The sequence below is a fragment of the Ruditapes philippinarum genome, unplaced genomic scaffold, assembly GCF_026571515.1.
Source record: "Ruditapes philippinarum isolate M1 unplaced genomic scaffold, ASM2657151v2 ctg3843_1_1_1_1, whole genome shotgun sequence".
Lineage (NCBI taxonomy): Eukaryota > Metazoa > Mollusca > Bivalvia > Venerida > Veneridae > Ruditapes > Ruditapes philippinarum.
The window spans coordinates 17,638-130,092 of NW_026866699.1; the positions used below are offsets into that span (position 1 = coordinate 17,638).

Below are 112,455 nucleotides of genomic sequence, written 5' to 3' on the forward strand. Positions count from 1 at the left end.
TCCCAAAACATGGGCAGGAGAAGGTAATTCTGTTAAGGATTTTATTTGAATTATGGCCCTTTTTGACTTAGAAACTCAGTTAAGATTTTCATTCTTGTCCACTTGTTGACTTAACCATTTGAGATATTACTTTGGAAGTTGGAGTTCTTATGTGCCATCATGAGACCTATCTGTAAGCAAGAGAAGATAACTCTGTGAAAATGTTTCTTGATTTGTACTTAGAAATTCCTAGTTAAAGTCTTGTGTGCCCTTAACTGTCAAAGTTTTGTTTTATAGGCAAGCACTAAAAAAGTCGAGCGCGCTGTCCTTCTGACAGCTCTTGTTCTGTTCCTTATGACACAAATGAGAAGTATTTTCACAAGACGGAGAGAAAAAATTTAAAATTAATTAATGTTCTAAAATGTAATGTAATGGTGAATTGATGTAAAATTAAATATTGAATATTGTTGATATCGTGATATTCATGGCATGATATTTAATGACTGTCATACTTTAAGTTCTAGCAGCACAGATTACAATATATATGAGTAAATGTATGACTTAAAAAAGTTGAAAGCCAAAAATTATGAATAGCAGCAACTGTAAGTATTTGAGTTGTTTAATCAGTTCCTTGTTTCAATATTCAGGATTATGGACAACAGTGTAAAATGTAAAGGTGATGGTACAACTTCTTTATGGAGACGATATAGTGAATTTGAAATACTCAGAAATTACCTTGATATAATGCACCCAGCATTAGTTATTCCACCCTTACCAGAGAAAAAAGTAAGTGCCATTTAAGTTTTATCCTTTTTCTGGTTTTCATAGAGATTACAAGATCTAAATGGTAATGCAAAGTTTTAAGCCATTTGAAATTCTGTAGAAGATGGAAATTCATGACGTTCACAGTTATGTGTTTGATCTTAATCCTCATTATGCTAAATTTGTATAAGGATCTTGTGCTACTTTGAAAATAGATAAGGCTATTGTTAATGTGAAATATTTAAGCAACAATATAGAAATGCTGGGAAAGGGGAACGAAAACAAGAAATAAAATAGTTTCTTATAATGCTTAGGTTAAAAGTGGTGGCATAAGCAAGTCTTTATAGCTGCTGGCATTCGAAGGGTGGATTGGAAATTTAACATAGATCTGTACCATAAGTTGGTTGCCTTAAGCTTAAACTTGCAGAATATTTGTAATGGATTTTTCTTGCTTTAAAGTTGGAACAGTCCATTCAAAGTTGAAGGGATATCAATATCAAAATACAAGAAATTAACCAAGCAAAAGTATCGAGGAAGGTAAGACTTCACAGAAGCACAGACTGGCCTTGCTATATACTAGTGACAAAGGCTGATAACTTTCGGTTCCTGCAGCCTGCATCAGTCAGAATGCCAAGTACAGTTTACTTTATTCTATAACTGTTGACAATATTGATAGAGTTGCAGTTACTGTAGACAGGAAAACATTTTGAATTTACTTTGACGGAAATGCTATTTGTTTGTAGGCTACATACACATGGCAGAATATGGCTACAGACAAATTTGAACCAGAATTTATTGAGCGTAGAAGAGCAGCACTTGAAGTAAGCATGTTATATATTTCTTAAAAACAAATTTGCATGCTGTTTGTAAGAGAATATTTCTATTTTGAGACAGTATCACACCAGTGGTTGCCAAGTGTTGCAGTGTCTGCTTTGTATGCAAGAGAGGTTGTTGGTTTGATCCTCTGAAGTGCCATATTTACAATTATATTGATGTTATATATGATAAGTAAGGTCATAAAGGTTATTTCAAGTGAGTGTTATTTAAGAAATAACATCGGCCTGAGAGGTGTGTATTGGCTATTTAACACCGGTTTGGAGTTTTGATGCACAGGAATTGACCACAAAGGCCGTAGGCCTGAGTGGTTAAATTTGTCGCATCAAAACAACAAAACCGGTGTTAAATAGCCAATATACACCTCTCAGGCCGATGTTATTTCGATTCTAACACGATAAAATAAGGAAAATCACTTATGTTATTTTTCAAGCGGAAATAACTTCCGGTGCCGATTTTCGTATAATGCTGTTCGATTTTCGCACCCTACTATTGCGAAGATATAGAAATTATTCAACAAAAGAAATAATAAGAAAAAAACGTTATTTTATCAAGTTTTCAAAAATAAAAACATATGTGGTATTGTGTTTACATCAGTGCCCCATTTATCATTCTTGTATGTATGAAATAACGTCAGCTTGTTTATTAATGAGTTGTTTACTTAGGATGATGTCATTACGCTGCTTACGGATTGGCGCCGTTTTATCAAAATATTTATTAACTGATATGGATCTAATATGTGGCGTTAGTGTATGTGAGATATTATTTCGGTATTGTACGAAAAGAAAACATAATACGAACTGAAAATATAAATAAAAATGTTTTTTATTGTTGCTTTAAAATGCTTTGTAAACTATACAATTGAGGGTGAAAACATAACAGCGCATAAACAAGTAGTCCCTAACCGGTGTTTATTGGCAGTTTAACACCCGTTTTTTTTTTTATCTTCTTTGTCTATAGTGGCAAAATCACGTGAGTGTTAGAATTGTTAGTGTTGTGCCAATAATAGTAAATAACCAAAAAAGGCATGAAAGGAACCCTACAACATTCACCTCTAATGATAGATTTTTAGCTCGACTTTTCTATGAAAAGGGGAGCTATCCTACTCGCCCCGGCGTCGGCGTCGGCGTTGGCGTCACACCTTGGTTAAGTTTTTCGTACCACCCCACTTTATTTCAGAAGTATTACAAGTATGGCTTTGAAACTTACCATACTTGTTCACCATCATAACCTCCATCTACAGACAAGAGTACATAACTCTGTCAAGGTTTTTGACAGAATTATGGCCCTTTTTTAGCTCGACTTTTCTATGAAAAGGGGAGCTATCCTACTCGCCCCGGCGTCGGCGTCGGCGTTAGCGTCGGCGTCGGCGTTGGCGTCACACCTTGGTTAAGTTTTTCGTACCACCCCACTTTATTTCAGAAGTATTACAAGTATGGCTTTGAAACTTACCATACTTGTTCACCATCATAACCTCCATCTACAGACAAGAGTACATAACTCTGTCAAGGTTTTTGACAGAATTATGGCCCTTTTTTGACTTAGAAAGTGTATTGAGCTTGGTTAAGTTTTTTGTACCACCTCACTTTTATTTCAAAACCATTGGAGGTATTGCTTTGAAACTGACCATACTTGTTTACCATCACGACCTTCATCAACAGACAAGAGGACATAACTCTGTCAAGGTTTTTGACAGAATTATGCCCTTTTTGACTTAGAAAATACATTGAATATGGGTAAAATCCACTTATTGCCTTAACCCTTTGAGATATTGCTTTGAAACTTTTAATGCTATTTCACATCATTACCCCCATCTGTACGCAAGAGAAGGTAACTCTGTCAAGGATTTGTTTTAAAAATTAAGGCCTTTTATCGACTTAGAATCTTGGTTAAGTTTTTAGTACCAGTCCACTTTTTGACTGAACTGTTTGAGATATTAATTTGAAAGTTGGAATACTTGTTTACCATCATGGTCCCAAAAACATGGGCAGGAGAAGGTAATTCTGTTAAGGATTTTTATTTGAATTATGGCCCTTTTTGACTTAGAAACTCAGTTAAGATTTTCATTCTTGTCCACTTGTTGACTTAACCATTTGAGATATTACTTTGGAAGTTGGAGTTCTTATGTGCCATCATGAGACCTATCTGTAAGCAAGAGAAGATAACTCTGTGAAAAATGTTTCTTGATTTGTACTTAGAAATTCCTAGTTAAAGTCTTGTGTGCCCTTAACTGTCAAAGTTTTGTTTTATAGGCAAGCACTAAAAAAGTCGAGCGCGCTGTCCTTCTGACAGCTCTTGTTGACTTAGAAAGTGTATTGAGCTTGGTTAAGTTTTTTTGTACCACCTCACTTTATTTCAAAACCATTGGAGGTATTGCTTTGAAACTGACCATACTTGTTTACCATCACGACCTTCATCAACAGACAAGAGGACATAACTCTGTCAAGGTTTTTGACAGAATTATGCCCCTTTTTGACTTAGAAAATACATTGAATATGGGTAAAATCCACTTATTGCCTTAACCCTTTGAGATATTGCTTTGAAACTTTTAATGCTATTTCACATCATTACCCCCATCTGTACGCAAGAGAAGGTAACTCTGTCAAGGATTTGTTTTAAAAATTAAGGCCTTTTATCGACTTAGAATCTTGGTTAAGTTTTTAGTACCAGTCCACTTTTTGACTGAACTGTTTGAGATATTAATTTGAAAGTTGGAATACTTGTTTACAATCATGATTCCCAAACATGTCCAGGAGAAGGTAATTCTGTCAAAGATTTTATTTGAATTATGGCCCTTAACTGTCAATGTTTTGTATTATAGGCAAGCACTAAAAAACTTAAAAAATCTAAAAAAATTCATTCCTATCCACTTGTTCACTTTACCATAAATTATGTCATATAAACATTGCTGTAATATTCAAGGGTATCAAACAACTAGTTTTTTTTTCTTTCTTACCAGCCCTCTTTTGACTTAAACATTTCAAACTTTGCTGCAGTGTTCAAGGGTATCACACAATTCAGTAAAATAATTCTTCACTAAATATCTTAATGCTCATGGCCATTGTTCACTTTAAAAATACAGAGATTCTTGTATTGCCTTTTACTGAAAAAACTTTTTTTATTGGCAAGCAATAAAAAAGTCGAGCGCGCTGTCTTACGGACAGCTCTTGTTCTGTATCTTGTTATATTTGGGAATTTAAATGGCAATATTCTGTATATAATGCTGTCTAGATAAATTTGTTTAAATAAATTTTATAATCAATACTCATTCAATAGTATTTTTAGCTCGACTTTTCTATGAAAAGGGGAGCTATCCTACTCGCCCCGGCGTCGGCGTTGGCGTCACACCTTGGTTAAGTTTTTCGTACCACCCCACTTTATTTCAGAAGTATTACAAGTATGGCTTTGAAACTTACCATACTTGTTCACCATCATAACCTCCATCTACAGACAAGAGTACATAACTCTGTCAAGGTTTTTTGACAGAATTATGGCCCTTTTTTGACTTAGAAAGTGTATTAAGCTTGGTTAAGTTTTTTGTACCACCTCACTTTATTTCAAAACCATTGGAGGTATTGCTTTGAAACTGACCATACTTGTTTACCATCACGACCTTCATCAACAGACAAGAGGACATAACTCTGTCAAGGTTTTTAACAGAATTATGCCCCTTTTTGACTTAGAAAATACATTGAATATGGGTAAAAATCCACTTATTGCCTTAACCCTTTGAGATATTGCTTTGAAACTTTTAATGCTATTTCACATCATTACCCCATCTGTACGCAAGAGAAGGTAACTCTGTCAAGGATTTGTTTTAAAAATTAAGGCCTTTTATCGACTTAGAATCTTGGTTAAGTTTTTTAGTACCAGTCCACTTTTTGACTGAACTGTTTTGAGATATTAATTTGAAAGTTGGAATACTTGTTTACAATCATGATTCCAAACATGTCCAGGAGAAGGTAATTCTGTCAAAGATTTTATTTGAATTATGGCCCTTAACTGTCAATGTTTTGTATTATAGGCAAGCACTAAAAAACTTAAAAAATCTAAAAAAATTCATTCCTATCCACTTGTTCACTTTACCATAAATTATGTCATATAAACATTGCTGTAATATTCAAGGGTATCAAACAACTAGTTCACTTTAAAAATACAGAGATTCTTGTATTGCCTTTTACTGCAAAAACTTTTTTTATTGGCAAGCAATAAAAAAGTCGAGCAGGATCGTCCGCTGTACTTTACGGACAGCTACTTGTTTTTGATTCTAGGGACCGATGTATACTCTCTCACTTAGTCTTACTCCGTTTTAAGGCACACTAAATATTCACCACTATGATAGATTTTCTTCCAGACTATTTTTGTTGATGAATGTTGCAGGCCCCACCCTATTCTGTGTTTGGATAAAATCTTTATTGGTTTTCTTCAAAAGGTATGAAATATTATAATATGTCATTCAGTAGATTCTCATATAACCTCAAAATATTTAATATAACCTCAGAGAATTTAATATAACCTAAGAAAATTTGTTACTACTTTCTTATCTTTTACTTTAATGTAAGCTTGCACTCATATCTTAATATGAGCTTTTTAAGGAATGACTGCATATTAGACTATTTGTTATCGAATTTTCGCTCCAATGATATTTCGCTGATTTGACTTCGATGTTGTTAGGTAATGAGACATCTTCAAGAGCGAAACATTTGGTATATGCACTTGATTAAAATTAATTATACAGTAGGACAACACTATTAATTTGTTTAATGGCTACAGGCTTATTGATCTCCATAGTTAACATTTAAGACGAGGCAATTGGAACCATGAGAACTTCGTTTCAGCCATGGAATGGAATGAGTACAGGCAGTTCAATGTCTGTCAACTCGCTTAATGTAGATTGTATTGTTCACGAGGAAATGCGAAGGCGGATGGAAAGATTTCCTTGTATAGGCAACAGATGTTTTCAGAGTAAGGTCAGAGTTTTGGTGGTACCCAATATCTGGTGACAATATATGCATAACTCATTTGTTTCAACATCTAGCACCTATTTTAGTAATATTGTAACTCGCTGACATGTGTAGTAAAGGCTATATATTCTGCATTGTCTGTGAATTTGGTAAATTTAAGTTGTGTTTAAACTCTGTCGATTTAAATGAATAATTTTTATGAGGAAAAGCAAAGTTGTGATAGCATGAAGCTAGCAGAATTTAACTCATCTGCAGCAACGCTTATCAAAAAAATAGCTACAGGCAGGAATATTTGTGTACCGCGACTTTTAATTTCTGTTTGTGTTACGGCAATGACGATTGTAATAGAATTGGCACTAGACCATTTTTTGTTACAAATATTCTCAAGGAATTTGACCATGATGAGGAATTTGAAAAACAACATAAGTTTATTTGTTGTTTAAATATTCATAGAAAGTAATGTCCGCTGAGATTTAGCTCTTGTATACACTGTTTTAACTACTGTTTGTGAAAGATAAAAGGTTTTTGGTTAAGGAATACCATTGTATTCTATAAGTGGTGCTTTGATGATTTTAATGTTTTGACTATTATTGTGAAACAATCGGGCTTAACAAGTGTTTAAGCCATTGTGGGAAAGTCAACTATTCAGGCAAGACGACTAATAATTTATATGCATTGATAAATGATGCTGTTAGAGCTGTTCTAACAGAGTAGATCTGCTTTTTCTTTTTGTTTTCGTTAATTAAACGGCAACAGATGGAAAGCCTGCTCGAAATGGAAATGAATTTTTTCTGCGCTTTCCCTAAAAAGGGGAGAAGCATATGTTTTTAAAGATGAAGTGTTTGTAATAATTTGAGGTTTCATAGAACATCGCATAAATGTGCTTATCACTAGAAGTGCAAAAAGCGCTGAATGTGAAAATAATTTGTAATCAAAAAGGAGCAAAATTTATGACTGCCATACAAAAATATGCACTTAATTATTATACTAATTGCCAAAAAAGCAAGAGAAGCAAAAGGTGGCTCAACTAAATAGCAAATGAGTAAGGTTTGGGCATCAAAAATAAAAACCTTTTGAAAAAAAAAAACAACATTATTTAGGCTTACCCTGTGATGGGTGTATTATGAATTGAGTCAATAATAGTAATTGATACATTCTATATTTAAACAAAAGAATAAGGGGTAAATTCTGTTACAACATGTTAGATGGTACTAGGCTTATTTGCTTATTCTACTGTTTCTTCCTTATTTTCATTCTCCATTCTTAGGCTGTGTATGTAAGCATATTTTTATTGATCACTCTGTTTTTGTTTTCCAGGCAGAATCTAGATTGAAAGCTATCAGCGCATCATTTCGTCTCAAGAAACCAGATAAGTATGTGTTTACATGTTTAAAAAAGTTCCTTGTCTCATGCTTATTAACTGCAAAAGAGTTTTGTTAGCTGATATTCTGAAACGATTTTTTCAGCTTCAACCTGCTGAAATAAGTGATGAGGCTTTGCCATCAGCATAAGGCCAGGCCAGCCTGCCACAATTGTGCAATCTGACTACAGTCTATACTTGTTGGGCATTTCTTTTTTTTAGCTCACACCTGAGCTAGCTCAGGGTGAGCTTTTTAGGATCGTTGAATGTCCGTTCGTCTGTCGTCCGTCCCACACTTTGTTCGTGAACACTCTAGCGGTCACCTTTTTGCCTCAATCATCATCAAACTTTGTCAGGATGCTTATCTAGTTGATAGCTCGGATGAGTCTGAACATGGGTCATCATTTCGGATTATAAAAACTTAGGTCACAGGAGCTAAAAATAGAAACCTTGTTAACACTCTAGCGGTCACATTTTTGCCTCAATCATCATTAATCTTGGTCAGGATACTTGTCTAAGTGATACCTCGGATGAGTTTCGAACATTGGTCATCTCCAATGAAAAACTAGGTCACCAGAGCTAAAAATAAAAAACCTTGTTAACACTCTTGTGGACACATTTTTGCCTCAATCATCATCAAACTTGGTCAGGATGCTTATCTAGTTGATAGCTCATATGAGTTTGAACATGGGGTCATCTTGGATGAAAAACTAGGTCACCAGAGCTAAAAAATAGAAAAACCTTGTTAACACTCTAGTGGTTCACATTTTTTACCTCAATCATTATCAAACTAGGTCAGGATGCTTTTCTAGGTGATAGCTTGGATGAGTTTGAACATGGGTCGTCTCGGATTAAAAACTAGGTCACAGGACCTTTAAATAGAAAAACCTTGTTAACACTTTAGCGGTCACATTTTTGCCTCAATCATCATAAAACTTTGTCAGGATGCTTGTCTAGGTGATAGCTCGGATGAGTTCGAACATGGGTCATCTCGGATTAAAAACTAGGTCACCAGAGCTAAAAATAGAAAAACCTTGTTTGCACTCTAGCGGTCACATTTTTGCCTCAATCATCATAAAACTTTGTCAGGATGCTTGTCTAGGTGATAGCTCAGATGAGTTCGAACATGGGTCATCTCGGATGAAAAGCTAGGTCACAGGAGCTAAAAGTAGAAAAATCTTGTTAACACTCTAGTGGCTACTGTTTTGATCCAAATATCCTGTAAATTGGTCTGAAAGTTTGTTTTGATGATTTCTAGGTCAAGTTCGAATATGGGTCACCTGGGTAAAAACTAGGTCACACTGCTCAAATATGGATAATTCTTGTTAACACTCTAGTGTTCACATATTTGACTCATCTGTCATGAAAACTTGGTCAGAATGCTTGTTCGGATGAGTTTGATGGGTCAGGTGAGTGATCTAGGACCATCATGGCATTCTGTTTCATTTTGATATCAAAATCTCATAAAGTTTGAATGGACTGGTCCAAATTTTACTTGTTTACAGGAAATTACATAAATTACAGGTATTTCAATATCAAAATGTTATGATAATTACGTTGATTTTCTTTTACTGAAAAGCAGGATGGCATGGCTGTATTATCAGGGGGACAGAGTTAATAATCTCAACTCAAGATTTGTTTTAGGTAAACTTGTGCAGGCCTCCATAGTTTTTGATAACCATGGCATTTATATTTTTACTTTTAAAACTGTGTAACCTTAACTGGCTAGAGTGTTAAATTGATACATTGACTTTGTTGTTGGTGCATATTTCACTCATTCATTATTAATAATGTCACTAATTTCAGACGATTTGAAGAAGTAAAGAATTACAGTGGAGAACTACAGAGTAACATAGCCAATCTTCTTAAAGTTCGAGCTGTAAGTCTATTTTTTCTCAGTACTTTTTTAAGTGTCAAGTCGTAGTGGTCCTGCACTGTTTTTTTCCCTAGCATTAAACCAAAGCTACATAGTTGTATTTAAGAAATAATATATCCCAAACTGTGATTTTATCGCTCAATAACATCACTGTTTGGAGTTCGGATGTGAGGAATTATATCACGAGGGCCTAGCCCGAGTGATATAATGATGCGCATCCGATCAACAAACAGTGCTGTTATCTTGTGATAAAATCACCGACTTGGATATATTATTTTGATTCTAACACGACATCAACACATAAATGCTGCCGTATCTGATATTAACCTAAATTGCGCCTGATTTGTTTACATACTTATTTTCAGCGTGTCACATTTTAGTGGTTACGTCATGTGTATAATGATTACGTCACATGTCTAAATATAGAACGTCAAACTGTGATATTATTGCATAATAACACACACTTTCGGTTCTTCTATGTTCAATGGGGAAAAATGCGGGTCGTGTTAGAATAAACTATATTGTATACTAACATTCATGACATGAAACATGTAGACTTATTGTGGTCTCTGAAAAAGGGTCTGTTTAAGATTTTCTAAATTTGAAACATGTCTTTGATTTTCCCCAAGTGTCTTGAGATGTCTTGTATGCAATATTAAAATTGGATTTTTTTTCCACCTCATAATAAAATGCTTATATCAACAAATTTCTAATCATGGTTAGTCAAGAGTATATCAAGAATAGATTTAAAAAAATGTGTGTATTATAGAGGATGGCTGATCATCAGTATGGTATACATAAACTACATGCAAACTATCATCGAGTATTCAATGAATGGAGCGGAATAGAGAAAGATATGTCAGAACCTCTACAGAGTGCTGGGCATTATATGAATGTGTAAGTATTGCAGGGCAGTATATAAATGTACAAGTATTTCAGGGGATTGTATAAATATATAAGTATTGCCAGGCATTGTATTATTTTGTAAGCATTGCAGGACATTATACGAATCTATAGCTGCAATGTACTATAAAAATAAGAATTGCATGGCATTTTATAAATATGTATTGCAGGGCATTATATGAATGTGCCTTTTTTGCATGGAATTATATAAATATGAAGTATTTCGTGTTATTAAATACATGTGCAAGTATTGCAGGGCATTATATAAATGTGCAAGTATTGCATGGCATCATATGAATAAACAAGTATTGCAAGGAATGATATGAATGTGAAAGTATTGCAGGGTATTATAGGAATGTGTAAATATTGCAGGGAATGATAAGAATGTGCAAGTATTTCAAGACATTATAGGATTAAGAGGTTAATACACGGCAGGAGAGGGCCGGAAGGTGATAATCGGCCCGCAAAATGAATAATGGACCCGAGGGCTTTAGCCCGAGGGCCATTATTCATTCAGGGCCGATTATCACCTTCCGGCCCTACTCTGACGTGTATTAATGTCTTTAATACACTTGGTAGATCTAATAGTAGCATTTTTTTTAAAAAAAAAAAAAAAACAACAAAATACTGTGAAGTTCTTTCGTTGAAAATCTTGTCTACAGTACTCTTCTACTGTTCTGTACAGAGATGTTTAGAGTCTACTGTTTGTGTGTTCAAAGCAGTAGAATCTAGAAGCAAGTTTTATTTTCATTTTTTTTTTTCGTAATGAATTTGTCGTATTATTTCTTCAAATTTCAATAGTAACAAAAATGTGTTTGTACTAAATACGCTTAAGCTCTCATAATTAAAATAAAGCGATTCGTGCTGACAACCTACTTTCACTTTTACAGTTAACTGTTTGATGACGTAAAATATGACGTCATTGTTTCAGTTTATGAACGTGCACATGTTCTGCGGGCTGATAACTAGTTCTCGGCCCCGGGCCGCAAACTCATAATAGGTCACGTGACACTCATAATCAGTTGAAATCATAGGCAATTTTGTTACTATATATAGTAACAAGTGTATTAATGTGTAAGTATTGCAGGGCTTTATATGAATTTGCAAGTATTCATGGGCATTATATGACTGTGTAAGTGCATGTATGCTATAATTGTATTATTTTATTTCCTCATACCAAGGCCATAGTACTTGTTTCCTCAAAGCAGTCTAAAGTTAGATATGAGCTAATAATGAGGGTTTTAATTTTTTTTCACAGTGATTCACAGTCTATTGATGCTATATTAGAGGAGGAAGAACAATATGCAGATCAGTTGAAGGAGTATATGGCATTTGGTGAATCTCTCAGGTTAGTTTACTTTATTCTTTGATCATCTCCTTTGGTAGCATTATTTGTTTGTTATGCTTATGTTATAATTGGTTGATACACTTGTTACTATATACAGTAACATAATTCCCCTGATTTCAATTGTTTGTGAATGTCACATGACTGATTACGAGTTTGCCGCCTGGGGTATACTGCAGATTGAATTGATATTATCAGGCTTAGTATTATAGCCTTACCATGCTAAATTTCTTAATTGGACTTGTCCATCTTTCAGTCTTCAGTTCTTCACTCTAACAAAAACATGTATTCTTCCCATGAAAGGAAGAAACTACAAATTAGAGGTACACATCTATGCATGTTGAAATGTTAAAAGACCTTTCATTATGTTCTGAACTGGGAATATACTCTGCTTTACAACAGTCCATACCCTTTGTATTGGAGAATTTTAGCATGGTGACCCTTTGGAAAGTAAAAGAAATAATCAGAACCTATTTAAACACGTGAATGGTTCTGTTAATAAAAAAAAAAGCCATGCAATTTAAGCCTAAAAGTTGAGTTTTGAGAATTTTCACAGTTTGGGGAATTGTCTTTAAATTGGGGATTTTATGCGAAATTTATTATTGAGATCCATAATAAAGCTGTTTATTTCTATTAATGAACAGGTCAGTATGTAGGAAGTATGAATGTATGCAGTATGACCATGAAAGAGCCGAGGATAGTCTTGCTAGTAAATCCAGTCAAAAAGAAATGCTGGTATGTCAAGTGTTCATATTTGAGCCGTGTCACGACAAAACCAACATAATGGGTTTGCGACCAGCATGGATCCAGACCAGCCTGCGCATCCGCGCAGTCTGATCAGGATCCATGCTGTTCGCTATCAGTTTCTCTATTTGTAATTGTGTTTGTCAGCGAACATAATGGATCCTGATCAGACTGCGCAGATGCGCAGGCTGGTCTGGATTCATGCTGGGGGCAAACCCATTATGTTGGTTTTGTCATGACACGGCTCATTTGTTTTCTAGAGATTGTGCATGCCAGTATATGCATTATTTCTGTGACAAGCATGCATTAAACAAAAAAAGTAGAACCAAAGACATTTTGTATGAATCCCACTCGTGACAGAATTAAATGTCAAGGCACCAACTCTTTCTTAACCACCAAGCACAACCCCCTGCTTAAGGTTATGTTTAATAATCAAGAAGGGATAAAATTATGGTTAATGTTCTGAACAAATTCTATATAAGTAAGCGCCATATTTGTTTTTCAAAGAATTCTGCTTTTAGTTATTTACAATTCCTAAACAACAAAAATTCATCTTTCGAAACAATCTGTGCCAAGTTAATTTCCTTATAATTTCCTTTGATATGCATTACATATATGTTAACTTGTTTTAGAACAATAACTTTTTTTTTGTATTTCACATACTGATTATTGACATCAGGTTACATTTTAAGTTTTAAGAAAAAAGCGTCAAGAGGAGACATAAATGAGCCGTGTCATGACAAAACCAACATAATGGGTTTGCGACCAGCATGGATCCAGACCAGCCTGCGCATCCGCGCAGTCTGATCAGGATCCATGCTGTTCGCTTACAACTCTATAACAATTAGAGAAACTGATAGCGAACAGCATGGATCCTGATCAGACTGCGTGGATGCGCAGGCTGGTCTGGTTCCATGTTGGTCGCAAACCCATTATGTTGGTTTTGTCATGACACGGCTCAAATAATGTTAAAATTTGTTTTGATAATTTGATTATTGTTGTATGTAAGGCTCAGGGGAAGACTGCAGGAGGATTTAGCCTAAGTGGAATGAAGAAAGCTCTGTTTGGTAACGACACACAGGAGCAACGGGAACTAAAGTTGAAACATTTAGATGAACAAATCAAACTTACAGAACAAGAACTGGCGCAAATTAATGAAGAAACACAGTAAGTTGTTCATCTTGTCATGAAAGAATTTTCTATTTTATCTATTCTACTGTCAGTGTTTTTTATCACTTTTGGGGGAAGAGGGTCGGTGCCCTTTGGAAGAGGGGGGGGGGGGATGCAAGAGGAGGGGGGATTTTATTTGTTTATTTATTTCGTTTATATTGTTTTCTTTCCGGTGGAAAAAGGGAGCAGCTGTTGCAACACAAAGTTTAAAATATGTTGCTTTCTCTTAATATAATGGAGCTAAAATATCAACGTGTCGCATGTTAAACTTGTTGGGATGCCAGGAGTAGCTCCCCTTACCTACCCGTGAACGATTTGTAAACAACCTTGCTTAACAGTAAGTCTTACAGGCATAAAATAAAACAAATTTCGGCAGTTAGTTGCAAAAAAAAAAATATGAATATTCATTGCATGCAGATTCGGGCTTCTGTATAGGGGGAAATTTCAGCTTTGAGGGGGAAAAAACATACTATTTTGAGGAGGGAATGGGGCCAAATTTCGCCAAATATTGTGGTGAAAAAAACACTGACTTTATATGAATTGTTTGTGGTACAATCAGTCAGAGTTGTCTATCAAACTCCAAGATTAGTAGGTCATTTTGTAAAGGTGGCTCTATAGTTTTCTTGCATAAAAGAATAATTCCTTGGGTAATTCGAAACTACAGTAGTGAGAGGCTAGTGCTTTGAAGTTATTGAACTTAACTACTCAATCACAGATGCCCCTGAAACTACTAGTTTTAATACTTTTATTATATATATTACTTATTTATATAACACTTGACATATTTTAAAAAATGCTTAAGAATGTAAATATACCACTGGTACAGCAAATGATGCGGGGTATAGTTGTCATGTGGACACATTTCTAGTTACATACATCCTTTATATATTGACTGATATGCATTACAATATATTGACAAATGTTCAGGATTTGGAAGTATCCTCAGCCTTTAGCAATATGCAGGTTTTCCTCTGAACTTAATAGTATGATGTAATCAACTTTCAGAAAATTTGTAGAAGCTGCCTTGCGAGATATTGACAGATTTAAAAGACAGAAAACAAAAGACCTGAAGGAGATTTTTACAAATTACGCCATCATGCAGATCAAACAGTGTAAAAAGGTAAGAAAGATTTATCACATACCTGTGCCGCTTTTGTGATTCTGTAAAAATGGTATGGCACGGATGTGCTGATATTTTGATGTGACGTCACTTGCATTATACATACATGTAGTGTAAAGACAATTACAGTTTAAGCAGGCCAATAGAAGAATGATTGTTTAACAGCAAAAATGGTTTTTCCTTGGGTATGCGATAAATAGAATATTGCATTTGAATAGGTTCAATACTTAATTTATTGAAATCGTTGAATGATATATTATTATGCTAGCCAGAGGCTTGCACAATATAATTTTTATTCAACTCCTTCTATAAATTCAGTATTGAAACAACACTCATTCATTTATTACATGACATGAATAAAGACTGAAGATTACTCTTAAATAATGTTATTACCATAGATTTAATGAATACGATACGGCAGCAATGCAATCCTGGTTACTTACAAGATCTTGAGGCATTTATAAAATGTTATGACAAACATTTGTTTTGCACAATGGTAGAGGATTGGAAGGTCCATGTCAAAGATAGCGCTGATTACTTATGCATGTCAAAAGCTATATAGAGCTTATGTTATACTGTTATATATTTTTTGAGTCTAAATAAATATTGGCTTTACTTGATTTGACTTTGGGGATTCTCTTAAGCTGGTTATATTGACTTACCCTTTGACTTTGGGGATTCTCTTAAGCTGGTTATATTGACTTACCCAAGTGCATACTTTGAAACTTTTTTCTTTTTAAGGTGCAAACACTCACATGTTATTTGTTGTATAGAATTGTATTTCATATATAAACTTTATGTTTTTTTCAGGGCATTGCAATCTGGACAAGTGCTAAAGATTGTTTTACTAAAATGTAAGAAATAATTAATATGAGTGAGAAATTACAGCAGACTTAAGGGATGTTATGGATGGTAACAGTTTAAAGGCAGTTTTGTTTTGTACACCATGTGTATACATAATTACGTGTTGTGTGCATACACAACTCAGTTACATAGAATTTGATTTGCAGTGTTTACAGAAGTGTACACGTGACATGTATGCATATATACGTGTTGTGTGCATACACAACTCAGTTACATAGAATTTGATTTGCAGTGTTTACAGAAGTGTACACGTGACATGTATGCATATATATGTAGTTGTATTGTTCGACATTCATGATATATCAACATTCATGACATTGACATTCATGATATTGACATTCATGATATTGACATAGACAGTCGGGACGGATTTAGCTGTGTAGCACAGTGTGTTCATTATGTGTAAACAGTTATCTCAGGGCTGCCGATTTTCCGCGGATCCACGGAAATCCGCGGATTTCGTGAGCTCCTGGGTCATTTTTGAGATCGATGTAAATTCGACAAAGACAATAAATTCATTCGTCATATTTAATACAGTACCCAAAAACCGGCACGCTTCGGCTTTTATCGTTACACTAGCCGCCTATGGTACGTCTGTAAGCGCTTTTCTCATTGGTCTTATTGAGTCTTTTCCGGCATTCTATTTTAGAATAACCAATCAAATTACAGTTTACATTGTCGCTCTTGTCTGTTGTCAAAATGCGTCAAAATGTCGGATATTTGTCAAATTTAGAGTCCAGGAAATTGATTTTAGGGCATACCAAATCATCAGAATCCAGGAGCTTTCGGGGGCTTTGCCCCCTGAACCCCCACCAGGGCTCTGCCCTGGACCTGCAAAGGGGGCTTGCGCAGCCCCCTTGACCCCCCGCGTATTTTCCGCTGATTTTGAAATTTGCTGTTGGCAGCCCTGTTATCTTGTATGGCATATACAATTATGTTGCCTTCAGCCGTGTTGTTCTCTGTGTACAGTATTATTGTATGCAGTTTTTGTCTTAAGTTAGTACACCAAATCATAAAATATATTGTAAAATTTGTGATAGCATAGTGCAATTAGAACCTACTCATTTAGAAGCTAGTCAAAACCACCATGTTGGATAAAAGTTCGGAATAACTATTTTTTATGTTTTTAATGTGTAATAGGTTAAGGGGAAATGTACAGCAAAAATTTAAAGGGGCTCAACTGAGGTTTTTTGACATAACAAGACAGGATTTTTTTTTTTTTTTGATACAGAAACTATTTTTTCATTGTTCAAAATGTCCTTAATTCTTTAAAAAGAGTTAAACACTAAATAAAATAATGGCACTATATATTGTTTTTTTTTAGTTTATATTTATTTATTATCATCTGTTTTATTTGCCATGTTGATGTAAGATTTTCTAATTAACATTTTTAGGCTTTGGATGCCCTCAAACTAGTTCCTTTAATATGCATTGTTTGGCGGATGAATCTAGGAATGTTTAATACACTTGTAGTTGTGTGTTTTATTGTAATCTGGATAAACTGTAGCCATTTTTGTCAATTACACAGATCAAGTAGCTCTCTTCTGAATCTAATAACATGTAATTAAATGTGATTAACTGTGTGAAATATTTTACATGCCTTGAATGAAATTTATGTAAGGAAACATAATGTATATGATCAAATTATTAATAGGATAATTTTGCTACCCTGGCGTCTAAAGAATTTAAGGATCATGATAGGATGTCACTACACAAAGCCCCATAACAAGTATTGATTTTGACTAAATTTTAGCCCTTTTTGAACTCAGAAAAAATCTTGGTTAAAGTTTTGCATACAACATCAATCTTTATAACTACTGAAATTTTCACTTTTTATGCCCCCGCCATGTAATGGCCGGGGCATATAGTGTTACCCTGTTCCGTCATTCCGTCATTCTGTCATTCCGTCATCATCAGTTTCCGTTCATTATCTTAAGAACGGTTGCACACATTCAACTCAAATTTGACATATGGATATGTCATGAGAAAATACAGGTCAAGTTCGAATTTGGTCATGGTTCGATGATTTTTGGCAGAGTTATGCCCCTTTTACTTTGAAAATAATATGAAATTTCAGTTTCCGTTCATTATCTCCCCAACGGTACAAAACATTCAACTCAAACTTTACATATGGATATGTCATGAGAAAATACAGGTCAAGTTCGAATTTGGTCATGGTTCGATGATTTTTGGCAGAGTTATGCCCCTTTACTTTGAAAATAATATGAAATTTTCAGTTTCCGTTCATTATCTCCCCAAACGTACAACACATTCCACTCAAACTTGACATATGAATGCGTCAAAGGAATGCGCAGGTCAAGTTCAAATTTGGTCATGGTTCAATGATTTTTGGCAGAGTTATGCCCCTTTCACTTTGAAAGTAATATGAAATTTTCAGTTTCCGTTTATTATCTCCCCAATGGTACAACACATTCAACTCAAATTTGACATATGGATATGTTTTTGGAATGCCCAGGCCAAGTTCGAATTTGGTCATGGTTCAATGATTTTTGGCAGAGTAATGCCCCTTTCACTTTGAAAATAATATGAAATTTACAGTTTCTGTTCATTATCTACCCAACAGTGTTACATATTCAACTTAAATTTGACATATTGATATGTCAAAGGAATGGGCAGGTCAAGTTGGAATTTGGTCATGGTTTGATGATTTTTTGGCAGAGTTATGTCCCTTTCACTTTGAAAATAACATAGATACATCTTAGGAATAAGCAGTTTAAGTTTGAATTTGGTCGTGGTTCAATGATTTTAGACAAACTTATCTTTCCTGAATGTTGGAAAAATTTTGAACTTTCAGTTTCAGCACTCATACTTTTAGCCATTATTTTGGCTACAAATATGCAATATGCTATTTTTAAAAGGTTAAGACTGAATAATTTCAGTGCCTTGAACATTGTATGAAAATGGTTTGTGTTAACATTGAAAAGTTTTAAGGGCTTTGAACTTAAAATGAAAAAAATAATTAATGCACCATCTGAAATTTTGGCTGCATGCGGGGGCATCCGTGGCATGATGACACATTTCTAGTATGTTAATGAAATCTTCCTCTAATTAATTCTTACATTATCAAGGCTGTTATTTTACTTTCAAGCACAGAGAATATTGTAGCACGCTCCCATTTTCATTTCTTGTTTTTCTCATTCTTTTAAAGTGATTTAATTTTCTTTTGCAGTTTAGATGTTTATTTTGTATATTTTGAAAATATCCATTTCAAATTGTGTCACAGTTTTTCATTGCTTTTTTGCTTTAAACACATTTCACCCCGTGTTCAAAATGGACCATTGTATATTAACATTCCAGAGTTGTTTAGTTAACTGCATTTGTTTATTGCAGAGGTTGTTTCAGCTCCATAGTCCTGTAACTTTTTTACATTTTCCCCCTGTATAGATTGAATTTGATAATTTGCAGTGAAACAAAGGACCCCCCTCTTATACAAGTAGTTTATTTATTTCACTTTTGAAATCAATTGATAAATTTATTGTCATGCATACAAGTAATTGGACTTACTATAATATATACAGATTTACTATAATTAATCATTTTGAAACTTCTAATTTTGAAAAAAAGTTTGTTAATCCATTAGACTATGAAGATATAATAATACAATATATTAATACTTACCAGACATATGTTCTTTGATAAAAGGAATAGGCCAAGTACAAGTTCTATTTGGCTCCTGTTGCTCGTTAAGTTTAATCCTTCATTAAAATGTACTGATGTAATGTATAAATACATCATTGAATGTGTTTTTACTTCTTAAATATTCAGTTGCTTTAAGATTATCTCCCTTTAATTTACTTACGGATGAAAAAATTGTTGTACATATATTTATTTGTGATTTATTTTTAAATGTTGCTGCATTTTGTACATATAGTATTGTATTTATAAATATGATTCACAGTTTTATATGTAAAGTTGTAAAAAAAACATGAGAAATTAAAAGGGAAATGTGCAATACATACAAGCTGGTTTGTTGTTATTATGTGTAGCTCATCAGAGTACAAAAAGTGCTCAGAAGTTAGCTTTTCATGATGGCGTGATATATGTTGTGTACTGCTCTGTGTGTGATTATCTGAAATTTCTTTTAATGCTCTTAAACCACATGGTACATAATGACCACACTATCTTCTCTTTAACCACATTGTACATTTTGACCACACTATCTGCTCTTTAACCACATGATAGATTTTGACCACATTAACTTCTCTTTAAAGCTGTAAAGTCACCATATGACCTATATTATGTTTGTGTGACATAAATTCCAACCCCCACAAAAAAGTTAAAATCCAGTGCCAGAGGTCAAATTAGCCTACCCTTTGGGTCATTTAGTTTACATATATTTATATCAGAAAACACGATACATTTAAATTTTCTTGTGCAAAATCACATTGACTAATGTAGCTTTACTAAGTTGATCACCACAAAAGTTATTTGAATCAGGTCCCAAACTCCAGTGTAACATATGTTACATCGACTTTATTTGGAAACTAGACATGAAGTTATTTGGGATGCACATATACCGGGTACCCTCCTATATAAATCACTGATCTATGGGTCAAAATTGGACCAACTCTAGGGTCAGGTAATTCACATAGACATAATATAGGTACCACAATTAAATCTGCTTGCATGAAACTATATGATTAAGAGCTTAGATATTTGGCATAGCATTGCCTAGTTAACCACTTAAGTAATCCCGACCCTGGGGGTCACATGACCCTGCCTTAACAGTAGACGTCAATTAAGTCAGATATTGGTAAAGAAAATAAAGTTTCTATCAGAAAATGTAGCAAAATGTATTTTTAACTTGGACCTAGATACCACATTAAAGGACATAGGTTACCTACATGTTACATATCTACAGAAATCTGGCAAAAATAAAGGGTTTACGAGGACTTTGGAGAGTGATGGAAGGATGGAGATACAAGCCAGTAAGTACCAGAATAATACATATAATAATGAACCCTCGACAATTTTTTTTCATGGAATATAGAAATTTATAAACTTTTAAAGTGCCAATGTCTTCCTGTCTCAATAACTTCATATGCATGTGTTTATGATTTGACCTTTGTTGACCCTTTATTATTTATACACATATAAAGTTTGAACACTTAAATTTTGCTCACTTGATAGGGAGAGCATTAAATTTGGAGTCGCAGATTCTATCGTTGCCCCAAATCAAATTTCAAGATTAACCCGGACATTACCTTTTAGGGCTTTATGATCATTTGTCTCTCACTGCTGATTCAGATATAATGTGGGATAAGTAGTCAGTAACTTGAAAAGAATTTGTATACAGCTAAGTTATCCAGAAATGTTGGTTTGGTAGAATGACCCCTCCAGATATGTTAAAATCAAACAGAAAATTCAGTCAGCATTGTCTAGTAACTAAATACAACAATATCACTTGTATTAAAACTAGAGCTTTTTATATACTGCAGATATGAAATTAAGAAAAATATTTCTAATCAAACAACAGATTTTCTGATGTTATCAAAGTGTGTAAGGCTATATATCTGGAACCTGTAGGTCCAAAGTTACAGTTTAACTTTTGGGGGAAAAAGAATCGTTTCAAAATTACCATTTGAAACAAAATATGTTTGTATTATTTTGTATATATACTCTTAAGGGAGAAATTAATGGTCCATACAAAAATCATTATTAAATGGTTAATGACTGCTTGAAATAGAGGTGTAATATTTTGTTATGCGACAAATTTTATGTCACAACTCGGTTTCATCAATCCGACCATAAAATTATCGAGACAACATAATTTTACTGTTTATTATTTCATGAGATAATTGCTTTATACCATTTAAATGAACACATTCAAATGAAAACAAACTTCAAGTACAGAGCCATTTTTCATATCTGAGCATTTCTATTGTATGTCATTGCTTATATAATTCATTCACAACAGTAAAAATATACCTAACAAGACATACTGTTGTTTTTTTTTGCAAATGAATCTTAGTTCTTCTAAATTTAGTTTCGCTTAACAAAATTTATTTGTACCGCAATTCACTGGTTATTTTCAATATTTTATCTAACATTGTCCAGCACTTTACAAACATTCTACACATTAACAGTTTGAGATGACTATATAACAGAAATTGTAATGAATTAGTTTCAGGGCTCATCCGGAAGGGCGATTCAGGCGAAAACTTCGCCGTGTATATTTCAATTTCGCTCTTCCGATTGATCAAAGAGAAGTCAACATCGCCGATAAAATCTTAATTCCCAAATAGTAATTACTTAGCGATGTAAAGAGCAGAGATTATATCCGCCCATATGACGACCGCTAATTATCATTATCCAATCAGAGCGTCGCTTTATACTACCCTTCTACCTGTAAGCGAAGCGATAGACCGCCTACTCTAAACAGTAAATAATGAGAGCATCGGCCCGAAACGGTATAATTGTGTGATAGTTTTGCGAGTTTAAAACGGGATTTGGCGATAATTATAAATTGTTTTTTCCCCGATTATCTTACCACGTGCAATCTTCCCTAATTGATATACACGATGCACTTCGATGGTGGGTTTTTAACCCGAGTAAAGGCGATGTGCAATGGATTTTTCACGGCTATCACAAAACTGTTAGTCAATTAAAAATAATCAATTTCATTAATGATCAGCGACCAGATTAAAACCTTAATCATAGTTTTGAATGATTTCAGTATGTTAACATCAATTTTTACTGTAAAATTGTTATGTCGCTCACGTCATGGCTACAAGGCGAAATGCCGAAACCGAGCAGTAAGAAAGTAACTGATTCTGATAGTTACACCTACGCGAAAATTTAAGAGAAGCCAATTCGCAAAAATCTAAGATTATCTTGCGATTGAGTAGGGGTGTTTGGCATTGTTCTCTTTGTAGAAACGCCAAATTTGACACAGTTTACGCACGTGGCAAGACATCCCGGCTTAACTACATATCGGTCGTATATCATGTAACGTGTATATAACAACAACATTTGTCTGGAAAGAAGTGTTCTTATTGTTTCAAAATAAATTCGTAAATATGACGCTCAGATTAAGATTTATCAATATTGTAAATTTTAAAAAGCATTATTTATAAAGATATTACCGAATTTAACATTTCATGAAAATAAAGGGAGGTAATTAGAAATTAATTTTCTACAATTTCTCAGTCAAATTTTTCAATAAGAAATGAATGTATGTAATTTTAGTGATCAAATATAATGTGCACAAATGTGTGCAGTACATATTTTACATATTCTTTGATGTTTGAAAATTGTTTTATAAGAATAATTATATGCATATAAATCTGACATTACAACATGCAGGAATTTGAGAGAAATTTCTGTTACTAGAACAGAATAGAACAGATATTATTAATCAATATCCAATGTGACTTCATCTTCTTTTAAGGTGAAGAAAGTAAAGTAAAAAATATGAAATTGATTTTATCATCATATCTTTTCTTACACATTATTATCAACAAATGTACATGAAAATATATAAACACATATTTTGAGAAAGCTTATAAATAGCTGATCAATAGATATCAAAAATAATTTTTTATATTCATATTTGCAGCTCAAAAACATTTAGATGCCATTGCCTGATCTACTACTAAATAATTAATCTACTTTTAATTAATACTACTATTAATTAATCTTATATTAATTAATAAACTGGAGAAATGTTGATGTTCATTGTGTTTATATTATAATTAAAGGATGTATAGCCATGCATGTTAATGCATACACATTGGGTTGTTTCCCTTCTCCCTAATTTTCGCGAGGTCGTCACTTCTCCCTAAAATTTCCCCCCAGGATGAGCCCTGAGTTTGGTCCCTAATTTGATGTGCTTGTAGAGAGAGAAATGCAATCTTTTCCTCACATTCTGTAAACCAAAAATAAATTAAAATAAAATATTTCAAACTGCATTCAAAGAACATGCCCAAGTCTCACTGAGTTTTACGCGAAAGAACAACAGACTTTCAGAAATTTTCCTCATGATTTCCTAAATTCCTTGATAGGTAGTCTTGACTTCCTAAAATAAATCCTTAGTGGAAGGCAGCCCTGTAATAAATTCCAACTTTTTTTTTCTGATTTCAATTGAGTGACCAAGCCTTTTCCTTCAAGCAGAATGGTTCATTACTGAAATCAAGACTTGCTTCATGGCTTTTTTTTTAAAATGTGATGTTTTCTTTCCCAAAGGTTGGATTACTTTTTTTCATAATTAAAACCGTCCATCCGTTACCATGCAAGACCTGCAGTTTGGCCTGATACCAGTATAGAGCCAGACCGGCATGCATGTCTGTGCAATCTGAATAGGCCCTGTTGCTTGTTCAATTTTTGTATATTTATCTCCTTTACTTTTCAAATGGAAATTTTTAAAATTAAAAATCATGGCAAATGTATAACACATATTCAGTAGTTTAAGGAATAAGATAAGATCTTGTCTGGTTCCAATTATCACTTGTCAGTATCCTAATTTTGCATTTAGATGAGTTTTTCCATCACCAGATTGGTTTTCAGGAGGTAACCATACAGCATAATCTGGATCATCAGTTGTGTAACTATCGCCAGATTTCAGTTTTTTACTGCCTGTTGAAGAATGTTTTGATTTTCTCTTGTTACTATTTCTTGTCTTATTCTCACTATCGTTTTCATCATTCTCACCATCTTCCGCATTTTCCTCCTGTAATTTTTCAAGCACAGCAGCCAATGGTAGCGATGGTCCTTTGAGTCTTGATTTTGAATGAACTTCTTGTTTCACTGGGTCTAATTGTTTTGTTTTTTCCTGAGCAGGTGGCAATGCTGGCCCCTTAACTTTTGGCTGATCATCAGAATGTTTCTTTTCAACTTTAATTTCAACATCATTTTTACTGCTGATTTCACTCACTTTCTCATTTGCCTTAATGACTGCCCCACTATTACTAGCAAGGTTATCATTCTTATCATCATCATCTTCTTCTTCACTTTCATCGGATTTTTCTTCAGTTTTTTCAGGTTTAGGCCCTGGCACTATCTTTTTGTGAGTTTTTCCATGCAATGGCCCTTTCATTTTTCCAACACTTGCTATCACACTTGGTTTTTTGACATCTGTCTTCAGATTTTTATTTGAAATTTCAGGAAGTGAAGCAGGTTTAGCAATGTTAACAAGCTTTCTTACCTTTTGTTCTTCTTGTTTCAATTCAAGTAACTGTCGTTTAAACTTCATTTTTGTCTTTGTATCCATCATTCCCGACTTTATAGCACTCATGTATGCATCTAATGCATCAACATCATCACTTTCCATAGCAGCTGCCTCTGCCTTTGCTTGTTCAAGTTTTGCTTCAATCTCCTCAATTTCAGCAATAATACTCTTATGTTTTTCTACAAGAGTATCGTAAGTTTCAGTTACTTTATCAGTCTTGCCAACTTTATTTTTCCTTAGCTCTCTCTTTTTCTCAATGGCTCCAGTTCTATCTAAATACACATCTTCATCGCTGTCATAAAAGTCATCATCTTCCCAATTTCTCTGCTTTCGTTTCCGACTCTCCTGGGCTGATTTTCTTAATTCCCCATGCCTATCTAATATCCTGCATGCTTCAAGAGCGCATGCTATGACAGCCTCACGTTTCTTTCCAGACACTATAACCTCAGCCACTATTGGTTCACCAGAAGGAGCATCAATTGGAAGTTCAACCGTACATTTCCATTTACCAAACCCAGCCTCGTGAAACTCATATTCGGGTAGTTCTAAACCCTCTCTCTCGAAATAACCATTTAGTGACTTCTTTGGATCATTTATATACAAAGCCTCATTTTCAGGCTCTATGGCAGCAAATGGATTTTCAGCGTTCTCATCTTCCTCTTCTATTTCATCGTCATCGATACCCCACGAGCATCCCTGAAACAATATTAAAATAGTCAATCTTTTGAAATATACAACTAATATATCTCGGCTTGACAGTGAAAAAATGAGCATAATGTCACTTTAATACACACAACTTATATCTTCCAAACTTCATAATAAATTACAATTAATAATATAGAAATCAATGAATGCAAACGGAAGGTTTTTTTGTGCAACACTGAGTTATGACCAAGAGACCTATTTCAGACATACTGAAATTCAAGACATTCATTAAAACAAGAGGGCCATGATGGCCCAAAGTCGCTCACCTGTATATAGGCCCCTGGAGTGGGGCCAGTTTAAACCCCTGGGCTTTTATTTGAACAAACTTGGTTGTATATGTATGCATGTATATATATAGTATATATACAGTCCATGAGTTAACTTATTTAATTATTTGCCAACCGGTTTCTCTTATGATCATCAGGGCAAATGTGACGTCGTAGTAACGACGACGTTTTTGTGTACACATGTGTACGCATAATCTAAAAATAGTAACGTCATTATATAGTATTAAGTTTTGGATTAAAAACATCAATAAAATAGCGTTCTTTAGATAACCTAGCTGAAACGTTTTTACTGTGAAATTTATAAAATGGGAAAATACAAAATTTCATATATATATATATATACATATACATACATACAAATATATATATATAAATATATAAAATTATAATGTTTAAGAAATAACAAACTCTATATGTAAAATCGGTAGCGCTTTCAATGCTTTAGAACTTCGCATATCTTCAGCCGAAACTTTAATAAACATATAAACAAATGACGTAACGTCATGAAAAAAAACGGGAACGTTAAATAATAACGTATTTCCCGGCAAACACAATATGGTTATTTATACTGAAAAATAGAGAATACGGACATTGAGCATAATCCGTACAATCTGGCAGTGAATTAATGACATTTATTAAAGGGAGGTAATAAAATTCACAAGTTAATGATTTTATGGCCACAAATTGTATGGTAATTAACAATTTTTACTCAATAAATATTGGTAAATAAACGAACAATTGGACTGAATAAAATCGCAATCGTTTCTTTCATAATTAAAAATGAAGAGATTGTAATAAATATGAAGTACTTGTATATATATACCTTGTTAAATGATTATTAACAATGAGCATTTAGCTGTGGTTTTAATAACTTGATTAAAAGTTTTTCTTTTTCTTCTCTAAAATTATCACTTTCGATTAATATCTTATATAGAGGGAAAATGCTAAATTTACCTCCTGAACAATTATGTAAATGTTTATTTACTTGTAACATTCTGAGTTCTTCAGTGTTTGTTTGTTGCCTATGTAAAGTCATACGTTTACATAATTCATTTTTTGTTTGGCCAATATAAAACTGTTTACAGTTGTCACAAATTATTGAATAAATCACATTTTTTGAAACACAGTTCATACTTTGTTTTATCTTAAATGTCTTACTGTTACAAAATTGTATTTCATTTCCTTCTATTAGAGAAGGACATGTCTTACACCTACTCCTGTTGCATTTAGAAACTGTTGTTACAGTATTATTTGTCATGTCGAACTTTGAAGAGGTTAAGATGTTTTGAAGATTTTTTGCTTGTCTTTTACTGTTTATAATGCGCTTCTTTTCTAAAACACTGTTCATCTTTTTCACTTTTTCGTAACACATTCTCACAAGATCGAATTGCTTGGGAAAATATTGGTATTTTTTGGGATTAAATGTTGTTACACATGGGATAACGTTGTACTTGTTGTTAGCTGTTATGTTTTCTTCAGTTTTGATGGGACCTTTCAATTTGGCTTTAGATATTCCGTATGTAATAATTTCATCTGGGTAATTCTGATTTTTAAGTCTTGTAGTTAGTTCTGAGAGGCGCTTTTCTTGCAGTGTTTCTCCTCTTACTATAGTTATGATTCTTGACGCAAGGTTGAAAGGAATGTTTAACTTTGTATGTTTCGGATGACACGATTTAAAGTTGAGGTAGTTGTATGTGTCCGTCGGTTTACTGTAGATATCTGTTGTTATATGTGTTCCAGATTTCATAACTAATACATCTAAAAATGGCATGCTCTTTTCACTTTTTATTCATCGTAAATTGAATACAGGGGTGTAAATTGTTTATTTCTCTTAATAAATCATCTGTGTTGATATTTTTCCCGACTATTAAAAACAATCATCCAAAAATCTCTTCCAGTTCATTTTAATGTAGTTTGAAAAGTCGTTTCCATGTATTGTTGATATTCTTTCGTAGAATGTTTTCTCTAGATATCCAAGTACCAAAGTAGCATACGTTGGGGCGACTTTAGTACCCATAGCTGTTCCTTTATTCTGGATATAATATTTGCCGTCAAAATAAAATACGTTATTCTTTAGGATAAGTTGCAGTGATTTCAAAATAAATTGGTGTTGGAATCTTGTATCTATTTTATCGGGAAAATTTTCTATCCAGTGTTGAATTGCCTGTAAGCCCAGATCATGTGGAATGTTTGTATACAAATTTACGACATCAAAGGTAACTAAAATGGAATCTTCTTCTACATTTTCCGGTAAGTAATTCAGGAAATCTAAGTCATCTCTAATGAAACTTGGAACTTGTCTGCATAATGGTTTTAATATGAGGTCTAAAAAGTGGCTAAGTCTCTGTGTAACACTGTTAGGTCCCCTACAATAGGCCTAAACTTTAAATCATCTGGTGCAGAAACTTTAATGTATTCAGATTTATTATTATTAATTGCCTCTTCAATTTTCCTACTTTTGTGAATTTTAGGTAATCCATAAAAAAAGCTGGTTGAACTTTCAAAATTAGTCAAATATGTAGATTCCTCCTTTACCAATCCTTTACCGTGTTTATTTACAATATCATTTAATTCTTTCCGTGTCCTTAAATCTGCGTTTATATCTGTCTCTGAATAGTAACTTTCATCACTCAACATTTTTCAAAATGTGATCTCTATAGTAGTTATTGTCCATACAAACTACAGCATCGCCTTTATCTGCTTCTTTTATGATTAATGATTTTTTTGATAATATACTTTTCAATGCTGATCTATCTTTCTTCATTAAATTAGAATGAACATCAGATTTATTTTCAAGTGGGATTTCCTTTAATGATTCAATAGCCTCTTCTAAAAAGATATCTTTACTTTTAGGAGGTTTCCATCCAGTTTTATTTCGTACTAAGGGTATATCGTTTCTATCATTATCCTTATCATCTTCATGGAAAAACTCACTCAGCCTTAATCTTCGACAAAATTCTTTTATATCAGTTTGTAATTCTGTTTTATTTTCCATTGGAGTAGGAGTAAACTTAAGCCCCTTGCTAAGTAATTTTACTTCACTTTCTGATAATTCTATAGTGGAAGAAAGATTTATTACCTTTGGGTGTATTTCTGAGCTTTTAGCAGTATCTTTGTTATTTAAAATAGATCCATGGTTTACATCACTTCCTTCCGAATCGTTTCTTCGCTGTTCACGAGTTTGTTTACATTTGCATTCCCTCCTCCATCTTTGACGAATGGAGTTAGTCCTAAAAAAGACTTTCTTGCATTTTTTCCAATATACGTTGTTCCATTTTCTGTATAAGGTCTTGATGGTAGATTTTGACGGTTATTGTATCGATATTGATATCCATTTGTTTCATTTCCTCTGTTATAATGACTATATCCCCTCTGAGTGTTGTTTCTTCTTTCATCATTGTAGCTATTAAATTGTTTATATCTTCTTTCGTGGGCCTTCACTGCTGAACTAGTATTTATTGATCTATTTGTATTTTCAGGTCGGATGATTGTTGAAAATCTAGTTTGTTGAATTCTTTCATTTCTATTATTTCTTTCTTGCTTTCTTCCTTTTTTGTTTCTTTGCCTATCTTCTGTTAGAAATATATCGTTACCATACTTGATTTCATAATCATTTAACCAACCTTTTTTCTTTTCCCAAATATTCAATGACTTTTCTTCTTCATTCCTACATTCATTGATCCACATTTGTTGAAGTTTTTCACATATTACTCCATTTGACTTCTTTTTGAAGACAACGATCATCTCCTTGTCTATTTCATCAAATGTATCTTTGTATCTTTTTGCTTTATTTTTCATTATTTTGATTTCAGATTCGAACAATCGTACAGCTGTATCTCTTCTTATTGCTTTGTCATCTGCATGTTCATTTGGGATAAGCTTTGGTCGGTATTTTCTTGGTAGAATAGGTATTGTCTTGCACTTCCAACTATCGTAGATATCTGCCGTGTTTTGAAATTTTATATTGTTCCAATATGCTTGTTTTCTTTCATTAAGTGAGGTTTTCCATAGTTTTATCATAGATTTTCTTATTTTCCAGGATTGACTACTAATACTTGTGTCAACTTTAAATCGTGTCATCCGAAACATACAAAGTTAAACATTCCTTTCAACCTTGCGTCAAGAATCATAACTATAGTAAGAGGAGAAACACTGCAAGAAAAGCGCCTCTCAGAACTAACTACAAGACTTAAAAATCAGAATTACCCAGATGAAATTATTACATACGGAATATCTAAAGCCAAATTGAAAGGTCCCATCAAAACTGAAGAAAACATAACAGCTAACAACAAGTACAACGTTATCCCATGTGTAACAACATTTAATCCCAAAAATACCAATATTTCCCAAGCAATTCGATCTTGTGTGTGAGAATGTGTTACGAAAAAGTGAAAAGATGAACAGTGTTTTAGAAAAGAAGCGCATTATAAACAGTAAAAGACAAGCAAAAAATCTTCAAAACATCTTAACCTCTTCAAGTTCGACATGACAAATAATACTGTAACAACAGTTTCTAAATGCAACAGGAGTAGGTGTAAGACATGTCCTTCTCTAATAGAAGGAAATGAAATACAATTTTGTAACAGTAAGACATTTAAGATAAAACAAAGTATGAACTGTGTTTCAAAAAATGTGATTTATTCAATAATTTGTGACAACTGTAAACAGTTTTATATTGGCCAAACAAAAATGAATTATGTAAACGTATGACTTTACATAGGCAACAAACAAACACTGAAGAACTCAGAATGTTACAAGTAAATAAACATTTACATAATTGTTCAGGAGGTAAATTTAGCATTTTCCCTCTATATAAGATATTAATCGAAAGTGATAATTTTAGAGAAGAAAAAGAAAAACTTTTAATCAAGTTATTAAAACCACAGCTAAATGCTCATTGTTAATAATCATTTAACAAGGTATATATATACAAGTACTTCATATTTATTACAATCTCTTCATTTTTAATTATGAAAGAAACGATTGCGATTTTTATTCAGTCCAATTGTTCGTTTATTTACCAATATTTATTGAGTAAAAATTGTTAATTACCATACAATTTGTGGCCATAAAATCATTAACTTGTGAATTTTATTACCTCCCTTTAATAAATGTCATTAATTCACTGCCAGATTGTACGGATTATGCTCAATGTCCGTATTCTCTATTTTTCAGTATAAATAACCATATTGTGTTTGCCGGGAAATACGTTATTATTTAACGTTCCCGTTTTTTTTCATGACGTTACGTCATTTGTTTATATGTTTATTAAAGTTTCGGCTGAAGATATGCGAAGTTCTAAAGCATTGAAAGCGCTACCGATTTTACATATAGAGTTTGTTATTTCTTAAACATTATAATTTTATATATTTCAACACTGCACAAGGAACATTCATCACGTTTTAATATATATAAATATATATATATACACATTTATATATATATATATATATATATATATATTTATATATATATATATATATAAATATTAAATATATATGTATATATATAATATGTATATATCGAAAAAAAAAAGTCAAGCTAATGAATGACCCCCGGGGCGGGGCCAATTTTGACCCCAGGGCTTTTATTTGAACAAACTTGGTAGACACCCATGAGAACATGTTTCATGCTAAATATCTTAGCTCTAGCTCTTTGAGTTCTTTAAAGAAAATTTTTTAAGTTTTAACTATATGCATATAGGGAAAATCAAAGACACCCTGGGGCGGGGCCAATTTTGACCCTAGGGCTTTTATTTGAACAAACTTGGTAGACACTCACTAGAAGATGTTTCATGCTTTATATCTAAACACTAGCTATCTGGGTTTTTTCAAAGAAGATTTTTAAGTTTTTGCTATACACAGTCATATAAGGAAAATCAATGACCCCCGGGGCGGGGCCAATTTTGACCCTAGGGCTTTGATTTGAACAAACTTTGTAGACACTCACTAGAAGATGTTTCATGCTTAATAGCTAAACTCCAGCTATTTGGGTTTTTTTAAAGAAGATTTTTTAAGTTTTTGCTATACACATATAAGGAAAATCAATGACCCCCTGGGGCGGGGCCAATTTTGACCCTAGGGCTTTGATTTGAACAAACTTGGTAGGCACTCATTAGAAGATGTTTCATGCCAAATATCTAAGCTCTAGCTCTTACGGTTTTTTAGAAGAAGATTTTTTAAGTTTTTCTTATTGGTTGCCATGGCAACCAGAGTTTTTAATGGAATTTAAATTTTTGAACAACTTTGAAAGGGGTCCACCTAAGGATCATTTCTGTAAAGTTTGGTTGCAATTGGCCATGTAGTTTAGGAGGAGATGTTGTTTGAAAAGTTTGACGCCATTTTTTGAAGGACGCACGACGCACGACGGACGCAGAGTGATGACAAAAGCTCACCTTTGAGCACTTCGTGCTCAGGTGAGCTAAAAATATCAAATCTACTCACAAATTATTAAAATTCTCATGCTTTTTATCATGCAAAACTTAACAGTAAATGATAAATTTCTCTTTAAACAACGCAAATTACCTTTGACTCCTCCCTCTTTTTCAGTAGCTCCGCCTTCCTTTCTGCTTCCTCTATCTCAGCCTGCCTTAGTAAGTCAGCCTCCTTCTTCTGCTTTTCCCGCTGTTCTTTCATTTCTGCTGGTGACATTTCAGATTCCTCTTCCCTATCAGTATCTGGGCCTTGTAAAATAAACAGCCTGCAATATACATGTACAATAATCTTATCAAAAAAATCGATATCAAATATTTACTGTTAATAAATAGACAGTATCCCTGGCATAAAGAAATTAGTGTTAATATTAGTGTTCATGAATTATAATAAAGACAATGATCTAACATACAAGCTTTGAAATTCTAATCTATGTTTACATTAAATATAACCTCTTTGACTATCAATCAACAGAAAGAGACCAGCCTCTGCCACTGCCCACCAGTATAGAACCATGCCAGCCTGTTCCTCTGTGCAATCTAACCAGGCTTTATACTGTTGGTACCTCAATTTTTGTATTTTGGTATTTTTGAAATCCCTTAAAACTTTGAATGTACTGTTCCAGATTCAAATCTGGACCAATCCATTACACAAATTAAGGAGGTTAAAGTTAATATTTAATTAAATTACAATCATAAAACTTGGATTTCAATTATCAATATGTCAAACTGGATCCTATCATTCAAGAGTAGTATCTAAAATACTCCTATAAAATGGAAGAAATAATATTGGTAAAACTTCTTTATTATTGAAATTCAAATTTTGATGTAATTTTTTTTGTATAACAAACTATCAAAGCTACTACTTTGAATATAATTTCTATGTTTAAATGTTAATTACCTTGATGATCCACCAAACTTTAGGACATAGTCCACATGAATCTGATGAAACTTCTGTGATGGCACTTTATTCTTGTTTATCCAAGTACCGTGTGTGCTGTCCAGATCATATAAGTACCATCCTGCAGGATATTGTTCGGATTTCCCGCCGGAATATTGTATCACTGCATGATGACGTGAAAGTGAAGGATGCTCCATGGGTATGTCACAGCTTGGTAACCTTCCAATAACATGAAATGTTTTACTTGTTAAGTCTATATTATCAATCACTGAACCATTTTTTATTACCTCTAAGGCAAATTTTTCCTCACATAGAGCACCCCATGCTGGTTCTTTATAAGGTATAGAAGCATTTGCTTGTTTAAACTGTTCAGCAGGTGACAAAACAACTGTTTTCTTTGATGGGAATTTCTCATGGGTGTTTTCATATTTTGTGTGTGTTGTTTTTGTAATTTCTTTGAGATCCTTTTCAGACTTCACGGGTTCAGTTTCAACTTGTTCAGTAGCTTCTGATTTCTTTACGTCATCACCTTCATTTTTCTGTGGCAACGTTCCAGGACTTTTGAAAATAACTGATGCATCTGTATTTGACTGAACTTTTTTCTTACTTGGGATAACAAAACTTGGAGTTTTAAATGTTTCAACTTTGTTACCACTTTCTTTCATCTCAGGACCTTCTGCTTTCACGTCAGGTGCAGCACCAACATTCTGGTCATTTCCTGAATCACTATTCTGGTCTGCCACTTTGTCAATATTTTGGTCCATGATCCTACTCTCTGGACTTCTTCAGCAGAACATCAAAGATTATATGGCCAGGTCTGAAGTAAATGTTTAGGATAAAAATTATTAGCTAATCTTAAGAATATGAACCTTAAAAGTTAAATAAACTTAAATAAGTTTAATATCTTTTGTTATTTACTTACTGACTAACAATGTATTTGAGACAAACACAAGATGCTCTTGTAATTGGTTATTTGACAAATAAGGTCAAAAAGAAAGTAATTAATTCATAGGAATGGTGAAAAGGTGGTTGTGAGTGAAACCTGGGCCTGGCAGTATGGGGGATTTCGAGACATTTCGGCCCCAAGACGTATCAGCCCCAAATTACCCAAGACGTTTTGGCCCCGGACGTTTCGGCCCTTAGCCAAATCGGCCCCATATTTAGTACACGAACACTGAAACAGAATTTTATCTGTTTATCATCAACCAGTATCATTTTTTTAATTTGAACGATTAAAAAGCAAGACACAGAACAATACATGAAACAAACATTTATTAAATTAATAGTAAGTGACAAGTTTCAGCAATACAACACATAACAGTAGAAAAATTATACTTGTACTATCATGAAATAAAACAAAATAAAACAGACATTTTTTTATAAATAACATTTTTATACATTTAAAGTGACAGATTTTCAATCAGAATGTTACGATAATAACTGAGAATATTTTGAAGAAATTATAATAAATCATAATTTAAAAAAAAATCTTTGATATTACTAACCGCTTATTTGCAATAAGCTATAAATGATTAATTTGTTGCACCTTGAAAAAAAAACATATATCTAAATAGTTAAATAGCTGTTAAAGGGAAAATAGAGATCAAAAGATAATGATTTTTTAGGTATAATTATAATTAACTTAGTTAATCAAAATGTTTTTGCAGTTTGTCAACTGTATTGTAAATTAAGGATTAAGTGTCTTTTATTGTTACACATTGAAAAAAATAGCATTTATCTCAATAGTTAAATTAAGAGATCGATAAATCTATAAAGGATTATTAATACACCAATAAACACTTGATTTGATTTTTTTTTTAGACCGGGCGGTCAAGGATAACCTACGAAAGTGCAAGCACTTATTTCCAGTAGGATCCTTACCTCAGCAGACACTAGAGACAGCTATGAGATACAAGGAAATCCGGGAACCAGTCCCTAGCTCTTATTGAATAGATTCCTTGGTTCTTTTACATGCCCAGTGTATAGCACTGATACATGCGAAGATTACCTGGGTTTCGTACCAGTAAACCTCTAGTAAAAATCCCAAGGGTGTTACCCAGGATCGAACCCGGAACCTCATGAGTGACAGTCAGTGGTCTAACCAACTGAGCTATCGCGCCACCTCTATTTCCCCAACTAGCAGACGACAGGCTTTTCTTATCAGTAGGTTTTCCAGTAAAGATAACTGTTTGCGTATCTCACTATATAAATCGTATGTAAAATGGGCTGACATATGGTAGGTTTAACAGTTAATTTAAATACTTGGTGTCAAAAGATATGTAAAATTATATACTGTGACAAAGCTAAGATCCTAAGCTTTCCATTGATGTAATAATTTTTAAAATCGGACATTTAAGCACAACAAACTAGCGGTTTAAAAATGGCTTAATTTGTATTGTTTTAGCGTATGAGATACCAATTTTACTCGAAGATAAGGGAATCAACTCGTATTTTTTCACTCGATATACCTTGGTTATTTACCTAGTTCATATGAAAAGTGTTTATGGGTGTATTAAGGATTTTAGTGTCTTAATTAATTATTTGTGTGCCATCAATCAATCAATATACTACAATTTTTAACAATTTTTATGTATAAAAATTGCTTTAAGACTTTAATAAAACTGTTATAAAAAAGGGCCGAAACGTCTCCTGGAAAAGGGCCGAAACTTTTAGGGGCTGATTTTTGCAAGGAAGTGGCTAGCCGTACGGGCCCGTACGGCTAGTCAAAAGTTCTAGCCGTACGTGAGTCACGTACGTCAAGCAAGGACACACTGTATTGGCTAGTCGTACGGCATTTTCAAAATTAGATGGAAGTCGAAATGCATATGTTATTTTATGACTTTAAGCGAGGATTTTAACCAAGAAACAGCAATTGTCTTCGTATTTTTACTTTTTTGAGATAAATCGCCTTGTTGGCTACAGTAAAAAAGTACGAATATCGATCTTTGTCATCTCAAGACGTTGAGAAAAAATAGCGTTTGGTCGCAGTTAAATAACATCAATTGAAATAGTTTACAAAATTTTGATGATTATCCGTTTTTGTTTAATTAAGTTTAATTTTCGACACCTTTAGTTTTAAATGAAAAATTTTTGTTGTTGGGCTCTGATAATAATATTGCGTCGATTACCGACGGTATAAGTTTGCCCATCATTAAGGAAAGTTTGCATGTACCGTGAAATGCATTTTAAAATCATATTGTCAATCCCTGGTTAGGCTTATTAATTGATTGTGCTTTTATGTTCGATATTTATCTACTGTTTTTTTTTTGAAAATTATACAATTATTTTTGCTTTTCACCATGGTTTTTTGTTTTTTCAATGTTCTTTTTATATATTCCACTCCGATTATTATTTATTCGATCCATGTGCTTAATTAACAAAAATTCACCTTTCATCAGTCTATGCGAAAGACTTCTGAGTTTTACTGGACAGTAGGTCCTGTAAACTGAAAATTTTTACTGGACCAAACATGATTTTACTGGACCGAAAAAAACCTGATTGGTATAGCATTTTGAGTCATTTGAGTGTCAGCAGTCAAAAAATTTGTGTACAAAAAGAAAATTGTATTATCAACAAAGTGAAGTTATCTTTTTTCACCACAATCAAAATGTAAACATAAATATTGTTATACATGTATTCAATGGATTTTGCGATTTAAACTTTAATTTCATCCAGCAAAATGAGAGGGTAAATTTCAGCAAAAGTCTGGCATATGTAAACAGAATTATATATATCGGTAATTTAGTGAAGTTGACAGATTAATTGTTCAATGATTTTGGTACCTTCACAGAATAGTTTAATTTTTGTCAACATCTTGGACGATCTTTCATAGCTAAACACCAGTTGAGCACACATGTAATTTAACATTTCTCTAAGTCTGTGGATTAAAGACGTAAATTGTTCCAATTAATTCACTGACGCTTTCATCTGTGTAAACAAACTAATAGCGGTTGACCTTTCACATCTGGGCCGCTTATGTAATTTACATGGCCGCTTATTGACTTTTACTTGTATTAGTTGTCGGATATTTTTATCTTACGTTGTTACATTAAAGTTTGCATTATGAGAATGCATAACAGTTGACAAGCATTGCACGAGCTTATATTGTGTAATGACAACATTTTGATTTGTTTTGAATGTAGGTAAATGATCGGCCTTTGCAAAATGTTGAATGTAAGGTTTTTATAAATCCTTAATTTTTACCGGACCGTCGGGCCGTCAAAACATATATTTTTATCGGACCTTCTGATTTTTTACAGGTCAGGGCCGACGGTCCGACGGTCTTTCAGAAAGACTGTTTCATACAAATAAAACAACAAATCATAATCATGAGGCACAAAATAACATGAATAACATAATTATGCATGTTCGACTTCCATATAATTTTGAAAAGTGCTGTGCGGCTAGACAATACAGTAAGTCCTGGCTAGTCGTACGTGACTCACGTACGGCTAGAACTTTTAGCAACTTCCTTTTTGCAAAGGGACCAATTTGGTTTGGGCCGAAACGTCCTGTTGGGATATTGAGTATCGCGAAAACTAATTACAAAATTATTTTTCTTACATTTTACAATCATACTTTGCCTTCTTTTGTTGAAAACAAGGAAAAATATCAATTTAATACTTTATGCTAAATTATAAACAAGATAATCTTAGTTTTAAGCATCTAATTTAATTATATTTAGTCTCTTACCTTTTTTGTCAGCTTCTAAGGGAGATAATCCGAGAGTGTACAGTAAGGTCAGATTGCTATATTTTAGGTCAGATTATGTCATTTAAAACAACAAGATTCAAAGGAACATCAGCTAGTTATAGAATGAAAATATTATGTTATTATTCAAGAAACTATTTAGAGGGACTCCACTGAGGTTTAAAAGCTTTAAAACATAACATTTGAATTTCTTACATAAATGAGCTGGGGCACTTTAAACCACAGGTACCCAGCACAGTGTTGGGATAGTGTAAAAAGAAAAGAAAAAAGAAATTCCAGAAAAATATAATAATATTATATATATAGTATATTTTTTACACTGTGCAGGGTCCATGTGATTTAAACATACATATATGTAAAAGATAGTTAAGAAATATACCGTGAAATAAATTGAAAATCGTATGTTTATGCTTCTCTTAGCCTGATTTGAGTGTAAACGCTTTTCATTTTGGGTCATTTTTTCACAATTTGAATAATTATTCTGAAAAAAACGAAGTGCGCGAATGATCTAAGATTTTGCACAAAGATTAGTGGTCTAAACCTACATCAAATGGTACATATATCTGAAAAAATATTTTCAGTGAGTCTCATCATGTCAACAAAACCTCAGTGGAGTCCCTTTAACACTGCATTGATTTCTCAAGAAAATGAACTGTTTCATAAGTCTATAGGATATTGTAGTGAACCTTTAGCAAGATTGTACAAATTATAGCACTGGGGCCAAAAGTTGGCCCCGCCCCGGGGGATTTTGATTTTCAATATGTACATATAGTAAAAACTCAAAAAATCTTATTGACTGAATGTACAAGGCTTAGAGCTTTAATATTTGTTATATGGTATCATCTATAGGTACTCTACCAAAGCTGTTCAAATTTTGCCTCTAGTGTCAAAACTAGCCCCGCCCCGGGGGTCATAGGTTTTCCTTACATGTATACGGTAAAAACTTTAAAAAATCATCTTCTCTAATTGACAAAGGCTAGAGGTTAGACATTTTGCATTAAACATTGTGTAGTGAACCTCTAGCAAGATTATTCAAATTAAAGCCCTTCGGTCAAAATTGGTCCCGCCCCTGGGGATCATTGATTTTCAGTCACTATGTCATAAAGTAAAAAAAATAAAAATCTTATTATCTGAAGGTACTAATCTGATAATAACAGAATAGGTAAGTGATCTATGCATTATGGCAATCTGTATAGAAGCAAAAAAAAATGTGTTCCTACATTACTATTTAGTGTTGTATTTATGCGGTGGCATGGCATTTTTTACAAATGCAATCTTGTTTCTCTATGACATTCACCAAATATCTCAATGGTTGTTTAAGAAAGACACCTGCACATGTCTTAAAATGTATGAAAACTAAAAGTAAAATGGCGAATTAATTTACTTTGCTCTTAATCTGAATAAAAAAAAAAAAAAATTCTCAGTCGTATATGTATCATTCCGATAAAAATACAATAAGAAAGTGAAAGTAAATCTCCTGGCAGATGCGTACTTGAGACTGTTTATATGTCTAATACCTTGGGATAATGAGAACCACGGAAATATGAGGCACCAGTATTCAAATGTCATTCTTGTGATCAGCAGAAAGTTTCATTCAAAATGGGAGTTATCACCTTTGGGGACATTTTTTTTTTAAAAAAAAAAAGAGGGGTTTAATGGAATAGAAAGCACGCTGGAACAGCTAGAGGATAACAGTAAAACTCACACAACCCACGGTGATAGGCCTTTCTAGTAATTCTTATCTGATATAAAACACAGTGTTGGAGTCAAGAGAACACATGTAGTAAAGCTCACACAAACCACAGTGATAGGCTTTTTAGAGGGTTTTATGGGATAGAAAGCACGCTGTTACAGCTCGAGGATAACAGTTAAACTCACACAACCCACGGTGAAAGATCTTTCTAGTACTGACTTTTATCTGATATACAACAAGGTGGTTGAGCCAAGGGAAATCACAGTAAAGCTCTCACAACCCACGTTGATAGGCCATTTAGAGGGTTTTATCGGATAGAAAGCACGCTGATACAGTCATGGGATAGCAGTAAAGCTCATACAACCTACGGTGATATGCCTTTCTAGTGGTTCTTATATATCTGATATTAAACACGGTGGTATACAGTCAAGGGGACACAGTAAAGCTCACACAACCCACGGTGATAGGCCTTTTTAGACTCTTTTTATGGAATAAAAGCACGCTTGTACAGGCTGAGGATAGCAGTAAATTAGCTCACGCAACCCACCGTGAAAGGTCTTTCTAGTGGATCTGTTTTAATACAAAAAAGGTGGTTGAGCCAAGGAAATACAGTAAAGCCCAGTAAGCTGATACAGCCAGAGCTGACACAACCCACGGTGATAGGATTTTCTTGTGGTTCTTATCATAATGAAATAAAACACGGTGGTAGAGGTAAGGGAACACACTGAAGCTCACACAACCCACGGTGATAGGCCTTTTAAAGAGTTTTATAGGATAGAAAGCACGCCGGTACAGCCAGAGGATAACAGTAAAGCTCAAACAGCCCGCGGTGATAGGCTTTTCTTGTGGTTCTTATCTGATATAAAACACGGTGGTAGAGCCAATGGAATACGTATTGACGTTCTGATAGGATAGATCAGACATGAAGACCCTTTACATTAACCGATCAGAATATGAATAATTAAACACTGCCAAACAAACGTTTTACGTATAACAATGTTGCATGATGCCGTAGTAAGATTTCATTATTCCATTCATATTATCTAAGACCAGTTTTTCTTTTTAAAAACAGTAAGAATACGATTCCCAGTCTTTCTCTTTGAAAGTCTTTCACCAAAACCCATATATTTTGTTAGCTTATCTTAAACATTGTTGTTTGATTTGATGCGGATTAGATGGGGGAGGGGAGAAAAAAAGAACAACATCAAAACTTAGGAAAAATTATTTTATTCATTGCACATTAAGATGATTGCATATGAACATTCATATTAACAAACAAATACATGTACACAACTTATTTTCGACTTTCATTCGACATTTCTCTTTTGAATATTTTCAATTTAGCATATTATAGTAAAGCTATAAGTTAAAATAGTTTTTGGTTTGTGATTTTTATTAAAGGAATTTTGTAAGTTTAAAACAGTTCTTTGTTTTTATATTTAGAAATATATGAAACTATGTTATTTGGAACATAACTCTCACATCTTTATATATAATATATTTATAATTTAATATAATCTTCACAAGATACCAATAAATATCTAAAAAATAAAATAACACAATGAAATAATAAGAATTATGCTTGTAACAGAGTAGTGATTTCCCTTCGCACCGGAGCCGTCTTTTGCTAACCACGCCTCCGCGTTACGATTATTACACATGTCTGAACGGCATTTATGCTCGCATGCAGGATAAACTCCATCCATGTTACAGCAACTTTCGCCCGAGCAAATCGCATCCGGAGTCAGGCATGATCTAGATACTGATCTTATTGTTTTCCTGTCTGAAAATAAATAAATAAGTTACTTGATTAGATTTGCACGCTACTTTAACACATTACTGGCCTGTCTTCTAATTGTATTGGTTGGACCCAGTGTATTAATTTGTGGAACTGCATGGTAGACTGCCAGTCTCATCCAAACTGTTATAAGACAAACCTATTCTAGCAGTAAACTAGCCCTATATATGATTAGGAATTTGCCCGTATTTATTATGTCATATTGCTCTCCCGTCGGTTAGTCCGTAGACCAAATGGTTTCCGATCAATAACTAAAGAATGCATAGGCACTAGGAACTTCAAACTTGGTTTGGGAATTGTTCATGACTAGAATATGACCATTATTGTTTTGGGGTCTTAAGGTCAAAGTCAAATTGACCATGCATGTCAAAATGGTTTCCAATTAATAACTCAACAACTCATGGGACTTTGACCTTCAAACTTCACAGGCGCATTGGTCTTTGCCTGTAGATGACCCCTATTTATTTTGGAATCAAGTTGTCAAAGGCCAAAGTCATATTGACCTTGTAGGTAAAAACGGTTTCCGATTAATAACTTGACAACCCATGGGTCTTTGGCACTCAAACTGCACGGGTGCATTGGTCTTGGCCAGTAAATGATCCCTATTGATTATGGGGTAAAGGGGTCAAATATCAAGTCACATGGACCTTGTAGGTAAAAAACGGTTTCCGATCACTAACTTGACAACCCATGGGTCTTTGACCCTCAATTGCATAGCTGCATTGGTCTTGGCCAGTAGTTGACCCCTATTGATTTGGGGTCATGGGGTCAAAGGTTAAGGTCACATTGATCTTGTGTATCAAAACAATTTCCTATCAATATCTCGACAACCCATGGACCCTTGACCTTCAAACTTCACAAATGCATTGCTTTTTGGTCAGAAGATGACCTCAATGGATTTTTTGGGTCAGAGGTCAAGATAACATTGACGTTATAATCAAAATTAGTTTCTGATCAATATCTTAACAACTCATTCATGTCTTTTATACCTTCAAACTTAAACAGGTGCATTGATCTTAGCGAGTAGATAACCCCTATTGATTTAAGGGCCAAAGTCACATTGACCTTGTACGTAAAAACGGTTTCCGACTAATAACTCAACCATTCAAGTTGCCTTGGCTGATATTTTCATTAAATTAAAAATGCTTATGGTATGCACTTTTCAAGATCTAATGTAATATAACAAAGGAGGCCCACACGATTAAAAAATATGCATATATTATTTGGTAAGATTTGTGATAACTTTGTCATAGAATTGCTGCACACAACCTTTACGGTCACAATGATCTATTGACTTGTCATGACCAGTAGATAACCCCATTGATATTTTGATCACTAGGTCAAAAGTCAGTCACAATTACCTGGTCACATGACTAATTGGCTGCCGATAGGGGGCATACATGTTTTACAAACATATCTTGTTGATGATTGTATTAAATAAAGGCAGACGATGTCACATTTAGAATTTTAAATTTTTTCGTTACACCTCAGCATTTCACCGGAGTATTACGGAAAGGGACGAAAAGTTGCGCATGGGTTTGATTAAAATCTTACCTGGGTTAAGAGTTGCCCTGGTGGAGCACTGGTTTGGCGTGGAACAGCTGACATGTGGGAGACCTTTAGTCACATTCCATGGCTGGTTCACACACTCATAGTCGTACGTTGGATCTCCGGAAAGTGTGTACGAGCAGACATAACAATCAAATGTTTCTGTTGGAAAAAAAGTTTTTCATATAAGATTTTACACCGCACGTAACGCAATTGTGCAATTAAGTGGCTAAAACGAACACTGTCATAAGTAAATGGACCAATATCTTTTAATTGTACACCAAATTGGAAGAAATGAATTAGCGCATACGGTTGCTGAGACATTATACTTTAAAACTCATCAAAGATACATTTTGTATTTCCATGAAAATGTTTATTTTTCAAGATCATTCATGAAAATGACGACCTGACAAGCGTATTGATGGAGATTTTTTGTTTCGTTGATATCTTTAAATACAATAACATATATATATATAACTTTATGATTTTTATTTGTTTGGTTCTTCAGACCAAACAAATAATGGTAGCGAAATTTCAGAGCCTAATGCTGTTAATTGCAAATGCCTAAAGTAGTCCACTTTTTTGAAGCGGTTACTTCCCTTTATATGTACACTAACGCCGAAAAATTCAGGGGAGATCAATGCGTAAAGATTGTCGAATGACAGGCGCATTCATTTTCAAGCAAAGTAGTTCTCGAATGGTCAAAGATTTCTAATATTGTTTCATTCTTTATAGATATACATGCTTACAGTAAGCTCCATGATTATTTACATCTGTGATTAACGTCGAAATAATAAGAGTTACAAACCCTAATTTAGAATAATATGGTTTTCTTCAGGAGTTAACTTATTGTTTCACCGTGGCCGAGGAGTTTGCACGCTCGCTTATGAATCAAGAGGACTCGAGTTCAAATCCCAGTTGAGGCAACTCATTTTTTTAAAAAAAAAATTTAAGTCAAATAAACATTGAATTGACTATCAGTGCTGCAATTAGTCTTATAGCCAATTTACTACAGCTAATAAACACTGGAAAGTATTGGTGGCACTATACAAAAACAAATTGATTTATAATCTCACAACCTTTCTAATAAATTCAGCGCCTTCTGTGCTTTGATTATATTCGGCGTACCTGAGACACTTTCCAATCTGATCGTGTGTATATTACACTTAATTTAGCAGATAAAACGTAATTGAGACCATTTTAACAAGGTAACGCCGAATTCGTGAATGAAGTTCAAAAGCGACGGCGCTTAAATTATCTCAAATCTTATTTTACCAGCTTCCTACAATTGTTATTTGACAAATGAGCCGCGCCACGACAAAACCAACATAATGCGTTTGCGACCAGCATGGATCCAGACCAGCCTGCGCATCCGCGCAGTCTGATCAGGATCCATGCTATTCGCTTTCAGTTTCACTACTGGTAAAGAACAGCATGGATCCGGATCAGACCGCGCGGATGCACAGGCTAGTCTGGATGCATGCTGGTCGCAAACCCATTATGTTGGTTTTGTCATGGCACGGCTCAAATGTCTTAGGTATACAGAATATGAAAAGATAATGTGTTAAATGTACATATCAATTTGACGAAACACAAAGGTCACCTTCAAAACGGTAATCAGGTTGTCTTTCTAACGAATGATCTTAAAAAGTAAACATATTCATGAAAAAAAAATGTAATGCTGGTTAAAGTATAATGTCGTACATCCGTATGAGCTTATTTATTTCTTTAAATTAATTTAGAATAAAATATTTGGTTCGTTTACTTACTGAGTTATTCATTTAAGCAATAGCGTGGTATTTTATGTTATTTGCACATTCCTGTGTTACTGGATATGCACGGTGTTTTAAAACATTAATTTATTTTTCAAGGTACATCGTCATTTTTCTAAATTAGTGGGTCTCAGGTTTACAATTTAAGCCCGTATTAGTCACTATGGTGAACATCTTAAATACAAGTACTAATGTAATCATTTTTTCCCTTGTTGATCAATGATATTAATAAACTTTGTAAACTGTCATTAAGAGAGGGGCTCCCCAATTTTATACATAGTACAACTATTATTATACCTCATAAAATAATCAGTTTAAATATAAATCCTTTTCTTACAATAAATATATTTGAAGTACTTTACATTCTAAACATCACTAATTTTCTATACTTTTTAATGAAGAAAAAATAGAAATAGCTTTCAAGATATTGATTTACCGTAATTTTCATTAAAATTTAAATTATTTCTTCACTGAGCCCGCTCCTTAATTCCTCTCTAATTACGAATTTTCTAAACATGATAATTTCAATTGCAAAATATTACGAAAAGTTTAATTTGAAAACGAATCTGAATAGACTGAGTTTTGATATAACAGACAGATAATGCGAATTATATAACATACAAACAGACAAACAATAAAGTCAAGTAAGTTTTAAAATGATTTTGTTACCTGCTAAGATATGGTGGCATATCCCAAACAACAGTCCCAAAATAACGTGCGTCCTCATCATGTTGCGTTTAAGCCCCTTTATAAAGATGAATCACAGATTTTATATCTATTAGATCAGTTTTATTTAATCTTCCGTACACGATTTGATAATGTTAATTGTATAGATGTAAAAATAGTAACTTATCATAAACACAATAATTCAAAAAGATAACATTTACATGTAAACATAAATTAACCTCATGTATGTGAAAATATATAAACGTAATTTATGCATGACATACATGTATTAAATATTTAAACAAATACGTACAAATAACTATGCATTATACACCATACCGACTGTCATCAGTCAAGATGTATTGCCTGGAGGCGGTGTTCTTTGTTTAAATACCACAAAACCTTATTATATTGATGACGGTGATTCTTGCTAAGATAGTTATGTTAAATACTTTAAACTCCCGTCACCCCCTCCCCCACCCCACCCCTTAAAAACACAACAAACAAATAAACAAAAACGATAGAAAGAAGGAAGGAAAAGTTAGAAGAAAGAAAGAAAGATAGAAAGAAAGAAAGAAAGAAAGAAAGATAGAAAGAAAGAAAGAAAGAAAAAAGAAAAGAAAGAAAAGATCAAGAAAGAAAGAAAGAAGGTATTTTTAAAGTTTCTAAAGAAAGTATACATGTAAGCTGAAAGAGAACCGGCGCCGACATTATACAAAGAATATGCACATGAGTTCATCATTTCTCTGAAGACTTTAAAAAAATATTTAAAGTTTTACCCCGAGTTTACAATCGCAAATTCGAGCCAATTACACACCGTATTACCGGCGGCAGTGATGGCAGATCACTGCAGTGATGGCAGATATCGGAAAATTAACCGATCGATACAGGTAGGTTAAAATTTGGTTGGTTTTAATTATATTACACAATACGCCCATTTCAATTGTCCTATAAAATTATTGTTCCATAGAATGGAGATACTGTAAGGTAATTTTGGACTCGTTTTTTCCCGTTTTAAGACTTTTTTTGAGCAGGTTAAAAGTGACAGCCTTCCCCGGAAAAAACCCGTGAAAATGTTCTGTTTTCCTGTTCAAAAGATCTCAATTTAAATAAATGGCAGGATTTCCTTTATCAGCAAAAGACCGTTCTCCATTGGGGTAACCGCAACCAAATATCTACCCCCGTGAGGTCTTTTTTTTTGAAAGTTTTTTAGGCAGACGCTTCAATCTTGTCCGGTCGTAGAAAAAAGGGCGGGCCTGCCGTTGTAGGCAAGTACATATTATAAATGCCTGCCGTCGATGGCGAATACCTGAAAGCGCTAACAGATTTTTCTGACAAGAAAATCAAGTTCAAATCTTTTTTCCACAATTTCCTCCTTTTCTTTGCTCCTTTTAATCGGAATTAGACCGCAACTTCATTTAATAATATTTTCTCAAGATAGAAAAAGTTATTTTAATAACGGATATGCATTCGGAAAAAAGCTTTTTAGCAACCCTGCAGTTTTCAATAAAGGAGGGCCAAAAAAATTGGGACCCATAAATAAAAAATAACATGAAAAACTTTTATTTTTTTGATGTTAGAACTGTTTTTTAATAGTTTAGCCCTGTAATGTAATTTAAAGGCAAAACTACAACGCTTTAAAAAAACATGGGAAAAATTTAAAAAAAAATGAATCCACCCTTTTTCCGTTTTTCAAGAACTTTAAAATATAGGAAAATATTTGAAAATGCAATAATTTTACTTTCCCCTTTTACATTAACATACATTGGGTTTTTTATACCCTTATTTCCAGTTTTGGGGGTTAATAGTCTCCCCTTTTTTAAAATTAAATTTAATAAATTTGATCTTTCGCCGATTAAAATAAATTTCAAACCTTTTTTTTGTCATAAAAACGATTAACATTATTACCTCCCCGAAAAAAATGGTTTATATTGCCAGCAATCATGAATATCCCCTTTTACAGAACTACTTTCTGTAATATGTCCAATTGGCGTTATGTCTTAAAAAAAGGGAGTGCGCTGCTAAAACTTAAAATACCATAAAGTATTGTATGCATGTAATGACAGACACAACAGATCAAGCACACGTGCAATGAATATAGAAAAATGAAGTTTTTCCATGTTCATTTCTCTTATTTATAGTGCAATTTTGTCGTACTTAATCATCACTTTTATATTGTAACTGCATGTTGCTAAAAAGCTTTTTTCGATGCACATACTGCATTAATAACTTTTCTATCTTGAGAAAATATTAGAAATGATAGTTTAAACGTCTCAATTCCGACTAAAAAGGACGCAAAGAAAAAGAGGAATTGATAACAGATTGAACTTGATTTTCTGTCAGAATGTTAGCCACTTTCATGGTATTTTTGCCATCGACGGCAGCATTTATAATATGTATCTGCCTACAACGGCAGCATTTTTTCTTCGACCGGACAAGATTGAACATCTGTAAAACTTTCAAGAAAAGACTCACGGGGTAGATATTAGGCTTGCGTGACCCCAATGGATAAACGTCTATATTGATAACAGGAAATCCTGCCGTTAACTTAAAACTTGAGATATTTTGAACAGAAAACAGACATTTTTACGGATTTTTCCGAGGCTGTCACTTTTAACCTGCTCAAAAAAGTCTTAAAACAGGAAAAAAACGAGTCCAAAATTACCTTACAGTATCTCCATTCAATGGACAATAGTTTTATAGCAATGAAATGGGCCGTATTTGTGTAATATAATTAAACCAACCAAATTTATAACCTACCTGTATCGATCGGTAATTTTCAGATACCTGCCATCACTGCAGTGATCTGCCATCACTGCCGCCGGTAATACGGTGTGAATTAGACTACATGTATAACTGGTTATCGGTGAGGTGTTAGTTTCCCGTTTCAACGTTGAAACTAGCTGGGACCACGCTCGACTTTTTTCTTATTCCTTAAGACAAACACATTTGTGGAAGAAAATTATAGTTAAGAGTACAGCTAGAAAACATTTTCATTTCTCTTGTAAGAGAAAAATTCATATTTCATATTTGACCTTAATTGATGGTCAATGCCATTAGAAGGTGAAGTTCACGTTTGAATCAATAATCATATTAGTTTAGTCATAAGAATTCTTTTGTCCAAGAATGAATTAAATCCATAAATTAATAACAAAATTTATGACAATTGAAGCAAATTGTAATAATTTGACCTTGAAGGTAAATGTCAATTAAAATTCAAGGTCATATCAGGATAATTCAACATAACAGTTGTGCTATGTATGTCAGTATGAATCAAATACGTAAGAAAAAAAACAACAACAAAGTTACGACAATATAAGCAAAATTCAATAAATTGGCCTTAATTAATGAAATCTGCTTCAATGACCTGACACCAGAATTATTGTGAACAAGTATGAAGACAATACATTTATTATTTCTAAGTTGTAACCAATGACAGCGTAAAATTGAAATTACAATAATTTGACATTCAAGGTCAATGTCATTTATAGGTCAAGGTCAAATTGAGGTTGATCTTCATTAAGACAATGTTCGTAAGGCAGTTGTGACCAATTGTGAAGATAATCCATTTATAAATAACAAAAGTTATTGCCAATTATAGCAAAAATCTAGCAAAATTCAAACATTTTATCTTTAATTAAAGTCAATGTCATTTTAGTCAAGGTCAAGTCCTGTCTTGTCTGTGTTCTGTCTAAGTTTGAAGACAATCCATCAAGAAATATAAAAGACCAATGTTAAAGTTCTTGGACGGTTACGGTAACCGAACCGTAGCAATAGATCCAAATGTTTCTGGAGGCGTTTATTGGGATGAAAATGATTCAGAACATGTTGTTAAGGTGATTATTGAGGCGAATATTTATTATATAGTTTAAATATTGATAACACAACACTTTAATTGAGCAAATTATGTTATTGAAAATGATATCAATTTTATTTCATACATATACTAAAACATACATTTTAAATACGATACGAATACGATACATACGATTAAAATAGTTTTCATATGATATTTTTTGTGACGATCCGCCTCACGTAAACAAAATATTTAACTTTGTTTGTATGATATTTGTCGCTGATTGCATATTTAACATTTTCTATTTTTCAACATTTCTATAACAAAAATATAAAGATGATCATACATGTACGTATGTATTGTAGTGTATATCGCAAATTTCCCGCCAAAACACAAATGAATTTAACTCTTGGTATACGATTACTTCACCGTGTCGATCTTGAGCGAGATGGGTTGGTCCGTAAACATTGTTTCAACATAAACTATTTGTGAACGTATAGTTATCTTGATTTTAAGTACAATTTAAAGTGTGTCATGGGGAGTCTTCAAGTACTAGTTGTGTGGTTCGAACCAACGTCGGCAACAATCGCATCTTTTCGGCCCTTTCCGTCAGTCTTCGGATAAGTTATGAGGACAGGTAAGTGATTTACAGACAGAGCAGTAGCCTGGGATTCAGACGTTCATAGTTTTTGCTTTTTTATCACATTTTTTTGCTTATTCATAGCATATATGCGCTATTCCGTATTCGTTCGTCGTTTTGATAGTATCAGTGTCGATTTGCCAAACAGAACCATAAAAAAAATCGGCAGCTAGCAAAGCATTGAGGTCTCTAGTACATTGCTGTATTGAAACCAGAATAGACCTTGCAAATATGGAGGGCGATCATTGCCAAAATTCCAGACATGTAATGTGTTCCTTTTGGAAACTACTTTTGAAAATGCGAACATGTATGTCTAGCATTTTTTATTGCATTCGTGCACAGCAAATGATATGCCTCTTAATCCAATTTTTTAATTGAAGGCACCCGCTTTTAAATAACACGTTTACATGTAAATCTTAACAACTGACCTAACATGGAGAACAACAACACATTTACAAGTTCGTATCTACCATTGCATATAATACATAAGCATGTTTACACACTTGTAGATATATATCTGTACCTGAAAAACACAAATGAAATGTAAAACTCGAATGCAGAAAATATAATTTAATAAAACGTGTTCCAGTCGTAGAACTACAACAGTACGTTTACACAGTTACATGTTTAAAATGACAAAAGTAGATTCACAAAGTTAGACGATTCTAAGTCATGCATGACGCCCCGCCTCTCTCTGAGTATTTGCGATCTTCTATCACGGAAATGTACGGACAGGTATAATACCCGTCGCCTCTCTCCTATTTCTCAGTAAAGTGAAGGAAAACACGGCGTCAATTCTAACTTTTTTATTTCTATAAAAAGTCCAATATTATTGGTATCAAATGAAAGATTACTCCGTAAGCTTTCTATGAGTGCCTCGGAAATAAAAATGAATTAAATAGATGTATGGAATTTTTAGGTATTTTTACTCTCGGATTGGTAAGAAAAACACGGCGTTCCCTCCAAACATTTTTTTAAGTTCGTAATATATTTTGATAATTTTGGATTGAAATAAAAGTGTGCTTCATACGATTTATGATATATAATTATATAATGCCTAAAAATAAAAATGAATTAAATCAAACTGAATTAACTTTCGTTAAAAAGTTTATCATGTTACTTTTTGTACAATAGAGAAAATAAGAATCCCTAAAGAACGCTCAAAACGACAAAATTGAGAATGTTGCAGGCCCGGTTTGATTGAGCCTTCTCATGGACGGTAATGGAAAGAGCAAGTTATCGTCCACGCCCCCTAGCACCGGCTTAAGCAAAATTCAACATGAACTGGTACAATTTTCAAACATCCGCAGATGTGTTAATATGGCGATTATCATGGAACCTTCAATGTGACACGTAAGTGCCCTACCATGAAAAACGGCATATGATCCCCAAGTAAAAAAAACACACTCTGAAATTCAGTAAGAAAAAAAACATGGCGCCCCCTACTTACCGTTTTTTATTTCTTGGTCAATTTTGATAATAAACAAGATCATCAAGGAAAGGCGGCGGAAAATTACATAAGAATTGCAGATTCGGTTTGATTGAGTCTGCACATGAGGGATAATGAACAAGTGCAACATCCCTCACGCCCCCTAGCACCGGCTTGAACGGTACTCAATTCTTAACACTTAATAGCGCTGGCATCAATGATCCCGAAGGACCAAAAAACACTGAAGTGAAGTACGGGGCGACTTTTTACAACTGCCACACGGCACTTGGTACCTGCTGTTGTGAAGTATTAAAATCTGGAAACAAAATGATCCCTCGGAAGCATTAATCACTACAAAATTACATAAGAATTGCAGACTCGGTTTGATTGAGTCTGTACATGAGGGATAATGAACAAGTGCAAAAAGTTTTTATTCATACTGAAAATACCGTTTTAAAGATTGTACTTATGTGCTACGGATAAGTATTTTCTTGATTTCGGAAAGGAAATCTCGGTGGCCGCTTTAAAATCCTATTTTTGCAAATACTTGCATAGTTTTTGTTGAAAGTGAAATTTGTGCCAATACATTTTTCAATGATACCAATAAGAATATTGGATGGTTTTTACATTATCAATAGAATTACTCCCTTGAAGTTGGTCATTGTTTCCCCTAAAAATTTCCAAATCGCCGATGTTTCTCAAGAATATATGATAAACAAGATCCACAAGGAAAGGCGGCGCTCAATGAACGCAACCCTACATGACCCAGCAACAAGAACAAGTGGCAAGAAGCCCAGGCGGACCCCAAACAAAACACAGGACAGGGCACTAGGCATAGCACGGACAGGCTAATCACTAAAATGATAAATAATTTGTAACTGATAAGAACACGATGTTAAAAAATAAGGTAATGCACAAGTTATCTTCATCATAAATGGTAAAATCAGCAATTTTCAAGTGATGTTGCTAGTGACAAAACTTTTGTAACAAATGCAACATATATATATTTATGTTATGAAAAATGCCGTATGTTGTCCTTCAGTTTTATTTTAAAATATGGGAGAGGCGCCGTTTTATACCAGTCCTGTCCGCAATAGAAGGTCGTAAATACTCCGAGAGGGGCGGGGCGTTATGTTTGACTTAAAATCGTTTAACTTTGTGAATCTACTTTTGTCATTTTAAACATGTTACTGTGTTAACGTACTCTTGTAGTTCTACAACTGGTAACACGTTTTCTTAAACTCTATTTTCCGTATTCGAGTTTTACATTTCATTTGTATATTACAGATCTATAAGTGTGCAAACATGCGTATGTATTGCATGCAATGGAAGATACGAACTTGTAAATTTGTTGTCGTTTTAGATGCTAGGTCAGTTGTTACGATATATATATGTAAACTTGTTATATAAAGGCGGTAACCTTCAATTAAAAGATTGAATTAAGAGGCATACAATAAAAATGGTAGGCATACAAGTTCGCATTTTCAAAAGTCATTTTAAAAAGGAACACTTTACATGTCTGGAATTTTGGCAACGAACGCCCTCCATATGCAAAAGCGGGAAAAATGGATGAATGTGCGACTGTAAGGGGCAGAACCTAGGAACCCCAAAAGATGTTAAAGATGAAACAATGTATTGTGTTAATTTGATACTACATTTTACATTTACATGTATTATCTTAATCAGGCATCTTTGCTCACATTAAAGTGCGCCAAGAGTATTGCTACAAGTCTAGTGGTCGCAAGTTCGATCAACTAAATATACAAGTCTTTCGGGCCAGAAATTAGAAACCTAGGTCCATTTTAATATCCGTTGGCTCCAAAATAAAATGAGAGTTGCTTATATTGGATACCGATGGTGACTACAAATAAGCATTTATCGCTTCCATGAGATTATTATAAAATATAGTTCATGCATCAATTAAGAATCTTTTGATTACCACAAATATAATAATCACTAAACGTATGTCTTTTTTTATGTTTGTGTATTACTTATAATAAAACAAGAGGGCCATGATGGCCCTAGATCGCTCACCTGAATTATCAAACTCATCCAAACAATTACCTAGACAAGCATTCTGACCAAGTCTCATGACAGGTGAGTCAAAAATGTGACCACTACAGTGTTAACAAGGATTATCCATATTTGAGCAGTGCGACCTAGTTTTTTACCCAGGTGACACATATTCAAACTTGACCTAGAAATCATCAAAACAAACTTTCAGACCAATTTCCAGGATACTTGGATCAAAACAGTAGCAACTAGAGTGTTAACAAGATTTTTCTATTTTTAGCTCCGGTGACCTAGTTTCACATGCGATTTCGAACTCATCCAAGCAATTACCTAGACAAGCATTCTGACCAAGTTTGATGATAATGGAGTCGAAAATGTGACCACTAGAATGTTAACAAGGTTTTTCCATATTTGGGCGGTGTGACCTAGTTTTTCATCCAAGATGACCCATGTTCGATCTTGACTTAGAAATCATCAAAACAAACTTTCAGACCAATTAATAGAATATTTGGATCACAACAGTAGCCACTAGAGTGTTAACAAGATTTTTCTATTTTTAGCTCCTGTGACCTAGTTTTTCATCCGAAATGTCCCATGTTCGATTTATTCCCAGCAATGACCTAGACAAGTTTCCTGACCAAGTTTGATGACAATTGAGTTAAAATTGTGACCACAAGAGTGTTAACAAGGTTTTTCTATTTTTAGCTCCTGTGACCTAGTTTTTCATCCAAGATGACCCATGTTCGAACTCATCCGAGTTATTACCTAGACAAGCATCTTGATCAAGTTTGATGATGATTGATGCAAAAATGTGACCGCTAAAGTGTTAACAAGGTTTTTCTATTTTTAGCTCCGGTGACCTACTTTTTCATCCGAGATGACCCATGTTCGAACTCATCCAAGCTATCAACTAGATAAGCATCCTGACCAAGTTTGATGATGATTGATGCAAAAATGTGACCACTAAAGTGTTAACAAGGTTTTTCTATTTATAGCTCCGGTGACCTAGTTTTTCATCCGAGATGACCCATATTCGAACTCATCCGAGCTATTATCTAAACAAGCATCCTGACAAAGTTTGATGATGATTGGGTCAAAAATGTGACCACTAGAGTGGTCACAACGTTTTTCTATTTTTAGCTCCTGTGACCTAGTTTTTCATCAGAGATGACCCATGTTCGAACTCATCCAAGCAATTGACTAGACAAGCATTCTGACCAAGTTTGATGATGATTGGTTCAAAAATGTGACCACTAGAGTGTTCACAAGGTTTTTCTATTTATAGCTCCTGTGACCTACTTTTTCATCCGAGATGACCCATGTTCGAACTCATCCGAGCTATCACCTAGACAAACATCCTGACCAAGTTTGATGAAGATTGGGTCAAAAATGTGACCTCTAGAGTGTTCACAAGGTTTTTCTATTTTTAGCTCTTGTGACCTAGTTTTTCATCTGAGATGACCCATGTTCGAACTCATCCGAGCTTTCAACTAGATAAGCATCCTGACCAAGTTTGATGATGATTGAGGCAAAAATGCGACCGCTAGAGTGTTCACAAACAATTGTGGACGGCCGGACGGACGACGGACGACGGACGACGGACATTCATCGATCCTAAAAGCTCACCCTGAGCAAGCTCAGGTGAGCTAAAAAGATTATCGGAATTTTACCAGGATGCCCGAACATTAGCTTTTGCTATGTAGTTTAGCAGTGCTCGAATATTTAATGTGACTGTGCGATATTTTCCCTGGCTTAAGTTATGTGAGTAGGAGTTAATTTCTTTGTGGTCCTGGTAATTTTTGCAAGGAAGGGCATACGATTTCATAGTTTGAACGTTTTGATGTTTCTTCAAAATTTATTTCTCTTTCTTTTGAAGTTCTTGCCAAATAAATCACAAATGAAATAGGCTTAATTAAGACACTAATAAAAGATGCATTGTGGGTTTAGCTGATAGGACTGAATGATGTTCGAGGTTATAAAAATAATAACTGTAAAACCCTATGTAAACCACCCATCATTTTACCATATACATCCTCGGTATACTATGGTGGCTGATTTACTCGAATTCGTGTTTCGCTTCTTTGCCACCAAATTGCAAAAACATTAATTTCGCATTGTTCTGTTTTCGCTTTTTCGCATTGCTGTATTCTGACTTTTTCGCATTGTTATGTTTTCGCTATTTCGCATTGTTCTATTTTTACATTTTCGCCTGGAGCAACGGTTCATATATGATAAACATATTATCCACAAGAACATTCTATCATATTTTATGAAATGTAACTGCGAACAAGGGTGCCATAGTCACAAAATACGCCTGTTTACGAAAGCTTTAGATGGAGATGGGGGCATTATGGATAAGTGTTATCTAGCAAGCAAGTTTTTATTCTTGGCACTGTGTTGTTAAATGAACCTTAAAACAAATCAATAGGGAAGATATGCACAGAATGTGTGACCTTGACCTTGGTCGCAGGGACCTGAATTTTATGCACGGCACTCAGCCTCACAATGATGAACATTTGTGCCAAATTATATTGAAATCCCTCTATGCATGTAGAAGTTTTGCTCCAGACAAGTGTTTTTCTATGAGCTCTAACTGTGACCTTCAAACGGGCGTATAAAAAGTACATGTAATTTAATAACTAAAAAATTCTGATTTAAGATTTTATTCTAGGGAAATACATTTCATTACAATTCTTAATCTTTGAATGAGCTGAACTGATATTTACTTGAAAATTAAAATATAATTAAATTTCTATGAGAAAGTATTTACATTTGATAAGGTAATTACTGTATGATCTTTATGAACAAATACCAAGTCTACAGAACACCATAGTTATCACAGTTAAGAATCTTGACCAATGAATGAAACATGTGTAAATAAATGTTACATTCTTTAGAACATACTCAAGTCCAAGAAAGAGGATTATTTCATGCCCTTTGATTAAATTCTATTTTTAGAATTGAAAGTGAAAATAGATCAAGGGGAGTAATTGTGTAAGTCATTTATGAACAAAGTAATAACTTTGTTGTCTCCCTTTGATTAAATTCTATTTACAAAATCTGGATATTTCATCATCTTTAGTGACCTTGACCTTGCATATATAAACTTAAATTACATATTTAACAGCAGCAGTCATGGTAATGACCAATTGTGCTCCAATCTCTAAATAAATGATGACTTAATGATCCGAATACACAGTTTTCATATTTTATCTGAACTTTGACCCTATTTGTGACCTTAACCTTGGCTTCAGAGACCAAATGTTTTACACGCGACACTCCGCCTCACAATGATAAATATTTGTGCCAGGTTACTTTGAAATACCTCTATGCATGTAGTAATTTTTCTCTGAGCAAGCGTTTTTGAATGACCTCTAAGTTGGTCTTTGACCTTTGACCCAGAGACCTGGTTCATGTGCGCGACACTGCTCCTCATAGTGGTGAACATTTCTATGAAGTTTCATTAAAATCCCTCCATACATGTAGGAGATATGCTCCGGACAAAATTTGGACGCCGCCCGCCCGCCAGGGCGTTCCCATAATACGTCCCTTTTTCAAACAGGCGTATAAAAAGCGAAAATGCAACAATGCGAAAATGAAACAATGCAATGTGGAGACGGCAAAGTTATACTTTGACGTCTCTTTTTGTATACGCATATTTGTATTTGGAATGCGAAAAAAAAACACGAAAATACGACAGATGGAATGCGAATATACGACAGATTTTATGTGTCGTATTTTTGCCCTCCTGTCGTATTGTGGTTTTTTGCCTTGAAAATCCCAAAAAGCGAAAATCGTAGAGACGACAAAGTCCAAATAACTTGAGGCGAAGAAGCGAAAATACAATATGGCGTAAATCAGCAACCATAGTTAACTCTTTACGTGTTGTTTAGCGAATCTTACGATTTATATTATTAGACGGAATATACGGGAGAGGATAGCCTGGATCAGATAAATATGTGTAGTTTATCATTTTCATCAGAATTTATTATCAGTAATATTACATATTTTATTTGTAAAAGACTAAAATTACCTGAAACTATTTTTCATTAGATAATGTCTATAACTCCGCGAGAGATTGGACATTATTGGGAGCTAAACCCAATCAATTACTCAACAAATCATATTTATGCCCCCTTATCAGTTATCTTTAAAGCAGTGACACTTAGAACTAGCTATGAAGGGAAATAAGTCTCACCCGCCTAAATCTGTCCCCAGGTGTTATTTCGATTTGAATCAACAGCTGTCAAAAGACATACTTTACAGCTTTTTGTACCACTTATGTCATATGTTTATCAGTGGTCACTCTAACCCCCCCCCCCCCTTGCCCGAGGGTTCTTCCCTTTGAATCACATCAGTATCAGGGTAGTAACTCTTGTTAACTGAATATTGTCCACCTTTGACCACTTATGCCAAATATGTATTCAGGGGAAGTCACTCTTTTATCAACTGAACATGCCAAAATTAAGTCCCTTTGACACATAACTACCCAATTTTGATTACTAGTATCAGGTGAGGTCATGCATGTTTAGTAAATATTGCCAGCCCAGGGTGATTTATAAGTTGCACAGAAATCAATTTACCATGTTGGGTAAAAACGCACTTGTTTTAACATCACTTAGTAAAGTTAGTTTAATACTGGCAGTAGAGAGCCTGATCAGACTGCAGAGATACTAAGATAGGGGTCTAATAGCTGGACCTATATATCACCAAAAGTAACAGAAAACAAAAGACTTGCTTATACATAAAACTATAATGTTTATTTTTACTTTTTCTTTAAAATGTTAATCATATCAAAGTAAAAATGTATCTAAATAAAACTTAATACAAAGCATGCCAAGGCATTTTCAGTAAATATACAAAAGAAAACTATCATACAACAGTGGAGCATGGACAGAAAGAACATCTGAAGAATAAATAGGTTCCAGTCCATGAAAGCAAGCTTGCCATTGGTTAATTTCAAATCACAATTTTGAACCAACCAATAAGGTTCTTTCATTTCAAGACTGGTTTCATTTTTTTTCATAATTATTTTAACAGAATGGTTGCAGTGAATGGCTTAGAAAGTCTGTCTTACAAATTCTAGTACTAGTTTCTTTTTTAACAAAAACATAAAACAATTGTATGGAAAAGGTCTAGATAAAATCATTAAAACCATTGTAAACGTTGATAAAATTCTTGATTATTTTCATAATATATAGTTTTGTTCTATAGCTTCAAAATAATCTGACAATAACATTTTACAAAGAAGGCAAACATTTTCAAAGACGCAATCTCTTTCAAGAGTGAGAAAAATAAATAGACATGGTGCTTTTTTAACTCAAAATTGTTTTGTTCGTGTTGCACAAAATATAATCAGAATCAATAAAATAAGCATCAAAACTAGACAGGATAGAGTCCAGCAGAAGAAAGGTAAATTTAGCTGCTTTTCATCAAATAATGTAAGAATTATTTTTTTTCTTCTAAAAATAAAATATCTCTTGCCATAATAATATGCCAGTAAAATCATGTATGGGCCATTAGATGTCGTAAAAATCAATGAAGATAGGAAAAGTATAAGAAATGTTTAAATAAAAATAAAACAAAATAAGTTAAGAATGACCTCATTAAAAATAATAGAATAAAACCTTGTCAGCATAAAAAACCATTGCCTGGCCCTAAGACAGTTGTTTTGCTTGTCTGTTTCAATTTTGTTGTTCTTGGGATTTTATAATTCCTTTATATTAAAGAAAGGGAGCTTACTTTTAACATAGGTCTGTAAACATGTATTTCTTATAGTCAACTTATAAATAATAAAACAAATAAATAAGTCATAATTTTTATATACTTTATGATTTTACAACCCAGCAAAAATAATAATCCAAGATAATAAATTCATCAGAAAAATAGTCAAGTTTAAAAATAAACAAGAAATAAACATGTTTGTTTTTTTCCATTCAAACACAAAGTCTGGGCCTTAAATAAATCAACAAAGATTGAAAACAAATACATGTTCTAAAACGAAGCATTGATTAAATATATTAAAAATGTTGTTTAAAACTTGTCTATGTACACTTGGCTTTCAGCCATTTTGTTTATGTCTAACAACGTATAGGTTAACAAATATTTACAACCAAATTTTTTTTGTCACAATCATAACTTCTTTACAACATGTACATGTATATAAGTCACTATTCCTCCTTAAACTTTTCACGAATGAAACTTAACACTATAAGACGGTGCTTGTTTCTATAGCAACAAGACAAAACAACAATATTTCATGCAAAAAAAACATCAGCAATGAGGCGCAATAAAAATATCCCTAATTCATCAACAGTTTTAAAGTAATTATTATTGCTATAAACATATATTTTTCAAATAACCATGCATAAAATTTACCAGAAAACTTCACAGTAGTTAATAATAAGAACAAAGCTATAAATGGACAACCGAGTTCCACTCCTTTCAGATGGTCACAAATTCAAGCAAGTTACAAATTTTGTCCAACAAAGGGTGATGGCACATGGTGATTTTAATTAAAGTCCGATATGTAAGTATTCGTTATTGGTATCAATGGCACAATCTAAGAGAACAACGCAAGATTTCAAGAGCACTTTTAAAGAGTTTCAAGGCAAAGGCGGCATTTGCGATATAAATAGGTCAGTTACATATGACACAATTAAGTACGACTACAGAACAAAGAACATTGCTTGATGTTTGATTTTCCGTTACGAATATAAATCTATTTAGATACATATACTTAAATTTCCATTTAAAAAACCTATCAAATTCATCAAAACAATAAAGGTTAATTTAGAAATAAGAAAGAACTTTTTGAATTTGACAATATCATTGAGATCATTAATTACTTGACTATTTCAAATATATTATTAGTAAACAAACTTTTCTTGGCTCCAATATAAAAATTTCACTCTCTTTAATTGATCTAAACACTAACCAAACTTTTTATTCACTGTAACATTATTCAAACAACCAGATTTTTACACAAGGACAAAAATAGAAAGAGAAAAGAAGGCACAGTTTATGACACAACCTTGTACAGTACAGGAAATATAGGCACACCTGTTATGTGATATATTGCATTGAGAAACATCTACATAAAAATCATGTAAAAAAGTTTTCTCGTTACTTCGTTTAAAAAGGCACTCGACCATTGCATTAAGTTATATACTTATGAAACTCATCTTATATATAAAATTTTGCTATTGTTATAAAACCATGTGGTGACTTTACGATAATTATATGCTATTCCTTTATAAACTATAATAAATTTTAAAATGATAAATGTTATGCTACAACTTGTTCTTATAGATGACGCCATGTTCTAGAATGGTTAACATTTAGTTGACCAGAATTATTGCTTCATAAAAAGTTATAACAGGATTTCTCGTCATAAGTATAGAGCACTATTATGTGAAAATAAACAAGAACAACAAGATTCCCATTCTTAAAACGTTCAATATCCTAAAATTCTATGCAATCATCTCACAAAAATTTAACACAAAATACATATTTTCTGAATGGAGTTTGATAAAATTTTTTAAGAACTATGTACTAGATAATTCAAATATTCATTTTCTTCTGAACAGTCTTAATTTTTTTTCTTCGTCAAAATAAATTTGTTTCAAACTCATTAAATAAGTCTGTTTTAAGAAATGTGAATCTGGTTGTGCATATTTGATAATCATATAAACAATAAAGAGATATGCATTTCAAATTCTTGTTTTATAACAAATATAACTTCAATTCTTCATCATTCAGTAAGAGAGAAAAAAAAATAAGCAAAGGGAAGTAATCATGTCAGTCTTAAATTTATGCTTTTACTGATCATCTCCCTTTAATCAAGCAGATTATTCACAAACCTCAGTAAATCGTTCACAAAAAACAACTTGTGCTGTCGAAAATATACCATTAGAATTTGACACAACCAGTGTTGCAATAAAATCGATCATGCTTTACAAGATCCAACTATTTAATAGTGTTACTCATGCTAAGGCCTACTTATGTTTATTCTCCTAAAATTACATGTGCATATGTTTTACTTTACTCCTTTCATATCACAGTTAAAGCTACGATGTTTTTCTCAATAATTGACATCCACACAATGTGAGCTAGCATTGTCCAGTTATAATTTCAACATCTAATTTCATCAGAAAAACAACAATTATTGACAGATTAAACAATAATAAACTTGACCAATGTTCAGTCTACATCAACATTCCCAATTGTGAAGAAAAATGACAAATATAACATTCCTTGAATGTGTAGTATAAATAATGTAAGTTGCAGGGAAAGATTTTCGACTACGACGCCAAACTGGACATATTATATTTGTGAAATGATTTTCTGTCAGCCTTGCAACACATAACCCTGACACAAGTTTTTAAACCTGTCAAAAAACTTTTGAAGGTCTTTCTTATCAATTTTTAAAACAAAGCAAAGTTTACTGACCAAATGAGCGACAGAAATAAAATATTAGAAAGTTTTTTTTGTTCCTTGAATAAGACAGAAACATGTTCATTTTCCTTCTTTTGTTTATTCTATATGCACCTCCGCAAATCCCAGGACCATTCATGTGTAAATATTTCCAGTATCTTAGATACCCTATATGTAAGAGGTGTTTAGCACCAAAAAAGCCAAAAGGAATGGCTACATTCATGGGTTGCTTTAAGCTTTAGCATTAGGACTGAATGCCAGTCAATTTAATTTTTTGACTGTGTCTCAGATTTTATCTTTACATCTTATTATTTTATTAACCAGTCTATTTTTGTAGTTAGACTGTGTCACGTTTTGCACTGCTGTGCCCATTTTGGCAGGATTCTCCTTCTTGCATTTGTAAACCAGTAATTGATCTGGTTTATAGTTAAACCAGTCTGTTTTATCAGCATGGCCTTCTCATCATCGTTGGGGTAGGGGTTGTCCTTGTGTTGTCTTAACCAGTCCAACATAATGGCAACAGCCTGAAGAGAAATACATACAACTCTATAGGATATAAATATATTAAGAATTCATAATTGTTTCTAACTATTCTTATAAATGAAGAGGACAAATCACATTCTTAAATGAAAGCTAATAAAAGTATAGAACTGAGTAACCACCTAAATAACTTATAAATAAACAATGGTCTTTGGTCTTGAAATGTTAGATTTCATTACAATTTCCTCCAATTTCATGTCTAGTTTTATTCAAACATACATGTATCTATACTTGCTAGATGATAAAAGCTGACTTGAACCACTCTAAAATTGGCTTCCTAAAACTGACCAAAACTGGTGCCATGTAAGATAACCTGGCTCTAAATGCAGCTACCCAAGTTGTGTTGAGCAGGCAGACACTTAAACCACTGAGCAACATGCTCTTGTTCCAGTCTAAACGATGGATCCATTTCAACGAAAGATACATTTTGTTGGGCAAAAAAACCCAAATTTTAACCTATTTTCAAGAACAAAATACTAACCTCTTTTGGAAGACTGGGATGTTTCTTGGACTCTGGCTTGTTTGGGTGGCTACTACTACTGACCACACTACCACACTCGCTACCTGATTCGAAATCTATCATTGACTTGAAGTTCGGAGACATCATACCGCTAAATTCAAGACCCTTCTTTGCTTGGGGTGACATGAACATGGCTCCTGGCATCTGAAAATAGATTTAATGTGATACTCATGAGTTGTATCCCTTAGAATTTATAAACATACAGTTATTTATCTTTAGGTCAAGAATCTGAGTCGCACCAATACAAGCTGTCCTTAACATGCCTTTTGTTCATTTTGGACTTCACCAGCTTTGGAATAAGAACTGTTCTTTGCCATTTTACGAGGTTCCAGCGTCAAAATGCTAATTTTAAAAATTGGAGTGAAAAAACGGGAAAGGACAATTTTAAATTTTTGAATGCAAAACCCATTGCACCCATTCCATGACCCATCTTTGCTAAAAAATATTTTGAAAAATTTTCATTTTTGTTTTTTAGATAGGAAAAATTTAAATAAATATTACTTATATTTTTGTAAATAAATTATAGCTAAGATCACAATTATAACCTATTAAGATGATGCTTTATATACTCAATGCTAATGACATAAAATAATTAATTCATTAACCAAAACTAGGCTATTACTAATATAGCACCCAATCAATTCACCTTTCATAAAACCTTAGTTTCTACACCATACATGTTTACTCAATAAAAACCCCCAACCAGAAACCCGTGGTCTTTAATTAATTGTGCCTGTTAAAAACAAACCCAAAAAAATTCTATATTTTTAATTTCAGCTTTTGGGGAAGAAAATGATTGATCTCCCCTATAAGCCCCTCAAAAATACAAAACAAAAAAAACGACAATAATTTTTTCCAAATTTTATAAATCTATTGATCAGTCGGGAAAAACCCGGGGGCTTTAAACGCCCGAACCCGTGGGCTCCTTTCTTTTTGCAAAATTTTTTCCCCTTTTTTTTTCTCCCCTTTGAGTCAATAGGGTTTAATCCAAAACCCAACTCCTTTGACAATTTACAAGATTAACTTCATAATTACGACTCTATTTGACATTTGCGATTTTTTCCGACATTATTGTTGCAACGTGCAACTTTATCCATACATCATGCTATTCTGTATTGCAAGTTTTAATACGAAACATTAACGGAATAAAATACACGATTTAATGAATCTGATGCAATTTTAGAATTAAATATCATTTTGACTTAATATGGAGATACCATGTTCACTAATTGCATGTACTAGATTAATGAAAAATTCTTGACATGATTTGATTTAATTTTTTTTTTTTTGCTTAAAAAAAAATAATAAAAAAATTATCAAAATTCTAACAAAACACCAAAAATCAAATAAAAAGTCAAAAATAGAACAAACACAAAATTAACATTTTAAGAAAGATCAACTTTCTTAATTTTACATGTAGCTGCGAGGGGTAAGAAAATATCATTTTTTGACAAATAATTTATGGTCGGACATTAATGTCTTTACTGGCCATGTTATACCAAATATTTCTACTTTTGTAATCATATAACCATTTATCATTTTTTGACTGCAGACGAAATATGATGGATAATTACAACCTATTTTAAGAGCAGTAGAGACCATGTATAACAATAACCTGAAAACCCCCATTCTTGAGCAGTAGTCTTACAATATGATGATGTATTCCCGAAAGTTCTAATTTCAAAAACCTTCAGTGTGTTTTTTCTGTTTATCTGAATCATTATGAAAGAGTTACGAGGTTACGGCATGCAAGTCTGCTTTAGAAATTTAGAAAATAAAGAAAACATTTGTATTTCTGGCTATCCTAATATATCACATAAAAACCGACCGATGCGATGTTATTCCGGTTGTTGCATGTGTATCTGCTTTGTTTGTTGCGCAAAACTTGAAACTAATTAACGGAATTGATCACATTTTGTCCTGTTCTCAATGAAAATCTATTTCACGGTCTTGCAGATAAATAGCAGTGGCGCCAGCAGATACAATATCTAACAGGGACTCTGGTATTGCCCCCAATCAAATTTAAGCATACAACGCAGGTTGGTTTTTTTTTTCGTTACGAAATCAATCAAGATAATATCTACCCGGAATGCTAAAACTGTCAATGCAGGATAAAATATATTCTAGGCAGGCTCAGATACGATTGATTTCCCATTTCGTTCGAGTGTTAAATTGATCGCTTGATTACCTTGCTTTTATTTTAAATTTAAAATTTACCCCGGAAAAAAACACTTCAAAAATATTTTTTAGCTCAAATGTTACAAATTTTTTTATTTTATTTTAAAAATCTCAACCCAAACCTTTTCAAGCAGAACCCCATTTTTATTAAAATTTAAAAAACAGATTTTTCCCCCTACATTCATTTTAAAAAATTAAGGAAAAATGGGGGTTAAATTTTATATTAAAATTTAGGGGGGGGGAAATCTTTTCGGTCAAAAAAAACCCCGTGACCGGGAAAACTTTTTGGGGTTTACTCTTGTAGAATCAAAAAATTTCCCAAAATTTCATTTTAATTCTGCCCTTTTAATTTGTTCTTAATGGGTTGGCATGTCCATTAAAATGATAAATTTTACTGATCATTTATTGCAAACATCCATTATACATAGAGTATTGCACACTACATTATGCATGAAATACACTCACAAAAAATAATGTGCTTTAAATAGTAGCAAAAAAACTCAACAAAAAAATCCAATTGAGTTATGAGCATTTCTCTTTATTTTTGTCCAATTTAACATAAGTGTTGCTGCTTCCATTCATAAAATCATTAGATCGTGAATTTTTTTTTGTCGTTGAACCACTTAAATATGTAAAATGCGCGGACAAGTGGTCTCTCTTACAACCGGATATTAGCCGACACAATTTCAATGACAATTTCTCTATTACGTCTTGACCCCAAGAGCACATTAAATAACTGCAAACTGCTGTGCAATCAATAACACTTCATCAATGTAGAGACTGAAGTATGTCCCGCCTTTTCATATACTGAGATAGGACAGTTTTCCGTATAATCTACGTAATTTACATTACAATGGGCTACCGTTCGATATGAATACAATACTTTCGTTGCTAAAAAATATTTAATTTATTCGATTTTAATTCATATTGTAATCTTAAGATCTCGGGTGTAAAATTTTCTAACAATTAATGTAAATTCTCCGGGCAACTGATTTTTAAGTATGTCATACGTACATTGTAAAGAAAATGGATTAAAACATCGATATAATGATTAATCACGGAAACAGAGTTTTACTGCACTATATGTAAAACATATATACCGTGTTGTTGTGCAAATTTTGCTGGGACATTGATTTTTTTTTTTTCATTTTGATCACATGAAGTGAAGAAAATAGTTTTGACACTATGTCCTGAACTTTGTTGTATATTAAATGGACTTGCCCAGTTTAAATTTATTTCTTACAAACTTGCATATTTTTTTTTAATTCAGGAAATTCCATTCATATTTTGAAGGCTGTTATCGAAATTTTCAAATTTCATTTAATTAATCGCAAGATATCATACAAGTTATGTAGCATACATTGTCAGCATGTTTGCTTTGTTTAGGTTATATCATGATAGGTAGAAAAGTCATAACTATTTAAGCATATTAATATATCTGAGCTTAAAAAAAATCCTATAATCTTTAGTAACGCTTTTTTTTGGACAGAATACACACAATGCATTTGTTTCTTTTTCTTGTTGTAGTCATTTTACTTTCAATGGAATTTCTTTTGTGCATCATTTTGAGTAATTCATGTATCAGTTAAAATGAATGACACAATTTACTCACTTTTTTTCTTGTATAAATATTTATGGCATTAGAACCTCCAATAGACATGGCAAAATACCCTAAATTTCCCTCCAACATTTTGAGTAATTCATGATACATCCCGGTAAAAATGAGTGACAAAGTTTTCTCCGCTCCAATTTTTTTATTTTTTTTGTGTATATATTTACAGCATTTAAAACCTCTATTAGACATGTAAAGTGCCCTTAATTTCCCTCCAACATCATTAAGTAAAAGATCATTCATGCCCCGGCCCATCCTAGCTTTTTCTATTGTATACATATGTTACACCTTTCCTTCACAACCATCACTCAATCACCTGTCAAAATTTTAACATAACAGACCCATCATCTTCTATAAAACAACTTGAAATATTTTCACCTACAGTCACAATGTATGTACCGCATTCTGCCCTATTTAATATATACATACATATTAAATCCCATTTATATTCAAACCTCAAAACCCCTGACAAGAATGAATTTCATTACCAGTATGACTGTATACCTTTTGTTAAGATCTGTGTTAATAATGTGTGTATGCAGTAAAAAACCTTCCCACCAAAAAATCGTTTTTAGATACAAAATCTTATCAGATGAACAAATTTCAACATTGCTGTTTATCTGTTGTTTAAATCTAATTTTGAAGAATTTTGTACACAAAGAAAAAGACATGCTGATTTCGCCTTAGAAAAAAATTGTCAAGGAAAAAATTTAGTTGATTAAGCCTTAGAAAAGATTTTCAGTCTGGAAGAAATCTAGTTGATTTTGCCTTAGAAAATATTAAGTCGGAAAATATTTAGCCCAAGGGTTAGGCTTTTCTTTATTTTTGTATTTTTACATACAAATAAACCTTAAGTTCTTAGAGGGTTAGGTTTTTCTATATTTTTACATACAAGGAAAACATTATGTTTTTTGTTATCTATTTTTAGAAGTGCTTTTAATTTACAATAAGAAAAAATTAAGAGTTTCGGACAAGATTTAGGACTTTATTTGAGAACTTTGTCCATAACAGAGGTTTTGATTTCAGTTGTACAAAAAACAGAATCATGAAAAGGAAGTATGTGGGACTATAAACACAAATTTCTGTTGTATATCACTCCGTAACTTGAATTTCACTGTCATGCAAAACAAAATTTATGTTACTTATCAATGTTTAATACAAGTAAACACATGTAAATTCTGAGAGGAAAAAAAAAACACATGGAAAAACAGAGAAAACAAGAGCTGTCCGTAAGACAGCGCGCTCGACTTTTTTAGTGCTTGCCTATAATACAAAACATTGACAGTTAAGGGCCATAATTCAAATAAAATCTTTGACAGAATTACCTTCTCCTGGACATGTTTGGGAATCATGATTGTAAACAAGTATTCCAACTTTCAAATTAATATCTCAAACAGTTCAGTCAAAAAGTGGACTGGTACTAAAAACTTAACCAAGATTCTAAGTCGATAAAAGGCCTTAATTTTTAAAACAAATCCTTGACAGAGTTACCTTCTCTTGCGTACAGATGGGGGTAATGATGTGAAATAGCATTAAAAGTTTCAAAGCAATATCTCAAAGGGTTAAGGCAATAAGTGGATTTTTACCCATATTCAATGTATTTTCTAAGTCAAAAAGGGGCATAATTCTGTCAAAAACCTTGACAGAGTTATGTCCTCTTGTCTGTTGATGAAGGTCGTGATGGTAAACAAGTATGGTCAGTTTCAAAGCAATACCTCCAATGGTTTTGAAATAAAGTGAGGTGGTACAAAAAACTTAACCAAGATTCTAAGTCGATAAAAAGGCCTTAATTTTTAAAAAAAAAAATCCTTGACAGAGTTACCTTCTCTTGCGTACAGATGGGGGTAATGATGTGAAATAGCATTAAAAGTTTCAAAGCAATATCTCAAAGGGTTAAGGCAATAAGTGGATTTTACCCATATTCAATGTATTTTCTAAGTCAAAAAGGGGCATAATTCTGTCAAAAACCTTGACAGAGTTATGTCCTCTTGTCTGTTGATGAAGGTCGTGATGGTAAACAAGTATGGTCAGTTTCAAAGCAATACCTCCAATGGTTTTGAAATAAAGTGAGGTGGTACAAAAAACTTAACCAAGCTCAATACACTTTCTAAGTCAAAAAAGGGCCATAATTCTGTCAAAAACCTTGACAGAGTTATGTACTCTTGTCTGTAGATGGAGGTTATGATGGTGAACAAGTATGGTAAGTTTCAAAGCCATACTTGTAATACTTCTGAAATAAAGTGGGGTGGTACGAAAAACTTAACCAAGGTGTGACGCCAACGCTAACGCCGACGCCGACGCCGGGGCGAGTAGGATAGCTCCCCTTTTCATAGAAAAGTCGAGCTAAAAACAACATTTACAGCAATATGAAAAGAAATAGTAAAATATTAACTTTTTTTAAAGTATTAGGCAAAAATGACTTACTTGCCTAAACTCGGGCTAAAATGACTTACTTGCCTAAACTCGGGCCAAAATGATTTGCCTATTTAACTATTAGTATAAAGCAAGGCCAGGATGTCTATGTCCAAGAAGACTTACAAGCCTTTCTACTGATGGTTTCTCAAATTTAACCTTTTCTGATACTAAGACCCAATAAAATAACTATAAAGACTTAAATAGTAATTTTCTAAGAGTACCAATTAAACCATTAACTGGTTGTGAACTTTGAAATTTTTGCAAATATGCGGTTTCTAATTATTTACCGATTAAACAGACATGCACTTGCATTGATTTCACAATACATACAGTAAGCCACATGGACCAGAATCAAACCTTTAACGTTTTATAGGGCTAACAATGGCGGAACAAAAACACACACAAAGAGATTCAAATCACAAGGGTGTCATTGTAATTAGGTAGAGCCACATGGCCTTCACATTCTCATGCACATGTCTGTTTTACACACCATTAATATAAAACTCCTAGTGATAAAACATATACCCTAATGTCTGACAGCCAAGCAGCAAAAACAGTCATTTCCAAGGCATCTGTTTTCGGAGTAGTTTTTCCATGGGTAGTAAAATTTCAAGATTTGATATGGTGATTTATTGTTGAACCTGTATCTTTACGGCATAGAAAGATAATCTTTGCTCTAAGATATCATTCGAAAATTTGCCCTCTTCAAAAAGTCAGGCAATTTCGGACTGTGGGAGGTCTTCACAAAATATTTGATAATCCCAATGTTTAAAAAAAAAAAAAAAAATTTTGTTCAGTTATGAATTTAAAATTCAAATAACAAACCCATTAAATTTTAAATTTTTAAAAGTGACACACTGTCATATCTTCTGTGTGTTGCATAATAACAGCATATAAACATCAATATTAAGAATTTTGTAACTAGCAACCTTAAAAAGGGAACCAACCCAACCCCGAAATAATCCATGGAATGCTTTATAGAGCTAGGCTAGTTTATATACTGCTGGAAGGGCTTTTAAGCACTGGTGGGGAAGAAGCTGCTGTTCCCTTAAATAAGGGGAAATTAAAACAGTATTTTGCAGGATAAATTCTTTTTGTATATAAATTGAATTTAAGAGGAAAACTGCATGGTTTTAAAGAATTTTCTGCAAGGAATGCCACTCTTAAAGGCTCTTGTTGTAGAAAAATACTGGTAGTTTAATATAAGCAATTTTTCATTGTTTTCACCTCAAAATAATGATGAAGATTTCAAAAAATTCAAACAAATACAAGTCCAATATATACATATAAACATGAAGAAAAATATAGTACACCTTTACCCGACATATTTTTTATTAGCTTTTAACGAGTGTGCCAAAATTAGCTTTTAAAAGATTTCGAAAATATCAATTATTCCAGACTTCTTTTATGATTTTCTACAAATATTTGGAATATCATACTAGTAAATAGATTAATAACGGAAATACATTTCACATTTCATGGATCAATTTTGACAGAATTATTATTTCGGCAACTCTACTTCCTATGGTAAATGAAGCAAATTAATATTGAATGAAAAACAAATTTTTCGTACCAGGTGTTCAAATGTTTACATTTCATTACGCTACTGAAACTGGATATAATGGCCTTATTCAAACAAATAATCATATATTACAAATCTTTTAATCAAATTTAAATTGAAAACAGTATTTCTATACATTTACATTAAAAAAAGTTCTTAAATTTGGGTAATAACCCCTCCCCTCCCAAATCTTAAAAATGTTGAACAAAATTACCTATGTAGAAGCAGATAAGAAGAAAGAAATGGTATTAAAAATATTTTTGTATCAGTTTGCACCAATCAGAAATGCACACTGACCTTGACATAGCCAAGTCACTATGGCAACAAGATTAAGGGGTTCCAATAAGACAGTATGTATGCCTAACCCTGATGAAACCAAAAGTAATTAGTCACCAATATAGAACTAGGCTTGCCTGCACATAATGGAACAGTCTGACCAGGCTCTATAAAGTTGACTAAAAACTTTATATTTTCATCTTGATATCACTAAAAACTGATAATGTAATGTTCCAAAAATATATGCTGGACTAGTCCAATTAAAAAATTCAGCAGAAATTTGGAGAGAAATAAAGAAGTCTTAAGAATTTCTTTTTTTTTCCTGTTTGAAATTAAAAATGTTCAAGTTTTTTCCTTGGTTTTAGTTATATCTAAATGTAAACAAACAAAAAAATCATCTCTATTTATCATACTAATAATATGAGTGTATCAAAACCAATAAAATATTAAGAGGAAATCATAAAAAGAAATTTTATGGACATTAAAGAGATGTCAATAGTGACTTAATGGGTATTACGAAGTGTCAATTGCCTACTGAAAATACAAATTTGAAGAAGCTTTTTACATTATTTTTACAATTTTCTACAAAAAAAAAAATAAATAATAATGATAAGAAACCATAATCTACCCCTGTTTCATTTAATTCAGTTTACAATATGACTGTTTAATAGAGAAAAGAAAATCCCTTCAAAATCATTGACAGGACATTTATATCAACTTGTAATTTTTAACCTTGTGCTGATAATTGCTTTTTTGTTGTTTTTTCTTTTTGTATGTGTAATACTGCATCAACACAAATATATAAGGCATAATGACAAATTTGAAGAAAGATCCCAGGTGTCAATCAGGTACTTTGTATCTCAAATTAAACTAAGCTACCAAGTTGACCAATGTCATTTCAACAGCTTTGGATAAGTGATATTTTCTTTTTATAAATATTTTTACAGTTATGATAACATTAAATACTGAAGATGTATTATTATCCAAATTGTAACTTCACCTTTTCCTGTCATTTAATTCTATTTCAACTTTTTGGCGGGATACGAAGAAATTCTTTCGTCCACTTTTAAGACATCAAAATAATTAACCTTGCGTAAACTCTAGCTAAGTACAATGTTTCCGTCCAAAAATGTAATTTTGTATTGCGTGCCACGGTTGCTTCGATGAATTTTGGCATGTTTAGAAAAACTTTACCATCTAAGATATCCGCGTAATCTTTCCAATAATCTAACTATGTACCTGACACCGGGGTCACAAAATTTTAATCGCAACAAAGCCTCATCGTGCAGATAAAAAAATTACGAGTTTCTAAATTTTCTGACAATTTCAAAATTTGATTTATTTAAGAATATAGGCTTGGCGTTGAATTTTTTTTGTTTTGTAACAATATTTTAACACGGATTTCTTCTTTTTTTAAGACCGTACACAATAAGTTTCTTCAAATTACGGCTTAAATACCAGAGATATATATAACAATTTTATCGGGCACATTTTAATGGTTCAGTAATCATTTAAGTTCAATGAGTACAGGCCTCATGTATGAAACAAAACAATCTTCGTTACAAATCTACGTGTATTCAATGTCACTGAACTGTCTATCTGATTTCCAACCCCCTCTGTCAACGAACATGTCGAAGTATACTTTATGGGTGCGTATTAAATTTGAGATTGTAATCTTCTATAAAAAAAACCGAACCCTAAATCCAGACTACCTAAATCTAGGGCCAAATCAATATTTTTAAAACGTTCCTCACAATAAATTAAACCGCTGTATTCTTCAAATACAAATATTGACAAAAATGTTTATTATAAATGATTCATACATTAATCTTCTTCTATGAAGCATTTTTATAATAGCTAAATCTCTTCTTTGTTTGTTTAAGATTTACCAAATGCTTGCAACATGTCTAGGAGAAAAGTTAAAATTTCTACAATTCAAATGTCTTGTATTGCTCTATTGAAAGACATTTTCATTTTTTAAAAGCTTTTTCAAATCCTGTCCCATAATAATCTCCGAAATCCTTTTTAATTGAGCCATTACAAATTTTCAAAATAAATTTTGTTAAAGTACATCATAATATAATAACCATTCTAATGTACCAAATATTACCATTGTTAAAGAACTTAATAACTTTTTTTCAGGGATTGGATTTTGAGCACCACTGACACTTTAATGTAAAAATGTCAAGCATAACTAGTAGAGGAAGACCTCGGATGACCCTCTCAGCATAATTTTAGGCATAAGCATGCACCCTTGTAGAACCACTTTCATTTTATAAATAGAATTTTTGAAAAGTACATTTTATTTTTCGTTAAAAATTCAATAAACATATCATACCATCATATTGCTCATGCCCATGGAAAACTTCATATCTTTTTGAGGAGTTCCCATATCTGGAGGGCCCATTGGGCCCATCTGAGGTCCATTCGGCATGTTGCCAGGGTTACCTGGCCCAACCCCACCTCCAACATGAAGAGTGGCTGGCTGAAAATAAAAACAGAAAATATAGAGTTATTGGGTTTGTAAATGATACCAATTTTAAGACCAAAGGCAAAATATTTGAATTTCATTAGCATTTTTATGCTGTTTACCATTATAACAAAATAAGAAAGTAAAAAGTTGCTGTTTTGTTTTTTATGTCGATTCTCATACACAAAGAACTTTAAGGACATAATAATTATGCAATATAAGAAGGTAAAACATGTAAGTTTCATTTTAAAATGCATTCACTGTGATTCATCTGATTTTGATAAAATGCGACCCATTTGAGAAAAGGATGTTAAAAATATTTAGTCCTAACTCCCAAGATCAACCAAAAAAATACAAAGTGGAATATATTGGCTCAAACTGAAACACTGGCTCAGTCCAAAATATTGGCTTGAAGTAAAATATTGGCTCTAAGTGAACTATTGGCTCGAAGTGAAATATTGACTTGATACCTATACTTATTTCTATCTAGCACATCTCCCTTCAAAATTTTTGATAGAACAAAAACAACTGCTCACAGAGGTAACACAAACAATATATCTGCAAGAAAAGCAAGTTCAACCTGCCGAACTATTTTTTTTTCTTCTTCTTCCTCTCTCTAATCTGAGGGTGATTATGAACCATTAGCTGTTCAGATAAGGCTGGAGGAGTCTGGAGAAATAATCATAGCTTGTATCGTATTCCCCATAAAAATAATCAAACTCTGGTAACATTTCTGGCATCACTGGTATATACATACACATACAAAAAAATATCCCTGACTTCTCCACTATAAACCCTCCCCTTCTCATATTATTTCTGTTTTTTTCCTCATTTTTTTTTGCATGACTAAGGGTGTTTGAATTTTTTTTTCTTCTCTTCTACCTCACTCTGAATTAATTATAATGTAGTTAGGCCAATTGTAGTAAAAACGTTGTTTCTTAGGTAAAAACTGATGGAAATATAAAATATAGCAAATTTCTTTGTCCAGGTGAAAAATTACAGTAAGTTAGTCATTTTTTTATTTCTACAAACAATTCATTGTTATCATTTTTTTGACTAGCATTTTTACAAGTATGAAATGGACATACCTTACATTAAATTAAAAACTTAAACATTCTTAAGAAATGAACATATCAAAATTGAAAAGCTACCAATATAAGAAGGTATGGTCAAGTATTCTGGGAGTTAAACCCTTGCCCTCCTTGAACCTGGTGATTAAGACAATTTGCCATGACAGGTATAAAGCCAGACCAGCCTGCACATCCATTCAGTCGGACCAAGCTCTACATAATTATACATTGTTGACCAATAAACTTCAATTTGTTATTTTGACATCCCTGAAATTAATAATGGACACTTCCAAAAATGAAAACTGGACAAGTCCATTACAGAAATTCAGGAAGTTATGGTTTTAAATCAGTATTATTCCGCCAATCAAATTGTGTAATGATTTGACAGGCCTTTATCATTCCTCCATCATTTATCCAGGGAGTTGTTTTTGTTTTTCTGATGTGGGGAAATGAAGCCAAACAGACATTAATTAGCTTGAAATTCATTCATTACTGCTGCACTGAAACAACCCCAACATGAGTAACCGGAAAACATAGATGTTTTAAGCTAGAGAGTAAAATCACTCAAAGTTAACCTATCTTTTATTGTTATTTTGAATGATAAGCCGGGAATAATATTGACTCATGGATGCCACCAGTACAAAATCAGATCAGCCTATTATGTCCAAGTAATCGAACCAGTCTATTTTACTAATGATATCTTACGTTTTAACTTTTCTATACTGAAACCCCCGTAAGTAACAATGGAAACTTCCAAATAAAAAGCTGCAGAAAAAATCCATTTTAAAAACTCAGCTACGCAAGTTATTTAAAAAAAAAAAAAATGAAATTTGTTAGGTCAAGGATTAATGTGTAAATTTAAATAATCATAATGAAATAATTGCAGATGTTTTCATTACAGCACCATTATTTAAACAGAACCTTTTAACCCTTAGGCTATCTGTTTCCTTAAAATGACCCCTACAACCAAACCCCTCTTGCAGACTGACCTCCATTACCCCACCCCTTCTCCCCATCATACCCTTGTCAGTGAAATAAATTACGATCATTAATAGTAGCGAGGACAAAAAGGTATCCAACATGTCCGAAGGTACTGATGGAAAATTAAATCTAAAACGGCTTTTAAATGAAAATAAAACACAATGGCTCCATTTCAACCTTGCCGCCCTCAGGAAAATCAAAATGTAATATTTTTTTCAAGTTTGACGAAAGCCATGAGAACTTTCCAACAGTTTTGCTATGAATTAAAACCATGGGAAAAGCTCGCTCTTAAAAATCTTATCTGTGGGATCTGTTTAAGTCATCTACCAGAAGTTACAATGAATCTTGACATGAGATGTAAGGTTTTTAGAGTTTAGATAAAAACAACATGTTATTATGTCAAAGACAGTTTGTTTTGGAATAACTTTTACAGAATTTACTTCAATGCTAAAATACTAGATCTCAAATGCATCCAAAATGCATGTTTATGTTTCAAATGTTTGAAGCTTTTCAATAAATTCACTACTATGATGCACAGTTTGTAATCAGGTATCAATTAAAGTTGAAACATATACCAATTTCATTAATTACTAAAATGTTACATTTAATTTCAAACAATCAAAGATGTACCATCTTAACATAGCCAACACTGTTTACTATTCAAGTCCGTACATATCTTAAAATCATCCCCCAAAAATGATTTATAGTTTCATCCGGACTGAAAGATGGACAAGTCCATTTAAGATATTTAGTGTGTAGTATAAGCCTTAAATTACAATACCTAGCAGCTACTTTCAAAATTGAGAAAATTCAAGACTTCACATTATGGGGTACATTTCTTAAATCTTTTGTAATGAAACAAAACAGCTAGCCTTATCTGAATATAACCTGGTCAACTAATTAAAACCAATTTTACCACAGACGCCTCTATTCAGACCTTTATTTCATAAAACGGCAATTATTTTAGACCACCTACCTCAATGAATGTCAACAATTTGAAAAATGTACTGAAAATAAACAGTGTGTGCCTGTGCATGTAAATTTCTAATTGATGAAAAAAACATCATAACATGCAATCTACCAAGCTTGTAGACATCACATTTTACAGCTTTACCATGTTGGTCTTCACCAGTTTGAATGCATCTTCCTCGCTTTGAATGCGGAAGAGTCTATTAGTTGTTTAAGAGATGAGCAGTCAACATTATAAAATTTCAAATGTATTTTTTTGTTTTTGTTGGCTTAAGTTTTAAGTCACATCAACACTGTAAATGTGATCTAGAGAGTTAATAGCTTTACTGGTAGAGGTTTTGTTTGTTTGTTTTGGGTTTTACGTCACATCCACACAGTATAGGTCATCACGACGTTCCAGCTTTACTGGTGGAGGAAGACCTCAGGTGCCCTTCCGTGCATTATTTCAGGCACGAACGGGCAGCTGAGTAGAACCACCGACTTTCCGTAAGCTAGGTGGATAGCTTCCTCACATGAAAGAATCCAAAGTCCCTGTCGGGATTCGAACCCACAGCGGTGAGGGGCACTGGTAGAGGTAAAACCTCAGGTACCCATATGTACATTATTTTTATTGTTTTAGCAAGAACCACCATCCTTTTTATAATCCCAACATGACAGAACCCTTAATTTTTGGCAGGGTTCAAAGTGTACAGTGGCAAGAGAATAGAAGTTGACCCCTGTAACCACTCTCAGTCTCTGTCATGTAGAAGAAACCAAGGGTTAAATGTTAATATAATGCTACAATCAGAGTTACGATGAATTCTCAAATATTAAAAATTGACTGGAATCAGGATCTTCATTAAATCAAGATTAACTTAATCAATATATTGTTACATTTGGGACAACTGCGACCGATATATCAATGCATTAACTTTAATTAATCTAATCCCGTCTCAAGAGAACTCCGCCACGATTATTAATTTTTATACCCATTAACGAATCAAAACATCCGAAAAAAAAAAATACATGTATAAATGTCATACCTTGATATAGCTTTTGCGCACTGATTGGTCAAATTTTTCACAGAATTCTTCAATAGCACTGAGAGATTTTGATGTAGATTTGCTGTGTTTGTCAACATCTTGGTCTTGTTTCTGGCGAATCTTTTCTGTAATTTATAGGAAAAAATATACATGCTTATTTGTTATCATACTTTCTTAATGATTAATATTAGACAGAAATGCATTCATGAGAACTCTATAATTATAGGAATCACCAAATATGGTAAATAATGGAGAAAATTAACCTTGACCATTACAAAAATACGAATAAGGCATCAGAATGTCCACTTATGTTAATATTATTTATCCAAAGAATAAAATTAAGAAATGTTTAAATTTATCATATAAAATATTTGGAGATAAATCTTATAGTTTACAGTGAACCTGTTTCGCAGGAATATGAGAAAAGAAAATCAGAAATAGACTTGAAAATGTATCAATTTGTGTAACAATAACAATTTGTTAAAATTTAAGCTTTCTTTTGATGCAAAAATGGTTAAGCAAAAGAAACAAATCTAAGCTTTTTTTTTCTCAATAAGATGACAAGATTATTAGATAAAGCTGATGCTAAAGCTGATGTTACAGTAATTTCTAAATTATTGTCAACCAAATGATTTTAAAGAATCAGACAATAAAAGTGCTACAAACCTATTAAGCAATGATGAGCATATTTTAATGCATCCATAACTACACTTTCTACAGCGAAATTTGTCTGGTAGTTTCCTGCCGGAGGGTTCCGGTGCAAGAAATTTTGTAGAAGCTTATCAAAGTCTGCTGGTAGGTTCGAAATTAATTGATAAGGGAAATTTGGCGTACTAAAGTTCATGTCCGCTATAATGAGGTCTCTGAGTAGTGGAAACAATGGGTGAGATCTAAATGCATTTGATCTGTCAGTTATTAAATGTTGAATAAATCTCTGTTGAGAAGCCATCATAGGTGGTCTATTAGGCGATGACGCGTTTTTGCAATTATTACAGTTTGGTATTGCACATGGAACACCTGATAATTGTCCACACTGACCTTGACCCATTCCCATACCCTGTCCCTGCATACCCATGGGTGCCGACTGAGGCGCAGCCCCCATCTGATGAGGTTGCTGTGGAGTCTGGGGCATGCCTCCATTCCAACCCATGCTGTCATTCATATTAGATCCCTGAGAGTGTGGAAACATTTGATTCTCCATATTGTTCATGTTCATATTTCCTGGCATTGCACGATTTTGTTCAAACTGAGGATCAAATCCCATCATTCCACTGCTTCCTGCAGCAGACGGCATATTCATGTGCATTGACCTTTGACCTTGGTAACCGTTTTGAGAATTTTGCCCCATTCCCTGAAAGTTTTGGCCATTTGCATAATTCTGATTCATATTTTGACTCACATTACCCATAACCCCTTGATTCATTCCCATCATGCCACAGTTCTCGTTCATATTACCCTGAGACGGACCAGAATATTGACAGTTTGAATTTTTCACCATTGGGTTCTGCATATTAACTGGGTCATATATACCAGACCCTTTAGAAGGGTCCTGCATTTGACAAGCACTCTGGCCCCTAAACGTATCAATCTGAGGTTGTTGCATGGGACCCATTGGGCCATTTGGCATATGACAATTCATATTTGACATGTTCGACTGGCTCGACATATTTTCACTATATGCTGGCATTACTAAGTTCTGATTATTATCCATACCAAAGTTATTGCCGGAAGATTTCTGTTGGAAGTCAAACTGTTGCATATTATTAGAACTATTTGAGTATTCAAAGGGATTCATACTAGTCTGGCCATTATTATTAGGCACTGTGTAAGGAGCAGTTTCTGGTTTGACATGGTGATTTAAACGAGGCATCATTTTAGAATGCATCTTCTGAATACTGTTTCTATACTCTTCTAATTCACAATCTGGTACATTAGTTCTATAACAAGGTTCATATGGCAAGCCTCCATTTTGTCTTGCACAATTAGCACTATTTTCAGCAAAATGAACAGATTTTTGTGGAGTTGCACCCATTGTCATTTTTTGTTGCGAGTTCACCGGGTGCATATGATTTGAAACACTAGACGGCACTGTAGAAGTAGCAGAATCCAAACTACGCGTACTCATCGTGTCTGAAGACGTGAAATATCCCTGATCTAAAGGCGAATCACTTGGACGGTTAAACTGAGAGTTCATTGTTTGACCTTGCATATTCATATTACCAAGGTTACCAGAATTGTTCATAGCACATGACTGGTTTCCCAAATTACCTTGACTGGCAGCAGGTGACATAAACTTACCCTGCTGCTGCTGTTGAAAGTTCTGTACATTTACATTAGGAGGTACTGGCCTACCAAGTCTCTGATATGGCTGAGCCATAGGTGTCTTCTGCACACTCTGACCTTGATTTTGACCTTGATATTGTCCATACTGAGGTGGCGGTTTGTACCCCGGTGCACCCGTGGTGCTGTGAGGCATCTGTGGAGAGGGCGCACCACCTACTGTCCGTGGTGAATAACACCTTTGTGGCACATTTTGATTATTATTGTTACTATGGACACTAGAATGGTTGCTATGACTACTGTGATCACTATGAGAACTTTGGTTTGAGCTAACAGACAGATTTGACCTTGGAGACATTGCACCTTGTGATGTCGGTATTGGTCTCCTTGGTGTTGGGGGAGTCTGAGGTGCTTTAAACACATGATTATTGCTCATATGAGTCAAAGGTGGTGGACTTGGTGGCCCAGAATTTGACATATGGAATCTCTTGCTCACCGGGCTACTAGATCCACTCGATGTTGCTATAGTTACATTTGTGCTAGAAGCAATTGAGTATGAAGGGGAGCCACAGTTTCTATTTCCCCAATTATTTTCACCAGAACTTTTGTTTGTTGGTGTATTAAGAGCACTATTTGCCTGTGACTGGTTGGTTGGAGTTGGAAAGCCGGACGATCGGAGAGCCTCTGGTGTCATGTATTGCTGAGGATCTCCCATATCCTGTTCCATTAAGAACTCAACGAAATCTAGCTCCATCCCCTCCTTCATCCCAATATCCTCGCACAGCTCATCGAGGAGCTCGTTCGGCAATCGTTCATCGTCCATCTCCTGTTGTTCTTGTGCAGGCGGGGAGTTTGGTGTCCCAGGTGACCCGCAGTTCTCCAGGGACAATGTTGTAGTTACAGACGATGCCGACGGGCTCGCCGGTGCCTCACGGTACTCCATCAGCTGAAATAATAAAAAAATATTTTAGGAATGTTAAAAGATTTTTATTAAAACTGAAATTAAATGAAGAGTTCATATTATCAGGAGCAAAATAAAAACAACCTAAAATTATTACTGACAAAAACTTTCTTCACAACTTAAAATGTTTCTAGGTTACATTAGTGCATACACCTTTTTAAAGTACTTGATGAAAAAAAAGTTGAAAAAATTATTAGTTTTAAAGTACAAAATTTTATGTATTGTAAGCCTTAAGGCAAATAAAAATTAGAGCAATTAAACAAATTTTATCTAAAAATGTTTTTATCTTTAATTACTAAGTACTGAATAAACTTAAAATATATATACCAGATTGTGGCTTAATACCACATTAAGGCAATCTCAAAAGTGAATATCCACTTATAATAAACATACAAAATAAAATAATACAAACACACTCTTATCAAAGATCAAATTATGATCATGAAGATTTGCACTGTTTAGGTATGGCAGTACCAAGTTTTTAATTGGACAATGTTAAATTTCGCAACTTATTTTATTAGCCATTCATTATAAATGAAACTTATAAAAACAGAAACAAGGTCAGTGGAACAATATTCTATTTTTAACGTAAATATTTAGTAAAATCCTCTTCTGATAGGAAGCAGATAAGGAGAACAATAACTTACTATCACAGACTCCATGACTACAACCTAAATATTCCCACAGTCTAAACAGAAGAATTACATCACACCACAAAACAATAACCACAACTCCCCAACCAAACTGCTGTGCACGAACTGTTTAAGTGAGCAGTATTGTTCAAGTCCCCACTTAACCTACATGTCAGATCTACTTCACGGGTAAATTCCGTAATTCTGACAGCGTGCAGATGCAACTTTTTGAGTTTTTGAATGGGACAGCATTTATACAATTAACGCTAGCGGAACCAACACCTTAAAATTTAAGTATGATATAATTCTTTTATTGACACAGAGTAAATAACTTCATTTAGTATGTCTTCACTCATTCTAATTATTTAAAGATATCAAATTTTACTCAAAATATCTTCTTCATTGTAGCCAATATACATGTATGGAATAAACTGTGCTTGTACGTCTCCGAGATTTGGGTCTCCTCTTAAAACAGCAGTATTTATAATTTAACAAAATGTAAAAATTATCATTTAGGGTCTCTCACGGCAATGTATATAATTATGTATCTTATATGTATAAAAATTACATTTTACTACTTAAAGGGTCAGTACGATATATACAAACACTTGGGGACGATTTATCCCAGTCTTTATGTACATGAACAAAAGCCATTCACCTAGATATTTTAATAGAAGATAAGGTTTTATTGCTACAATATCACAGTCATAAATATCTGTTTTAACTAACCCCGAAGCTCATCCAAAATGCAAATAACATAGTAGTAAAACAATAAAAACCTTCTTTACTCAAGAACCATACAATATCATTGGATATAGAAAACTATAACGTATTGTCCCGATAACGCAGTCTGCGATGTCCACCGGTTTTGCATTTATCTCGCTAATTTATCATTCAATATACAATGAAAGCCAATTAGGCATAAACTTGTAAATTATATTTACTGTTTACCTTGTAAACAGAAATCATTTTTCATAATCTTAATGATGGTTTAATAAAGCCCGGAAATATACTCAATTACACATATCTTTAATCAATGGGATGAACAAATACCACATAAAGCATATCCCCTTACTGAAATCAGATTCAACAGCCCGTAGTAAAATGGCAGTATCTTTAGCTTTGTTTTATTACAAGGTACGGCAGTCTCCGAAACATCCTGTCCCGACTTATTTTCAAACACTATGTCAGTTTTCAACATTACTAATTCATATATGGTATAAAATGCCAGTCAGACAAAGATAATCGCTCTATTTCAACAGATTTTAAGTGCATTCAATTTGCAGGTATACAAAATAGGAAATAATTTTTTACCATTTTTTTTTCTGTCAATAAAGTCATGCAATGCTTTCATTTGTTGTCATATGTATATCATACTGTGATATAGACATTATTTTAACTGAAAAATGTTATAAATCTAAGATAATATATATCACTTTCCATTTAAACCCCACCCCTCACCCCTTCCTCCCCACACCCCCTCGGCTCCTCCCCAAACTGGAAATTATATGCCTGATACTAACTTGTATCTAAGTTGTGAATCTTACAATAGATGTCTAAGATACAGAACTTCATGCTAAAAGTCTATCAAAATTCAAATGCCATTCTGAGCAAATTACATAACATCACCATTATAATAATCATCATTAAAAAAAAAAAATGGGGTAGAAAATGACACTTTTCCGCCATTGCTCTGAAACCAACGATGCAGAAATTTTTCTGCTTGTAAGTTTGCAAGTTAATTCCGGCTGTAACGACAGTGGATGTGATTATTGTGTAATTCAATAAAGCACAGCCAAGATGATATCTGCGTTTCCGCAGTTATATTTTCACTGTTGCTTTTACTAAATTAGAATTGTAAATTATGCAGATAAACTTTCGTACAACAATAGCCGTGTGTTATTATCGTCCCACGTTACATTGCGCTTTTTTGCTTCGTACCATTAACTGAATTAACAACCGAAGTTATGGATTGTGCAAGTTAATAAAATCACATTCTTCATTTTTAAGTCTGTTGATAATCACTATGTTTCATTTCGTTAATAACAATTTAGAAACAAATGATTGGGTATTGCTTTTAAAAGTAGTATTAAAATCATTCATATTATATTAACCACTTGATAAAATTTACATTATTTGTCTCGTATAAATAAAAAAGAATTTACAGTCATCATCATTAAAATATTAAAGCTTCGAAGTGTAAAGAAAGAGTTTGATTAGCAAAAAAAAATTCAAATTCTTCGTCACACCACAGACTGAGTCATAAATTTTCTTTCCTCAAAAAGTGACCATAATAAATCTAACGTTATCTGGTCAAGGATTTTTAAATTCAACAGGTTTTTCTTAAGCCTTATTTATTTAAGATATCTTTGGAGGGGTTATATCTCATGGATTCATTTAAAAATAAAGTAATCTTGCTCCATTATCGCTGAATTCGTCATTTGTCATTTTACACAAAGACGTTGATTGCAAACCCGTGATCGGGGCGGCGAAGTTTACAGAAATTAATCGCAAATAATCACGTCCCTACCCACTTACAATTCCGAACCTTTGGGAGATCAAGTAACCTATGAAAATGGAAGGTCACATTTTAATTAAACAGTGGCTGCGCTTTCACAATAGAGCTGGAAGTCATTCACGAGACGAGTTGATGTAAATCATTTACGAAATGTTGTTATTAAAATGGCTTTTATTTCACATAAAAGGCCAGCAAGGGACCCTCTCTCAAGCCCTGTGATGGTATTTTACGATAAAAGATTAAAATATTCGAGCCTGTTGAATCTATTATAGTGAAGGAGGAAGGGACAGTTTTGACGATAAAGAATGTGTTCCGTCCCTCCTGTCAACTTTGGTCAAATTTACACAAACACCTTACATTGTGTTTAAAAAAAACAGGGTATAATTATCTTTGCTAAATGATTCTGCTCATCTAAAGTTCTCAGGCTGATCATCGAAATTATTTTTTCTAAGTTTGATAGTTTCTTTCATGAAAAAAAAACAAACCAACAATTCTTCCATTCCGATATTTCTTCTATAGACGTTAAGAGCGTTTAATGTCAGAAATGAAAAAAAAATATCAGAAAAAGCAAAAAAGTTAATGTAACAAGATAATTATGTTAACATTTATATTTGTTTCCAAAAAGAACAAAAACACTCGGTAATTTACTAACATTTAACAGTGTAAATAAGCTGTCTGCACAGGGAAAAATACAATTTACATAATTCAGAACATTACATAGTAGCATTATGAGAAACATAACAATTTTACAGGCGGCATGCGAAATTACTAGTCTAGTTTTTGTCCGGGAAACGCCAAAAAAAACCATCCAATACAGTTTAGTATATATCTTCTAATCAGTGCACCTTTTTACTCAGAATTTTTTTTCTTCGAGATACTCACATACCCGACCTGTGTGTCTAAAGAAGGGAATTAAATTTTTACCTTCTGGGTTTTTTTTAACGCAATAATCATTGTCAAGCTTTTTGGAACCGTCCCTTATCAATTTTGGCCCATTATCTAGCACATCAAAATAAAATATTTATTTTAACTAAGGAGATAGTATAAACAGCCTGGTCAAACAGCATCCGTATTGTGCTGGTTTGCCTTCAGCCTATACTGGTCGCAAAGGCTAATCAATTTCAGTTTATGAAGTGTAAAAGTTTCAACAGTTGGCTGAAAAGTATGACCCAAAATTTAATAACAAAATGTAATTTTAAAATAATTATGCCACATGCTGCTGGCCTTTTTACCTAAGAGCAGTGAGAAACGCAATTTAATAATAAAATATAGCAGAGTTGCAGTGGTAGGACATGCACTTCGGGAGTTTCAGTCCTACTAAAAACATAGCTTATAATAATAATGTCCATGAGCAGGAAATTTACTCTTCATGGTATCTCGTTACAGCCAAACATGTGCAAGAAAATTTCAAAAATGCAAGAGAAGGGAGCAAAAAAATCTTTCATTAATTAAGTATAATGAGAAACACACAACAGATATTCTGGATCGGAAACTATCTTTCAAGATGTTATTGTTGATGTTTCTAAATTAGATTTTTCATCACCTGCATGTGAACTGACTTGAGTTTTTCCAGGCATTATCTTAGCAACAATATGTAAACTCCAAGACTTGAGTGCTTTTATCTATCTGTATATTTCTTACACAAATAAAATGTCTCTATGATTTACAGTTTAGTCTCAAGAATGTGAACATTCCTTTAAACAATGCTTTAATATATACAAATATATTGAAAAATTTGATTATTAACAAGTATTCATATTTCTTATTATAATGATCAATTGCTGATAGTTCTAAAAAAATTTTGCCAGAAACACACTCACATCTGATACCTTAAAGCTTCCTAAACAATCAAAACTTAAAATATATTCTGAATAAACTAAGAACATAACTTTGCTTAGAATTTGAGGCAGAATAAAAACTATTTCACAGAATTTATCAAAACTTTGCCGTATTTATCATATACTTTGATAAAGGACACATTTTAAGTGAAATATATATTTACAGGTTGCCAATCTTTTTGATTTTGCCAAATTTTTTGAGTTACCTGCCTTGGATTTTATTTTTTTTTACAAATTCAAGGACAGATAACTCTAAAAAACAAGATTAAATGTATACCCCAAATTTGTGTGTGCTTTATATGTTTTTGACCTTATAATGATCAAACTTATTCTAAGTTATGCCTCCAGATGAGCCAAAATATTTGAAGAAAATATTTCTTGAAAATCAAACACAAGAAGAAAAGTGAAACAAGATAAGAAAAGTAAAAAGTTTCAAAATTTCAAGTTATGGTTTACATGTTGTGTGCGATGAATAACTGGTTTTGAAGTATTTATAACCATATTTCTACTGCTTTTAATTTACCATGTAACTTACACACTTTGCATATGTTGACCTCTTTTTGGTAATTTACGTGGACTGTAAGTGCGGTTTGTGATGTATAAATTACTTTCTTTGTGCACTTTACAATATTTTACTATTAAATACATTTTCGAAGTTTTCATGAAAAATTAGCACAAATCTCAGCTTTAAACTATAACAAATATCAGGACAAACCAGAAAGCATTAAGTATGTATGTATACACCATATCTTCTTGTCAACTATAAATGTATATTGACGAAATTTAACCTATAAATTTCTCATTTCATTTTTAATGTATTTTAGAAATATAAAATATCTAACATGGGCTAGTGAACAGCTATTTTCATTACAGAAAGTTAAAACTGTGTTAACAATTATTATAAATAGAATTTGAATATATCATGGAGGTATCAAGCCTTGAATCAAAATTGTACCTGTGAGTTTGAGAAATTAAAACATGCCAAGCTGTGTAAGAACAACGGCTGCTTTTAATGCTGAATATCTTAGCTCAAAGGTCAATTTTCAAATGGGTCATAATTCTGTCAAAATCCAGTTAAGAGTTATGTTCCTTGGATAGGAACCAGCTACTATTAAGCTGTCAAATAAGTGTGAAGTTTCAACCCATTCCCTTTCAGTAGTTTTGGAGATACCAACTAGCACACAAGAGTGCGATGCTGACACCGGAGTGATTAAAATCCCTATTCATGAAAAGTCCAGCTAAAATTCGGCAGATCTTCACAACAATAAACCCAGGCCTTTGAATTTTATGTAAATTTTAAAAAAAGGTTAATATTTTGATAACATTATACCACTTTCTGACAGAAAATTCTCACAATCAATAAAAACTGGAATTCAGATTATAATTTACATCACTTCAGGCAAAATTTAGCCAAACCCTTAAATCTCATATTCAACCCCAATCAAAAGTGATTTAAGCCTTTGTCATTGGTAAAGGATTAGGCCAGTATGCACTTCCTTCAAAATGGACAGGCTCTTTATCGTGGCTAACTAATACTATGTTATCTTGATATCACAGAAAAAAAAGTAACAGTTCCTAAATGGAACTTGGAAGTTGTAAAGGCCATTCAATAAATTCAGCATGTAAACCTGTTATAAATCAATATAACGAATCAAATGGTCAGTCATCAACATGTATAACTTAGCCATACCACTTCACATAATGATAATATGACATCATATATTTGTTATCATAATAAATCCCTGGTGAGAAATAACTATGACATCATGGCTCAAGTGAGAAAATATTGCCCCTATTCTACCATCAGATAAAAGTATAAATATTATGATAGGAAAATCTGTTACACATGAACTTGATGGATGGACTACACACTCTTGGCCATTATCTGAAGCTAGAGATATGATGGCCCTTAAAAATTATCAGTGGACCCCTTTGATGTGACAGCTGGCAACAATTAGACCTATCCAGTTTTTATGACCACTTGTTTGTAAAACCTGTGATATATTGCCACAGGGCGATTTTTGTCTGATGAATCTATATCAAATCTTTTTAAGACTCTGACCAGAATTGAACAAAAATGAATACATTTTTAAATTTAAATGAAGTCTACAACTGCCATGGATTGTTTTAACTATAAATCTCCCCAACACATACTTAGTAAGATCATGTCCCCATTTTAATTCTAACTTTTTAAAATGTCCAACATTTAACCCATAACCTGCTGGAATCAAAAGTGACAGACCTTTGCCACCAGTATAGTGCCAGGCCAGCCTGCATAGATCCTTGCAGTCTGACCACCAGACTAGAGGTCTTTTATGCTTGTAGCTCAAATTTTGTATGTACTTAAAACATTACCATTGTCAAGTCTAGTGATAAGTTTTACTTCTTTGAACCCAGAAAAATGCTTAAATTAAATTTTTTACACAGTAACCATAGAAAAATGCTAAAAATTAAAATATTTACACAGTTAGCATAAGGATGGAACTTTATTCAAATCTAACCAATGGGAACATTATTCAAAACTATGAAAAAGAATAAGAGTTTCTAGTGATTTATACGAAAAAGAATAAGAGTTTCTAGTTATTTATGTTGCACAGACTTGTTTTAATATTTACTGCTGTACAATAGCCCACTATTTCCACAAGAAAGGCTTTTGTTCCACAAGATAGGCTTTTAAAGCATAAGGAACCACTTAAGGAAGCAGTGTGAGCTCTCGAAAAACCAAAAACAGCTAACCTCAAGATATTGTTATAAGCATAAAACTTCTCTCCATGAGAAACCTTAACGTAATAACCAAATTAACCATTATTCATTAAAGCCCAAAATGCTTCAATGAAATGTTCATATTAAAAAATAAATCTTATACCTCCTCCAAAGTTGAAACAGGACTATCGTAATCCCTCGACCTTTTCACAGATTTACATGAACCGATGCGGTTATACTTGGACACATCTACAGTGAGTCTAGGTTTACACGGGCTGCTCGTAACCGAGTGTGCCTCACGAGCCCGGTCACGATAAGCATTAAATGCTGTGGTATTCGGTTTACAAAATTCAAACTGGTTCTCATCCCGATTGTTTATCAGTTCTTTCAACTTATCACATTCATCTGGTATGTTTCGCTTTGCATCAATTACGTCCTGTTTTTCCGCGTCCGTCTGTGTGGAATCGGGACTCACTATACTGTACAACATTTTACATAACTTTCAACGAAAACAATCCACTGACAAACAATGCTGTTAAATATCTTATACAAGCAGCCCCCTGCTCTACAGTTTTTAAAACTCTGAATAAAATATTCTACATATTTCAGTTTTGTTGTTAAACTTCTCTGTTTATTAAATAAAAGAAAATAAGAACCAAAAGTCAAACAACTATATCCTGTCTATAACAAACACACAGTTATACACAGACTTATGTCTTTCATTCAATCTTCATTGTACACACTGATGAAAAAAGCACAGTCAGTTGTTAACACATAACATACACTTGTGACTTGGTCAATTCAATTTGCCCACTGGACCATGAAGTGGTCAGCTTTATCTCAAACCAAGTTATCACAGCAAATCTCTACACATTTAAAGTTTAAATCCACACTAAATATGTCTAGTTTGAATAAATGTTATCAGCCCCAAGTCTTTCATGGGCACATATTTATGTGTACATCCCAGATAAGTAAGTAATCTCTCTTTCTTTACTTTTCATTCATTCACTGATAAACACTTGTGCATTTCAGCTCAACACAAAGACCATTACTCCATTTTGAAAGCTGCACCAAATCTTCTCATTGGTTGGCCATCAGATCCTTCAGCCAATCAAATAGCTCTATTCATTCATAACAACTGCACCACCTGCTCAGGAAATTTTCTATGAAACAGACAAATGCCTTCACTTGATTAATGTAATTTTACCCCAGTGTGTTGCCTTGAGGGGATAAAAACTCCTTTGAAGTAAAATTATTGGTCTTGATTACTCCTCTCTTTTAAGCCTGACTTGATTACATTTTAATAGGATTTTATGGATATAAAAATATATTTTCCTGGAAGATTAAATCTGAAACTTATGTTCCACAGTTTTAATCTTTGACAATATGTTAGTGTTATTTTAATAATTAATTTTCATTATGTGACATTAATTTAGAGATTTTTTCTTTTATTCACCAAATAAAAAATTATGATAAATTAATACAATAAATTCTATATGAAACAATAAATCAATAGTTTAAACTGTAGGAATTTAAGATTTAAAATTAAATTGATATAAATATATTTTTTCTTTTCAAATATAATAATTATTATTAGAGTGAAAACTTTAAAGGGCTGATTTGTATAATATTTATAATTCAATGCTAATAAAGAAAATGTTAAAATTTACATTAATTCTCAGAATCTGTTGTTTTTTTTTTTAATATTTTAGTTTGAAAACCGTAAAATATATAATTAAGGCTTTAAATGGGAATATTTTTTTTCAAATAAAAAGACAGTCAAGTCTATGAAGGGACATATGTTTATCATAGATTATGTAAAGATTACAGAGCTATCTTTTAAGATGTTATCACTTTCCCTTTTGACTAACGATCTCGCATAAAATTTGCATTTTTCTACGCTCCAATTATTTTCTCCTTTTTAAAGGTGCATTTTTTTTGGTGTTAATCAATAAAATATAAATTTTCAATTTTTCTTTTAAAAACATTTTTTTCCCCACTGCTATGGATTTATTCTGTTTACTAAAAAGAACAGCTTGTGTACTCTTTCATTTAACAATCAGCTTGAATGCAAGCTGTCTCATACAAAAATGTTTGTACTTCCCTTTTGATCTCTTTCACTGCCTACACGACCATTTGTCAGGTCATCAATACATTGTATACACTACATTAGGGTCCACACAAATCCCCAAATGTTGTTATAATGGCCAGGTCTAATTTTTATATAATTACCACCATTTTGATATGTTTACTACAACTATTGGGATTTTTTCACAAGTGCTTTTCAATAAGTGTTAATTGTCTACAATTTCTACTACTAATTGAATAGACAAATACACAGACAACCAGACAGGCTGCAGCACAACCATTCATTTAAAATGTTTAAAATTTTTAAATCAATATTTTTTTTAAACAAGAAATGATTACATATTACATTATTAACATTGAACAACTTCACTAAACTGGCTCATTCAACTGTCAAATTATTACTTCTTAAAAAAGCAATTATCTTTAAAAGAGTTGGAAGGCCCACTGAGAGAGAGAGAGAGGGTGTGAAATGCAAGGATATCAACAATGTCCAACATTGCATTAATCTTAGACACAGTGTCTGTCACAGAATTCCTGCCATGTAACAACATCAAATTCTCATCAATCATTTATTTAATGTTAATAATTGTATTCTTATTGCAACAATCATATCTAACAGATCTTATCATTGAATCAAGAACTATTCTGAAAAGAAAGTGTCTGAAAAATGTATTGACTTTATTTGTTCACTTTTTATCTTCATTTGATTTTTTTTTGTAATTTCATTGAAATTACCAAAAACTGATTTTCATTGGTCCCATCAAATGTTATATGTTTCAAAAACAATAAATCAATTTAAAGGAAAATATGTGCCAGATACACTGCTTGAACTTGCATGGAGCACAGTATCCCTATCAAGCGCAGAGACCAAGTTTAAAACCATGTGCACTGAACAGTGAATCAAAACATCACAAAAAATTATATCCAGTAACTGCTTATAACAGTCAGCATCCACAGTGTAACTTACATTTTGGAAGTTGTTCATTTCCTTCTCTTTCGTCCGCCTGTCTTCCGCCATAATGAGACCATGTAACGCAGGGAAGGAATGCTCCCCACCTGGCTTGAGGAGACCGTCATTACTGGAAGATCCTGGCATGCTTGATGACCCTGGACTTCCATGACGAACCTCCTCCTTTATACTGGCTGCCGCCATCTTTCTTCAGTCATCACGCCTGAAAATAAATTTCAGATTAATTTTATATATATTCAAAAGTGCCACAACAGTTCAGTTAAGTTTATTTGCAATCGATATCAGCAATAATTTTGCCATTGGCCATATACATTATTTTCAACTTATAACAAAGATAAAAGTTTCAAAGAGGATCAAGGCAGGTTCTCAATGACAGCTTAGAAATAAGAAAAAGAAAATATATCTCATATTCATGTCTTGGGCACTTTATATGAAAAAGAAGAACAGCCAAATCTTTGACTTGGTCTACATTTTTTCAAGTGAAGGACAAAGCCACCCACCCAGTCCCACAGAAAAGCCCTCCCGCCCCATATTAAAATGACATAGCGGGTCCATGAATTTAACAGGTAAGACAATTAAGCCCTCCCATGAATAATTTAAGGGTAGGACAAACACCTCTGCAGAGGATGGTCACATAGGTAAATCTGTTGCTTTTAGCAGGGTAATGGTTAAGCAGCCTGACAATTGTGTCCTTTTGATGGTTCATATAAATTTTAAAGGTCGGACTTTATCGATCTATGCAGTTAATAACACACTTGTATATATGTATTTAATTGAACTATCATTCTGACCATGAATTAGGTAAGAATAAAAACAACTGACAAAAAAATAAATAAATGAATAAACAAGTTATAAATATAAGTGCAAAAAAAAGTAGAAAGTCTCAGTTAAGCCTTAGGCAGCCAATTGTACTAGATAGGTTTTTTTGTGAGACATTCATACAGCCTCCAAAAGCTTGTCACCACTTTATATATACAAATCTTGACCTAAAACAAATCTTGTTATAAATCATTCATATTTAGAAGAAATACGTTTTCCTGACAAGTATAATTAATATTAATGACAAGAAAAAGATAAGATTTTCAGATTAAATATGACAGAAAGCTCAACCACCATTTTAATTAGCCCTGGAGCAAACTCTGGTATTAAACTTAATAAATAACAATGGACACAAGGTGTCCCCTTGTTTCACACCTCAGGTGTTGCTTGAATGTCTATGTAATTTGTTTTAAGGAAGGACAAATTTGTAACATGTTAGAAAAGGACAAAAATAATCTAGTCATTATCTTAATTAAGATTACACGGTTTTCATCAGTAAAAATTCGGTCAGATACCTTAAAGTAACAACCACAATTATTATCCCTCAATTTATACAAAGAAGCTTAGAAACAGTTTTTTTTTTTGCTTCATGCCTTTCACATTCACTCAGTTTGAATCTTACAAATACTTTAAAGATAGTATTTTTCAATGCTTTGAGCAGAAAAAAGTCTCCCTTACTGCTCCAAGTTTCAAAGGCTCATTGAACAGACCCAAAGGTTTCAAGACAACACTGATGATAAATGAATTACCAAAATATGCTTGATGCCATCAATTATAACATAAACTTAAGACCTCACTGCTGCTGTGCTAGTTTTAAAGCGCTACATTTTAAGCACCTGCCTTCCCTTCAACAATGGATTATAAGGTTTGAATTGTTCATCAATAGACTTTAAAATTTCAATTATCAAAATATAATAGTAATTAAATCATTTATGAAATATTGACATACAGCAACCAATTGAATAATTATTCTCATTTATATTTAATGTCAGAGAGGACCTTGACTTTTACTCGCCATGCTCTGAGCAAAATAAAATTAAATTAATACATAAGAATTCATAAAATAGGTTCAAAACAATTTGCATGTTCTTTTTAATCATTACACAAAAAATAACACTGATGATAATGTGAACTCAAAGTCAAGACTCTCTTTTTTTTTTTTTAAATTCAAAGGATCCATCCACCATTCATATAGGACATTACATACTGACACGCGCCCAGAACTATTCTTTTATGTGCCACCATCTATTTACTTCTTATCAGAAACTATAATGATAGGCATTATAAAGATATATTTTGATATGTAAACTGATTGATTTTTCAGCTTAAACAGGGATAAAGAAGATCCAAGATTTAACTCTATGTATTCATACAAGCTGTTCAGTAGACAAGGTGAAAGACTCCCTCAAAGTAGGTTCTGATAGTTCATTAAAGGAGTTCCACTCAGGTCTAAAAGCCTTGAAACATAAAATTTGAAAATCTTACCTACATTAATTGGGGTACTTAAAAAGTATTAAGATTTTAATAAAGAATTTTACATACTTCTCATTTTTGGGTTATTTTGCACATTGAAATCAATTATTCCAGGAAAAAGGAGTAACCAAATGATCTGAAATAAATTTTGCACATAAGTTCCTACATCAAATAGTATAAAATTTCTAAACCAACTTCTAGACCTGTCATGTCAAAAAAAAACCTAGGTTGAGTCCCTTTTAACCTTAGATACCCCAGTAAAAGGATAATTACCTCTAAAGACCTTTTTGGTAAGTGAATAATTAAGAGTCCTCAGGGTGCAGTACAAATTGACTGTGAAGAGTTAACAAGCATACAAGTTACCTTAAGACAATATGTTTATTTTTTGTATGATTAATGTGGACAATAAGAATACATAATAATACTTTCAAAAATATTATGTTAGTACTTAAAGTGAAGATGTACACAGGGCAGTGGTCTTTCTCACTTAATTAGGAAGAGACCTTAACCTCTTGATTTTGGGAAGAAATATTGCTTATTTGGGAAGAAAGAAGCTGGTGTAAATTCAGATTTTTGGGGAAATCTGCATGATTTTTTAAGATTCTACATAGGCCTCTGTTATAGGTGAAAAGTCACTGTATTAAAGGTAACTGTTTGCTTTCCAGTCACTATAACAATTACCTTGCTCCAGGGAACAGAATGTGATTAGCCTTTAATGCCACCAGTATAGGAGCAAGCCTTAGCCTGTACATCAGTGCAGCCTGACCCTGAGCAGGCTCTATACTGGTCATTTTACCTGTCTTAAATTATTTACCTTGATATCAACAAACACTTCAAAGAATGAAAGCTGGAAAAGGCAACTTTCAAAATTTCAGCAGGTAAACGGTTACATAACCTCAAGTTAAATCTTGACAAGTATTACGACGTTTTAAATTACTCTCATTTCACATGGAGGAATACAACAATATCAACACATTCAACTTTTTACAGTTCTGAATGGAATAAAATCGAATTGCATACAGACTGCACAATAGCAAAGCTTCAGGTCAATAATTAGTCATACTGCAATAAAAATACACACAACAACTGACTTCTATCAATACAAACCTGTATTAAGCTAACCATGGAAATCTCAAATCACTTCTAGTTTAATTCCTTCAATGAATGTTGCCAACCATAATGACTTTAAATAACCCTTATTCTGAAGGAAATAGAAAATGATTAACATTTGCCACAAGCATAGAGACAGGCTAGTCTGCATGGATGTGCAGTCTGACAAGGTTGTATTCTTCAAGGGGAGAGGTGGCCTAGTGGTTAAGGCTGCCTCTCAACCCAGAGATCATAGGTTTGAACTTTGAACCTTAATCGGGTCACGACCATGTTTCTTCATATAACACCAGTACTTGTTAGTTCCAGAACTCGAAAGTGATAAATATACCTTGCAAGAACTTGTTTTGCAATCGAGCTTATATAAATAAGTTTAAACCAAGACTCAGTATTCTGTTGATTGGCTCATCCTGATATCCCTAAAATTGATAATGGTCAGTTCCAAAAGTAGAAGGACAACACCATTTAAGAAATACAACAAGTTAATGCTTAAATACTTAATTGAAGCCACCAAAAAGTCAGGCCACACAATCTGCACAGCTGTCTGATCAGACTTTGACCTGCTGGATACTTGGTGTTGAGTCTAAGCTTTTTTATGATATAGAAACTCCTTATAAGAACAGTAGACAGTCCTTTATTCAGAGCAGGTCTCAATCCAATTAATTAATTAAACAAAGCTGAGGTTATTTAGCTACATCAAATATGACATGTAAACCATGCTCCATGTTCAATTATTTTTAACTAATTCAAATTTCATATTTGCATAAATTTAGTTTGTAAATGAAATCATAAAATCAGATATTTCTCATTAACCCATTACTTCATATACACGCCTTTTAACGCCTTTTTCATCCCCCCCCCACTTTTTGTTGTCTCAAATGATGAAAAAATGCCTTATTTAGGCCCCAAACACTTGTTTTTGTATGAAAAATGTTGTTAAAAAAAGTGACCTCTTTTTTGGCGCGGCCTCCCAACCAAAAGATACATCAGGGGGTTGCCAGAAGGGGGATGTGCCCCTTCTGTTTGGGGGGGTTTGAAGGGGGGCGGAGTCCCCCTCATCGCCAAGAAAATTTTGGACTTGTGAGAGGCTGTAAATGACCCCAGATTGATCATAAGGTAACGTGTAACCAACGCTGAAAAGCATTTGCCTCTTTTCAATCCATTGAGAAGTTGCAGCACTTTGAAATCAATTTTGATGGAAAAAATCAACGCAAAATAGTGATTTTTGGCAATTTTGAGATGTCCCCTCGTTGCCATGGTAACAGAAAAATTTAAGCCTGAGCATGTTGTTGCAAGGGCAATGGTCCAGTCAACATTTGTGCCAAGTTTGATTAGTGTTGAAGCAGTTTTCATAGTATTATAGCAATTTGAACTTGTAACGGGAGACTTTTCAATGAAAACAGCCATTTTTCACAAAATGCTCATGAAGTAATGGGTTAAAATTCAGTATTATAAATTGTTGTATATGGCTGGCTTCACTCTACAATTGTGGCACAGGTTTGAAAGGATATGGCCCTGAAAGACTTAAGCTACTATTGCCCACTTACCAGTCAGTATAGATGTTGCTGCTAAATCTAATCATTTTTACTTTGAAATCCCTTTAATTTAGATTATGGAGAGTTCCAATGCTAAGGACGAAATATCAAAGGAAGGTTAAGATCAACAATGTAGAACAACATTCATTAAATGCAGCCTAAAAAAAACCTAGCCACATAGGACCATTGGCAGGGCAACAAATAGAAAAGTTGTACACTAGTGTGGAGCAAGGTAGGTTTACTACCAAGCCAAATTCACAAAGTCAGCACAATAAAGGTGAAGATATCTCAGGTATAAAATATTTCACATATCATAAAATGTTTGCACCTACTGGTGATAAAATTCTTTAAGACCGATTCTCAACTCTTAATTTTGAGAAACCTTAAAAAATATGCAAAAATATTAAAACCAGTCTACATTTTAGAACTATAGCATGTCTGGTCTATTATTCTCTGATATGAAGGATAACATTTCAACCGAATACATATTTGACTTGACCTATGCTCGCCTAAAGTATTACATTACATGCCATAAATCATAAAGTGTAACCAAAAAAAAAAAAAAAAAATATGCCGCCATTAATTTACAATGTAGATAAAGAGTTTTAAAATGCAGTGTTTATAAACCTTGGATAGGATTTGAGAGGCTCTTAAGGCCTGCAGCTGCAAAGACTATTTTAACAGAATTCCATTATATTATCTTGTTACCGTACACATTCTAATGAAATGTATTATCATTTTAAGTTCAACATTATACCAAAATATAAAATGAATTAACATGTTACATCATTCACACTTAAGAGAATTGTAAATGTTTACCAATTTTTTTGATTGACATGTACTTATGATGTACACAGACCTAAATTAAAAATCTTTAAATGAGACAAGAAGTTTTTGTTGCCATGGTTACAATATCAACATAACCTAGTAAAACCCATGAATTAACCTGTAAATACACAAGGGGTGCAAATATTGTTTAGTAAGCCAACACTCCTAACAGCAACCCGATTAAAATCTTTTCTGGACTAATATATTGACCTCAAAAATTAACTTTTGGTGTACAAAAAACAAAATCTAATGTTCACTATCAGTTGGTTGTTGTAACATATAAAACAATAACAGCAAAACCTGAGACCTAATTACTTAAAAAAAAATTCTTGATGATAATAATGATGATAATAAACAGTTAAAAATTCTTTTTAACAAAATCATGTTTACAAACTGAGTTATTAATAAGCCAGTTAGTTGCCAATCAACAGGTTAAAAAATTAAAAATTATTATCCCCTAAAATACAAGGCATTTTCATTCGACCAAAACAAAACAAGGCCCCATTCTCAATCTAAAACACCCTCTTTTTTCCACCAATTCAAAAATTAAAAAAAATCCCAACAGCCAAAAAAATTAAACTTCTGAGAAAAATTGAACTATTTCAACTTGTTTTTTAAGTGACAGGTTATGTGTTCATACACATAATAAAAATTCTTTAAAACGACATGTATAAAGTAGATTTTCAACTTTTTTTTGAAATTCTCGAATTTCCCAAAATGTTGTATTATAATTTCCCCCAGGTTATTCCTGATGAGCCTTTCCCAAAAAGAGCTGGAAAAGACCCTGAAATATCAATGGAAAATTGAAAAGTCAATTCAATTCTAAAGCAGGCAAAGCCCACATGGTTGTGTATTTAAAGCCTAGACATCACAAACACAATCATAATTTTTCACCAGTAAGTTTGGTAGGGTGGACTGAACTGACCAAAAGAACAATTTTGTTTTTTAACAATCCCGGCATTTAGGAACTGTTTTTAGGATGCAGATTATGAATCGATGTAAACATTTTGGAAATCTTAATTCATATATTTTCAAATCATAAATATTCGTTATTAATAAATTAATATTTGTTTGTACTGATTCTGACTTTTTAAAGTGAAAGTTTGTGACAAGAATACTTATTATTTATTTTTTATCCATTCAGTTAAATATTTGGAAATAATATTTCAGCATCCACACAATCATAGCAATAGAAGCACTGACTGTGAATCCTTTTTCTGTTTCAATGGCTGTAACAAAGGCAAATGTCTGTGCCCTGAAAATTGTCCCAAACAACCTCATAACCAAATAGAAACAAAATATAAATATTTGCTTTCTTAAGATTACTCAACTTCAGCCATACAAATATATTCATTGTTTTTTTTTCTCTATTTATTTAAAAGTTTTTCATTATTTTTTTGTTAACTACATATTGCCTGTGATCAACTATGCAAATTTTTCGAAGGGGTATAATTTATGTTGGTTACTTATAATTTATTTCAACTGTTATAAAGGTGTAAGGAGGAACTATACACATCAAATTTTATTTCGTGTTCGATAAAATACTAAAATTTACACTATGATTTAATGCATTGCAAATAAAGATGAACTAGAATAATTCATACCTTCTCAATTATCTTTAATCAAATAAACAATAATGCACAGGTGTATTAAGTTTTAACCACGAGTACACAAGATTTGATTACATATTCATAAAGTTGACAGTAAAATATGCTTTATTTCGCTTTTGATCATGAGCAACATGGTTTTACTCAAACTGTCATGCTTAGTACCTAAAATATGTAATTTTTTTGTATGTTTTTTTTGTTTGTTAAACTTTGGGTTTATTTTTTGTATTGAGAATCGATTCAGGGATTTTTTTCTTTCTATATATAGCAGGGGCCAGTAACAGATGTCATGCAGTTTTCCCCAAATATTAATTCAACTGACATAACCCAAGAAAGCTCTTAATTCAAGTTCATATCAATTTAAAGATATACTATGCCGATCATCTTTGAGTAAAATATTTTTATGGCAGAAATTTATTGAAATTTATGACAACAATTACCAAATTTAAAATTTACATAGGCTATATCACCTTAGAAGCCATTTTCACTGTAACGAGGGGATTTCCTTTTAGTCCAATTGATTTCTTTGGCTGTTGGGTGACAAAACTTTGACCACAGCTACACCGTTATGGCGGTGTTATGGTGATACATTTTTTGCCATTGTATCAGTGTACCAAGTAAAAATAGTTTATTAATTTTTCGAAGTCTTAATAAGGAATTTTCTGCTGAAAAAATTGTTTGGTTTTCGGATATTCAAATCATGTAACAAAAATACTTGCAGAAAATTTCAAATAATTCATTAGTCTTTAGCAGAAGCTTATATTTTACATGATAAAATCACAGAATTTCAAGGAGAAAATTCTAAATTCAAGGATTTAAAAAATAATAAAAAAATCTAAAATAAAAATTAATAAAGCATCACTTTGTGACTTTTTAACTTAACTGTGCCACAGAAAATTCTATTTTTGCATTCCAAATTTTTTTTAAGTGTGCTCATAAAAAATTGAATGAACTCCTTATATATCACATATAATAAAACTATGTAAAGGAGTGTGAGTTTTCTCATTTAAATCAGGGGGGTCAGGTCATGCTCCCAAAATGGTGAGGAAGAACCCTGAGAAAGCTTGAAGATTTATAATCTAATGGCACTCATGATAAAAACAAACAAACGAAACTATTTTAGTTCTTTTCAGTCACGAGAGTGACAGATCACAGTTTTAGAACAGTATGAATTTCATTTCATTTCTATTTTTTATTTTTTAAAGAATATCAGCATTTCAATTTTCACCTAGCATTATAGGAAATGATCCAAAATTAAACAGTTTTAAAAATCATATTATAATCATTCCCCGCCAGGAATTATTTCAATAAACTTAGTTTACACAAAAATAAATAATGCTCGTACAGCTTTTATCAAGTCATGATCTTTTTCCACGAAACAAAACACACTACAATAATTCAGTTCCCTGTACACATGACGAGAATGCAGTTTAATCCGTTAAAATAACATAAATCTTATTGTTTTAACTCCTGTTTCCAACATTAATACACAGCGCATAAACACACATGATAAACATTAAACACAATCGGGGGAAACTTTCAACCTAGTTAAAAAATAAAACAACTCAAATATTCCGCACTTACAAAAAGTATAAATCTGTCAGTCCTCCCCGCCAGTGTTATCCAATGTTTTACAATATAAATCATATTTTCAGCAAACTTTAATCAGCAGATATACCTATGAGTCCTATCTTGGAGAATCTAAAGGTGTATTGAATACCGTACAGCTCTTAGTCACACTATGGGTGCCTTTCATTGGGTCAGTAATCAGCCTGAACTTCTCCGCCCCCCTAACCACTATTGTATCAGTTTTATCGTAATGTCAAACAGTTTTATAAACGGAAATCCCACCCCATTTCTCTTAACAAAAACTCGCTTGGTAATCTAAAAACCTAAAACCTTTTCAGTATAAACATTACAAAATATGCTCACCGAGGCGTATTACATGGCGAAAATCGTAAAATTGGAGCCTTAACCCAACAAAATAATTTGTATTTTACCTGTCGCCCTTTCACTATAGGAAAGAATGAATGTTTATGGATGAGCAAAGGTCAAACTGGTTTAAATCTTAAAGATAAATAATAAAGCTTTAACATAAAATACTTAACTGATTTGGGAAATTCTTCTTAAATACATTTATACAAATAACATTTTGATTTCTTAAGGATTTATACGAGTTAAATATCGAGGCATAATATTAACATTAGAGCTTGGTTAACCTGCTAGGGTCACAAACTTTAATGTTTGAACCACTTTAGTGTTTCATACCCTAATAACTAGGGCTGGGTATTGATCAGAAATTTTCGATACGATACGTATTGCGATACAGACCAACGATACACAATACGTATTGACGATACAGTACAATGATGCTTCATTGTTAGGATGTACTTATTAAAAGTACTATTTACATTTCATAGATTCCCTGGTGAAATATTATTGAATCTTTCTGATATCTGTTTTATATTTTGACTTTGTTAATGATGATATATAATACAGAGCAGGTGCATAGGTACCTTAATTAGTACATTTGAGATAATATTTTGAAAATGACATGATGGCCCCTTTTTATTATTACAATTATTTTGAAAAAAAAAAAGCTTTGTAGAGAAATAATTCAATGCAAAAATATAATTATGTAAATACTAGGAAAAGTTAACACAGAAAATAATTAAAACATCACTATTTATTATGACAGGAGTCTAGTACTGTCTACAAGTCAACTTTTCTAAATTATAAGATCTTTATAATAAAATCAAATTTTTGTAGAATTTGAAATATATACGCTGAGAAAGTATTGGAACATTGAAACATTTTCTAACAAATCATGATTTTTCTATCTTAAACGGTAAAATTACAATAAAAATATAAAAATGATGTTGCGGTGTCGTAATCCGTAACGTACCGGGAAACGGTGTTTAGCTACGTCTTCGCGCAGTCACATTATTTAGTTAGCAAACTACATCTTGGAAAATCAATAAATTTGTAGGATTTATGTGTTTACAAGATGTGTTTGATTAAATTACAAGTAAATGTTTGGTCTAATACATACTACTGCCGACCTGAAAGTATTTTTTACCAGTGTTAGAAATAGGAGATTGAATGGCCGGATAAATTTTGTCACGGATTTATCCGTCATTTTGTGTATTGACACATTCGTTGTTCCACCTGAACTAATCAATGCAGCCTTTCAAATATTGCTGAGGGCCTTCTTAACATTTACTTTAGAGAAAATTCCACACTTTTGACGTTTGTGCGGACATTTTAAAGACGATAATTTTAATGTAAAGCCATAATGTTTATAAGTTACATATTTTTATTAGGTTGTCTCCCTTTGTATCGGTATAGCTAAAACCCGATAACCGTACCGTATTGAAAAACGGAAAATCGATAAATACCGATTTACCGGTATATTGATCCAGCCCTATTAATAACACATAGTACTTCTGAAGTACTTCTCAGGTACTGTTAAGGGCTCGGTTTTAATTGTTTAGATACGTCAGTCAGTACGCAAAAGTTTTATGACAAGACAGTATGATAAGAAATTGAAATTATACATAACAATTTTGAACAAAATCATAATACCTCAGTAGACACTTTTAAAGTTGCATATTAATTAATAAAAATAACTAAAACTACCATAAACTAAAACTGTAAAATTAGGTTTTAAAATATTTTACATACAAGTTATAATAAATTTTTTTTCTCTCAAATTTTTTCCCCACCATCTTTTTTTCACTTATTTTACATAAAGATTGAACTTTTTATTCAACATAATATACTCATCATTTTTTTTCCAATATTATTATGTTATAGACATAACAAAGGGAGGTCATCTATCCAACAATTCAGAAATGACAGAGTTATCTAAAGTACATCCTGAATGATGCTCCTATTTAAAGGCATCATTTATCGCTAAATTAATTCAGGGATGTTATCTACATCTCTGATTAAACTGAAAGTGTTTTTTTATCATTCTCAAAATATATTTTGATACTCGCTATCTGCATAAGTCTTCAGTTCTATGTCATATTTCAACCACTCAAACCACAAGGTGACTTGAGAACTTTGAAGCAATATTAACTCTGAATAATGGAAAAACCGAAATGATTAGCCTCTGCCACCAGTGTAAGAGCCAGGCCAGCCTACACTGTTGGGGACTCAATTTTTGTATTCTGACAATGAAATTTCTTCATTTTAAAAAAATAAAAACACAGCAAAACCATTACAAAAACCTGTCAACTTGAACTAGTAAGCTTTAAAGCTGCACGCCTCCAGATAAGCTAAAATATTTCAAGAGAATGAAACTTAAGAAAAATGTATTAAGATTTTAAGAAAAGTAAAGAGATTCAAGATTCAATTAATGATATACATGTTGTATGCGATTTATGACTGATTTTGCATTATTAATCACTATAATTCTACTGCGTTACTAACGCAGTAAGGGATAATTTGCATATTTTGACCTCTTTTTTGGTAATTTATGTGGAGTGTTAGTGCCATTAACAACGTGTAAATTACTTTCTTTGTTCACTTCACAATATTTTACTTTTAAATTCATTTACAAAATTTTCATGAAAATAATCAAGAATCTGGAGGCGTGCTGCTTTAAATACAAACTAGGAAAAAACTCAGCAAATTTTTTTAGTGTTTAAGGATTGAACTTCCTTAAACAATAGAATGATTACATTTTTTTCTGCATATGTTCTATGGATATATTAGTAAAACCTGAAACACAATTACAGGAAGCTACAGCCTTCAATTGCAGGAAACAGTACTTGGAGCTCAGTGGTAATAGTAGCTAAAAATATGCTGCATACTTGAAATGAAAACCTATAGAGGAAAAAAACAACACATCATCTGAAAGTATTTCCTGGAAATAAAATACTACCTAGCTCACCTACTCACAAACTGTTGACACTAACCGAAAAAAAAAGAAGTTTATCAATTAAATGAAAATAAAGAGAAACGTCCAAAAAGTCATAAATTCTTATGAACCTTTTCGGTACTATAAGTGGCATTCAGTAACCTATGCAAGCAGTATAGTACAGTGTAGGCAAAAGTTATTTTTTTCAGCCACAAGTACCGGCCCCCTTACTGGCCTTAGGTTTATTTCAAGCATGGATGATTTTTTTCTGGCCCAGACATTTCAAGCATTAAATTATAACAGCTTGGTCACATGTTATCAAACAGGTCATTGATATTTTTAGCTTCTTGAAATTTTATTCGGACACAAGGACTGATATAAGGAAATTCATCTCAGACCGCATGATTTATATTCAGCCAGGACCGAAGACCGACTGACTTTCGCAGAGTCTGATAGTATATAATAGATCAAAGCAAGACCAAGCCAGCCTACACATTCAGATGAACCAGACAGGTTTATATACTTAAAATTTATTTATTATATTTTAAATAGCAATTAATTAGCTTTTTGACATTTTTCTTCCACCAGCACTTGAATATAGTTAACCTTAATAATTTTAAAAATTTAAACAGAATAAATATATAAAATCATCTTGGTTCAGTTACTATTTGATGCAATCTGATGGTGAGGAAAAATTTTCAAGATTGGAAATACTGTTACTGAACTTTATATCATAAGGGAGATAACTGCTGTAACTTATTTACTGGTCTATGTCTTCTTTTTGGTGCCTTCTGGGTGCCCTTCTTGGGTGTGTTTGGGGGCTGCGTCCTGTGAATGTTGCCTTTACCTTGTTGATCTTTATTCTTGTATTTTTTTTTTGTAAATTATGTCAAAGCATACATATAAGTGAAAAATAGATATATGATCAAAAAAATGTTCATTTTAATTCATTACTTTTGCTTGATTCATTTTTACACGAATTGTTTACACATTCAGTACAAAGTTAAATATTATAATAAAACACACACAAGATTTTTAAAATTTATACATTTAAGCATTTAAATAATATTATTCTTACATTAGAGAATGTTGCAGATCTATGCCTGTATAGATGTATTCGTCACTTGTAATCCACAGAAGAAACTCTTATGGAAATTTATTTTTAGGCCAAAATAAAAAATATGTCTGGTTCAGGGAACCCGACCGACTCTATTTTTTTTACCGCCGACCTTAAACTTTTTTTTTGATTTTCGTTACGAAAATTTTTGGGTACGAAAATTACAAATGTGAAAATTTTGTTTTACGATGCCTGTTGAAATAGCCGATGAGTAACAATCTTAAAATAATCAAAAAATATTTAATCTTATATGATCAAAATCAACAACAAGTAGAATTGTGAATGTTTCTGCAGGAAACAGACAAATTTTCAATTGTCACATATTTTCGCGATGCCGCTTTTTATAATTAAAAAAATCGTAACCAAAAGGAAGATATTTTTTGTTAAAATGTGTGTAATAACACTTAAAATATAGTTTAGGAATTAAATTAACTATTAGTTGAGATGGAGCCATTACCAGTATGTGTTTGTAACATACAATGAATATTTTCTTTTTTAAGGGGGGGGGGTGTAAGGTCTGATGATGTATGTTTTTTAAATTATATTTCAAATCTTTTCAATCACTTTTATTGTACAGTGTTTTCCATTTGGGACATATTACCATTTTCCTGAATAAGCTTTTTCTCTGTTCAAACTCTGACTCCCCAACCCCTTACTCTGCTATACATGTATCATATTTGTCAACTGCATATAAGTGCAGCAAAGATGGCTTAACATATTCAATGTGATCTGGAACTCCTACTTTTTTGTGCTTGGGAGTCTCAAGACTCCTTCTTTGTGAGAACCCTGCAACTGTTGGTACCAGTTGCACATATATATCTATAAACTTGCAGAACACCATCTGAAGACCATTTGAATATGTTTAATATTAAAATTATATATACAGTAGTGTTATTTTGGTCCCCAGAATAGTGCATGTCAGATGCTCTAAGCTTATAATACAGCATTATTATTAACTTGTTACAGAGGTGACCCTTGATCTTTTAATTGTTGGACCTGTCAGATGCAGGTTAACATAGTACAGCGGTGATTCAAAGGGAAAGGGTACATAATAAGCAGAATAGAAAGCAAGTTAGTATGAATACAGCTGCTACATGGTTAAATGACTACATACAAGAAATAAACAACACAATATCACATGCTGATAGTTTATTACAAAATGGTGTTTGCATTGATTGATTACAATCTTTGTTTAAGTATGTTAAGCAAGCAACACATCTCTATGGAAAATAAGTCATTCTCCCAACCAAAAAAAAAAAAAAAAAAAAAAAAAAAAATCCCTACCCTCCTTATTTTTTGGACCAATGTTTCCTGAACCAGACATATTTTTTTTTTTTGGCCTTAATATTTTATAAAAGGCAACCATGATGTAATGATTTTCCTTTCCAAAAGTATATATCTTGTTTGGGGTATAAGATGTTTGGCTGGTTCCCGATGTTTGTGATACTTACTTTATAAGTATAAAAACTTCTTATATCACTAGTATACAAAGGTATATATATCTATGACAGTTTGCACAAATTATTTTACCCAAAATGGTTAAAAGTTTATGACACAATTGAGGCAAATTTTCTAATACTTTTGGTCAGCTTTATTCAACCAAATTTTTAAGACCCATGCCTGTAGTACTGGTTTACGAAAAAATTAAAATCAGAAATATGCAGTGAATTTGAAAATACTGAGCCATTGGCCCACTTGGTGCAAAATTGATAGGCCATTCTGTAAAAGGTATTGGCTAAAGGTAAATAATACAAACTTTATGACCCCTTTAGACTAATTGATTAGTTTCGTTTCCAAGCAGGTACAAGATAAGCGTGGATATTGATGCACCCATGGCCCAGTCCTTCCTATGTTTCTATGCCATCTTCATTATTTAGTGCAAATGGCCTTTCTCAAGGGAGGGGAGGTTAGGGTTATAATATACTTTTGCAAAAATCGTTTCCAACGTATTTATCAAGTGCTGAGAGTTTTTGTTCAGATACATCAACTGTCAACAGTAGATCATCAACAAACCACATAAACTATACACATTCACATACAAATTTGGAAATAATGCATACTTTTTCTGCTTTCTGCACTCTATAATGAGTATTTAGAAAGTATTTGGCAGTTTTGGAAGTAAATAAAATGCAAGCGTCTGGGATGATCATAGTAAATAAAGCGCGCACCTGCCCAGATCAATTTTCTATTGGTTTAAGAAATATCTTACTTTTATTTATTTGCGATGAAACAACTTTTGAGAAATATAAAAACTTACATTTTAAATGCAAATATTTTCTGCATGCGCGATAAGACACACCCGTATAAGTCCGAAAACTCGCCTTTAAGACTTTCTTAAACTTTCCAACAAGTTTTAAAGATGGCGGCGGAAGTAGCCTATGGCGTAATGGTCCGGAAGTTGCCAATTATAGAAACGCGCCAAAATGTCATATCAAAAATTCTTTAATAAGTGAAGAATAAGGACTTCCAGAGTTACTCTGTGAACAGATTCCACTAAACTATCTTTTAATTATTACTTTATAACGTATGGAAGATGTAATAGATTATATTTCATTCAAGACTCGAGATAGGTGCGTTAATATATATTGAATAGACCTGCCCACATACTGTATCACAATTAACTGGATCTAAATCAGAGACAAAAAATAATTAGTAGTTATTTTAATCCCAGATTATTTTAAAGGTGGGTAGGATGCTCCCATTAGCTCTTTTTAGATGATCTCGGAATATAAGTATGATATTAGAAAATAATTGGTGTTGAATGTAAAGATATAAATAAGTCAAAATTAAACGTGTAATTTTACATTACAAGATTTAGACTTTATACATGCACACAATTATGGCTCTACGAAAAATAATTTACTTTGATTTATTCCAGTATCATCTCTGATAAAACAAGTAATATTTAACCTTGCTCTGTTGCATAGTATATGGTCTATAATGAGAGAGCGTTCAAGAACGTAGGTATCTGTTCCCATATTGAACACACCATGCACAATATGGATTGGTGTGGGGCTTAAAACACCTTTAAGATCCAAATAAAATGTATATTTGTCAATCCAAGCACATGTACTGATCATATATATATATAAACTTAATATAAGCCGTTTTGAAAAAAAAATCATATTTCAACGTATATATAATAATACAGGTGTACGTCTTATTATAGACGTTGAAATATGATTTTTTTATGATGTATATGTTATCTCAAAGACTTTTGTCACTGCGCCTTCGACGATGGCTTTTAAAATCTTCTAATGATACTCATCCAAGTTGCATGCTTTTATTCTGCAAAATCTTTGAGTGATGCACTTATTCTGCTAATCATATATATTTAACGACAACAAGGTTTACAAGCTTACAGCGCCTTTGGAATTTCTGTAATTTATGCTCAGATACAACGACATTTCGACCAAAACTGTCTGCAACGAACAAACAAGATCTCATCAAAACGGTGTTACCGAAGACTCGTTTGCAAATATCCATTTCATTGCCGCCAAACACACCAGGATAGGAGACGGATTTTGTCGACATTTTGAAAGGTGATGGAAAGCAAAAATGGTGCAACCGTCAAAAAGAACGTTAAGACCGGCTAGGAATTGATAGGATAGAGCAAATAATTAAATCAAAATTTTATTGGAATATGTCGGAGAATACATAGCTATGTGTCCTAACTGTGCAGTAGCTAAAATGACAAATAAGAATGCCCGATCGGTGGGAAATGCAAACGTACCATAACGGGAGTCCCAAACACAAAAGGACGAAACTCAACGACGTAGACAAATTCTATGCATAGGAATTATGATATCTGACATATGTTGCGGTCGGAACAGAATATCCGTCCTGAGGGTACCTATCTAGGATTGCCGAATTACCGCCCATGGGCGCGTTCCCGAGGGATGGATATTCCGATGTCAGATATTTTTTCTTGCATATTTTACCATATTCCATTGTATTTTTTTATTTTTTTTTTATGGAAATTTATATCATTACACCCGTTAACTATTTCCTTACAACAGCGTATGAAATAACAACTTCATTCATAACGGTAAAATGTTGTCATCATATAAGCATGTCATTGTATAGACTATAGCACGAAACTCATTTGGCACCCCCATGCCAGATAAAATTTCCGGCATTGATAAAACCAGTGTTATGCAAGACTTTCAATTGTGTCTTAATATTGAGATATTTTTTAATGCATTAACACTTAACTCTGGCAGGTTTGCGTTTAAGCGTGTGTTTTATTATAATTACTTTTATGATATATTTTTTTCTATATTTTACAAAGCAGTAGTGGAAAGAAATACAGTAAACTTTTAGCGCTCTGTTCCAACTTCTTAAATATGATATAACATGTTAAATTTCTTTATGATTTGTAAATCTTTTATGTAGCGCACAAGTAAACCCATACAGACTATTGTTGGGGTTTGATTTATTCAAGTTCAGGTGAACAGCTTTTCAAAAGATGCTTAATATATAATACACACTACATACGAAAAAACATTCAAGACAAACTGATTTCTCGTCACATGAATTACTAGTATGTATAGTTTAGCTGGAACATAAAGAAACTCCCCAAATTTAAGGTATGACCGTCCTTAGTCACAAATCTACCGATTTTTTTTTCATATTTTGATAAATGAATTTCCAAACATAATATGGTATAATATATCAGATATAATAAACATAGATTGAAATTATCATTTTCATTGAGAAATACCAATATTAGAGTATTCTGAATGAGACAAAATACACGTATTCAGGGGCATTATATCTACGTCGCTGGTGTATGTCGAACATAAAAAAATCGAGGGTATGGCAATTGGTCAGCTATCTAATATTGTTAACATGAACATTATATTTTTATAATCTGTTTATACCTGTTAATATCACTCTATTCAGATATCTTAAATAAGGGTCAAAGATTGAATTGTGCGTAGATTCTCAAAAGAAGTCTGTTTCTAAATTCTGCAAACGCAAATACATTTAGTCGTAGAAATCAAATTTAATGTCAAATGGTACTGTACATATATCCAAGCTTGTTCAAATATATTTCTCCATTTATCTATCAGAACCATTCAAGCTGTTATTTCAAGGTTACTGTTACCCTGACTCCAAGAACAAAACTAGTAATCCAAGGATCGTTAGCCAAGTGGGTTAAAACCTCTTCAGGGGCAAGCTGTTGTTTCCTAGAGCATAAAACTTTACTCTCATCGTCCAAACAGATTCAAGATTGTGTCTATAAGCTTATAGCTTCCTACACAATTAAACGGAAATAAATTTTGTATAAACGGACAAAACTGATATTTTACTCATTAAGGGTATACATCTTATGAAGTTTGAAGCTCTCTGTACATGCTTAAGGGTGTTTCACTTATCCATGATTAATGTAACCAAGAGCTACTGAAAGAGGTTCAATAGGAATTCACTGACACAAAACTTTCAAATTTGGGTAAAAAAAACACAACAATTTAATAAAATAATAACAAAATTTATTTCAAAAAAACTCAAATTAGACATGTAGCTTATATGTACATGTATAAAGCTTATAGATCTGTTATACATGTAGGTAAGTATAGCTTTGATCCAGAACACATATCTTTAATAGACAAGACACACACTTGTGATTTTTTTTTTATTATAAATTCATGCCTGACTCACCAAAACTCAAAAATATTCAACCACACAGTGGTCTTTGACAAACAGAAATAAATAAAAGCATATTTTTACAACACATCCATGAAGCCATCTTTTAATCTTTTTAAGACCATTCAATATTTTAGAGAAATTTTCAAAATATGTTCTGAATGAACAGCGAACAGTACAGACGATGATCTGACAGCACTGATATGACGACTGAACTAGATCTGCACTGACTTTATGGGTAGAATCAATTGCCCACAGCAGAGTACAAGTTACCATACAAATATATATTTATTAAAGAATTGAAGAGATGTGAGTGAATATGTGATAAATGGCATATGAGGGTCTACTGCTGCTGCGACTTGTTGAAAAATTTGTGTATAAATATTGTATTGCTTCTCAAATTCATAATTTAAACATGTCATTTTCCGCACCATAATGAAATTGTGCAATGAACATTTCCTTCTTTGAATTCAAAACTGATCATAATGAGTTCGGAAAGAATTCAATACACAAATAGCAAGGACTGAGTGACTGGCAATACAATGCCTGTTCTGGCTGAACAGATGTACCGGCCCACCGGTCATACTGACCCACCGGACATTGGCAAAACAGTGTCAGAACTAGCAGCTTTTATGATAAAGGCACCATATGATCTCATATGCTACATAAATTTCAACTGATTCTCATTATCAATCTTTCATGTCTTAAAAATACTTTCATATTTCAACCCAAATATTTTAAGTTCTATTTATACAAGGTGTTTAAGTTATTTGTCTTTAAATGAAAAATATTTATTCATGTATTTTTAAATATATATAGATAGAGTTTTGGATGACCAACACAGTTTCCATACACTCATATAACCCTGCATGTCACATGTGTACTACGAAGTAATTTGATAAAGATGAAGAAAGCTTGGTACCATGATGATTTCTAGACAGTGACCAGGGGTTTCATTACATTTGTAAGAGGTTGGGTTATTTCTTAAAGGCACAGCCTCAGAAATGAATACATGTAGTAAGAAAGGTCAAACATGTGTTTTATAATGTTTCAACCATTGATTAAAAGTATGTTAGATGCTTATCACTCAAAAATGACGCGCTGCATATGAAAAAAAAATTGTCATAAAAGTAGCATAATGTAAGCACAGTGGTATCTTGACATTGAGATAAATACTTAATTGCTATGACTATATTGAAAAACGAAAATAATATGACTGACATTGGCTTAATGTGCTTTTAAAATTGGCAAGTGCATAATTAGCAGCCGGAAATGAATGTAAAACAACATTGCCAAAAGAAGCCAGGTGGCCCTTAACATATTTCAGGAGATTTTTTAAGCCATGGTGAACTAAGCTCAATATAGTAAAGATATAATTCAGTGTTACTGAGTATTGACAATACAAAGCAAATACAATATATAAGCAAAATCATAAAAATACAATTAAACACAGCTTCATATTCATTTAAGGGTGTATTTGGACACAAGTCGTAACATTATATTTAAAATAAACTAATTTAAGGCAGCAAAAATTTAAAATTGATTTTACAAAATGCACATTTTGATTTTTTCACAAATTTGGTATGTTTTCATCATATGAAAACTTATTAAAAATCTTTAACACTGTAGATGCATAACAGATATTAATATTAAATCCCCATACAGACTGCAACTTGCTAGGCCAGTCGCAAATCCACTAGTTTAAAGACTCTTTCTATACAGTCCAACATGTGTCTGACTCGAACTCATTGTACATGTATTATCAGATGATTAATACCCAATTATCAATGACCATTCAGTTAACACATTTAAACGTATGTTAATCATACCTCTTATTTTTCTCCTTTTTTTATAACTTTGTGAGCGACTGATGTCGGGCAATACTTCAAAGTACAACCTGTAACATCACTATAATTA

At 32.9% G+C, this 112,455-nt stretch overlaps 4 protein-coding genes across 9 annotated transcripts in view; 1 reads left to right on the forward strand and 3 right to left on the reverse strand.

Annotated features, from left to right (window-relative positions):
• Nucleotides 1–15,983, forward strand: part of LOC132733394 (sorting nexin-4-like) — a 20,774-nt gene extending 4,791 nt beyond the window's left edge. The window contains exons 3-13 of the mRNA XM_060720046.1: nt 627–765; nt 1,485–1,562; nt 6,414–6,540; nt 7,807–7,912; nt 9,706–9,778; nt 10,545–10,672; nt 11,937–12,026; nt 12,668–12,758; nt 13,777–13,934; nt 14,943–15,057; nt 15,868–15,983. Of these exons, the coding sequence (XP_060576029.1) occupies nt 627–765; nt 1,485–1,562; nt 6,414–6,540; nt 7,807–7,912; nt 9,706–9,778; nt 10,545–10,672; nt 11,937–12,026; nt 12,668–12,758; nt 13,777–13,934; nt 14,943–15,057; nt 15,868–15,915 (1,153 nt within the window). The 3' untranslated portion in view covers nt 15,916–15,983. The remainder of the gene's footprint in view (nt 1–626; nt 766–1,484; nt 1,563–6,413; nt 6,541–7,806; nt 7,913–9,705; nt 9,779–10,544; nt 10,673–11,936; nt 12,027–12,667; nt 12,759–13,776; nt 13,935–14,942; nt 15,058–15,867) is intronic.
• A 7,773-nt stretch (nt 15,984–23,756) lies between these two features.
• On the reverse strand, nt 23,757–38,197 carry LOC132733388 (kanadaptin-like). Its single transcript, XM_060720034.1, has 4 exons — nt 38,124–38,197; nt 33,432–34,248; nt 32,625–32,799; nt 23,757–25,804 (listed from the first exon to the last, which is right to left on the reverse strand). The coding sequence occupies exons 2-4, from the start codon at nt 34,193–34,195 to the stop codon at nt 24,392–24,394; spliced, it is 2,352 nt and encodes a 783-aa protein (XP_060576017.1). The 5' UTR covers nt 34,196–34,248; nt 38,124–38,197; the 3' UTR covers nt 23,757–24,391.
• Nucleotides 38,198–41,045: 2,848 nt separating this feature from the next.
• On the reverse strand, nt 41,046–45,896 carry LOC132733383 (uncharacterized). The gene is made up of 3 exons (XM_060720026.1): nt 45,622–45,896; nt 43,187–43,342; nt 41,046–41,617 (listed from the first exon to the last, which is right to left on the reverse strand). The coding sequence occupies exons 1-3, from the start codon at nt 45,680–45,682 to the stop codon at nt 41,376–41,378; spliced, it is 459 nt and encodes a 152-aa protein (XP_060576009.1). The 5' UTR covers nt 45,683–45,896; the 3' UTR covers nt 41,046–41,375.
• Nucleotides 45,897–58,234: 12,338 nt separating this feature from the next.
• LOC132733393 (GATA zinc finger domain-containing protein 14-like) lies at nt 58,235–107,297 on the reverse strand. Of its 6 annotated transcripts, none has more exons than XM_060720040.1 (7): nt 107,147–107,297; nt 91,534–91,738; nt 78,213–80,772; nt 77,547–77,671; nt 73,373–73,519; nt 62,954–63,136; nt 58,235–62,456 (listed from the first exon to the last, which is right to left on the reverse strand). In XM_060720040.1, the coding sequence occupies exons 2-7, from the start codon at nt 91,717–91,719 to the stop codon at nt 62,280–62,282; spliced, it is 3,378 nt and encodes a 1,125-aa protein (XP_060576023.1). In that variant the 5' UTR covers nt 91,720–91,738; nt 107,147–107,297; the 3' UTR covers nt 58,235–62,279. The 6 variants fall into 6 exon arrangements, with proteins under 6 accessions (XP_060576023.1, XP_060576028.1, XP_060576027.1 ...); XM_060720045.1 differs by lacking the exon at nt 107,147–107,297 and adding an exon at nt 106,950–107,018; XM_060720044.1 differs by lacking the exon at nt 107,147–107,297 and adding an exon at nt 100,584–100,775.
• Between the last annotated feature and the right edge of the window lie 5,158 nt (nt 107,298–112,455).

Coding starts and splice junctions, on each gene's coding strand:
- LOC132733388 (XM_060720034.1), bottom strand. CDS start 34,195: ATGGACCAAAATATTGACAAAGTGGCAGACCAGAATAGTGATTCAGGA. Junction 32,800..33,431: donor AAGTTTGGTGGATCATCAAG/GTAATTAACATT, acceptor TGTATATTGCAG/GCTGTTTATTTTACAAGGCC. Junction 25,805..32,624: donor AAAAGAGGGAGGAGTCAAAG/GTAATTTGCGTT, acceptor ATATTGTTTCAG/GGATGCTCGTGGGGTATCGA.
- LOC132733383 (XM_060720026.1), bottom strand. CDS start 45,682: ATGATGAGGACGCACGTTATTTTGGGACTGTTGTTTGGGATATGCCAC. Junction 43,343..45,621: donor ATGCCACCATATCTTAGCAG/GTAACAAAATCA, acceptor TTTTTCCAACAG/AAACATTTGATTGTTATGTC. Junction 41,618..43,186: donor CAGGGCAACTCTTAACCCAG/GTAAGATTTTAA, acceptor ATTTATTTTCAG/ACAGGAAAACAATAAGATCA.
- LOC132733393 (XM_060720039.1), bottom strand. CDS start 88,968: ATGTTGTACAGTATAGTGAGTCCCGATTCCACACAGACGGACGCGGAA. Junction 73,520..77,546: donor TGCGCAAAAGCTATATCAAG/GTATGACATTTA, acceptor TTTTATTTTCAG/CCAGCCACTCTTCATGTTGG. Junction 63,137..73,372: donor TGGGCATGAGCAATATGATG/GTATGATATGTT, acceptor ATCTATTTTCAG/ATGCCAGGAGCCATGTTCAT.